The 144,179-nt window shown below is 36.9% G+C and overlaps 9 protein-coding genes and 4 pseudogenes across 28 annotated transcripts; 8 read left to right on the top strand and 5 right to left on the bottom strand.

Moving 5' to 3' along the window:
• Nucleotides 1-3,663: 3,663 nt before the first annotated feature.
• LOC147495320 (putative inactive ATP-dependent zinc metalloprotease FTSHI 1, chloroplastic) lies at nucleotides 3,664-8,536 on the bottom strand (annotated as a pseudogene). Its single transcript, XR_015199553.1, has 7 exons — nucleotides 8,484-8,536; nucleotides 7,549-7,746; nucleotides 7,282-7,396; nucleotides 6,016-6,296; nucleotides 5,610-5,693; nucleotides 5,078-5,327; nucleotides 3,664-4,305 (listed from the first exon to the last, which is right to left on the bottom strand). The product of XR_015199553.1 is annotated as a putative inactive ATP-dependent zinc metalloprotease FTSHI 1, chloroplastic (transcript).
• A 17,886-nt stretch (nucleotides 8,537-26,422) lies between these two features.
• Nucleotides 26,423-32,375, bottom strand: LOC147495319 (uncharacterized; annotated as a pseudogene). The gene is made up of 7 exons (XR_015197402.1): nucleotides 31,183-32,375; nucleotides 30,987-31,053; nucleotides 30,037-30,181; nucleotides 29,725-29,948; nucleotides 27,173-27,383; nucleotides 26,901-27,096; nucleotides 26,423-26,794 (listed from the first exon to the last, which is right to left on the bottom strand). The product of XR_015197402.1 is annotated as an uncharacterized LOC147495319 (transcript).
• A 3,980-nt stretch (nucleotides 32,376-36,355) lies between these two features.
• LOC147495318 (biotin--protein ligase 1, chloroplastic-like) lies at nucleotides 36,356-37,482 on the top strand. The gene is given in 2 exon segments (XM_086563957.1): nucleotides 36,356-36,414; nucleotides 36,416-37,482. Coding segments are annotated over 2 exon segments (873 nt in total). The 3' UTR covers nucleotides 37,230-37,482.
• Nucleotides 36,374-72,697, top strand: LOC147495317 (uncharacterized). Of its 6 annotated transcripts, none has more exons than XR_015197403.1 (10): nucleotides 36,454-36,513; nucleotides 37,204-37,283; nucleotides 38,582-38,632; nucleotides 40,331-40,386; nucleotides 40,545-40,640; nucleotides 41,482-41,764; nucleotides 69,725-69,790; nucleotides 71,440-71,514; nucleotides 71,925-72,017; nucleotides 72,488-72,697. XR_015197403.1 is itself a non-coding variant. In XM_086563961.1 (10 exons), the coding sequence occupies exons 6-9, from the start codon at nucleotides 42,013-42,015 to the stop codon at nucleotides 71,985-71,987; spliced, it is 225 nt and encodes a 74-aa protein (XP_086420087.1). In that variant the 5' UTR covers nucleotides 36,454-36,513; nucleotides 37,204-37,283; nucleotides 38,582-38,632; nucleotides 40,331-40,391; nucleotides 41,482-41,764; nucleotides 41,920-42,012; the 3' UTR covers nucleotides 71,988-72,017; nucleotides 72,488-72,697. The 6 variants fall into 6 exon arrangements, 3 of the variants coding, with proteins under 3 accessions (XP_086420087.1, XP_086420086.1, XP_086420085.1); XM_086563961.1 differs by lacking the exon at nucleotides 40,545-40,640 and adding an exon at nucleotides 41,920-42,033 and having other exon boundaries at nucleotides 40,331-40,391; XR_015197404.1 differs by lacking the exon at nucleotides 37,204-37,283 and having other exon boundaries at nucleotides 36,374-36,513.
• Nucleotides 72,698-73,561: 864 nt separating this feature from the next.
• LOC147495315 (protein PHOX1-like) lies at nucleotides 73,562-94,765 on the bottom strand. 12 transcript variants are annotated; one of them, XM_086563950.1, is made up of 10 exons: nucleotides 83,672-83,824; nucleotides 81,791-83,416; nucleotides 80,387-81,735; nucleotides 80,126-80,177; nucleotides 79,477-79,626; nucleotides 78,600-79,317; nucleotides 78,166-78,319; nucleotides 76,041-76,808; nucleotides 75,180-75,468; nucleotides 73,562-73,813 (listed from the first exon to the last, which is right to left on the bottom strand). In XM_086563950.1, the coding sequence occupies exons 2-3, from the start codon at nucleotides 83,412-83,414 to the stop codon at nucleotides 80,432-80,434; spliced, it is 2,928 nt and encodes a 975-aa protein (XP_086420076.1). In that variant the 5' UTR covers nucleotides 83,415-83,416; nucleotides 83,672-83,824; the 3' UTR covers nucleotides 73,562-73,813; nucleotides 75,180-75,468; nucleotides 76,041-76,808; nucleotides 78,166-78,319; nucleotides 78,600-79,317; nucleotides 79,477-79,626; nucleotides 80,126-80,177; nucleotides 80,387-80,431. The 12 variants fall into 12 exon arrangements, with proteins under 12 accessions (XP_086420076.1, XP_086420071.1, XP_086420072.1 ...); XM_086563945.1 differs by having other exon boundaries at nucleotides 75,180-75,437; XM_086563946.1 differs by lacking the exon at nucleotides 73,562-73,813 and adding an exon at nucleotides 77,503-77,654 and having other exon boundaries at nucleotides 74,955-75,437.
• On the bottom strand, nucleotides 84,135-88,010 carry LOC147495316 (putative inactive ATP-dependent zinc metalloprotease FTSHI 1, chloroplastic). Its single transcript, XM_086563958.1, has 6 exons — nucleotides 87,750-88,010; nucleotides 86,495-86,775; nucleotides 86,088-86,171; nucleotides 85,896-85,990; nucleotides 85,558-85,807; nucleotides 84,135-84,780 (listed from the first exon to the last, which is right to left on the bottom strand). Exons 1-4 carry the CDS (start codon nucleotides 87,793-87,795, stop codon nucleotides 85,982-85,984), a joined length of 420 nt encoding a protein of 139 aa, XP_086420084.1. The 5' UTR covers nucleotides 87,796-88,010; the 3' UTR covers nucleotides 84,135-84,780; nucleotides 85,558-85,807; nucleotides 85,896-85,981.
• Nucleotides 94,766-102,820: 8,055 nt separating the features above from the next.
• On the bottom strand, nucleotides 102,821-104,335 carry LOC147495314 (uncharacterized; annotated as a pseudogene).
• A 930-nt stretch (nucleotides 104,336-105,265) lies between these two features.
• Nucleotides 105,266-107,719, top strand: LOC147495313 (uncharacterized). The gene is made up of 4 exons (XM_086568360.1): nucleotides 105,266-105,346; nucleotides 105,886-106,025; nucleotides 106,111-106,310; nucleotides 106,458-107,719. Exons 1-4 carry the CDS (start codon nucleotides 105,266-105,268, stop codon nucleotides 107,717-107,719), a joined length of 1,683 nt encoding a protein of 560 aa, XP_086424486.1.
• Nucleotides 107,720-108,177: 458 nt separating this feature from the next.
• On the top strand, nucleotides 108,178-109,116 carry LOC147495312 (uncharacterized). The gene has a single exon (XM_086568359.1). It carries the CDS (start codon nucleotides 108,178-108,180, stop codon nucleotides 109,114-109,116), a length of 939 nt encoding a protein of 312 aa, XP_086424485.1.
• A 321-nt stretch (nucleotides 109,117-109,437) lies between these two features.
• Nucleotides 109,438-110,126, top strand: LOC147495311 (uncharacterized). Its single transcript, XM_086568358.1, has 2 exons — nucleotides 109,438-109,560; nucleotides 109,710-110,126. Exons 1-2 carry the CDS (start codon nucleotides 109,438-109,440, stop codon nucleotides 110,124-110,126), a joined length of 540 nt encoding a protein of 179 aa, XP_086424484.1.
• Nucleotides 110,127-110,161: 35 nt separating this feature from the next.
• On the top strand, nucleotides 110,162-110,479 carry LOC147495310 (uncharacterized). The gene has a single exon (XM_086568357.1). The coding sequence runs from the start codon at nucleotides 110,162-110,164 to the stop codon at nucleotides 110,477-110,479; it is 318 nt and encodes a 105-aa protein (XP_086424483.1).
• A 24,536-nt stretch (nucleotides 110,480-135,015) lies between these two features.
• On the top strand, nucleotides 135,016-136,605 carry LOC147495309 (biotin--protein ligase 2-like). The gene has a single exon (XM_086563943.1). The coding sequence runs from the start codon at nucleotides 135,163-135,165 to the stop codon at nucleotides 136,255-136,257; it is 1,095 nt and encodes a 364-aa protein (XP_086420069.1). The 5' UTR covers nucleotides 135,016-135,162; the 3' UTR covers nucleotides 136,258-136,605.
• A 136-nt stretch (nucleotides 136,606-136,741) lies between these two features.
• LOC147495308 (sorbitol dehydrogenase-like) lies at nucleotides 136,742-140,580 on the top strand (annotated as a pseudogene). Its single transcript, XR_015197400.1, has 4 exons — nucleotides 136,742-139,549; nucleotides 139,773-139,840; nucleotides 139,911-140,114; nucleotides 140,203-140,580. The product of XR_015197400.1 is annotated as a sorbitol dehydrogenase-like (transcript).
• The last annotated feature ends 3,599 nt before the right edge of the window (nucleotides 140,581-144,179 follow it).

Genomic DNA, 144,179 nt, shown 5'->3' with positions numbered 1-144,179 from the left:
CGAGACTAGCGGTATTGATATCATAGATTATCACCGAACTCGGCAGAGTTCAAAATTATGATAGAGTTCACGAACTCGACAGAGTTCAAAACTCCCACGAATCACGGCATAAAAAGAATACGACCGAGTTCAAAAGCGGTGAGTTCACCAAACTCGCCGAGATCACGGCATGAAGAATCTGGCCGAGTTCAAAGCTCGGACGAATCACGACATGAAGAAGAATGACGAGAGTTCAAAACTTCGGCGAGTTCACCGAACTCGGCGAGTTCAAAAACTCTAACGAGAATGCGGCATGAAGAATACGGCGAGTTCAAAACTCTAACAGAGTTCAAAGCTCGACGAGTTCACCGAACTCGGCCAGAGTTCAAAGCTTCGGCGAGTTCAAAACTCGACAAAATACGGTATGAAGAAGAATTAATGAGTTGAAAGCTCATCGAGTTCAAAGCTCGGCGAGTTCAAAACTCGGCGAGTTCAAAACTCACTGCCGAATCGACTGAAGAATACGACGAGTTCAAAACTCGACGAGTTGAAAGCTCGACGAGTTCACCGAACTCGGCGACGAATCACGGTATGGAGAATAATGCATGCGAGTTCAAAACTCCATTGAATCACGGCATGAAGAATAACGGCGAGTTGAAAGCTCGGCGAGTTCACCGAACTCGACGGTATCACAACAAAGTTTATTTCAATACTGAAACTTGTTTGCTTCCAAATTTCGCGTTTTAAACAACAATATAAACAATTTCATACCCAATTCATACTTGTTTACTTGTCTAAGTTCATAAACGGTTGAACAAAGCGTTTTAAACTTGTTTACTTGTCTAAGTTCATACCCAATTTAGCGTTTTAAACAACAATATAAACAACATCCAAGAATAAAGTTTACTAGGTTTATTTCAAAGCGAATCCAAGCTAATTAAATAACAAATCAAGCGAATTAAAAGTGGAAAAATACCTTAATCCGAAGCTTGGTTCAAATCGGGAGAAGAAGAAGCGGTGAGAGAGAGAGAGAACCCATTTAGTTTTTGTGATTTTCGTTTTTTATTTTGAAATAATGAATGAAATATTGAAATATCGATTTTATCAGCGGTTTAGATCTTCAGATCTTGAGGGCGAGATCGGACGGTTCAAGAGAAGAGTGAGATAAGAGTGTCACTATAAGAGTGGCACTCTAGACAAACCGAATAAATAAATATATATATATCGGTTTGGCTAGAGTGCCACTATAATACTGCCACTCTTATCTCACACTTCTCCTCAACCGTTTGATCTCACCTCAAGTTCTGATGATCTAATTCACTCAAAAAAAAATCCGATATTTCAAAATTTCGTAATATTTCAAAATCCAAAAAACGAAATAAACCAAAAACGCGAAATTGGAAAACTCTCTCTCTCGGCTTCTTCTTCTCCACTCTCAACCAAGCTTCTGGATTAAGGTAGCAACCACTTTTAATTCGTTTGATTTTCGTTTAATTAGTTTGGGTTTTGTTTAATGTCGTATTCTTCAATAATATTTGATAAATCTTCATCAGTAACAACTGAATTAAAATCATTGCATCTAAATCCTCATCTGCCAATTGACAACGCAAACTTACTGACGAACCATTCAATTCACCCAATTTAATCAACAACTCCATAAACGTTATTGAACGGTCAATTGTAACAACACGAGTTTCACCTCCGTGATATCGGAGTTGACCATCAGTGAAATGGGGAAGTATTTTGCCACCATAGCTTGTTTAGGACTACTTGAATCTGTAACCATGACTCCTTGTTTCTAAAGGTAGTAAGTAGGAAGAGGAGCTAGTTTTTAAAGACAAGATTGAAGTTTGAATGGTGTTTACTTCAACCTTAAAGTAACAAGATTGAAGTTCGAAGTATGTCGTAAAGTAACAATAATGAGTAAACTGCTGGATTATCAGTTTGGAACTAGCATATTCGATGAACTCTGTCAGAGTTTTGAACTCTATCAGAGTTCGGTGAACTAACATATTCGGTAAACTCTGTCAGAGTTTTGAACTAGCATATTCGGTGAACTCTGTCAGAATTTTAAGTAGAACTGTGTCGAGGGTTGTGTTCTATTGCATCATTATGTCCATTGGATTAGTAGCTAATGTTGCCTTCTAGGCTCTAGATAGGAAACAAGCACTTCTGTTAGTGATGTCCAGTTTTTATTTGCTAGTGATTTTCTTGTCTATTTCTCTAGGACTACTATTCTCAATTCTTCACATACACAACTGCCTTCAGTTTCTTATATTTCATATCAGGTTCTTCCTTGCTCATTCATATGTGTTGGTGATGCAGGTGTGGAACCACCTTTTGTCATGCTTGTAGAAGAAAATGCTCAAGCCACTGGTGTACTTGAAATGCTTGTCAGAGTCAGAGTTTGAAATGCTTGTCAGAGTCAGATTCCAGGAAACCTTGTTACATAGTTTGAAATTCTGTGGTTTTACGGACTCAAGTGATGGATTTTATTACTAACAGGTTCATTAGATGAACTCATTGACGGAGAGGTGAAAGTCGACAAGATTGATTTCAAGAAGACAGCCACATCACAATCTGCACACTGAACTGAACCCAGCTTGTTGCTGTGTACTGGAACTTTGTTTGTTTAGTAGATAAGTTGAAGCTTCAGTTTGTAAAGACCTTGTCTTATGGATTGGACACGAGGAAGTAATTTTTTTGCTTTGTTTTTTTCTACAAAAGAATTCAAGGTGGTAAACTTAGCGTTCAGGAAAGTGGCAGAGTCTAATGCATACATGTTACTGAATTTACAGTTCTACAATGTTTATCAGCATTGTTTTGTAGCCATGTTGTGGAGGTTTTGTTATGTGGTTCTATCTCACAGAATTTGTGCAAATCAGGTGTGTTTCATGAGACTGTTAAAGCACGAACTGGATATCTGCACATTTAAAATCGTGTAAAGGTGGAGAATTAGCAGCTAAAAATACAAATCAGTTTTAACTTTTAAGAGATGGTCATCATTGGATTTAATCAGTAGAATTGGTTAGCTCAAATTTCAAATAAGTGATGGATCAAGAGTTCAAGTTTGCAAAACATAATTATGTTATGAACATTTAACAATGAATGACGATTAAAAAAAAGAGTAATAAAGGTGGAGAATTAGTAGATAAACATACAAATGGAACGTAGGATAATATTTTTGACAGATTAAAAAAAGAGTAATGAACTGAGCTTATAATATAATTGATCGAGTGATGTTAAGCTGAGTACTAGTCCAAGATCGACAAAGAAGTTATGGACCAACAACTCTGTTTCTTCCAACAGTCAATAAAGAGAGAATGTGTGAACCACAAATATCTTATTATCAGGTCTCCACTTTTCTTTCAAGTCTTCTTCCTTTGCGCGTGGTGGTGGGACTGGTAAGATAGTAAGATGTATGTACCTGGACTGTTGTTGACTTGCTTCGTACGTAACTTCATTTGAATTTTTGATCATCCGATTTTCTGTTTTTGCTGACATAAAAAATGCAAATTTCATTACAAATGTGAATTCTTTATGAATGGTGTAAATATATACAATAATACATTCTTGTAGTTTTGTTCATCATTCAGTTCAAAATTGTACAAAGTCTGGTCCGGAATTAACATCAGTTTAATTGTAAACTAAGTAGTAAAAAAATAAATGAATGAGAACATAACCTGCTAGTTAAAATCAAAGTTTTGAAGCCTGAATAGGTAACTGACTAATCTGTACAGTATTCACGATTCTGTGTGTTACAAAAATTTGTTTACATTTTATCAAAATCAAAACAACCCAAAACAATGACATTCACCTCTCACTAACGACATTTTCTCACCACGGGTGCCTTGTCCTTGTAACAGAGATGTAGAAGCACCCAATTATATGCAATAAGCATTTCACATCCAATCAGCGAAGGTCTCAGTCGCTCAGCCAGCTGAAGAATCTGATGAGCCAAATAGCTTCACTTCCACAATAGGCCTCTTGAGAATTGCAAAGCAATATCAATAGCACATATATGCACCACTTTTCACTGATAGCTTCAGTTTTAGTTTACCCTTCAATTCTTTCAAAAGCCGCTTGGACAGATTGGAGAAGTTTCCTTGCTCTGGGGTGGTCAAGCGGTTACAAGATCTACTGTAAATCCCCTTTCGACTCTGCATGCAAGGATAACTCAAAATCACGCTTTTGCTACATTTCAAAAAATGGCAGGCTCCCTGGACTCTCCTCCTCCAAAAGATGCCTTACAGGTGTTTATGCAGGATATTGGTTCAGAATGTACTCAATTTGTTCTCCACTGATCTCTTTCTTATCCAGGAGGACCTGCAAATGGATTATTTTCAGTAACTCAAAGTTGGCAGACACCAGTGCAAAACAATGTCAGCGAGATCAACGCTACAGGTCTGTCTAGGCGCAAAAGATAAATTGGAACTTTAAAAGATATAGACCAAACCAATTCAGTAACTGGAGGGAATTTACACTTATATGGCTACACCCATATCATGCAATCAAAAGTATTTGACCCAGGACTACATCTTTCTTTACTTTCCTAGCTCAGCTAGTTTGTCTAGTTACTACAACTAGTACAAATGGCCTCAACTTGAGAATTTTATTCATCGGAATATTTGTTTAATTCTGAATGTGTACCACATACTAAATATACCTACTATACCTTTTATTTTTTTGGAGTTGGCTACAGTTGGCACAAACATTCCAGTTTCACAACAACATACAACAATTATTTTGTTTTTGTTATTCTTAGTTCAATTATTTGAGGGGAGAAAAGGAGTTTCCAAGGAATTGATGAATTTTCGTTCGTGCAACCGCAGTACGGCCTATGGTTTCCTACTTTCCTTACAGAACATTGTACCAAGCGGTGGTGACAATAACTATGATGACGGAAATGATGAAGTTGTTGATGAAGATGTAGGCTAAAATGACGATTAAAATCTTGTATAATACATAATTTTATCATCCTTGCATATGATTACTTTAAATATACGCCATACTCACCCACATATTTAAGATGTTTTATCATCCTCAAACCTAGAGTTCCTTCTTTGAATATGAACATGAAAAGACCACGGGTACACACCTTAATTGTTTTGAGAAGAGCTGCATGATGTCTCCACTGCAAAGAAACTGTTCTTTCATACATGCCACGGATTAGCTCTTCAGTTCTCTGAGCAACCTCATCATCCAAATTAAAGTTGATCGGGGGTTCTATAAGATCATAGTCATCATAAAGTGATCCTTCAAAGTCCAGCCTTGGTCCCACAAAGCTAACCCTTTACCTCCAAGGAGGTGGCTCTCCATGTATGGTCATTGATTTCTCCATATTCCATCTGATGGAAGAAAATAATGAAACAGTAAGTACGAAATATCTAAAAGTTACCGCATTCTTGGTCAAGGTACCAAAGAAGAAACACCACATTGTCAAAATTTTACGAGCAAGCCAAGACGCATCCGCATGGTAGCTAACAGATGCTCTAGATGTGTCTCGTCCATAAATAACCTCTTCAGCAGCCCTACCGCCAAGTAACACATAATACACATACTGATGATCATTATCAAACGCACGGAAGAGAATACCAATCTCACAGAAATAGTAGAATAAGTGACTATACCTGAAGCCGGTGCAACAACTGAGGTCGACACTCAAATATATAAGACTCGTCGTCAAGACGATGAAATACAGTTTGCGAGAGACTCTGCATGCATCAGTTAACAAACATTTTTGTTAGAGAGAGTAACTGAATGGTTGGACCTACTTCGAAATACATGACATACAAGTCGATGAATTAATTAGCTTAACATTTTGTACTATTTGTAGTGAATTATTGACTAATTATCTTAAATAAATGGCTAATGGACCCGGATGTACTGTATTATATTAGCATAAGCTATTACCATTATTATACATAACTCACCATTGTATGAATAAGTTAGGTCCAGATGGAGGTAAGACAGTGCCTCCATTATGAACAAAAAATAAAAGTATAATGGAATTTCAATTAAACAATGTGTTAGAACCTGGCCACGAGGAATGATTGAGATGCATTCGCAGGATTCCACCTTAGCATCCTCATAGCGCTTCAGTAAATAAGATGTCATTGCAGTTCCAACCTCAGTAGTTGCTCTACGACACTGCCCTTGATGACCCAACTCAATCCCTACACGCTTTGGTCCCACAGTTAAGCAGTCAACAACATCATCTACGTCTGACTGAAGGATAGAACCATGCCCTCTCCGACTCCGAACTGCCACCAATGCAGCCTCTTGGAGTAGCTGCGCCAGTTTTGTTCCTGTCCACCCTGATTAGCCAAAATGTTAGTTTTTGTTTCAAATAGGCACTTCACCACTGAAATGGATATTACTGCATTAACTGTGACCTTCTATGAAGGACAGAGTGCTGAACCAAAGCGTGAGATATATAGCTATCAAACTTAAATTTAACAATGCACCAAATTGAAGGACATAAATACTGTATGCTAAACTATACTGATCAAAGGAGATGTAAATACAACGTATAGTCGGTACAGATATAAACCTATAGAGAATCTATTCACAAAGCACAGACGTACAGTGATTGAAGCTAATGTATTCTCGTTAAAAGAGCTATGGCTTGTGGCATTGTCCCTCTTCGTCAAAGCTTAAGTTTAAGATCATGAATATCAGAGGAAGCATTGGGATATAATATAGGTCATAGGTGGGTGCTAGACGTGCAACTACACAAGGTAGAAATCATGGATATCAAAGCTTTCTTTTCTGATTGATTTATGGGAAAACTAACCACTTAGCTGGCACTATGCAGGACCAGTACAGAAAAAAAAAAAAAAAATAGCTGGAGTTGGATTTCTATTTTCTTAATTATGGGCTTTGTGATCACAAAGATGGGTCAAAATTTCACGTTGAAATGTGCAGATCATTAATGAAATTTAGGTCAAAAATCGAGTTACATGAATGATTCCTTCTGATAAATTGATGTATGTATTTGTAATAGAGAATAACTAAATTATTTAGTGTATACAATTTTCACTGAAATTCCACAATATCTTCTATGACAATGTTTATTCCATTTTATATTTTTAACTAAATTGAATCTCAGTGGAACTAGATTTTTGCTAATAACTTTGTCTAGAGCTAGGCATTTTACATTGTACACACTACGCAAGTTCAGATCATGCTTTAACAATTAGTAATGATCAAGGACAAATCCTTTCATCTGAGAATGAACATTACATAAGAAGCAACATGCAACCAATTGGGGACAATTCCAGATAAAACTGTTTCAATTACCTGGAAAGTTCTGCGCGTAACTGAACAGGTCCACTGTCGGTGACATGTTCACTTTACGAGCATGGACTTTTAAGATGGCTAGTCTTCCTTTGGCGCCAGGAGGATGGATTCTTATCTACAACGTAATTAAATCTATGACCAATGTGAAACTTAAATATATGACTAACAAGTGTTTTCTCCAGTCTTCAGCAAAGACAAATTACTCTCAAATGAAGTTCACGTAGACAATCTAAACAAATCCCACTTATATCAGTCATAGAGACAAACCTTACGATCAAATCGGCCATGTCTGTTGAGAAGTGCAGGATCTAACAATCCAGACGATTGGTCGCACCTAAGAACATAACACCTTTACCAGTATCAAACCCATCCAATTCTGTAAGGAGCTGGTTCAGAGTAGTTTCCCTCTCCCGTGTAGCAGCATTGTAGAGGTCAGTCGTGGATTCACTAGATAATCCTTGGCGCCTGATCAAGCATTAAAAAACAGATTATTACGGATTGAATGGCCACTAAGTGACGTTTTGGCTCATTAATCAATAAGGGGAAAACAACAGAAAGAAAAAGAAAATTCACTTAATCAGCTCTTAACAACGAGGCAAGGCATATAAACAAAAGTGCAGAGTAAGTTATAAATACAAGTGATCTCGGTCAACAGAACATGAGATGGCATCATGGCATCTGATTAAATACAATGTCTTCTACACCACATCCACCTCGGATATAACACCATTGGCTTTATTCAACCAGTTTTCTACCAAACTGGTGCGTGTCTTTCTTTCCCCCTCCGCAATCAACAATTTTACTTTGACATCATTCACTTAGGGGGTTTAATTAAAGGTTGTTTTTTAGCTCTTGCAACCATTGTCTAATTTGTCTGGTCATATTTTGTTTCATTAGTATAATTTCAGCGTAATGCTAAATTGATTGCTGATGTCACCCCAGTAACTTCTCTTTTTCAAATTTCAACTTATTTTCTTGCTTATGTTTGTTTCGTTTTTGTTTTCCGTACAAATTTTGCCGCCAAAGATACAAAAGAATTTTGCCACACTTCGAAGAGAGCAACTCACGCATCCATTACCCTCCTCATCAGCCGACTGGAGAAATTCAGTATACAACACACATACAGAGAATGTAACAAGCCAGCAGACTACTTGTCAAAACTATGTAATATCAATTATGTAGTTTTTATGTATATCAATCACCCTATTGATGCCAAACTATCAGAAATGATAGATGATGATGCAAGAGGCACCATGTACCAAAGGTTTCAAAGTTAATACAGGTTGGGGTCTGCCTAACCCGGTAACCAATTTGAAAAAAAAAAAAAAAAAAAATCTTACCACCGAAGGAAAAAAAAATTGCCAATTGTGTAATAAGAATTTCACCAGTATAATTTGTCTCTGCGATTTGCTTACAGGAAAGAGTCGCGATACTAAGAGCATCTTTAGGAGAGACATTATCTTAGCATCAAACACCAAATTTTCAATAATTTTGTGTTTTTTCATCTTCAGGAGAGACACGTACATGTTGATGAAAACACCAAAGCAAACACCAAATCAGCGAAAATTTGGTGTTTGCTTTGGTGTTGTATCAAATCTCTCTCGCGACTTTGCGAACACCGCAGGCTTTGGTGTTAGTTTGGGCCTCTGTCTCGTAGTATTTTGAACACCAAATTTTAATGTGTCACGGTTTACCGAAAACCGCGTAGACTTGGGCTTGGTCTCTTGCGCGGTTTTGGGAAAGCCACACGTGGTTTGGTATCAAATATTTGATGTTTCTCCTAAAGTTATTTGGTGTTGGTTTGGTTTGGTATTTGGTTTGGTTCAAATATTTGCTCTAAAAGATCGATCTCGTAGCATTAATGGTACGTACCTGCTGCATCTAAACCGTTAGATAGCATAGTGATACCAAACCCAACACTTGCTTTAGCTTGGAGAAAAACGTCATTCGGCCTGCTTGGGCGTCACTCTTTTTCTTCTTTTCCAAATTAAAAACGAAATAAACCAAAAACCAAAAGAAAAAGAAAATTAACAGAGAAACCAAAAACGAAACAAAAAAAGGGTGGGGAAGATTGAAAGAACTACAAAAAGAGCAGTGCGAGGAAGACAATGAACAATGAATGTCTCTCCCTTTGTCTCCCTCCATCAAGGGCTTTTCACGCCCTTTTTTCCTCTAAATCTCTCTCCAAATTTTGTGTTGTTGCTGCTTTATTGTGTTTGACTAATTGGTTCATCGTTTGAGGTGTTTTGTCAGGTAATTGTCTCTGAACACTTCTAAGTTTTTGTGTGGTGGTGTGTCTTGAGACTATAGTAGATAGGAGAGCAGGAAATACACGTTCAAATTAAGTATAAGATGGTTGTAATTATTATGGTAAGCATTTTCATTTTTTGTAACTAACAACTTACTTGGACTGTAATTTCATTGTTCATATGAAATGGATCGCTATTTTTGAACTGAACAGGACATGGCATGGTGTTATTGAGTATGTGACTTATTGGGTTTGAAGAATGCATGAAGCTTATGTATTCTCAGTATAGTGCTTTTGTATCTAATTAGGTGGTTAAGTTCTGGTCATGTTTGAAGAATGGAGCTTGTTCTTTAGACAATTGTGTAGATTTAATAGGAAGAGCTAGTTGTGAACCTGTCTTCAAATTTTAGAACTAATTGCTTGCTCACACCATATTGCTATTTTGTATTGACACAATACGTAGACTGAGTGGTTCTGAGTTTATTATGCCCACTCCATTTCTATACCTGATTCAACTTAACGTAGTTACTCATAAGAGAATGGAAGATAAAGTCAATTTTAATCAATTGATCAGGAGCAGGGTAATGTGCTCCCAAGAACTGGTGAAGATCAAATGAATTAACTTGATGTAGTTACTGGTAATGAATAATAAAATCAATGTCTTAGAAGTAGTTTTTAGGTGTATTTACAAGTGTTGTTGCTTTGTACTTGTCTTCCTTTGTCTTGCATATGTTTGGGAAAACTCTTAGAGTTTATGAGAGTAGTAAGTACTAAAGCTAAAATTTGATATCGATATTCTCATGGAATTTCTTTACAGTTGATAAGTAGTGGTGTACTTAAATTGTTTTGTTATGATATGTATCAATTTTGTATGTGGAATCAATTGTAGACATGCCAAACCTATAGAATTTCATGAAAATATTAATATAAGAATAAGAGTAATCTAAGAATAAATTGAGATGAGTATTCAAATAATTTTTTTTTTGCAAACATTCAAACATGCATAAATAATTGTAACAGGCAGAAAGATTATCACCTCTCTAGGATCATTAAGGTTGATGTTCATGCTACCATGAGACAAGTCATTAGCTTCTAAACCTGAAGATTGTTGACTGCACAAACTAACAATGCATATCACTACAAACTACAATTACAAGTTAACAAACACAAGCAAACAATGACTATAATCTATAACTCAAACCTAGCAAGTTTCTTAACATCTTTTGCTTGACCGGGATTGGTTCTTGTTTGTTTCTTGCCATTATTGTCGGTCCATGATTTTTGCCTTCCTAGTCGCCCCTTATGCTTCACAATGGGTGGATCTTTCAATGGTTTCACTTTGCGCATACATATTCCAGACTTCGTTTGGCTCAACTTTTCACTTGGTGCACTTCCAATTTGCTTCATGAGGCTGATTTCCACATTTTTAATGTCGCTTCAACTTCCTTTTAAAAGATTATAGAAACTCTTCATTGCAACCTTGAATGCTTTAGTGATGAAGCACCTTTAGTTGCTATATGAGCGGCTTTTGACGAGTTGGCTAAAACCATCAGAATGCGCACACACATGATAATCATCTAGCATTTCTTCTCCATATTTGGTTGTCACTAATCCAGACTTTGCATCTTTTGTCTATCTTTTAAGCACATATTTTTCTGGAGGGTTCAAAACATCTACAACTACAAATATCTTCATAATATGTCTGCACAAGTATCCAACAAATTCAAATAACAAACAACTGCATGTGACAATATTATCACAAGAATCATATATATCACGGTTCGAAACATATGATTATGTCCATCCCTCCACACATGAAACGTGGACTTTGTACCAGTTTCCTCAATCTTCCTTTGGCGATAAGAAAAACCTTCTCGAAGTTGTTGCTGAAACCTTGCAAAAATTTCTTTCGTGTAAACTTCAGTAACTTCCTTCTCAATTACCATAGAAAATTTCAAAGCACGATTGGTATAATTGCTTTCATAGTCTTCATCATTTTCAGCATCTCGCCTGCATGCATACTACAGCAATTTCAAACTATTTCATAAATTAAATGTTATCAAAGGCAAAGATCTTTTCAAATAGCCATCAAAGTACGCATTAATACTCTCACTCCGTTGGCTTGGGTCGTGTACATAGATGCGCAAATATATCACGCGTATAAACTGAAGCCCATTTCTTTCGCTTTTCAAATAAGTTTGCTAACCTAACCACTTATTTTCTCCTAGCTAGTACCTTCCAATCATCCCATTCCAACCGAGCTCAAACGCGTTTCGACAGTCTCATATCCATACAAACATTTAACAAAATCATCCCAAAACACCTGGATTTGAGTTAATCACATGACGTATGTTCCCGATTGCATTTTTTGTAATATGCCACAGACAAAAATGATGGCGCTGCACTGGATAACACTTTCTCAATATATAGCTCCCCCAATTGCAGATTCTTGATATGTTAGAATTATAAGCAGTCTATTGCCTATTATGTATTTCCCATATATTAAGTTTGCATGTGCACGACATGTGCCTATACCTCTATAAATAAGTAGGTGGTGTGTACGGAATACATACACGTTTTTCCCTAAACTATTTTCTTTTCTCTATTTTCCATTTGGTATTAGGGCCTCCGCAACCCTAACCCTAATCCACCTAATCATAATCCTAACCCTAACCCTAATCCTAATCCACCAGTCAGCCTTGGTTGCTGGAATCTTTCTAGGAGGCTGATTAGCCACATGTAAAAGGCAATCAGCACTCTTTCTTTCGTTTCTTTTCTTTTTCTATCAAGAGATTCCTATGATGATCTAATATAGGGGTCAATCATCCACTCTTGTCATCAAATATTCGTTTTTAGGTGATTTGTGATTTATTTGCCTGTTTAATATGGTCAAGGACGATGAGCAGCCAACTCCTCTCCCTCCCACATCTGAAATTGGTGTGTACAATCCAATCTCAGTCGATAATCCTAGTCTCCAAATCACCACAGTAAGGCTTGATGGCAAGAATTTTCTGATATGGGCGCAGTCTGCTAGGATGTATATCGCTGGCGAAGAGGTAAATATGGGTATTTGATAGGAGATCCAAAAGAGCCCACTTCTTATGAAAAATCCTATCCCAAGTGGTTATCTGAGAACTCACTTGTGATGTCATGGCTTGTTCATTCCATGCAGTAGAATATTGCGGTGGGATATATGTTCATGCGGACAGCCAAAGAAATTTGGGATTCAATCCACAACACCTATTCACAGCACCAGAATAATGCTAGAAGTTTTCAACTTGGCACAGAAATCACTGACCTCAAACAAGGTGATCTGTCTCTTTCTAAATATTATGCCAAATTGTGTGCAATTTGGGAAGAAATGAATCATTATGAATCGTTTCTTCCTTGGAAAGATATTGAAGATGCACGACTTTATGCGACGTTGATTGACAAGCAGAGAGTGTTTCAGTTTTTAATGGGGCTAAATTTAGAGTTTGAGTATGCTCGGGTTCATATCCTTAATCGGGAACCGTTTCTGAATCTGAATGAAGCCCACTCATTTGTACTTTCTAATGAGAGTAGGAGATCTCGGCTACCCCCTCTTGTTTCTACTGCTGATAAGTCAGCCATGGTCTCACAATCTGTACGCCTATCACATGGGTCATCTAGTGCATCTTCTCCACCTTTGCTCCCTATTCTAGATCGTAGGAACTCTTCTGGTACCTCACAAAAAGGTGGTCGGCTTCGGTGTGAACATTGAAACAAGTGGAATCACACGAAGGCCACGTGTTGGACTCTTCATGGACGACCTGCTCTCCCACCTCATTCTGGTCGATCAGCAACGTTCTTCTCAAACTCGGTCTTCTGCCCATGCTATCTCTCAATATGACACCACTTCTCTCGTTGCTCTTACACATGAGGACATTGAGAAGTTTCGAAAGTTTTTTTCTCAAATGGATAATGTAACTCCTACTCCAACTTCGACATTTGCTCAGACAGATACATTTGCATCCGCAAATATAGTGTGACGATCTCAAGGTCTCCAGTATGGATTATAGATTCTGGTGCTTCTGACAGAATGATCGATATGACATCTTTCTTTCGGTCTTATGGAGTCTTATCTGGCCTAGATAAAGTGCGCCTTGCATATGGTTCTCAGTCCTCTATTGATTGCAGGGAAGGGGCAAATTCCTCTTAGCCATTCCCTACCACTTACTGATGTGCTCCACGTTTCTAAATTAACTACAAATTTAATTTCAGTGAGCAATATTACGAGAACATTAAACTGTCGTGTAACTTTTTATCAATCTCATTGTGTTTTTCAGGATCTAGTGACACAGAAAGTGATTGGCAACGGACGTGCTGAAGGAGGTTTATACTTGTTGGATTTACCAGAGTCTCTTGTCCATGCATGTTCTTCTCAAAGTTCAGTGTCTAGTGAGAATAAAAAGTTGTTGATGCGATGGCATATCCGCCTAGGTCATGTTTCGTTCAGTTATCTTAAGTACCTTGTTCCGTCGTTATTTCAGCAAGTGTCTTTCTCAGAGTTGAGTTGTGAAGTGTGTCGGCTTTCTAAGCATACTAGGGTTGTATATCCACCAAGTATTAATAAAATTGCAAATTCTCCTTTTGACCTTGTGCATTCTGATGTTTGGGGTCCTTCCCCTGTCCCCTCGACTTTGGGCTTTTGTTACTTTGTCTTATTTATTGATGATTGCACTCATGTGACTTGGGTGTACTTGATGAAAACTAAAGATGAGATGTATTCCATCTTTCAAAAGTTTATAGTGATGGTTAAGACGCAGTTTGACAAGACAATTAAAACAATCAGATATGATCAAGGGGGTGAATATACTTATGGTGGTGTCAAAAACTTGTGTGACGAGTTGGGTATTATGCATCAGTTTTCGTGTGTAAAGACGCCTCAACAGAATGGGCGATCTGAAAGGAAAAGTCGTCATATCCTTGACTTAGCTAGAGCCATATCAATTGGGATGAATGTCCCTAAGATTTTTTGGGTGGATGTTATTTTTACAGCTGTGCAAATGATCAATCACACACCTCACCTCTTATAGTTCAAAACGCCACACTCTGCTTTATATCCTACTTCTCCACTTCTTCTAATTCCACCCAAGGTTTTCGGGTGTGTATGTTTTGTTTAGAATATGAGTCGGGATTGTACCAAACTTGATCCACGATCGTTGAAATGTGTGTTTTTAGGATATGCCCACTCTCAAAAAGGATATAGGTGTTATCACCCACCCAGCCGCCGTTTTTTGGTCTCTATGGATATCACTTTTTTTTAGCACGAGGCCTATTTTCAAGGAGCGGTTGAGTCTCCGGGGGAGTGGTTTAACTCCATGGTGTCTGATCCACCTCTTTTTCCTGTTGCGTCTATTCTACTACCTGTTATGTGTGAGGATTCCCCAGATATTGAATCTGCTCCCACTTCCGTCTCCAATGATGGCCCATCACTAAAGGTCTATGCTCGCAGCAAGAACAGATTGAAGACCACGTCCACTCCATACTGCCAAGTCACTTTATCACTAGATCCAGAAAAAATGAAGTCCACAGCCCCTACTGAATGCCAAGTCACTCCAACACCAAATCCTACACCTGTCGTAATTGAGCGTCCTATTGCTCTACGTAAGGAACGCCGTAAGTGTACTACATCCCTTTCTGATTGCCAAGTCACTTCCATGCCTGATCCTATGCTGGACTTGAATGATCGTCCCATTGCTATACGCAAGGAATGTCGTAAGTGTACATATCCTATCTCCAACTATGTTTCTTATCATGTCTTATCTCCTTCGTATCATGCATTTCTTACCTCTTTAGACTCCGTTACTGTACCAACAAGTGTTTCAGATGCTTTGTCTCACCCTCAATGGAGGGATGCAATGAATGAGGAGTTGCAGGCACTTGAAAAAAATCAGACTTGGGAGTTGGTGTCTTTACCTCCAGGTAGGAAAGCAGTTGATTGCCGCTGGATTTTTACAGTGAAACGGAATCCTAATGGCTCTATCAACAAATACAAGGCACGGTTGGTTGCTAAGGGGTATGCTCAAACACGTGGGGTTGATTATCAGAAAACCTTTGCACTTGTAGCCAAAATTGATACTATTCGTGTACTTATCTCTGTTGCCGCTAATAAATCTTGGCCTATGTTTCAGTTAGATGTTAAGAACGCATTCCTAAATGGAGATTTAAAAGAGGAGGTATATATGAGAACTCCTCCTAGTTTCCGCTCCCCTCATTCTGATGGTATGGTTTGTCGCCTTAAACGGTCGTTATATGGGCTCAAGAAATCTCCTCATGCTTGGTCTGATCGATTTGGTAATGCCATGGTGGCTTTTGGCTATGTTCAGAGTCGAGCAGATCATACTCTCTTTCTTCACCATACTCAAGGTGGCACAGTTGCTCTAATTGTGTATGTAGATGATATTGTTATTACTAGTGGCGATGCTTCGAGTATCCAGAATCTTAAGGATTATCTCAGTCAGCAATTCAACATAAAAGACTTAGGTCTTTTTCGATACTTCTTGGGTATAGAAGTTGCTCGTTCTGATAGTGGTATATTTATCTCTCAGCGTAAATATGTTCTTGACCTACTTACCACTACCGGTCAATTAGGTGCCAAGCCTGCTGAGACTCCTATTGAGCAAAATCACCACCTAGGCGATTCTGCAGGGGAGCTCTTACCTGATGTCAGCCAGTATCAACATCTTGTGGGAAAGCTGATTTATCTCTCTATGACTCATCCTGGTATTGCCTATGCGGTAAGTGTTGTTAGTCAGTTTATGCACTCACCTCATACACCTCACCTGGTTGCAGATGCATTTACTCGTATCCTTCGGTATTTAAAGGGAAGTCTAGGTCGTGGGCTCTTCTTTCAGTCCAATGGTCATCTTCACATTGAGGCATGGACAGATGCTGATTATGCTGGTTCTATGTCTGACCGTCGCTCCACTTCTGGATATTGTGCGATGGTTGGTGGTAATCTTGTCACTTGGAAGAGTAAGAAACAGTTAGTGGTTTCTCGTTCCACTGCTGAGGGTGAATTTAGTGCTATGGCTCATGGGGTTTGTGAGCTTATGTGGTTGAGGAAGCGCTCTCGACGATTTATCCGTCTCTGTCTCTTTACCTCTTTCTCTATATTGTGACAACAAATCAGTTATTAGTATTGCTACCAATCCGGTTAAAGACGACCACACCAAGCATGTTGAAGTCGATAGACAATTTATCCGTGAGAAATTGTTATCGTCCGATCGCACTCCGTTTGTTCCTACCGAACAACTTGCCGATGTGTTCACCAAAGCAGTTAGCCACAATGTGTTTTCATCTTCAATGACCAAGCTGGGCATGTCTGATATCCACGCACCAGCTTGTGGGGGATTATAAGCAGTCTATTGCCTATTATGTATTTCCCATATATTAAGTTTGCATGTGCACGACATGTGCCTATACCTCTATAAATAAGTAGGTGGTGTGTACGGAATACAGACACTTTTTTCCCTAAACTATTTTCTTTTCTCTATTTTCCATTAGAATCACTTTTGGTTGCTTACCGTTCATTGCCCTCATCCATGCCCTGATGACCCATTCAAAACACTCCATACATTCATTATAAAGCAATGCACCACCGAAGATTGTTGTTTGGTAATGATGGTTGACACCTACAATTAGGATGAAAGGCATACCATACCGGTTTGTCCCATAAGTAGGATCAAAGCAAACAACATCTCCAAAATAGTGATAATCCATCATTGACCGTGCATCAACCCAAAAGAAATTCTTGGTTTGGCCTTCCGGATCCATTTGGATTGAGTAGAAAAATGATGGGTTGTCCATTTGTTGACGCTCAAAAAATTCAACGACAGCTTCTGCATCTCAAAGTCGAAGCTCATGTCTTCGAACCTTATTGAGAACGTTTCTAGCATCTTTTTCAGTGTAGCCAATATTACGAATTCCTTTAGCTTCAACACCCATATAACACAACATAAGATTGACTTTAACCTACCAAGCTAATTGCATGTTCCCCAACATTTGTTCTTGTTCTTTTGGTACCTTTCTCGAAAACCAAAGCTTGTGTCGTTTGCTTGGAGTTGCAAGGTTGCGATTATGCTCCTCAATAACTCAAGTGACAACCCAGTTTTTCTTTTCGTTTCTTCTTATTGACATGACAACTTTGCACCCAATTCTTGTATCATATCTTTTTCTCTGCCTCTGCTAAATTGGTTTTGATCTAGTAGCATTGCGAAAACCTTGGAGGGAACAACATTATGACCGAGCTATGATTTCATTGTTATGTTGAGATTTACCTGTAGCGTATTTTCTAACGCTGAATCCTGTCCTCCTTGCAAAATAATTATAAAAATCATAGGCTTCTTCTGGAGAATTGAATTCCATGCCAACACATGGTCGTATACTATTTAACATGTCTTCGTTGTCCTCATCCATTTCAACGCCTCCACTGCCATTTTCGATGCTTTTAACATTATTAGCATTGGCTCCGACAGTATTTTCCCATTCAAGATGCTCATGTCCTTCAAATAGACCATGGTCTTCCTGATTCTCAGTAACAAATTCGAGCATATCTTCCTCATTATAACCATTACAATAGTCCTCAACAACATCACAAGAAATTTTTGGACTGTCACTATTTTGATGTGGTGAAATAAAATAATGACAAGTTTAGAAAATAAATGAAGTCACTAGCAGAAAAGGAACAAATTATCAACTAAAGCTTGAAATCACCTCTGTTGAGAAACGCCTCTTCGAAAGATGGTTGATATATATGGTTTTTTTCTCTATTTTTGTTCAATAGCAACGACAACACAAAAGAGTTTCAATTCTAAGACGGTAATAGTAACACATATTGAAGAGAGAGAGAGAGACCTTCAGACATTCACTGTTAATCATAACATCTATATATATTTTTTCTTTTGTTTTGTTTATCTTTTTTTTCCTTGTTTGGGAAAAAAAAAAGTTAAATGACGAAAGCAAGGGGCATGCATGCCATTTTTCTCTAACTTAAAGGGCACGTGCTGGTGCGCGAACATCACCGTGCTATCTAACGGTTTAGATGCAGCATGAACCATAATGCCAAGAGATCAATCTTTTAAGATCAGGACTCGGACAAAAATTGCAGTTGCGTTTGCCCACCAAGGTTATCTAGCATTCTGACACATCCTCAAGTGAGTGCGAAGTATTCCATATTTCAAACATAGATAGTAAATTCGCATTTAATACCTGTTTTATACACGTTTTATACATTTTTACGTATAATATAAATAATAGTTGAATTGTCAATTTCTCCATAAGCTCAAACTTATGTGAAAGGTCAATTCTATTAATATGGGAGGAGGCTCAAGAGAGAAATAGGCGGGACACACCTAGAAATTGGGGTGGAATAATCCCAACAAAGGCGAACGTTTCAAACCTAGGGATTAATACACGAATTCTATGATCCATGCCTATAATTGCTGAATAATAAGGTCCATAGTTTTTAAATTTTTTAAAAAAAAAACGTACTATAAAAAGTATGATGCAACTTCAAAATGGAAGGTTTTGAAAATCCACTTAAGTTAGAACCTTCCATACCTAAAGAATTGAATATCAAATAACTAAAGTGTTAGCAAGTAAATATAAATGAAAAATCGAGTTATGTATGTGTAGTTAATGAACAATTCTGACAAAATATTACATTCTAAACTAGTAATGCAACAAAATATATCTGATTTTTTCCATTAACGTATAAAAGACGAATTTTATGTTTGGCCTTTTGTTTCGTTTTTTTGGCCGAATTTTTAAACGCATTATTATTCAAAATTTTGAATTTTTGACGAATAACTTCCGTATCGAATTTTTGCCGTCTGCGAATTTACTAGGTATGATTTCAAACCATATATATCGAACAGAAGATGGAAAAGCGGAGAAACCAACTCAAAATCCTCAACCGAACCGAATGGCATGTCAATTATAATTCCACTTCGTTTCTTCAACCCATTCCAACCAACTCTTAATTATTACCACCGTCTAAAACCTGTGCTCTCTTAAACAGAACCCACTTTCTTCCTTAACCAATTTCACCCCAAAAATCTTTTAGAGCCACTTCCCCTCCACTCAGCAATTGGTGAACACCACCACCGAATGAGGAGTACCCCAACACTTCCAATTTAACGACCAACAATTCTTCTATATTTTTGCTAGATTTCGATTATAGTTCTTTGAGAGATTCCTCACGCCTCTCTTTCTTGCTCAATTATTTTGAAATGCCAGAGTTTGCTTGATCTAGAGTTGACACAAGCAAGTGGTGCTAGGACTTTGAGGAAGGAAGAATCAAAGGTTACAAATGGTTGACTCATTTCCAAACTATTGACAGGCGACACTTCTTAAGAATTCTTATGCTTGGTAAGAATTATTATGCTTACTCTATTGTTATTTAATTGATAATTATTATCCGGATTGAAGGGTGTTGAAATCTGTTTGTTGTTGGGAGTTGGGTATCATTTTATTTGTAATACACCCATACTGCCTGGCAAACAAAAATACAATATTTATTGTCTTGCTTATTAGAACTGTATGATATGGTTATATACTAAAAGCATTACTTTTGTATTAACTCTAATTATTTATATTTTGAATGAGAATCATATGAGCAAATGTTATGCATATTATATATGTTATTAGTTATATGCATGTGTCTAATACTTTATGTTGTAGATGATATAGTGTGAACACACAGAAGATCATATCATTAGTACCTTATTAAGTATAAGTAATCGTTCACAACCTAGATGGATTTGAACAAACTATTGGTACAGTTGTAGTATAATCTGGTATTAGTCTATCTTGACTATAGGATTACACTAGTACACTTTGTGTGTATTGAACAGGACCAAGTGAAGGTTATTTTTCTTTATACTGACTATATAAGAGAACAAACGCCTCTGTTATTATGGATGTTTGTCATCTTAATCCGGATATAATAACGGGCACTTACGTGCATTGTACATTGATTTAAATCATCAATGAGTGAGATTCATTTGTGAATCAACAAACTCGATGGATTGGGTAATGACATTGTATGTAAGGTGTGCTATTGATTATAAAAGGAATCCGTGACTCGCAGGAAGTCGGGTTGATGATGTCCCCTTGAAGAGCTCAAAAAGATTGTTATGTAAACCCTGCAGGTGGATTTATTCCCGACATGACAATGAGGTTGAGTGGTACTACTCAAGGACATAAGAAGTTGATTAATGTAGTTGTTAGTAACTTGACTTAATCAACGGACATTCGATATCTTAAACATAGGGAGATCAACGAGCATATAATATGGAGCCCATAAACGCTGACACGTAATTTGGGATTAGGGCGGTAGTGCAACAATGACCTTTAGTAGAATAAGCCATTTGTTGACAAACTTTGGCCGTGTGTTATGGGCAAACATGGAAAGCCCAATCCCGTCAGGAGGCCCAACCCTAATTTCTCCTCATGGTCCCTGTTGTAGCCTATAAATAGAATCTCTTCTCTCCTGGCCAAAATTCACTATTTATCTGGATTGAAAAGAGAGGCAAGAAAAGATAGATCCAAAATTGGATCTAGCTTTGTGAGAAAGAAGGGGGTTGGTAGATCGTTGCCCACACAACGTCCAATCTATTGAAAGGAATACAACAGAAGATCAAGGGGTTGATTGTTGATTCGGATTCATAAAGCTTGGATTCTCAGAGTTATCTGAGCCGATTCAAAGGTATGTTTTCTATCCAAAATCGTGAACCCCATTAATTCCGTTGGGTTGGGTTTTCGCGATTTGTAGAAATTTGCATTCTAAAATAACGGTTCCTACACTGTATATATTATTTCACTATTTGATTTACTTTTTGAATTGGATTAGATTTTCATTATTTTTTTAATTTTACTCACGAAACACGTTAGCTTAGAAATTGATAATTCACGGAACTTTGTTTAATAAGGTTAGCTTAGTGTAGTTTGTTTCGTATTTGACTCATTAAACACGTTAGTTTAGTGGAATTATTGTTAAATTATATCTTCATGTACATTGTTTAATTCGAGTTGATCTCCAGCAAAATATGTCTGGATTTGGGCATGTACTTTGGAGTTCAAGGAGTAGAAAAAAGGCCGTGAAACAAATATCTTCTTGTTCAAAGGATACAAATCTTACTATTACATTGTATGATCCCACGTCGTATAAATGTGTTGTTCCAAATGAAGAGACACATGTATCTTACAGTCTTTGAAATGGATTTGTGCATTACTTATCCTTCCTTTGAGTGGTTGAATGTTGCTGGACCTGTGGCTTCAATGGGATGCTTCTGTTGCTTGGTACTGATGCATGATTGTGCTTTAGCTTGAGTGGATACAATTGTTGGTTGAGTGGATGTCACTGGTTCTTGAGTGGGTGTTTGTCTTCTCCCACCTCTTCCTTTATCAGATGACAAGTCAGCTGAATGTTCAATTTGATTTCTCCCCCCTCTTCCTCTTCCCATCTGTGACTCCTGAGTTGGAACTGCTGATTCAGCTGATGTTTCACCTCTACCTTTGCCCCCTCTACCTCTCCCCCTCTCTAACACTTGAGCTGGTGCTTCAACTACTGATTCTACTAGTGCTTCACCTCCTCTACCTCTACCTCTCCCCCTCTCTGACACTACAGCTGGTGCTTCTACTACTACCTTAGATGCTGCTTCACCTATTCCTCTCCCCATCTCTCCCACCTCTTTCATTGGTCCTTTCCTAGATAGCTATATACCCACAAAAAAAAATTAAAGATAAATTAAAATGCATTATAACAATTTACAGTAGTAGACATAACATGTCATATTTTAAAACTATTTAGAAACTCTTACCCTCACATACTGTGCTCCTGTCTCAGGTGATGTGTACACCCCATAGCCATGTGGTACTATTTCTCTCATGTTTGGCCTAGCATCAGTCTTTGGTCCCTCATTGTCTACTCCTTCATTTGATTCTCCCTCATTATTCTTTCTCTTCACCTATTAACAATAACAAACTATCATTATTATATATATTGTCAATGCATGATATTAATTATATTGATATATATTAGTTTTGAAAAAAAAAAAAAAAATCAAATAACCAAGCTTTGAGCACTTACTGGTAATTTAGCCTTAAGCATAGCATCTTTGTTGGGACTTCTGGTCTTGTTGTGAGTTGGATCCTTGCAAATTGAACATGTCATGACCCTTCCTCTTCGACTGATTTCATTACTCTTTGGTTCCTCATTCACTTCTTTTCTCCTATTTTTCTTGGGTCTCCTAGGCATTCTTCTATTTACTGGAGGAATATTTTTTGCATATTCAGTCTTGGGCCACTCTTTTTCACCATTGACTGGTTTCAGATAGTGTTGGTATGCCTTCATATTCTGATCTTTCCTCAACCACTGAGACACAAACCTATCTAGATTCAATTTGGAATAAACAATCACAAAAATTGCATGGGGGCATGGAATCCCACTCAAGGTCCACTGCCTACATGCACAAAATTGTTTGGCCATATCTACTGCAAACTGCTCTTTCCCATGTGATACTTCAAACTTGTCCTCACCAAAAAATTGTGGTTCCCAATATTTGTGTAAAACTTTATTCTTTTCAAGCTTCTCTCTAACTCTTGGACAAAGCACATCAGTCCATTTCTTCTTCATTTCATCAAGCTTCTTCATGTTTCTTTTCACACATTTTTTCCTTATATCCTCTAACATATATATTATTAGTTTTGCCCTAGCTACTCTGAAGGTATTGTTGAAACATTCTGACATATTATTCTCCACATTGTCACAACAGCTATCAAGAGCAAAGTAAGCCATACACCATAAGCTTGGATGGTGCTTAGTCAATTCCTCAACAGCTTCAACACACACAGCTTTCATCTCCTCCATAGTACTCTCAAACTCTACACAAGTGACACTTCTGGTACCCTGCCAAAATAGATTTTTCAGTTGTGTACCACTAAACTTCTTCCTGAAGTTTGCATATATATGTCTAGCACACAACCTTTTCTCAGCAAATGGTAACTTTTCAAATGTTGCATTCAGAAGTCCTTTCTGCATATAAGATATAACAGTCAATGTAATAGTATTACCTATCCCAAGGTATTTAACTAGCAAATCCATAAACCACACCCAATTTTCTGTGTTCTCAACTGGAACAACTGCCCATGCTATTGGGTACATTTGATTGTTTGCATCTCTCTCAATTGCAGCTAACAGCTGACCCTTGCAAAACCCTTTTTAGAAAGCCCCATCTAATCCAATAACAGGCATGCATGCTTCCAACCAACCCTTATTCAATGCATCAAAACAGATATACATTCTTTGAAAAAACCTATCTGTTGTTGGATCATTTTCAACAACACTTGCAGCATCAATTTTCACTGTGCTACCTGGATTCTTGTCCAATAGTTCTTGTGCATAATCCCTTAACTTATCATAGTACGCAATCAATGAATTTTCAACCTCACCAAATGCTCTCAGTTTTGCCTTCTTACATTGCACATCAGTTACATGGATATTGTATGTCCCTAACACCTCAAGCCTAAAGTCACTGCATTTCCAACTTGGGTTTGCAAGGATCCTGAGCATGTACTTCCTACACAACCAGCTACAATTTGCAACTTTAATATGGAAATCCCTGCTGCATTGGTATTCATGCCTTAGAGTCTTGATCTGGAAACTTTTCTCATTCTGCATATAGGTTGCCCACAACCTCCAAGTGCATGGTTCCACACATATAACTTCCATATAAGTAGTTGTACTTCTCTTCTCTCAAACTTTAAATTATATCCACCAGCAACAACATAATCAACAAGATATTCCTTCAGTTGACTTGGAGATGCAAACCTCATGCCAAGGATAGGCTCAGCCTTACTTGTATCAATGTAAGGATTAAAAGAGGGGAATTTGGGCTTCCTTCTAAAATTTAGATTCTCATCCTCATCCTCATCAGTCTCTACAGGACTATCATCCCCTTCAGAAGGAGCATATTCACTGTTAGTACCGCCCCCTTCTTTTTCATTACCATCCCCAACTATATTCATGAACATGTATAATACATTCACCTTAGTTCTGCCACTAGTATCCTTCCTACCTACACATGCATTATTTTGTACATTTCTTCCTTCTTCTCCATCCCCAGCATTACTTTCTACTTTAACTTCATGAAAAACATTAGTCTCATACCTTTGGTTTTGGGTCCTAGTCTCATGCCTTTGGTTTTGGGTCATCAGTCTTTGGGTCCTACCTTGTATCAACTCTTCATCAACTTCAATAATATGGTCTAAGCTAGCAGCTTCAGACCCTTCATCCTGATCAGACATATAAAATTCAACATCAGACAATACCTCATCTTCACTCCCATCAGACACATCATCTTGTTCAAATACATTTACCTCAGCACAATTGTCCACATAAAGTGCTATTTGAGTGAAACTTTTTCTCAAACTTTCCAAAACAGTTACCATTTTACTAGTATCTTCATCATTTGAAAGTAAAGTAAGGCCTGAGTCCAATGACTTCCATGTGTAGCAGTAATAGAGTTTGGAGAAACTCTAATATCCCAAAGACTTAACCATATCAACCAATTCAAAATAACTTATTCTATCACGATCCACATTATAAACAAAATCCATCTTTCCAGAGTAATGCAATAATGGTGTAGGCTTAAACTCTCCCCCATGATGAATCTCAAAACTAAATGTTTCATCCACTGTTAAGACATAAGACAATGTTACAGTTGACCACAAAAAACAATTCCTTTTTATTTTTACAAATCACAATAGAGACACTACAATATAAATATGTCAAATAAATAATAAGCCAATAGATACAATAAAGACAAGACAATAGACAATGCAAGGCACTAGATTCAATAAAACTTAGTTATTGAGTGCGTGCAAAACAGTCCCACTTTGAAATGTTGTCGTCTTTTGAGGTTGGGGATCAAATGCGCGATCAAATTGTCTCTACTTTTGAAAAGGTGGAATAACTAGTGATTAGGAGAAAGAAAATGTGGAATTAATTTGGTTATATACAATAGTTTAGGGGGGGGTTTCAATTTGGGGAATAAATTTGGGTTTCTGTGTTTTGCAATTTGGAGGGAAATAATCTCAAAGAGGGGAACAGAAGGGCTCGTGGGCTATGATGTGTAATATATATATATTTTTTAATTTGTTTATTAGTTGTCCAAGTTGGAAAAAAAAATAAGGCTCCACCTGACACATTATCACTCCGGGAGTCTAAATTGGCCGGAATTAGAGACGTTGTGTCAATTGACCCAATTGAGATAGTGCATTGCATAAATTGGTCCAATAAATAGTACATTGTTCCAATTAGTTAACTTCGATAGTACATTATACCATTTGTAGTATTTTTGTCTTGATTTTTCAATTAGAAAATGGACGGCAATATATTGGTTAGGATGTTGTCATTTGTCTCAAAAAGTCGTTGCCGTCACGCCAGATCCAATCAAACATTGTACTTTTCAGGTAGTGCGAGTGATTGGACATGAATCAACTTTGATGGAAATCTCAATAGTGAGACCACCAAACTGGAAGCTCTTTTTTCGCTCAGGAATTGTACGCTGTTCATCAGAAATGCACTAGATTTTTCACATAAAAATTGTGGTGCTTACACTATTTACCTGCTGGATGTTAAAAGCGCAAAACTAAAATTCGTGGTAAAGGCAAACTTGTCTAAAAGATAAAGCATCAACAATAACAGGTATAAGAATCATTACTATATAACAATATATCCTACTGTAAATATTTGTTTCTTTACTTAATTTACAATGAAAACTAACTAGTTGTGTAGACAATAAACATTGGAAAAAGACGGGTCACATGCAAAACAATATTCCTAAAGACAACATAACAGAAACGTTGTCAGCTGAAACATGAAAAACATACATTCAAAATGACATTGTTTAAGTAATACAACATCAGATTTTTACAATACATGGACCTGTGTACAGCCTTGACTTTGAAAAAGAAGGAAAAAGTAGAAACTCATTTCAAAGCACTTCACAGATACCATACAGGATGAAAATGAACATATATAACACAAGATGAGAAATCGCCTTGAAAAACAAATAAAATGAGTATCTGCTTTCATGACGTAATTACCATGTGAACACCCCTCATTCCTCCGTATGGCTAAATTTTTGCTTTTTCCACTTGTAAGCAGCGTCAAGAATCTTGAGATTCTGTGGTGCAGTCTCCTCAGGGAAGATATAGTCGTAGTATTCCTCATACCTGAAAATTATTATAAGAGGATTAGCGTTACCATCCACAACAAAATACAGAAGTTTACACTAATAACTGGAGCCAACAAAAAATAAATGCACAGTAAGGAGTATACCCAGTAGGTCCATCCTCAGAAACGATCTCTCTCCTCTTTTTGAGCTTCTTCGGCAACTTATTCTGCACTATGCTGACATCTCCAATGTCGCCAAAGCTACTCTCCATAGTCAGCCACTCCTCCAACAGCATAGCTCTTTCTTCCTTGAGCTCAGGCGCGGAAGTTCTCAAGTGGTTAACAGCATTTTCAAACACGCCTGGGAGTAAAATAGGAAATGTGAGACTCAATCTATACACCACTTTTCAAAGAACGGAAAAGCAATTCTAACATACTTCTAGCGCGTTGGAGGCACTGCTTCCTTTGTTCCAGAAGTAAAGCCTGGTCATTCTCTTCTGCCACGTCACTGCCTTCCAAACCAGCAGTCGCCTCAAACTTCGCAAAGCTGATCCACACCTTCAAGTGCTTTGTGCGATCACGTAACCTCTGATAGAGTTGTCTGGTTCTTTCATATTCCCCTTCTGATATCTCGAAATCAATATATGCCTGTATAAATTAGATAGAATCATGATTAATAAAATTTACTGCCTTTGCTTTGCACTAACTAAACAGGAGAGAATATAGTAAAATCGTGATAAATACGTATACCACTTCTCTGTTTCTGGGATCCAGACTACTGATACCAGAGGGGTTTAATATCATGTATGATAATCATAGGAATTAGATATTCAGCTTATTCAAGATAGACATGCCATTTGTTTATATTGATTCAACATTATGCCATGGAGCCTAATCAGAGTATCAAGTTTTCCTGGATCCTCAGTTTCAACTTCTATTATATTGAAGCCAGGAACCAACCAAACAACATAGACATCAAAACTATTATTTCCTTCACGCAAACTATAAATTCTTCCAATTGAATCCCCAATTAAAGGTGAAGATATAACAAAATTGGATTTTCACTAGTCAGTGCCAAGAGAAAGGCTGATTAGATAAACATTTATTTATCCCCATTCTTCTGAAGCATGTGTGTTTGTGTGTGTGCGCGTGTGTACTTGATTCAACAAAGATGTCAAATAGAAATATCTTTTTCACTTTATGAAGAATATCATTTTAAGGCTAATACTGGGCAACAAGAATAAAAGTTTGAGCCTTTGAGAATTATGTTTTACCGTTCAACTGATAAGCCGGCACTACTGCAACCGTACTTCCAAATTAATGCTTCAAAATCATTATTTGTTGTGTTATTCAAGCAATATATAGCCATATAGGTATCAAATAAGCCGTACTTAATCGAACAAATGTAGTTTCTCTTCCTTTTTTTACTATCAATTCTCTACTCCACCCCAAATCCACCCTTGAAAACAAATTTAGGCATCTTGACTTTTGTGCATTACATATGAAGTTATATTTTTCTAAAAAACACAGTTAATTATGTAAACTTTTTATAATTTACTGATGATCTTATTCACTTGCTGGTTATAACAAAGGTGTAAAAAAGAAATTATTGGTCTCACAAAATTCTGTCCCCTGAGGAGAAAGATTACTGTAATATTTTTTTTCAAAAAAAATACTATTGTAATTGACCTCGATTAAAGGGCACAAACAATGGAAAACAAAAAAAGGAGAAAACTCCCCCACTCCCCTCGCTCCCTCTCTCACACTACTACCACGTTGTAAAAGATTTTTTCCTGCGAATACAATGAGCAAACATACTTCTCAATCACAGATGAAAAATATAACACCACTGAATGCTCTGGAGAGAGAACTGGGAAGAGAGGAATTCTCTAAATGAGTCAGGTGCAGTCTTAACATTTTTTTTATCAGTAAAGTTCACTATATATTTCTTAAAATAATACGGTAAAGATTACATGGTTTCAATGGAAAGTAGTAAGTAGCTACTTGCCCACTCAAGCCCCCCAATTTACAAAAGTGCTCTCATGTCTCACCCTATTTACACAGTCTTCAAATCTCACTCCCTTTAAACGATGGATCAAGACATGCCCAATCAAAGAGAACCTCCTTGACGTCCCCCACCAGATACCTCTAAACATCCTGAACACTCCTTCTTATAGGCACTTGAACAAAAAAACTGGTTCTGAATTTCAACAGAACAACAGTTATCATCTACGAACAAATCCCTTTCCCCCCTTTTGTTATCTTTCTTAGAGAGACATCACCTTTTCTAAACCAGATGGTACTTACGTTCCGAAAGAACATTCTTAAAATAAACTTCAGTCTATGCGCCAATTTAGTAGGGATGGTTAAAGGGGAAATGAAGTCAAAAGAAGCACACTCAGGGGCATACTCGTTCAAAATACCCCTCCCACCCCATCACCCATTCTCCCCTACACCGGATAAAAAACACATTTCCCTTCTAACTACCTCCCTAGCAAACTGCTCAATTACTGTACTCATTTAGTCATTTATTCCGTCCCAAGAGGGAACTAAGCAGGGAAAAGAAGATAAAATTTCCTACCCAACCGTCAACCGATCCATATAGCCCCAAAAACCCTATATGTAGATGTGTGAGAGAGGAGGCCAAAACTAATTAGGGCCGTACATAATTATTTTTCTCTCTTCTTCAGATTTTTGTCTTCTTTTCTTATTCAATAACTAAAATATATTTTGAGAGATTATACATTTTTAAAAAACACAAATACCATTTATGTAATTATGGACTACAATCATTGTTTGATTTTCATATTCCAACCTTACCTAAAACTTGATGAAAGCAGTTTCATAATTTATATGTTTGACAATACAACCATAGCAATATTACTTTTAGTTTCAGTAAAAACCTTTCAATGATATACAGATGCAAGTGAGTTATACAGATAATTTATATGTTTGACAATACAACCATAGCAATATTATCTTTACGCACCTTCCAAAGCAATTCTGGCATATCCAGTGCAGGTTGTGCTATTGCAAGTTCAAATATAGCTCTAGCCCTCTCAGTTTAAGCTTTTTAATGACCTCTCCAATTCAGCATACTTGCTCCAGGCATAGCAATTTTCAGGAGCCCATTCCAGGTATTTCTCATAGAGAGTTCTGCATCGAATAATTTTTTTCGAGCTGCAGCTCTATCTCGATATATTTCTTAAATATCTGTTGTCAAGGCATGAGTGTCAGTAAAACCTTACTAAAGAGAAACATATATCGACTCAAAGTTATATAAAGAAAACATTAATAATACCTTGTCTTTTGGGGATCTTCCAATAGCATTCCCCAAAAGCTTACGTGCACCATCAATATTCTTTTGCCGGATCTCAAATTGGGCAGCAAGTAACCAGATCTTCGCAAATGAGAACTTTGAATGGGGAATCAGCTTCAAACATTCTCTGGTACACAATAATACAGTTACTGAGTTAGATACGCCATCCGTTTCTGATACTGTTATTGGCATCACAAATTGGATCCAATTGATAATATATACTACATTATCTACTGCAATGGATGGACATTCTCGATCTCCAAGGACAAATGGATAAATACAGTTATCTACTGCATAAGGTAATGAATCTTGCAACATTGTACGCACACGATGCATCAAGTGTAGAGATTTTTCCTACAAGAACTATCTTTACTTTAACCACATCATGGTTAAGAACACACAACAAAAAGAAAGCACTGCAGCTATTAAACCAAAATTAATGAGTTTTATGTAGTACCTCTACAAAATTTCAGTTTTGACTTGAATCAAACAGATACTCAGTTATTACCAATCTTTTGTTCCTAACTTCCTATGATGCAGAACTGTGCGCATAGTCACATACTTGACATACGCACATTTGTATCACTGCCAGCTAAGAAGACAGTATGCATGCAAAAATACATGTGTGTTTGATAAGAGAGAGTACTCAGAGGAAACCATCCTTTCATGCCAGTGACTGCCAGTGTTTTAAATGGTTGATTGATCAAGGCTCACAAGGGCACAAGTCAAGAAAGAACTAGAGTACAACTCGAGGAGCTCATAACACAAAGTCAATTAACATACAAACCGAAATTCATAGAAGTTATCAAGCAATGCATAGAAGTTACTTATCATCTTTAAGCTCTCTAACAGATAATACCATTAAAGAAAACAAGTGACAATTGACCCTGGTATTAAAAGTACCAATTAGTAAGTTTATGAGCGATAAATACCTATAGACCTCCCTTATGCGGCTCCATGTCTTCAGCATCAAGTTCTTCATACAAAGCATAGTTAATCCTATAACAACCATATAACATATAACATATTTTATCAGTAAAAGAACAACTTACAAGATAAGGTTATAACAAAAGAGAGCACTAAATTATCACAATGTAGACTGCTTTTCAACATTGATAAAACACATACCATAAGTAAATATATCTCTGCCAGTACCGCTTCTCCTCAGCAGGAGGAATGTTAGCAATCGCTCTTTCATACACTTCTCTAATCCTATCTTTCTTCCCACCACTTTCCTCCAATCTAATGTAATCAAACCACGTATCATAATTAAGTGGACTCTTCCTCACTTCTTCCTCATACTGAAACCTTCGTTTCCCAACTATAGCATCCTCAATCCCTTCCTTATCACCAAACTGTTTCTCAAACGCAACATACTTCCTATAAAGATCTTCCGCTCTCCCCTTGGGAATATGATCAAGTGCAAACTTATAAATACACCTAGCACGCTCCGTCTCTTTACACCGTTGTTCAAACTCCGCAAACGCAACAAACAACACTTCCGCTTCCTCATCATCGGCTAGTTTCTCAATAGCACGCTCATAACAATACCTACATCTACCCACTTCCCCATTCTTCATCTCAAATTTGGCGTACCTAATCCACGACCCAACCTTGGGGTGACACTGTACAAAGCGTTCATAAATCCCCCTGGCCCGTTCAATCTCATTATACCTAAGTTCAAACTTTATATAACTCAACCACCCTTGTTGGTCAGGCATCCAACCCATCCACCTCTCGAAAACCTGCCTAGCACCCGCAACATTCCCAAGTATCTCCTCCATATGTATATACTTATACCATAACTGATCAATCCTAGGTAACAAACTAACCGCTCGGTCCCACACATTCCTAGCATGATTTATAAACTTATTCTTCATCTCCACTTCCGCATACTTCAACCAGAGAGTGTGGTTTCGGTAATCTACTTCCAAAGCACGTTCCCATACAGACCTGGCACGTGCGAAGTCCTTTTGAGACTCTTCCCATTGTGCGTATTTTATCCAGACGCCAATATTCCATCTGACGCGTCGAATTAAATCCTCGTATTCTTTACGTTTGCGTAGACGATAGTCGGATAGTTCAGTGGGGTCGGTGATTTTCTGTTTAGGTGGTCTTATTTCAGCTTCTTGACGTTCTCTGGCTTCGCGGAGAATCTGTTCGGCTGTGATTTGGACAGGAGCAGGAGTTTTGTTTTTGACACGAGTGGGACGGGGGAGTTTTACTTGTGTGTAGTAACCTAGTGACTCTCGGGATGGCATTGTTTATTTGGTTTGTGGTGGGGTGGTTATTACTAGATTTAGCGGAGGTGGAGAAGAGAGAAGAGAGAACGAGAGAAAATTGTGGAGGGAGGATTCTGTAAGGGGGGAAGGTTTTTTTTTTTTTTTGGTTTGTTGTGGATTTTACGCTCACGGATTAAGTGCTGAGGAAGAAATAAATATGGTTTTTTTTTGCCCGGTTTAGAAATCAGACACGGATTTGGGGATTAATTTTGCTTCTAGTTCTAGTTTGGCTCGGCAAATAATTATGGATTTAACGAGAACCGGGTTGATCCAGTGTTTAAAAAACCGGACCGGACCGGTGGTTGAACCGGGGTCCGACCAGAACCGGTAAATTTTCGATTCGGTTCAGTTAAAACTTTAGTTTATGGTTGGACCCTCGGTCTAAGCTTAAACCGTGGCCGGATCACCCTTATATAATTTTTTTTTTTTTTTTTTTTTTGAAAAATTGATAATGTGGGGAGTTGAACCTTTTTTTTTTTTTGATAATTGTCTGATTGTATTCATTCAAAGATAAGAACATTACATTCAGGACAATAAGCTGCAAGCAAGAAAAACAATGATGTAATCAGTACAACTGTAGCAAACAAGAACTCTAAACATCTTGTCTTCTCAACATAAACTCCACCAAATCCAAGCACCCAACAAGAAAGAACAAAACCACATTGGAAACCCCGGATTATATCCACCGTGTTGGATCTCCCGGAGTAAAGACTTCGAAAGTCTCCACAAACAAATCGCGACAATATAAAACTCCACGACAAAGGGATTAGCAATTCAAAAAGAGCGCCCCACCATAAGCCCAATAAATGGCGGTGGCCTAACCAAGGTACCCAATCCAAAGAAATCGGAGAGGGGATAGATAAAGGGGGAGAGCCATGGCTTTGGACAAACAAAATCTAAAGCCAAACCAGAAAATCGGACTCAAAGGGTGAACCCATGACATTGGACCGATTGAGAGATGCTAGACTTAGAGGAACCGGCTTAACCAAACACCACCACCAAAGCACACAAAACCTAGATCCGGCTTATTCATGGTCTTTATACAATATAAGATCTTCAAAAATCGGAGAACCCGGATCTCAAGAAGCGCATAACAAGACCAATGCCGATCTTCCAAAGGGTTAGAGAATAATATACAAACATTTTTTTTTCTTTTTTTTTCTTCTTCATCACTTCCAGTTGGGAGATCGAAAATAGTCTACGAGGTTTGGGTTGTAGGAGAGGTAAGATTTGAGTGTGAGAGACAAGGGTTTGGAAAAGAGATAGATCTAGGTTGGTAAGAGGAGGAGAAACACTGAGGAGAAACACTGCTTTCGCCCGCAGGAGAGGCTCTCAGGCTCAACTATTCTTTCGCTTTTTAGGTTATGTGTAGTTTGGACACCTAAACAAGATAATCCAAACTTCAAACCAACATACTACTATGTATTTCTTGTATAATAAATTTATTTTGATATATAATACCAATTAATATTGAATTAAAACGTATATTTATTCATTTTATTATTGTAATTATTAAAAAATTTGTTAAATAAACATCAATCAGTCCGACCGAGTCGAACCATGGTTGAACCATTTTAACAAAAAATCGGTTCGATCACCGGTTTGGTTTTTAAAACATTGGGTTGACCACTGTTAAAATACGATATTATCTTTATTTAAGTTTTTATCAATTAAATCAAAATCAAAATCTTGTGGATAGTAACTTTTCAAGCACACTTGCATTTTATGTTTGGACTAATTTATTTTATATTGTATACATGCATTGATGCATAATGGTGTTTGCATGTGTAGTAGTAGTGTTTGCATATTTGTTGCACACATACATAATGACACATGCATAGTAGTATTTGGTTGGTTTTTTCTTGTTAGTTGGGTCGTTTCAGTTTGAAAAACTTTTTATTGGCAAACCGGTTTGAAAACCGAACCAAAATACTATTAGAAACCTCTATCTCAGTGTTGCGGTGTAGACTCTTAAAGGAAAAAAATAAATCAATAGTAATGATGGTGTTAGAAATTAAATAAATAATAATAAAATGACGATGGTGTATGAATCATTATCTAAAAAGTAACTACTTAAATTAACTTAAAACAAGTTAAATTTTGCTTAAAAAATAAATTTAACCCTAATTTTTTGTAGATATGATATACTCAACATTAATATCGTCTCCACAAAATTTCAGCTCGATCATTTGGAAATCGCAAAAAAAAAATGATTGCAAAAACTCGATATTTCGGGACCGTTGGATTTTTTTTGGATTTTTTTTTTTAAAGATAACAACAATTTTTATCTATGTTAAAAGGTTTCCAAATGAGTTGAAAAAGTGTAGAGATGATCTTTATGTTGAGTGCTTCATAACCACAAAATATTAGAGTTGAATTTACTTTTGTGTCTTTTCTTGTTAAGTAGCCTAAAGACGGGTTCAAGTCTTGAGACGACGCCATTGTTTGAGGAAGAGCATGGCTATACTATAAACTTCTAAAGTAACCTAATGACGGATCTGAGTCTCGATATGCCATTGGTTGTTTTCTTTTAAGTTTTAACCTAACTGATGTCAAGCAAGTTTGAAACCGCTATGGCGGTGTAGACCAACGTCGACTTAACAAATGAGGAGAAAAATAAATCGATAGTAATGATGGTGTTAGAAAATAAATAAATAAATAAGAATATAATAACGATGGTGTATGAAAAAAAAATAATAAAATTGAAAAAAAAAAATGTGGTGGTGATACGAGAGATGGTGGCAGGGTGAAATTGAGATAAAAAATGAAATATTTTTTTAAGAAAACCTTGAAAATGAAGAAGAAAAGTGTGACATTAAAACATTTGCAATTTTGGCCCACTTATCCCAAAAGACCTCCTAACGTCGACCAAAAAGATATTTGTTTGTTTGTTTTTTGTTTTTTTTCCGCTAACAATTTGTTTGGTTGGTTAATTACCCATAACTTAATTTTTGGTTGTATATATTTTTAGAATAGTTTGAAACTTTGAATAATATATTAACAGTATAATTAGATCCATTGGTGGTAACAGTAATTAGAATATAGCAATCATATTATAAACTTCTAAAGTATAAACACATTTTGCAGCAGAGAACACATAAATTTGAGCAACATAAATCATCAAACATTTGAAGGGCGGTACAACTTCAATTGTTCTAATGAAAACTCAGCAATGCAGCATGCGGGTGACCTACTATCCCCACGGGCCACACCATAAATTGTGCATATATCAGTTGAAAATTTTTACACGGTTTATTATAAGTTAAACGCCATATTTAAAACTGCACTATACTATCGACGAAATATCAAGACTAGCCGTAAACACACAACCCAATTTGCTGTTTAGGTTGTTGAAATAATGAAATCTAAGGTTTAGTGAATGTTTGGTGAAAAGATACGGTATTAAATTTCAACAGAGTTTTGAAGACTTGGTGTTACCATTGAAGGTGCTCTAAGAAAACATTATTTTGAGCCATATTTGGTATACAATATTATTTTATTGCTTATATATCTCTTTTAAGTTATGGTTTAGTGTACATTGATTGTAAAATGAGTTGTTGCTTTTTTTTTTTATCATTCTTCTATCGCATATTTTGAATTGGTGGCGATATATGTCAAATAACTATGATATACTGGACATATCATTTTTGAGCACTTCTTCAGTGCGCAGGTCGTAAGGTGCGCAGGTCGTCAGCGCCTTTGGATTCAGTACTTCTGCCTCGAAATACACACGCACCCCCTTGATGAGTGGCCGAGATGTAATGGCGCACCATACATCTCGCGCACGGTAGATTTAGCCATCATTTTTAGGCTGAGTCCAATGACTCTGCACTCTCATTCTCTATTCCTTAAAAAAAAAAAAAAACAGTGTTATACTGATATAGAGTAGGTTTTGCTGAAACAAAGGTCTGAAAAATCCTAAGCCACTTGAACTCAGCGCAGAAAGAAAACAAAAACACAATAATAAAAAATTGCGTAGAATAGAAACCCACTTCATTACTCACCTCTTTTTCTCAACCATGCAAAACCCAGAATTAGCCCAATCCTTAAAAACCAACAACACCATCGAACTCCCCGAAGAAGACGGCCAAGGTTCATTCTTCTGAACAAAGGGGTGTCCATAACGATGCATTTGATGTAGACCTCTACATGAATTCACTCACTACTCATCGTTATGGTAAGTTTTTTATATATTCGCCACGTTTATCATCTACTCAAGATATTGTGTCCAAGAATTTTAGTGAAATTCCAGTTGGCAGTGTTTGTGTTGCTGATTTACAATTTAAAGGAAGGGGCAGGTCTAAAAACTTGTGGGAATCACCTAAAGGGTGTTTGTTGTTTTCGTTTACTGTCGAAATGGAAGATGGGAGAGTTGTGCCACTTTTACAATATGTAGTTTGTCTTGCTATGGTGGAAACAATTAAAGATGTTTGCGACGTCAAGGGGTTTGCTTTTATTGATGTTAGAATAAAATGGCCTAATGATTTATACTTGAATGGTGTTAAAGTTGGTGGAATTTTATGTACTTCCACTTATAGGTCGAACAAGTTTAATGTTAGTGTTGGGATAGGTTTGAATGTCGATAATGAAATGCCCACGACTTGTTTGAATAAGGTTTTAAGTGAGTTGTCTATTATGGATTGTAAACTAAGGAGGGAAGAAATTCTTGAAGAGATGTATTGTAGGGTATGGTTACATAGTGGGCAAAGGGTTGTGATACAAGAAAAGAATAATGAGGATGAGTCAGTGGATGAAGTTGCAGTTACAGTTCAGGGGTTGACGTCTTCGGGTTATTTGTTGGCTATTGATGATGATAATCAGTTGTATGAGCTTCATCCTGATGGTAATAGTTTTGATTTTTTTAAAGGATTGGTGAGGAAGAAACTGGAGTGAATGAGTTTTGGTGCAGTGTATTTACAGTGTGCTTCGCTGAGTATAGCATTTGAGGTAACTTAATTCTAGTTTGAGTTGTGCAAATGCTTTGCTAAACCATGTGTTTGTCTCTAAGTAGTTCTTGTGGAGCAGTCAGTAAGCATGAGTGGATCGGTGAAGTGTTAGAGTAAATAGTGAACACCGAATAAATTGATAGTTTTACTTTTTCAATAGTAGTATCAAGTATGTGTGCATGTGGTTTATATTTCGCAAAGTTCATTCTTCTTGATTATCTGGTTTTTGCAATGGGAGAGCAATGCAATGATTGAAAGTTTATACTCATTCTTTTTATGAAGAAGTATTTCAGAACTTGATCATTTATAATTGCAATAGTACACAGCTGTCGATATCTATCAGAAGTTGCGTGACATAAAGTCTTAGTTCGAAGGTCACTTGTGAGTCGTGTCCTTGTCAATTAGATGATTATTCCTTTGCTAAAGAGGGTTCACCTTTCTTATCTAATTTGATATATGTCATGCTGATTTTAAAGAACCTTAAAAGTTCTAGAAGGCATGATAGTCCAAGTGAGCAGTTGTCGACATGCAAGGTGCTGTACCGAGTTATGACAACTTTTGTATATTTTTCTCTCTAGGTTACCAGTCTCAACCCTGAAGGAACAATTCTATTACTATTGCCTCGTGCATAGAAAACTCGTAAAAATATATCAGAAAAACAATGCAAGAAAGAAATTTTTTATTTGTTTAACAGTAATAAGAGTAGATTGTAGGTCAGAGTAGTAGAATAGTAGATTACAGAAATGGAAAAAGAAAGAAGAGGGAAACGGAAATACCATCAATAACAAAAGCAGCCATTCCTTTTTTAAGTATTGTGATCAAAATCCCCATCCCCCAGTTATCACATGGTATCCAGTACTGTATACAGCTATTATTTGCCATGTCAACCATTGTAGAGTTTATTCGCCCCCTGAATAAGTTAATGTCAGAGCTTTTGTTGTTTGTTTTCTCCTTATTAAGACTGTTACGTTGCTGGTTTCTATTGCAGTGACCTTTTTATGTTTTACTTCCTATCCCTTTCTCTGCCTTGCAGAAGAGAGGAAAAGCAAAAGGACATAGAGAAGTTTAAGTCAGTCTCATTATAGTTACCACTTACCAGTGAAAAATATTACATATACGTTGCAGTGTATTCTGCACACTCAACAACCCTTAATCTGTGTCTCTTTGATCTGCCTTCTGATTCGAGAGGATTGGACTTTTCCTTTAGAGTTTGATTCATCTCTTTGAATTGCTTCTACATTGACTTTAGGATTTGCTTTTGGGAGTTTATGTGCATTTCCTTCTCTTATTGCTTTTCAGATATCACTTTCTTAGCTTTTGGCAAGACGTAATCCATGTTACTGAGAATGTGTAAGCTTTAGTTCTTTTTTCTTTTCTTGATAATTGAGATTTTATTGCTTTGTAAATGGATACAAAGGGTATCAGCTTCAGTTCTATGACGATTGCTACTGCCAAAATATCGGCGATCATTTTGTGAAAGTGGTTACCATGAGCCAGACCTAAATGTCTATCATTTACGTCAGCACACACCATTTTGCAGAATATAGGGAAGAGCCATTGAGGGAGTTCTTTAACGTAGACCAATAATTCTACACTGACATAGGGAATTGACACATTCATCCGACGCAGTAACGTGGCAGATGATATATGACATGTACCATCCTCTTACACGATCTGCCATGTCACTGTGTCGGATAAATGTGTCAATGTAGCAGCACTGTACACTGAACGTAGACAATACACATACACATTTGAGCTCCCTTGAATTTATAGTATGCAGCAGCTAACATAACCCACAAAAGGTAGCCTGGTAGTCGTCCTGCTTCTAGCTCACACGCAATTTAGGCTTAGCTTCTTTTGCTGATCTTTTGGGAAGGAAAATTGGTGTGAGAGATCGATGAAGGAATTGATAACTGTTTGTAGTAAAAAAACAGGTGGACTAAGGAACCAAGAAAAAACAGTTCATATCTACAGGCGATATAGGCTGCGTATGAGATTCTTTTATGCATATAACGGGAGAGTTTCACGGCATACTCATCAATAATAGTGGAGAGAACTAATATAAATGGTGACTGTAATCCGTAGTGACCACAAGTCTGCCATAATTATTTCAACTCTCTGGTGCTCAAATGTTACAACTTACAAGTAGTACTATGGTGGCAGCCTCCTCCTATCTAGAAAGTGCATGTTGTTAGTCGTTCATCTAGATGCAGAACATTTCATTACAAGTTTTCAACTTTGAGAGTTGTGTGTTTATGTCTCAGTTCAGAACTGCCATCGACACCGTTAATTTACTTTGAACTGTGTGCGTAGCGGCTCAAGTGAAAATACTATGAAAGAAAAGATCCAAGCATTCCAATTTCCAACCCTTCTCTCTTTTGCTAGATATTTGGGCGCATGCAGTAGTAGGCGGATGCAAGTAGATCAACCTAAAAATTATACTAGAACTGAAGGAATACTTCCGATAACATGTCTATGGAGTTCCATTTTTATCTGGAAAACATGCAGTTTTACTAGAAATTAGTCTGAATGAAGCATACATACAAGGCATACTTAACTCTTAACTCGATGTTTTTGTGGATCAACAGTACTTTTCATGTTTATGTCTCGTACATAATACTCTAGTTTGACGGAACATGAGATTAACTATGACCGGATGAGAATTGTATATGGAGCTTTTAATTATGTCTAAATAAAATTGAAAAATGAGTAGGGTGTGATTGCACGATGATAATTTTATCTGAATGAAGTATTTTACAAGTTTGATCTAAGATCCAACAAAGATTAAAGCTTATATCCCGATGAAGTACTGCATCTTTTTTAGAAGTAGAGTAAAATAATGAGTAAATTTAGATCATTAGATGTGCTTCATTTTGGAAAATGAAACTAATGATTAGATATGGTTCTGGACACAAAACAAGTTTGAAGTGACCTTGTTGAGTAAGTGGCTGTTAAGCATTGTGTTTGGTCTACTTTCTCTCTGGATTTTTTTAAATTTCTCGGCAGTATGTTCATATTATAATAGATAATATGTTTGTATCTCCACAGGTTTGGCGGGTGATTTGAAAAAAGCAATGAAAGATGGAAAACCGATCATAATTGAGGTGAGGTTAGTCAACTTAGCTCACATATTTGGTGATGGGGTTGTTTTTGAGGAGAAATAGATATATTTCATTCATTGCCTAATAGTAACAAAAATACAGAAAGATACATCAATGTAGTAAGGCACTAGGTTATTAAGTTCTGATTTCCACATCTACAGGGACTACAACACCAATACAATACAACACCTTACAACACAATGGAATCCCGGATAATCTTGGAACCTTATCTCAAAGTCACCACGCCCCTAGACCACGTAAAGCGTTTACTTGACTTCCAACTAAACTTTGTATATTTTCATTCTTCGGTTTCTTTCGTTCCAAAGAACCCAACTGATAGCTCTAGGCAGATGCTCCCCTATCCATCTTGCCTTCAGAGAAGTGTATTCCATTTATTTTAGATTAAATGTCAACTTATTCCAAGTTTTAAGATTCCCTTCATGTTAACTGTTCGTGGCTTTTATTTGAGCAAAAAGGGGATTTCTTTTTGCTGGTGGAAAGGCATCCTTCCTTTTCTTCTTGTTTATCTATTTCTCAGACTATCTCCTTTTCTTTTTCTATATCTTTTATTCTGTTGTTTTAGTTTTTCTTCTCAGAGTTGTCTGTTCTTGAAGCCTGTCATTACTTCTTCTCTGCTTAAAGCTTGCACAGTAGATGTTCAAATTCTGTTAGCACAGACAGTTTCTTCTCAATGATTGACTAAATGTGTGATGTAGTTTCAGAGTCATGTACTTTCTCTTATTAGTTCACTTTTGTGATGTAGAAGAACTACATGAGATGGTTGATAACCTTCTACAGGATAAACCATATGTTTCTTCTGATGTCGCGCTTGTTTGACGCCCATGAAATACTGATGCTTGATATCCTAATAATCAATTATATGTTTCTGTACCGTGAGGATTTAACTTGGATCTCTTTACATGTGCTATGTGTACGAGGGTTGGTCATTCTTCGTCTGTGTGTGTGTGTGTGTGTGTGGGGGTTGCATCAAGTATTAATGGACCATTAACAATCTTTCTGTATAGATTATTGAGCACATGAAGTGATTTAATCTTATTGACTAATCCACTTCTTGTTTCCCCTTGCACATTATGGTAGGGAATACATTTGGATCCAAGTATCTATCTAATGGATGATGGGAATAGAGAACCAACCATCACAACTGCAAAGAATGAAGAGTTAACTATTCCTGTGGCCTCGGACAACAATGTTGAAACAGAAAAGGAATGCGGTTTAGAAAGTACTCTCAGAGATGATCTTCGGACTATTTAACCGCATTCCGAAAGTAGAAGCCCAATAGTGACCTCTAGTGACCAGTTGAGTGGAGCTTCAGACAGTAGGGAATCTATGGATGAAGCTGGGGATGTTCCTCATGGTCAAGGTATTATCTTATCTTGATATCCAGAATACATATCTTGTCCACTACATTTATGTTTCTTCATTGCATATCGTTATTTGTGGCTTAATTCAAAGTGCATGACTGAAAAAAATTTCCATTGAAGAATTCCTTTTAAAATTTCTAATTCGGGCGTGTAGCGATGCTCTTAACATTCCTAAAGAAAATCCAAGTCTTTAGGTGAATAAAGAATTATCTTCCGGTGAACCAATTATTGTACCAATAGTTTCAAGATGGCTGAGTTTGATCACAAGGTGTGTTCAATAGTTCTTATGTCATCTCGCTTGTTGTATGCAGATCCCGTATCTTTTCTCGTATACGGCATATCATAGATTGGCCTCTAGCCTTCTCATTTTAGTGGATATATTTTGACAAGTTAAATTAAAATTCCGAAGGACAGAGCAAGGAAGAAATGGTTTTTCTTGTGCACCTTTCTACTTAAATTGTCAGAGTTGTCATAGACACATTTTCAGAAATTTTATGTGAAAGAAGTTGCTTATGTAGATTTCCGACTAGTAGTGGCAGACTAGGTATAACTGTTAAGTCGTTGTACCCCCCCTCCTCTTATCCTATGCACCAAATGAGACACTAGAGGGTCTGCATGAAATTATTCAAATGTTGATTTTTGGTGGAAATGTTGCCCGATGAACAATCCATCTTAACGCGTAATAAATAACTTGTTAATGTTCTGAGCTGAAAAGGATTGTTCTTTGTTCATCTTAACGCTTATTTTTCGGTGGAAATGTTGCCCCATTCAAAGAACTAGATCACCAGGTTGAAAGGATCTTGGATGTACTCGTTTGTTGTAGGATCTCTTTAGAATCTATTGATATGACGCGACTCTGATAGCTGCTAGGTCGCGTCGTTCCTCCAGCAAATTGACTTCTCGGGCTAAGATTGAGTCATTGTGTCCTGACTCGACAAGCTCATACGCGTGGTTGTGATTGTCAGTTCGGTAGGAATAACAGTTTCTGTGCCGTAACATAAGGAGAATGGCAACTCGCCAGTGCTAGAGCGAGCTGTGGTGCGATGAGCCCACAGAATGTTCTCTAGCTAGTTTGGCCATTGGCTCTTGTTCTTTTCAATCTTTTTCTTCAAGTTTTCTAAGATTGCTTTGTCAGCCGGGCAGCCGCCGCCATTGCTCGAGCGGCGTCTTGGGGAGTAGAGAATGCGTGGACTATCTTCCACTTGGTTAGAAACTCTTTGACTGTTTTCCCCTTAAACTGGGAACCATTGTCCATCACCAGGGTATGCGGCAAACCGAATATGGTGATAATGTGAGTCCAGATGAAGTTTCTGACTTGTGACTCTTTGACATGTGCTAACGGAATTGCTTCGACCCATTTAGTGAAGTAATCAGTTGCAGCTAAGACAATGCGGAAGCCGGTGCTTTTCTGTGGAATGAAGGGTCTCATGATGTCCATGCCCCACATATGAAATGGCCAAGGGCTCGCAATGCTGATCAGCTCGCGAGCTGGTTAGATGATGTTATGGCCAAAGGTTTGGCATTTGAAGCACTTGAGGACATAATTTTTGGCGTCGATCTGCATGCAAGGCCAAAAGTATCCTTGAGAGATCGCTTTGTGGGCCAAAGAGCGCCAGCCAGCATGGTTGCCACATTCTCCTCCATGAATTTCTGCAAAAATTAACTGACCTTGTTCTGGGCTTATGCACCTCAAAAGAGGTCCGCCAGCGGATTTGCGGAATAACTTGTTATTAACTAAGCAATAATGGCGAGCCATATATGGGACCTGTCTGGCTTTGGCACGCTTCCCTGGAAGTGTACCGTTCTAAAGGTACTCTATGATGGGTTGCATCCACGTCTGCCCTATCTGAGTCTCAGATAGTAGACATAGGTCGCTGATCTCTAAAACATAGTCCTCTTAGTACGCAGGTCGGTCAACTATTTCAATCAACAGTTGTCGCGGGGCACAGCTCGGTGTTTGAGTGGCCAAATAAGTTAAATTGTCTGCGTGACGGTTCTCCTCATGCAGAAAGTGGTGTATGGTGGCTCTCTTGAAAGAAGGGAGTAACTGATTAACAATCTAAAGGTATTTAGAAAGGTTACCTTCATGGGTAGTGTACTCTTTAGCAATCTAGCAAACAACCGGCCATGAGTCACTAAAGACCAGAATTGCGGTAACCGAAGCCGGTATCATTCGAGCCCCATGATTAATGCCTCGTACTCCGCCTCATTGTTGGATGTCGCAAAATCGATGCGAACTGATTTCTCTACCATTGCTCCATCCGGCGACATTAAGACAACTCCTACTCCACTCCTCCGGGTTGCTAGAGCCATCTACAAAGAGAGACCAGATGGTCTTGTCGTTTTGCTTTGAGGGTAAGATGTCTGGTTCTGGTTCCCAGTGTAGGTCGTCGACAGGGAAGTCTGCAGGGAAATTTGCGACGACCTGCCTTTTCTGTGAGGTGCGTGGGACGAACTCGATGTGGTGCTCGCCAAGTTCTTCAGCCCATACAGCCATGCGAGTTGTCTTATTCTCTTTATGAAGAATCTTCTTCAACGGGAGGTCGGTAAGTACTTTGATTGGGTGCGCTTGAAAATAAGGCCTAAACTTCCGTGCTGAGTATAATAATGCGAGTACTGCTCTTTCGATGTAAGAGTAATTCTTTTCGGCTGGAGTTAGCGTCTTACTTGTGAAATAGATAGGCTTCTCAGAGTTGTTATCTTCTTTGAAGAGTACTGAACTGATGGCAAAGTCTGATATATTGCTAAATAAAGCCCCAGTGTTTCACCATCTGTTGGTTTAGCTAGGACATGAGGTGTTGTGAGATACTCTTTGAAGGTGGAGAACGCTTGGTGACATTGATCATTCCATGAGAACTGCTCACCTTTTGTGAGAAGTTGTAGGAACGGTCGGCACTTGTCTGATGCTCTGGATATGAATCGGTTGAGCAAATGACCATGCACGGCGACGCCTTTTGTTCCGCTTTGTCTGCGGGTTGGGCATATCCAAGAACGCCTGAATTTGATCTGGGTTAGCTTCGATCCCGCGCTGTGAGACCTGGTAGCCCAGGAATTTGCCGGAGGACCCTCCGAAAAGGCATTTTTCTGGGTTCAGCTTCATGCGAGTTCGGCGTAACCTGGAGAACGCTTACTCAAGGTGAGTGAGGTGGTCACCTGCTTTCTTGCTTTTGACGACCATGTCATCGATATAAACTTCCATGGTATCCCTTAACATGTCCTGGAACATGTCAGTTACCATCCGTTGATACGTCGCTCCCGCGTTCTTGAGGCCGAACGGGAGGACGTTGTAGCAGTAAACTCCCTGTTCTGTAATGAAGGACGTCTTCTCTTGGTCTTCCTCAGCAAGTGGTATTTGGTTGTATCCGTTATAGGTGTCCATGAAGGAGAGGAGCTCATGGCCGCAGTCTAGTCCACGAGTCGATCGATCCTGGGTAATGGGAAGCTGTCTTTGGGTGTTTCTTGGTTGACATTGGTGAAGTCAACTCAAAGGCGGACCGTGCCATTCTTTTTTGGAACTGCCACTATGTTAGCGATCCAATCTGGGTAGTCTACCTTTCGGATGAAACCAACTTGCTTGAGCTTGTCGACCTCGTCGTTGATTGCTTTTTGAAAACGTAGTGATAGTCGCCTAGGTCGCTGTCGAACTAGTCGAGCACTGGGATTGAAGTTTAGTCTATGGCATGCAATGCTAGGATCTATACCCGGCACATCAATATACGACCAAGCGAAAATATCTTTATTCATGGATAAAAAGTTTACAAACTGGGCTTTGAGTGTGGGGTCGAGGTTAGCTCCTACATAGACGACCTTGGGATCATCTTTTGTTCCTAAGTTCACTTGTTGTCTTTTTTCGGCTTGTTCTGTGGCATGTGGTGTGTGAACGTCCTGTGGGGGACTGTTCGCGGTCTTTGCTTCGTCGGTCTTGTGAGTAAGGGGAGTTGCTGCAGGAACCGGAGCGTCTTCTGTGGTTGCGACAACAGGGTCAGGGATGACTTCTGTGGTCCTAACAACATTGGCTGGAGTCCTTACTTGAAGCTGTATCAGTTTTACAGGATTTGGTGGGGCGGTCGTTAGGGTTTGAGCGAGTGGTCGATGCGGAGCGACCTCGGGGTCGGGATGGTGGATCACTAAGCGCCTAGCGACTTCCGGCCCTGCAATGATGGATGGAGACCTTCTTGCCGGAGCCCCCTGCGGTCTGAGTTGGTGCGTTGCCTCTGACCTCCGCGACCAAGTCTTTGGCCATGATATAGCTGGTGGGCTCGTTTCTTGTACTGACATGGGGTTCAGCTGTTTTGTTTGCTGACAGGATTTGATTACAATGATAGGCTTCGAGCTGGTTGCTACGAAGCTTCATCGTGCCCCTGGGGCCTGGAAAACGGAGGACTTGATGCAGTGTAGACGGGACGGCCTGCATTTGATGAATCCAACGCCGTCCTAGGATGGAGTTGTAGGATGACTTGATGTCTAAGACGCTAAAACGCGTGTTGAAGCTGATTTTATCCTCTCTTGATCCCACTGAAACTGGGAGTATAATATCACCGATTGGGTCGGCTCTAGAGCAGTTGAACCCATAAAGAGGAGCGATAGGATCTATGAAAACTGACTTGGGAGGTTCATCTCCTGAATTGTGTGGTAGAATAAAATGTCGCATGAGCTGCCAGGGTCTATCAAGACGCGCTTAACTGTCCAGTCGCTGATCTTGACATGGATGACGAGCGTGTCGTTGTGAGGGAGGCAGACCTTGTTGAGGTCGGCTTCCGTGAAAGTGATATCCCCTGATTGGCAACTTGAATTTCGTGGGGCGTGTGATGCGTGTGAAGAAAAATGGTAAACTTCCTGAAGGGCGCCCACACGCCGTCGTTTCTCTCTGGATGAAGTAACAGAATCATCTGAGAATGTAATCATATGGATGGTTTTGCCGTTGTCGCGATCTGCCGAGTGCTGGCGTCGGTCATGATGAGAACGGTCTGTGGACAGCGTTCCTGGCGAGGAGGAGATCTGCTGCGAACTCGGCGAGCCATGAGCTTATGGCGCAGGTCGCCGTCGGCGATGTTGGTGTACTGTTTGATCTGTCCCGATTCGACGAGGTCCTGGAGATAGTGCTTGATCCCCCAGCAGGCATCGGTCTCGTGACATTTTGCTTTGTGGAATGCACAGTAGGGTTTGTCAGGTCGATCAGCCGGTTGCCGTACGTCAGGTCGGAAATACGAAGCTCGCTTAATCTTTTCTAATATATAGCTGGGAGAGCGTGTAAAGACAGCGAACTCTCTGTTGTTATCTGAACGCTTTCCTGACTTGGGTGCTTGTGATCTGGGTCGCTTTTTGGCAGGTGGAGTGTCGCCAGAAATCGCCGCGACTTCTTGGTCGTCTGATAGACCGTGGTGTCGCAACCCTTCTTGCTACTTAATATACTTTGTCGACCGCCGTATAGCTCGGGAGGAATGTCTGGGCGCGACCTCATCAGTGATCTGGAGAGGTCTGTGTTCCTCACGCGACAAGCGTTGGAGAACGCTAGTGTGGCGAAAGATTCTTTGAGGCAACTTTCCATGCATAATAATTTAGCTTTGAAGCGACCTAAGAACTGGCGGATGGTCTCGTCTTCTCCCAATGATAACTGGAAGAGTGAATCCATATCTGCTTTTTTTCGTCTGTTATGAACGTACTGATTGGCGAACAGATCCGTGAGCTGCTCAAAGGTTTTGATCGAGTCTGACTCGAGTGAAAAGAACCAGTCGAGTGCGCCATCTTTGTAACTAGCGGGAAAGAGACGACAGTGAAGATGGTCGCACTCCGAGGAGCTGTAAAGGGCGAGGCTTTGAATGTAGCGGGCCACATGCTGACCGGGGCATGTGCTGTCGTCGTACATCGGGAAGCGTGGCTGGATGAAATCTTAAGGAGAGGGTTTATTGAGTACCTCTGTGGTGAATGAGGAAGCGCGGTATGTCCTCAGCATTTTCTGAACAATCTGTGTTGCGTCTTTGCGTACTGCGCTCTGGTCGATCCGTTGCGACAGCTCGTTGATCTGTTAGTTAACTTCATTAATGTCGTTCTCAGCGACGTGACCAGCTGGTTGTTGTTGTTGAGCATCTACTTGTGCCCGTAAAGCAACATTTTCTTTGCCTGAGCAAGGAAATGCTCTCATTTGTTAACCCCAGCTGATTTGCGAGGCTTTGAACTTGAGCTTCGAGGCTTGCCATGCTTTGTGGGTTTGAGAATTGTTGGTTTTTGAGTTGTGTGAAGGTGGTTTCTCAAGTAATCGAGACCACAGACGGCGCCAATGTAAAGACGTGGTTCGGCTTTCCTTTACATACACTGTTTAAAGGGGAACTGGAATAGATTAGGAAAGGGACCGAGTTCGGCTAAAAAGCGAACTGCCTACGTATCTTGCTCTCGGTGCTGAAGGAGAGAAGAATCAGGTCTAGCGTAGTTCATAGGAGGGGTATTTATAGGTGTTGAGAGTGAATCCTCACCCGCCACGTGTAAAGCGCATCCCAAACGTGGGGTGTCGATTAGGAAGGCGTGCAAGAACTATTTTTATAGGTCTGCCGTGATGATGGTGATTAGTAGTCTGGGCAAATAGCTTGCGGCAGCAGTCAATAGCTAGTGGCAGTGATTTGTGTATGTGCCTCTTTGTTCATGATTGCTTCTAGAAGGTAAGCTGAGTCACGCTATAGCTTGGTTCGCGTGCTGGTGCGAACTGGTATGGAGCGTTCTCTTAGCTTGTAGATGCGATCTGGCTCCAGAGGTCGGTGAGGTATTTCCACCATGTTGAGTGCGTGCTTGATATTCCTGAAGGAGAGTATCACTCCCTTACAAATACCATATTGTGCCTTCAAATCAATCTTTTTGGTGAAAGAAAGAATTTATGCTTTCAGGTGGTGCCAATGAATAACTTTGTTGAACAGGTAAAATATGCCGAGAAAAAGTATTGGTCTAAAACTTTAAAAGGCTGAGTTGGGCTTCCCAGCTCAGAATCTATGCTTTTACGGTTGACACTGTTGCATTCTGGTAATGTATGTTCACCATTCCCCTGTTCTCATAGGGCTATTGCGAGAGAAAAAGACCCCTGGTGGTCCGAGGTGTGCCTGTACCTGCATCTGTTGCTTGTGATCTCACCCATCTGTTACTGGTTGGCGCATATCTTAATAAAATGTTACTTGTTCCGATCATCTCCCTTTGCTGACAAGATCTTATGTATCTGGTTCCTCAGATGCATCTTCTACTCAGTAAGGTTTATCCACATTCCATAATAGGGGTTTTCTTTTTTCTTGTACGAATTCTTCTTTGGGACTTTTGTATGTTTTTTTTGCTGCCATATTTTCATTTAGGTTAACTTAAAATTTGCGAAGTAGTTTGAAACTAGTAGAGCGCTTGACCAAATTACATATCTTTCGATAGTACAAAAACTTGGGGCTTGCGTCAGTTTTTCATACATCAAATATCTCAAATCATCTATGAGTTTTTCAAGGATTCACCAGGGTCACTGGTCAAGAATATCTTTTGGTTTTTGTAAGTAGTTCCCTTTGATCGGTAGGAAGTAGCCAGTAGGGATAAAAAGAGGACTGTAGAGCTGAATATACATTTTTTTTTTTCATGAATTGACTGATCTTACCAATTTGAACAGAGTGTGGGTAAGAAGAACAAAAATATTACTCAAGCATGTTTTCAAAAGAATACAAGGACAATCCGTTTCCTAATGGCGTTTCCTAATGTCTCAACAAATAAGGGCATCATACAATAATCACGAAAGGAGAAAGAGATATGAGAAGAAATTTCATTAACTTACAAAAGGCACAAGCCAGATAATACATACATACATTTACATAAAACAGCTCACAATCAGAAAATTTTGCAATAACACAGATAAAGCCGCATGCCCATACTACACATGTGTTAGCTTTAACACAATCAGGACAAGAGCTTCTATGCCTTTGGTATCTAGCTTATCATGGGGTTCGGTGTGAACCAGATTGCTGGTGGCATAATCATGAGAGTGTCACTGGGATAGAGGAGCTTCTCTATACTGGTATCTTCAAGATTAAATATGCCGTAGTCATGACCTCCAAACCCTTGGTCCTTAAAATAACTCCAGAAATGGTCAGTGAAGTAGATACAATTGGGCTTGCACCCTGAGAAATCACTCGAAGATATAGATAAGGAACTGTTATATCCCACAAACAGAGAGCGATTCCCAAGGCTCTGAATCTCCACCCACTTATTAGGCGCCCCAAAATCTAACTTGAGAACCTTGAATCCAACTGTTTTATAAGGCCATCGTTGACCCTCTTTAAGACTAGTGGTCTGATCTTCTTCAAGGACTATTTTTCTAAGAACCACAAGCAAGTCCCCAGATGACTCAAGTATATACGAATAAGAACTAAACTCTTCACGGGAAGGATGCAGGCCAATTACTTCTTCGGCATACGGATGAGTTCCTTCTCCTGCCTCCAAATCTTTAATAACAACAACATACCCATTATTATGTACAGCGTAAAAAACACCCTTGTAACACGTAACATCATCAAAGAAACACATTCTTTTCTGATCTGGAGTTTCTGGAGTAGCCAGAGTCCATGTTTCTTGCTCACCACCAATTTTATAGTACGCCAGTTTACTATTCAATCCTTGAATAGTCATGACCACAGTACCACTACTAACCGACGGCGATGACAATGCCACTCTTCTAACATACATATCACGAATAATGTTGGACTGAAAAGTGAAATTATTAGTACTACCAAATCGCTTTCCAACGTAATACAAAGAGACATTATTAGTACCTTCCTCTTTTTGTTCAAAAGTGTGGAGCATACTGGGGAATGTTGTAAGAGGTGGGAGATTGAGTAGTGATCTGGAAAGCGGGTTAAATAACTGAATCTCGGAATTGTGATGAACAGTCATCAACCAGCCACCAGGAAACGACCCACAAATTCTTCGGTCGGATATTTCGGGTATCTCAGCCTTGTAAGTGTTTCCATCACACAGACTGAAGAAACCAAGACCAGTTTCATTGTTGAAATCCAATGAGGTGGATTTGTTGTTGTTGAGGGGAACAATGAGCCATGGAAGATGATTTGGAAACTGAAGAGGGCCACAAACGGCCTTCCATGGTTTGCAGACGCATCCGAAGCGGATTAAATCAGGGAAACTCAACCGCTTCGAGATCAACTCAAACAACAGATGTTCGGGCAATTGAGACCAATTCTCTTCTTCCATCTCGTTTTTGTTTTTTTTTTCTTGCTCTACAATACACAATGATGATGATGATGAACCACCCAAGCCTCGTTGGGTATATATAGGCGTGCCATTCGTTTGTGAAACAGAATCAGGCGGTTCATCGAAATAGAAATCGCCTCCAATTTCAAAAAAAAACAACCGTCGGTACTTGAGCACCACGGTAGATCTCTCTCTCTCTCTCCCTCTCCAACGGCTGTTTCAGGCACCATCTTTAACTTATGATGAATAAATAATACACGGAATATAATTTACATGGTTGCGTTACTGAAACAGAATTAGAAACTTATTACTTTTTGAGATTTCATCCAAGTACAAACCGCGTCGAAAACCAAAATAGAAACCATTGAGTAAGTAACCGCGGAAGACGAAAAAAATAACCACTCTCTCTGTTCAAATTTCAAACTTAAAGCCGTTAAAGGTCAATGCCTCATTCTATTTGGTAGGGGCTAAGGTCTTGCCATGCGACCCTGTCTTGACTATTGACCAATGGCTCATTCTATTTGGCTTTGTTGAACTTTTCATAAGATAACCTAAATTTGAAATACACGTACTAATTTACTACCATCATTTTCTCGTGTTCCACCAATACTACCGTCGACCTTTTTAAAACATGAGCTATTGACCCCACATGATATCTTTAGAGACAACGCATGTGTTTTCTTTCCGACTCTGGATGAGCGACAATTGTTTTTCACTTTCATAGTAAATGGTTGGTCTATGGACTCACTGCAGAATCTCGTCTTAAATACTACAATCCCTTCAATAAGTAGTGATAAACACCTAAAATTGTATTATAAACCCCGTAGAGACACTACATATTGGTCGATTATGTATTTAATAAATGTAAATTAATTGTATTTTCGTGCTCTCATAGGTTTCGGCAGTTAACGACAAATTTGTAGCAAAACCTACATTTTAGCATGAAAAAGTTGTACGGAATAGTGTTTGAACTGAAGTCTTCTCTCTTTTCCCATTTGAAGCTAAAAAAGGCCACACTAAAGCCCGTTGACTCAACACCGACCATAACAACTTAACGATGCAGAAAAGTCGTGGAACTTCTGACGATCATATCTTATGATTCTAGACTCTGAATTAATTCGGCACGAGAACTGTCAAAACGATCAGTGCGGCGAGCTCTATGCAAAGACATGAAGTTGTAAAAATCACCAGAGGCCACATGGGCCCACCATTGGTCAAAGAACGTAGGTCCATCACCTAGTGGTTTCTCCACTAAATGAGCACTAACAAAGTGGTGCACTGAAGGAGCATTAAATGAAGAAGTGGAACACTAATCCATCATTGTAAAGGGAATGGAAAGAGCACTCAAGTTTTTGCACTCATTCCATTCCATGGGGCTAGATGAGAATTGGGAAGTAAAGAGTTTTTAGTTTTCTTTAGTTTTAGATTTTCTTGTAACTTGTTAATGGAGTCTTCTCCATAAGAAAATAAACATTTTTATCAATGTCTCTCTCAACCTGTTTTCTTTCTACTTCTTCTTCTTATTTAGTTAATATATCCTAGGATCATGAGCTAAAACCCTCCCTTGTGGAGGGTTAATGATGTTCATGTGAAGAACAAGTTCGATTTCTAGTGGCCTTAGGCATTCAATTAGGAAGAACAAGTTTTATTTTACATCCTGTCACAAAATGATAGAGTACGACCATGTTTGGAGTTTGGAACTCAAGATAGAGTAAGTAACCACTGAAGACGAAAAAAATAACCACTCTCTCTGTTCAAATTTCAAACTTAAAGCCGTTAAAGGTAGCAATCGTGGTCAATGCCTCATTCTATTTGGTAGGGGCTAAGGTCTTGCCATGCGACCCTGTCTTTGGGCGGGTTTTTCGAAAATTAATTTTCAAAAAAAGAAAAAAAACTTTTTTTTCTCTATATTATTAGCATGAGAAAGATGAATTTAAATGATGAGTTTGGGATATATATTCTACATCACTGAGTGTTGAGTTTGATGAATAGTTGATATTGTTGATTTCATTACCACTTAGACTATTTATTAGGGTTTTTTAGACATTGGTCCTACTATTACTATAGAATTAGACTTTGGTCCAGAAATGCTGAAATATTAGTTTTTGGTCCTACTTCTGTTACTTGACCATCAGTCAACTTAGTTGACTATGGTCATGCTGTTTGCTCTTTTGAAATGGCCAGAATGCCCTTGAGTGTGCGTCACACGTGCTTTCAACTAGGACTAAACTCTAATATCTAAGTTACAGTAAGACTATTCTTTACATGAGAGTTCTAATGGACCATTCAGATGTAATTTGATTCCCATATTGAGGAAAGTTTTTTTCACGTTTGATAAAAGTAAAATGATTAGTTTTACCTACGAATAAGCTACGAGAACTCAACGCAAGTAAAACTAGGACTAAACTTGTGTCTAGGTTATCAAAGTTTTCTACTCTCGATGCTATTGCAATAAAGTTGGAATAGAAGATTCGTTCCATTCATAGTTCTTTAGAATTTACGTTTTCTAAGATTATCGGTTCTACCAAAGTTAATGAGAGTAACGATGAAATATATACTACGATGGAAATTAAACTAACAAGATATGATAATTCAACTACGGAATACTAAATTGATAATATGATAAGGAATTAGGGGGGGGGGGGATTGATTCCACCTTAACTCGACTTAATTTACTAACGAAGAACTGTCGTAATCCGAATTGAAATGCTTTCGCATAGCAATTTGGTCTTCCTAATCCCTAATTATTCATGACAATCTCTACCAACTAACAACTAGTATGTGAAACAATCAAACCCATTCTCATGGTGAACTAATTGTTTTCTAGAATGGAATGGAAAATCACGAACTATTCCATGCTAACAAAAATCAAGCTTCATCAAGGCTTCTTCAACCTCCTCTCATGGAGGTTTTAGCCTAGAATTATTATGCTATCATTAATATATAAATCATAACAAGACATGATATAAAGATTAGAAATTTGCTTATTTGAATTAAAAAGGAAATCTAATCATGCAAGATTGAATTGAACTAGTAATGATTTATAATTAAATCTATGAATTGAAACTAAAATGATTAATGGAATGAAACTAGATTATGAAGAACTAACTAACTTTATTGATCTAATGAATAAATAACAATGATTCAATAACTGAATTTAAAACAAGATAATAAAAACTAATTAATGGAGTCTAAAACTAGATCTAAACTATTGGCTAATGGCTACCTAAAAACTAGATTGCTTAAGAGTTAAATCTTGTGTTCAAATGGAGGAGACAAGATCCACTTTTTCGTGCATGGGCTGAGGAGCCATGTTTTGGGCCGGAAAATCGAGCCTAAAGCCCAATTTCTTCAGTCCACAGAGCCCTTTTCAGCTGGATTTGACTTCAACAGAATTTTTGTCCACTTATGCTCCTCTGATTAGGTAAAGAGTTGGACCATTAGAAAGCTCTTTCCGAGCTGGCCGTTTTGACATAAGGTAGGCCCAATTCCGAGGTCTGAGTTCAAAGATACGGCCTTCGGAAGTTCTAATCGACTTTTGTAAAATTTGTTTTACGCCCGCGTTGACTTTGACTTTTCAGCTTTGACCGGGCTTTAAAAAGGCTTTTTCCCCTTGAATCTTGGCCTTTAATCATAGAACTTCTTAGCAACCAACCCTAGCTCCTTTATCTCGCCAAAGTGATACATTTCTGCACATAATTGACTCAAATGCCTGAAATACATAAAAGCACGTAATTAGCATTAACTCTTATTTATTACTCGCATAATTGGTCTAAAAGTATTATTGTTAAAGGGTTAAAACTACAGTTTTGGGCTCTTATCAAACCACCCCCAAACAGTATTTTTCTTGTCCTCAAGCAAATATGAGAAATTAGAATAAGTGACCAAAAATAGAGTTCTAACTAATCTCGTTTTGCCAAGCTGAGTGCGATTGCACTGACCATATGCAACAAGTCCTTAAACAACTAGGAATTCCCTAGTGGACAAATTATAGCCTCGTGAGAGTTTTCCAGTGAAGATACTCACAAACTTCATCTATACTACAACGACTAAGAAATAAAACTATTGTTTCCTTATTTTTGCTCCCAATTATCTATACATCTCACTAGCAATGAATACAGAATAATCAAGTCGAAACCTAAGCTAATATATGCATAATAATCAATCATCTACGAATAAACATATATACAATGAGTAATACTATGAAATGAACTAGTAGGTCCGTTTATGAAAACTCGGGATAGCGTCCTTAAGTAGGTCCTCACATAAATGTCAAGATAAAAACCACTCTAATTTTTCCGCTCAAGTTTCGCTACTCCGGTCTTGTGATGGGCACAATTTACCTTACAATCTCAATGACACACAAAGGAAGCGAGTCGATCAAACACATCTGCCACTTACTATCACACTAACCTATTCCTAATTGAGCTAGAGGTCTTTATTAGGTGTTACGGGGATTAGGAGATGGTTTAAGAAGGAAGGAAATGGATATTCAAAAAGGACAAGTCTGAGATAATAGAGTCTTCATATTATGTACCTAGAGAAAACCTTGTTCTTTACTTTCGCTTCTACACTTTGTTTCCATCCTTAGCCATATTTTTCTTTTTCTTTGGCTTTTGACTCATTTGATTCTATTTTTGGAGTTTTAACTCTTATTTTCTTTTATTTATTTATTTATTTATTATTTGGATGAAAACTTTCTTTTCTTATTTGAAGTGACTAACAAATTCTTGATTACAAAGGTCTTTCTATTTTCTATTCTTCATCTCTATTCTTAGACTCATTCAAAGAATGGGAAGGCTGATTTTTTTTCTTTTTATTTTGTTTTGTAACAGGGTAAAGGAATTGTGGTTTATGAAAGGCTAAAGAAATGTTCAGAGGGGCGACTAGCGAAAAATAATTTCATATGGTTTGAATTTCTGGCTATATCTATCCAAAGAGGGACTAAATTCTCACTTAGGATATGGTATAGTGATCACGCAAGTGGACGTGTGATTTCTCTATCTGGATTTTACTTCTTCCTTGTATCATTTCTCAAATGTTTCACTTATATAATGCTTTAGGCTATATTCTCACAGGATTTGTAGAATAAGTACTCTAGCCTAGATTTCAGAAACTTAATGCCAAACAATCATAGATACTCATGTAATATATTGATAGATAGATGCAAAGATTATTACCTACATATTAACCTAAGTTTCTAAAAACTATTCTAATACAAAAGTTACGTGAGACTTCTAGATTATTAAGAGCATAGAGAAAGAAAACAATACCAGTATTCCTAAATGTATAGCATAAACATTTTATTTATATTTTTGAATTTTTGAAAATTTTGAATTTTTACTAGAAAACAAGTGCATATTGTACATATCTATATCCTAAGAGATGCCTTAATTATACGTGTTTCTATGCCACCCCCAAACAAGAAGCATGCTTTGTCCTCAAAGTATTTAAATAAAAAGGGTAGAAAAAATACCATGGAAACGAGTGAAATTCTGGAACATCTGCAAAACAAGGTTAAAACATACTAATATAGAAAATAAAAACTAATGCAACTCTATAGGAGTTCCACCCGTTATGCGGTTAACAAGAATTAAATTGCTTGGGACATAAGCAGACACTAACTAAAACTAAAAACTTACCTCCTCTCCCTCGTTTAATCGTCATCCTCCTCATCATCCTCTTCAAAGAGATGAGCTTCCTTCGCATCTTGCCACGCCATGATGATTTGCCAGGCTTCATGCCATTTATGATCTACAATTGCTAACCTATTAAGCGCCACTTGGTCGGATGGGGTGTAAGGTGCAACCTGATGAGGTTGTATCCTCCACCTTTGCCAAGTCATTGCACGGAAAGATCGAATAATACAATTGGTGGGTCTCACAATGTCAACCCCAACCCAATCCGTGAAACGGGTACAAAAAACAGGGAAGAAACATAGCATAATACGGCAAACTAAAACAGGCATAAGAAGGTACTTATGCCTCATACTATGGGCTCGCGCTAAACTAGAAAGTAAGGTTCGGGGAAGGTCATAAAACATACGTCCCGTGGCTAAAGCAAGGAAAACGCTGCAAGTAGCTTCCTTCAAAGAAGAAAAATGTCATTCCCCTAATATGTTTAGAATGATCCAAAACATAACAGTGCCCACATTCATGGACAGGCTACCAAGGGCGACGTTGTATTCCCCTTGGTCATCGATACGGAAAATTCATGCCCAATAAACCTCATGCAAAAACTCATAGGTGTAGACATACATATTATCTACCCAATAGCCCCATAGGTCTTGTGTTTCAGCTGGCATAGCAAGTCCAAGAAAAAAGGCTAGCAAGAACCTGGTAATTTCCATTGGTTCATCCTCAATGGTGATGGAGAACACTTATTCTCCATCCAGTTTATCAAAGAACATGCAATTATTGTAAAAATAATATTTAAGTGCTGGAGAATAATGTTCATCAGGTCTAACCATTAGCGGTTCCCAGCCTACACGTATAATCACCTCGCGAAACCAAGCACCATAGGTGTCGTTTCGGAACAAATCTTCAAAAGACTGTTCCGGTATGATTTTAGGATATGTCATCACAAAACTACTCTCTATAACAGCTGCAAACGATCTTAGAACAACCCACAAAAAATTGGAATTTTTCGTGCTTACGGATGTTAGAGCACGGGGGACGCTCATATTATGCCTGGGTAGGGCGCAGGTCGCGCTCAGGTGAATTTCGAGTTACAGTGTTTTGGGCACGAGGTGCGCTCAGATTTGGTTTAGGTAGGGCGCGGGTCGCGCTCCTCACTAAATCAAGTCATAGGTGGTTCAAGCGCAGGTGGCGCTCAACTGCGGCGTAGGTCGCGCTCCGTGCAGCTTGAGTGCTGAAGTGAAGAAGAAAAGAGGAAAAAAAATGGGAGTTAAAGGTGAGAGATGAAAGTGAGATATGTGGGTTTTGTGTGGAGAATGAATGAAGTTTATATAGGGTTTGAGTTTCCAAAACGAATCGGCAAGTTGCCAAAAAGCTTTAAGGCAATTGCCGGAAACAAAATATTTCCAAAACCGAAAACGGAAACAACCCATATACTTTATTCCAAAACAAACCTAATATCTTTTAGGTTGAATTTAGGATAGTAACTGCCTAACTCATTAAGATTTCATCCTACCACAATATCTACTCATTGCCACGCCAATATCGGCAACATTCCCAACAATCATCCTAAAATTACATAATAAATTGTGGATCATATAAAAATCATGCTAGAGGAAATAATACCACCCCCAAACAATTCGGGAAGGTGGGATTAACACAAGAATCAACGCATAATTTGAAAAGAACCACATTATATTAAAATCGAAATTCAAATACAATTAACTACCGAATTCAAAATTTAACTACTGAATTCAACAACTTAACATCCGAACTAATAAAAACAATAAAAAACAACATCAATCAATAAATTCCCTAAACCACGCGCTACTAGTTGAAGATGGAACATGAAAGGAAGATTGGGCCTGAGTTCCCGATGGGCCCGAGCCATCCGTCCTTCGCCGACGACTCTCGTGCCTCACAGACGCCTCCTCAGAAGAAGAACCCCCGTGTGGTGGGAAGCGTTCAAGCATATCTTCTTGGAACTTTCGTTGTGCTTCCATCTCAGCCTTCATCTCCTCCCAACGCTCATCCTCGCACTGGGCACGAGTCTCAAAGTTACGATGGATGGTAGTCTGCCGAGTCCGGAGATCTTCACAAGTAGTATTAAGAGAACGCATGCCACGATGAAGCACTGACATGTGTTCTGCATTAGAAGTACACCTTTCCAAGGCATCGGCATCAAAACATGTCGTGTCCTCCTCATCCTCATCATCTGACTCAGTCTCTTCCACTACCCTCTCTCCAGGCAACCTCTACGTCTTCTGGATACACTCCATATAAATAGTAGGATTTGAGTGCCTCTTCAGCCGAATCCGATCGGATTTCGGAGTAGCTCTCAAGGTCATCATGATCTTTGTTATCAAAACAGGGAGAGGTGCAATACTCTTCCCGACTCCTCTAATCATAGTTATCAAAAACTCGAGGATACATAATTCATACTTCCTCTCCTGGAGTATCCATAGAATGTGAAGACAATTCAGGCTGATGTCATTGACTTTCTCCTTTCCGATGACATTCCTCCCAATCTACTGAGCTACAGCCAGCTGGTTGGTTGCAGAGACGACTGGCGAACACAATGCGAGCTCGCATTGTAGTTACCCTCCAAAACCATCTCGTTCATCAAAGGCTCGATCCCACTAACTTGGGATTCCTGCAATGTGGCTACTAGAGTGTGTCCTTCCTCCATACCGAAGATACGAGCCAACAAACTTCTATCCACTTCTCTACTTACTTTATTCACCTTCACAAAAATTTTATTCCCAACCAACTCCCTCGTCCTATAAAATTGTTGGACCAAATCTTCGTGATAAAAATCGTTCGTCGATATACCACAAATGCCTCCAATCCCTACGAATCATCTCCTCACTATAAAACGGCTCAAAGTGGTCGGCAATAAAAGCTTGTTCCGGCAAAATTCGTCATCTTAGAGCCATTGAAGTTTTGAAATGATTTGTGGGTTTGAATAAGGTGGAGGAGACAAGTTTGAAGCAAACTCACTAAAAACAATGGGAGGTGGCGTGGTGGTGGCGGTGGTGTTTAAAAATTGATTGGATTTGTTATGTTTTGGTGGTGCAAAAGGATGGAAATGGTGGGGTGGATGTTGTGGAGAAGATTTGGAGTGGGTTTGAACTTTGGGCGTGGTTGTTTGTATTTTTTTTAAATTTTTGGTTAGGGTTTAAAGCTTTGGTAATGGCGGAAGTGAGAATAAAAACTCGCCATCTGTTTTGTTTGAAGGAAGGGGATGCACATGCGTGGCACGTGTGGACGAGATTGGGCCCAAGCCCAATTGAATTCCTTAATTTTTCGATTTTTCACGCAACTTCAAATTAAAATTGTCGCTTCGTTACCGGTCCGATTTTTACGAATGAGATATGGAAACGATCATGAGAGAATTTCCAATCCAATGATTCATAAAACACTCTATTCTAACTGTGGGTGACATACAAGAATATGGAAAACACCTCGAAGTGCGTGTGACGTAAGTTATGCGAACGAATGAAATCTAAATTCATAGATAATGTCAACCCGAATCAAAATACGATTAAACGGCGTAAGTAACAAAAATGGAAAGTTTAGCAATCACAGATGGAAAAACCGAGACCCCACCCCCAAACAAATTTTAGACAACAGAGTTTAGGAAATTTGTTTTAAACGTGGGTCTTTTAAAGTCAGATTCCCGAGACTTTCGAAATTACTATTTTTATGATTTTAGAAATTTTTTAATTTTTATGCATAATGTTTACTATAAGAAAAATGGAAAGCAATAAGGTCATAATTCACACCATAGAGGAATATGACTCAAAAACCGAGAAAACATGCAAGAGTGGAAAACGTGAATTATGTTAAACGTGGATTTAGGATCCGGTACTTACAGCCACACATAAGTCCATAGGGAGGGACCGATTACCTGAATGGTGCACTTACCAATATATGGAAATGAAAGGAAGTACACCAAGCAACAAAGGTCAGTCCTCATAGACAGGGTCCTGTAAAAAGACTTCCTCCACTTCAGGGGACAAAAGCTCGTGAAAATGTTTTAACCGTTGGCCATTGACTTGAAAGGTACTGTTGTCCTTGGGATTTACCGAGGTGATTATCCCGTAAGGGGTGACTTCAGTAACCAGAAAAGGACCAGACCAACGGGTTTTTAATTTCCCTGGAAAAATATGTAGACGGGAGTTGTAAAGCAAGACCTTTTGCCCGACCACAAACTCTTTGCGCAAGATTTGCTTTTCATGAACACGTTTCACGAAGAACTGTCGTAATCTGAATTGAAATGTTTTCGCATAGCAATTTGGTCTTCCTAATCCCTAATTGTTCATGGCAATCTCTACCAACTAACAACTAGTATGTGAAACAATCAAACCCATTCTCATGGTGAACTAATTGTTTTCTAGAATGGAATGGAAAATCACGAACTATTCTATGCTAACAAAAATCAAGCTTCATCAAGGCTTCTTCAACCCCCTCTAATGGAGGTTTTAGCCTAGAATCATTATGCTATCATTAATATATAAATCATAACAAGACATGATATAAAGATTAGAAATTTGCTTATTTGAATTAAAATAGAAATCTAATCATGCAAGATTTAATTGAACTAGTAATGATTTATAATTAAATCTATGAATTGAAACTAAAATGATTAATGGAATGAAACTAGATTATGAAGAACTAACTAACTTTATTGATCTAATGAATAAATAACAATGATTCAATAATTGAATTTAAAACAAGATAATAAAAACTAATTAATGGAGTCTAAAACTAGATCTAAACTATTAGCTAATGGCTACCTAAAAACTAGATTGCTTAAGAGTTAAGTCTTGTGTTCAAATGGAGGAGCCAAGATCCACTTTTTCGTGCATGGGCTAACGAGCAATGTTTTGGGCCGGAAAATCAAGCCCAAAGCCCAATTTCTTCAGTCCACAAAGCTCTTTTCAGTTGGATTTGACTTCAACAGACTTTTCGTCCACTTTTACTCCTCTGATTGGGTCAAGGGTTGGACCATTGAAAAGGTCTTTCCGAGCTGGTAGTTTTGACATAAGGTAGGCCCAATTCAGGTCTGAGTCCAAAGATACGGCCTTCAGAAGTTCTGCTAACATAAGGTAGGCCCAATTCCCGCGTTAACTTTGACTTTTCAGCTTTGACCGGGCTTTAAAAAGGCTTTTTCTCCTTGAATCTTGGCCTTTAATCACATAACTTCTTAGCAACCAACCCTTGCTCCTTTATCTCGCCAAAGTGATACATTTATGCACATAATTGACTCCAATGCCTGAAATACATAAAAGCACGTAATCAACATTAACTCTTATTTATTACTCGCATAATTGGTCTAAAAGTATTATTGTTAAAGGGTTAAAACTACAGTTTTGAGCTCTTATCAACGTTCTACAATAAATTGCCTCGAAATTGGCTGATACATTGCATAAACCAATTCTGTCAATGGGGAATAAATTCAAAACGCCGCCTTCAGTGTCATCTTTTGCCCCATAAATAGTAATATGTAGGATAGATAAGAAACTAAACAACATATAACTAGCATCAGACACACTGTAATTATTTTAGGATCTATAGGATTTTCTGTTATAGTAAATATTTTTCTTGTTTGTTTATTTTTAATCTTGTCAGGGTTCATATTTTTACGACAGTTTTTTATCAATGGATGTTTTACAAGTGTATGTATTGAATCTTTGCGTGGGTATCAAGAACATGTATCCGAGGAAAAGATTGTGGGTATAATTCTAGAAAATAGAATTGTCATTCAATGTTCAAGTAAAAACTTAATATGTTCCATTGTTCCACCTCATAATGGACCAAACATGTAAAGATTATATGAACCTTTATGTCCTTGATTTGGATAACATGTTTCAAAATCCTACTAGAAAGATGCATAGTTACTTCTTTTGTGACTAGTTACTTTGTAGTGAGATACTCACGACGCCATAATGCTTCTTCTATGCATGTGTCTAAACTTGCAAGGCATATACTATGCGAGGCATGTTATCCAACTTATGGTTTCCTTTTTCTGGTTTTTCTGGTTTCCTTTTGTTTTTTGATTCTCTGCGAGGCATATACTATGGAACTGGAAGAAAAACTTGCAAAACTTAGAGAGCATAATGAAGAATTGCAGAAGATTGAAACAGGAGTATTGGAAGATACACATTGTCTAAACCATCGTCCTCTCTCACTCTTAAAGATAAGTTAGTATTTGACCCAGATAATAATGTCATTATTAGGACATGGTCCTTATTGTAAGTTAGATATTAGAGTTTATTCATACTTGTAAGAACGTATGACGCACACTCAAGGGCATTCTAGCCATTTCAAAATAGCAAACAACATATAACCACAGTCATCTGAGTTGACTGACGATCAAGTAACATAAGTAGGACCAAAAACTAATATTTTAACATTTCTGGACCAAAGTCTAAAAACCCTTATTTATTATTCTTAGACATAGTTCTTATTGATAGAATTCTTTATCAAGGCACCACCATAGTACTTGGTTAGTTTTGTGTACTTCTACTAGAAAAGAGATTTAAACCTCTAGTCAACTGGAAGTAGAAGTTTTTTAGACTTAACCTTTGAGCTAGACTTGAGCTTTATACCCATTCTTTGGAGAGTTCTTACGTAAAATCTGAGTCTGCATGACTCAACCTCTTTCAATTCTTTATTTCATTGTAATATAGTCTCATTATTTTGTAATTTAGTTAATCACAAAGTGACATCAACTGGGGAGATAGCCATTAGGTCTTGTACTGTAGTCTATTCAAAACAGAGTATCATACTGATAAGTCAAAGTTGTGAACCCATTCAGCCTTTAGCCCACCTAGTAGGACCATCATGTTAAACCCTTTTGAGCCATACATCAAAGCTTTTCCTTCATAAACCCTTTCACCCAACTCCAAACAAGGAGTATAACCCAAAAACCTTTATCAGCCATACCTATATGTTTCTGATAATGCGAAGGGCACAAGAAGGAAGAAAGAGCCCAAAAGGAAGATTACAAGGAAATACCAAAGAGATACAATGAAGACCATCATTCTGTTCTAAAAGAAAGAAGCTAGTGGAAAACAAACATATCCAGTACTAATCAAGGATATCCCACTAAGCAAGAAAAAAAAAAAATAGAAAAAGAAAAAGAAAAAGAAGAAGTTGAGTAGAATTGATGGAAAAACCAATACAAAGGAAGAATTTTCTCTGTAATATAGAAATCGAAGACATCTTCCAAGAAAGAAGCAAAACCCTTAGTGTTCTTCAGAAACCCTTTGAATCCTTTATACCTTTCTTTCATAAACCAACCCCAAGCCAAGTTACAACCCATGACTTATCACTACAGTATGATACGAAGTCCAAAATAGGTGAGAGGATGCTAAAGCGAAAGACCCGCCACTTCATATGTGATTGACATTCTTTCCATCAGACTACTTTCATCCAGAAGTCCGTTTTTCAAGGTAGTATGTGGGATGGTCGTATTTCTTATTCTTTTCCCCACATACATGAGGTAAAATATTCGACCATCTTCTGAGAGATTCTTGTCTGAGAGTATTAATCTTTGTAGGTAGTGGAAGTTGTGAGGTTTACCATAGAATGTTCAAAGATGAATGAATGGGAGTTTGATGATCTGGGAAAGGTAGTTTCAATGGGTTGATCCTTTAAAGTTCCTACTTTGATTGGTTTGTAAAAAGAGATGACTTGTATTAAAATGAAGACTTGAATGAAAGCAATGAAATGAAACTTGAGTTGAATGAACACATTGAGTAAAGTTTGCAAAACACAAAGAACTTGAATGAAAACCTAGATTGAATAACTTGAAAACAACTTGTATTGAAAAACTTGATAAATAACAAAAGCAAATAAAGCAAATAAAAACTTGGAAAAATAAAGGATTTGAATTGAAAATCTAGCTACACTACTCCTACATGACCAAAAGATTAAGTCTAGGTGCTCTCTCTCATCTCACTTTTGGCTTATATACTATACCTTTTACAAGTTACAGATTTGCCCTCATCCCTTAGATTCAAGCTACCTCATGAATTGCTTTATGCTTTTGCTTAGATGTAAGACACCTCATGAGTTTGTTTTTTCCTTTATGCTTTGCTTTTGGATTTCTTCTTGAGCAAGCTTTGATTAAGCAAGGCTACTTTTGAGTCAAGGCCATAATCTTCAGTCTTCTGAGTTTGGGTCCTTGATCGCGGACCTTTGCCTTTCACCTTGACTTTGACTATTAAGCATTTTCTCCTGTAAGCTAGAGTCTTCATAACAAGCATTAATAGAGCTCCTTTTGGTGCTAAAATGCATATTTTATGATAAGTGGTGAATAGGCCTGTAATGTGCAAAAGGTATCAAAAGCTATGAGTTGTCTATTTTTTAAGCATAAGAAGGACATATTTGAAGTATTGTAAAGGTAATAAAATGAACATTTCGGGTATGATCAACAATCCCCAAACAACATTTTGCTTGTCCTCAAGTAAAAATGAGAGAGATAAAAAATAAAATCACAAATGTGTGATTTATTATACTAATTTCGTTTTGCAGAGTGTAATTGTATTGACCATATGAAACAAGGCCTTAAACCACTAGGGATTCCCTAGGATTCCCTAGCGGATGAGCTTAAGCCTCGTGAGAGTTTTCCAGAGAAGTTACTCACAAAATTCTTCTATCTATTACAAAGGGTTTTGTCTCCTTATTTATTCTCAGAAGTCTATACATCTCATTAACGGGGAATAAGGACAAACTCCTTTGAACTTAGGATAACGTATGTTAAGTAATTAAATCATCTAAAGATAAATGCACAAACATGAGCAATAAAATGCAAAAGTAGAGTCGTATGCAGCGGACATTTATTCTTTACATACACGAATGATGTCCAAAGGAAACCGGGGTCGATTGATCAAAATTGCCACTTACTATCACACCAACCTATTTCTAATCGAGCTAGAGGTTTTTTATTAGGAATTACGAGGCTAGGGTGATGGTTTAGAAAGAAAAATGGAATGGAAAAACAAAATTTGATATGTTGAGAAATTGGGTATTCAAGAAACTAGAAACTAGATAAGAACCTTGTTTTGTTCTTTGCTTCCAAATTGTGATTCATTCTTTAGCCCTTTGGCTTTGTGACTCCATATGATTTCGATTTTTGGGAGTTTTAACTTTGCTTTTGTTTCTTTTTGCTTTTGTTTTTTATATCAACTCCTTTTGATTTTGAACTTTTGGGAGATTCGATTTTTGACTCATTTGATTTTTTTTTGGAGTTTTGGTTTTTGATGGGTCTTTCTTTTCGAAGCAACTAGCTGATCTATTTTTGTATAAGGTCTTCTCTTCTCTTTTTTTGATACTCATCTAATTCTCAACTTGTCAGCTGGGTAAGCTATTTATTGTGTGTTGTAACGGGTGAGGGATTGATGGCAAAGAATAAAATGGCTTTTAGAAATTTTTGAAGGCTAAAAAAGGGGTAACTAGAGGAAAAAATATCTTTTTGAGTTTTTAATGTTTATTTGGCTATATCGATCCAAAAAGGGCCTAAATTCTCTTATAGGATATGGTGTGACGATCAAGTAAGTGGACGTGTGGTCTTTCTATCCAGACATCCTTTGTGCCATCACTCAATAATCATTTAGATGAAGCTTTTGTCTAGATTCTCACAGGATATCGAACTTAATTGTTTTAACCTTGGTCTCAGAAACTCATTGCTATATACAATCAAATGTTTATGCATGTCATTCATGAAAAGATGCAGAAATTGTTGTACGTATATTAGTCTAAGTTCGAAGAATGAATCCTTACTCTATTGTTATAATGAGACTTCTGGACTATTTATTCATCATAGAAAAAGAAAACAAGACTTTTAGTACTAAACAAAAAAAATTTTTGGTCTTTTTGAAAAATATTTAAGAAAGAAAGAATTATAATAATATATCTAATATAAGAAAAGCCTAGTTTTTGCAAAAATGTTATTATACCACCCCCAAACAGAAATATATTTTGTCCTCAAAGTATGAAGGGATAAGGAAAAAGATTACCATAAAAACATGAGCAAAAATGGCAGTACACTTGTATTCTATTTTTCATGTTGAAAATATACCACCCCCAAATAAGTTTGGAGTGTGGGTTGTTGGATATAGAATGAGAAATACATAGGTTATTATAATAGTAAGTTACATAATTATTCTACTATGAAATTTTTGGGTTTTTTGTATTTTTGAAAACATATGTAATGCAAGAAAAATGGAAATTTTGGCATGATGTATGTGTATTACCTTCTACTCATATACCAAATTCTACAAATAAAAATAGGCAGAGAAAATTAAAATTACACTAATAGTTATACATATACATAAGTGCTAAAAGGAAATAAACATCTATCTATACGGACACTAGGGAGCTGCCTAGTCAGAATTCGAGCGTGACTCGTCGGGACGTCGAGAAGATCCTTCTCCTCGCTGATGTCGGGTCCTATTGTGTCTATCACTATGAGGTAGTGCATCTCTAATGTTGTGCAGTGTCCTGGTGACACTGTGTTGAAAACGTATTTGATCTTGTTGGAAAGACTGTTGCTCCTCTCTAATGGTCTGTTGTGCCTCTAAAAGGACTCGTTGCCCTTGCCTGGGTTGGTGGATGTGCTGGTGCGGAATCCTCTGGCCTTCATGGATGAAATGAATTTTGTCCATGGGCCGAGTGAATTGGTAAGTGGCACTCTAAGCGAAGTAGTCCACTGGCGTAGGTGTTGGAGTGGCGTGCGCATGCTCAGAGGCTCTGACGGCAGGTGGAAGCTAGAAAAGTTGGACACATTGGGAATAGATAGGACCTATGGTAGCGTCCTTGACCTCCACTAGAATGCCCGGAACAACGAAACCCCAGTGCTGCATGATCCTAGTGACCAACACTGGTAGAGAAGCGGTGGACCTCCTCGGTTTGCAGAGCTACTCCTAGATGAAGGGGCCGATGTAGAAGTTGTTCTTCTATTCCTAAAAAATCCATAGGATATGGAGCATCACCTTACTGATGTCAGAAGGCTTGATTGAGCCTATCAAGTTGTAGGCTGTCCATTGAGATACTGCCAATTGATTCCTTCGAAGCAAACTCTGAAACACACAGTGCGACGCGGGGCTTATCCTACCCTCAAAAAGCGTCTCTACCATCATAACGTTGATGGTTTTGTTGTTTGGGGATTATTCCGTCTGTGTATAGACCTTCAGAGGAATCCCCAGAGTCTCACTTACCACCTCCTTGGTGAGATCGAAAGAGTTGCCCTCCATGACAACCATGACGCGGTTGTCTTCCCCTCGTTGCACATTGTTGTAAAATGAAAGAGTGAGAGAGGAAGAATAACTCATGTCCCCCAACAGTACAAGAGACTCCTATCCTCTTCTCCTAATCTCAACCTTGAAGTGCACTTCAAACAGATCGAAATTGAAGAGGTTTTGAAATTTTGCACAGGGATGATTTTTAAGACTCGTGCCATTTTGGTTAAGATCGGGGAGTTAAAGAAATCGGGGTGGATAGTTGTTATGAGGGTTGAAAATGGAGCTTTCAGTAAAAATTTGGAGGGGGTGGGGGTGAACTTGGATGGGTGGTCGCGGGTTGGTTGGGGCGGGTGGGCGCGCGCTGGTGTTGTGCAACTAGGGTTTATAAAAATTGTTGGAGAAGATGGGTTGGTCGGGTGGGCGCGTGCGTTATAAATGGGTTCAAGGAACATTCCTAGCACGTGCCTTTTTAGTTGTATAAAAATTTGGGACCCAAGTCCAAATGAAATCAGGTAATTCTGATCATGTTCTTAGTGCATCGACAACTTCAAATGCAAATCTGCGCTTTGTTACTCGTCTAATTCTGACCGTGAGGTACCAAAACAATTAGCATCAAAAATGCTATGTAAGGGTCTATGGTACACTCACATCTAACGGTGGATAAAAAATAGGTAGAGAAATGAAATAAAAAGAATTGAAGGGAAATATATACAAACAAGATAAAGGAAAATTTTAATTAATTTTTTTGTATTATGGGCAATTTTAAACTAAAATTTTAAAAGGTGGGCCATTTTACGTTAAATCCCTAAGACTTTTTGAAGACCGGAGTTAATCCTAACTCGAGGGTGGAATAACTCGATGAGACTGAGCGCGGTGTGCTAGAGGAAGACACATATAACACCCCTATATTTTTATTCTCTTTTTTAATTAAATATATATTAAGTTAAAAAAAAAAAAAAAGATTATAAAGAGATAGGGTAAAGTGGATAAACCCCATTCCCTATTTTTCGAGGTGGTTTAATAACTTGTTAATTAACGCGTGAATCCTTTGAATTTACTTAGTTTATTCATGATTATGGTATTTGCACCAGGAGGAAAGGTGTCACTAATGGTTTGCTTTGTCCTGTGTGAATGGATTTCAATCTTCTATATAGCCTTCGTGTACTTTTCTTGGTGTTTGTAATGAATTATCACTTAAAAAATGTTTCTTTTGGCCTGTCCCTGTTCTGTATATACTTGAACGGTTGAATCCCACAGTTGATGAGGTAAAACTGTAAAAAAGATTTAGAATTTTTGCTGAAATTCTCAAGGATGATTTTCACATTGGAAATCATGCTCAAGATTGTTAAATTGCCAACTACTCAAATGCATGAGATTGTAAAGAGGGTGGAATTCTATAAATATCAAGAGGAGGCCCAAGGACAGAACAGTGGTAGGACATATTTAGAAGTGGGTACCACTCTCCCTCATCAGAAATATGCTAGAACGAGCAGAGGTGGGCACACTTTGTGCAACGTCTCCTGGAGAGACTTGAACATGGCGACCTCTTGTAACCAAACCTATAATACTGTGTTTCCAGTTACTATAAAATCTCATGCTTTAGAGACAGCGGATTTCTATAAATATCGGCGATAGAACATAGGTGGGACATGCCGAGAAGCGGGGTGGAATAATCTCATCAACATAACAAAAGTCTTTGGATCTTGTTTATGTCAGGGCAATGGACACAATTAATCATTTGAATTCCATGTGTATGTTGATTGCTGATCACTTACCGGTGCTTGTATGTATTTCCCATTCAGTAACTTACGTGAACATTGATATTAAAACTTCATTTATTTATTTTAAATTACAGGATCAGAGTAAGCTTACTGGCAATTTGAAGACTATTCAGGATTATCTTTGCTCATTTGAATCACAGGTGTGCGCATAACTTTTTATGTAAGAAAAAATCAAAAAATGAGAGCTAGTGGTAGATGTTCTAAAGCCTGAATGGTGTAGTAAAAGGTCCTTGTTGTTTCACGTCAATGTAAGGACAATCTGTTTAAATTAAAAAAACTATTAACATCAACATAATGACTATGAAGGTTATCAGTTTTTTCAGTTAGGCGCTTTTTCCATTAGAGGCAATCTTTTATGATATAATAAGTATGTGTGATCTTATTCTGAGATGAACTAAGTCAACTAACTGATTCTAAGTACTTGTATTCAGAGCCCCCCTCCAACCCCCCCAAAACACACACACACACACAAAATAAATAAATAAATAACTGCATGTTTATTTCCTTATTACTGATAAAAAAGACTACTAATTTTCACAATAGTATAGAATATAAACTTATTGGTGCACTTGTTACTGAAAGAAAAGAAAGCCTTATGGTTTCATTATTTAAATACTTTGATTCGGATCATTATGCATGTCTTTTTCGTCAACATTTTATGATAGTTGCCATTGGTTTCCTCGTGTATTGGGATCAGTTCTTGTGTGAAATAATTGCTTTACAAGGGAGGAAAGTGTTAAACAGCAGATTTGAAAAATTAAAAATATGAAGAAGATCTTGGTTCATTGTAAACATATATAATAAGAGTAGTCAGAACAGCTTTTGATGTGTTAACATCATCAAATTTGAAAGGCAACTCTCAACGAGCTGAAACAAGTAGATTGGATTTAAGCTTGCAAGGAACAGACCATGTTCTTTAGTTACAGTGAAGGAGTTAAACAAATCTCATGAAGCGCTCTTGCTTAAGAAATTTTCGTTACAGTCAACAGAGGCACTTTTTGAATCATCAAAACAGAGTTTATGTTTGATGTAAAATTGGAAATATGAAAGCTCCCTTAGTAAGGCACTAAGGTGGATACAACTATACAAGTCATTAGTCCCCAGAGACAAATTACAAATAATAGTTACATCAAGAACCTTAGGTTACGTAACAGTGGGCATCCTAGCTAGCCACCAAATCCACAAAATAATAGTCTCTAAGCTTGGCAGCACCCCTGGAACAACTGAAAGAGTTCCTTAATGTTGAATAGAAGATATATACACCAAGCCGAAAATCCTGCAGCTTCTCCTTTCGTAATGACCCAGCCATAATTTATTTATTAGTAGCAATTTCTTTTCAGAGTGTTGGTGTCTGATATCAAACGGTTAGTCAAAAAATAGAAAAATCGCTTGTTTAGTTAGGATATGAACATTACTTCCCTGCTTCACTTTGTTGGATGGTAGTGGGTTTGTGTTATTTTTGTCAATAGAACCTGTTAAAACTTGAGTTGATAATTCAAAAGTTTATTTAATGAGAAATGTAAGCTATGAAATAATGAAACAAATAGTTCTCAAAACTATTTTTTGTTATAGTTAATTTTCATTGTCTTTAGTCTGTAGAATACGAGAAGGATTGCTAACATCATCTTGTTAATCTTGCAAATGATATATCTGGGACCTTAGCTCCTGTTTCAAACGAAAATTAGGTTATGCCATAATACTATAATAGCCAAATTACGTTAACTATTTCCAATTGCAAACCATCAAGAATGAATTTTTGTAATACGTTTTGGTTTTCTCCTTTGGACAGGGTTTGACAGTTGTGAATATTTCAGCAACAACATTCCCACAAACACTTGATTGGCTGCACAGCTATCTTCTTCAGGTATGTTTTTCTTACTTTTGTTGTTATGATTTATGAAACTTCAAGATATCTCTCATTGGAATGTAATTAATTGTTATATCCTAAGTTGTTGGCCACATTGCATCTTAGTCGAAGTGCATGTTTTCATAAGCTAGAAAGTCGCATTCGCTGAACACAGCACTGAAAGCAATTCCGAGCTAAACCTGTATCAATAATATTTGTTTCATTACATGTCCCTTATCTCTGCTGTGCATTCTCTTTTAACCCCTTAGGATGAGGAATTCTGTTGCACGGAGGGTACTATAAAAAACAGGGCATTGTTTGCATGTTTCATCCTACCTTATTTTGTGTCCCAGATCTTTTATATGCGATTTAATATTTTCTCTTTCTCCTGTTTCACTTTTTGATATTGTTTTCACTTCTTAATCCAGTGTATTGAACGAGGTACTTCCTCCGCATTCACTGAATTTGGGAAGAATCCGGATCCAATTTGATGAGCCACAAGTTAGCTTGAACAGTCGCAGGTACAATCAATAGTTAAAATTTGCTCGAATTTAATACAGTTTGGCAATTCACTGAAATTCACAAAATATTGTAAGAAACACATCTTCCACTATGCATGGTTATATATGTTTGTATAAAATGAATCATCAAACGGAGCTTTCACTATCTTGATAGGTTCACCATACTTATTGGCTTTTTCTTCACATTTGTCGACAGACATTGGAGAAATTAACTAATGTTTTAGGTTCATAAAGACAGTTGGTGGACACATTTATATGCATGTTTGGTTTTTTTTTGGATATATACGATGATTTGGAGTGAGGATACACAATGTCTTGTACAAAGTTTATCTGCAAAAACAATTCTCATATATCTTGTATTACTTTGTTATTTATTTTTGCCATGGATCATTTTGTTCAACTGCTTAGTGAGCTATAAATCCAAAAGAGAAAATACAGTGGACATTACAAGCTACCATTTTTTTTTTCAGGAAAATATACATAGATAAAAAGCTGTGGATGGATATTGCGTTGTGTCAAAATGTGTGCCAGAAGTCCATAACTACGTTGACAGCTTTGACATTGTGCAATCCTTGTACCTAGACCTAACAGTCAGACCCTTGATCAATTTGTATTGTAGGTTTGTAACCCTTATACAGGCATTTTATCTATAGAGAAAGTGATGTCAAATGCCAGTGCAATTGCAACAGAGTGTTTAGAGATTCGCTGGAACTGAGTCATCAGAGATGTTTAGGAATATCTTCACTTGACTCATCTCCTACGTCTTTCTCTTCCACCACTTTCTCCATATTTTCCACCTCGATTGCACCAGCCAACTCTTCTTGTATCACAATTCACAAGCTGCAATCCTCACATTGCTCCACTTGGTAGAAATACCATTCATAGGAACATTAGGAAGTGAGTCCACCAAATAAAGAGAGTAAAAAGTAACAAAAGCAAAAAGCAAAAGTCCACACCACCACTATATTCGCTCGCAAGCAGGCCTTGCAATTGCAATTTCCACGCAGGGCACAGCACACGGGGTATTTGGACATGCATTCTCAATTTGCTCCTTATTTTTATTTTTTCAGGGTACCTGGTATAGTACGTACATATTTGATCTGTGCAAATTCCCATTTCAAAGCTCTTGTATTCTAAGTCCTAACAAATTACATTTATGGAGGTACACAACTGTAAAGAGTAGCGTGAACATAATTTTTCATCAATTCATCAAAACAACACATTACTCAGTAACGAAAATTACAAATTACTCTGGATTGAAAATAGCTTTCTAGTTAATAGAGGTGACACATTAGACTCCCCTGCTCCTTGCACTTACACATCAGAATTGGAATTAACTTTTGTGGGTTTCACAAGAATACAAGATAAATGAAAATCGTAATCTTAATTATAAACAAATTCTTCCAAAGTATTAATTATAAACAAGATAAACATTTGCTGTCTTAATTATAAACAAATTATTAATTTCATCTTCAAAGTATTTCACCAATAAGTCTTCCAAAGTTTATTTTCTTATTTATATAGAATCAAATGCAAACAAGTAATGAAATCTGAAATTCAAATACTTTACTATAAAATGGGGTTGTACATACTGAGGATGGCTCCAGCCATACACATTAATTATCAGCAATCTTATTCTTTTCTTCGGCAACCTCATTATCTACAACTTGAAAGATACTATAAGGAGAGAAGATCTTAAAAGTTTACAGTATCAACTTTATTCAATCACTGGTAATCTCAACTCTATAATATGTTCCATCTCCTGACAAGGAATAATTTCTTCTCCTTTTGTCCCACTGCAACAAGGAAATTATGATTTAACACAAACAAATATTGCCAACTTTGTAACCGATACACTTGACAAACAAAAACAATTTGTAATGTTCCGACAAAACTCCAGATGCTTGACGAAATCAAACAACACATATAATATAATAATTCTTGTCAATCAGGCAAGAGCTTGCTCAGCTCGGTCCACGGCCTCCTATCATTCAGCCCACTCTAAATTTTAAAGAACAATGTTCTATGGTCCAGGGTGGGCAGATCAGCAGTTCTTCCTGTTACAATTTCAGAGAGCTTTTTCTGGGTCTTTTTATAGTTATTTGCATGGACAAAAGTGTACTCAACTTCTTAAAAAAATTATCAACAACTTATTCGTCGTGCACTCTGAAGGTAGTTACAATTTAATCAAATAGAATTGTCAAATTTAAAATAAGGGGCTAGCGGCGCAATTTGTAGTGCACTTGACCTCTAGGGGGGGGATAAAGCTTTCTGCGCTATCCTGATTCTCCATTCAATCCCTCAGTTTCTAATCCATTTTGAAATTCTTTTCACACAATTTCTTCAAGTGATAACATCCAAGAATTAAGGCATTATGGCAACTGAATGGTATAGGATGATAAGAAATATTTTACTATTTAGACATCAATACAAAAATTATCGATTTAGCATGCTAATTGCTAAATAACCTAAAAATGGCAGGAGATAATATCTGAAATATAACTACACTAAAAGAGTATGAAAGCTTTAAACTGGCAGAGGAAACTAAAAATATGAATTGTGATCACCAGTAATTTACAATGCCTGTTAAAGTGTCAATGAATCAAAAAGGATCATACATTCATACTGTGTTTATGACAATACTCCTACCGGTTGTTAATGGACTTGTTGCGCAATACTCTCTTTTAAAGTTTTGTTCAAAGCCCAACTTAATCCTAAAACAAGTAAATGAGTAAGCATTTACCACCAACTGGAGGGAAAACGGAAAGCATTTATGCGACCTAAGTTGGATCCATAAGCTACAACATATCATGCATATGATTTTCTTTCTTTTCTGAATGGCTAATTAGGACTGAACCAAACAAAAGAAAAACACAAAGACAATATTTAAATAGGACAGACACAGAAAGCTTAACTCGTCTTCAAAAGATAGAAGAGTGAAGAAAAGCATTTCATACCCTCAAATAACATATTATGAAAAAGGACAAATTGTAAGCAAATATGTGTTTAGATAGCCCAGGAGAAAACTACGTCAAGCACTAGGATACACAAAACAAGAGAAAGTATATACAGCAGAAAAGCATTAAACACAAGAAAAGTTTTTAGAGTAAGAAAAACATATCGGATCAGACATGTCACAATGCAGCTTTGTAACTGAATCACCTCTGCCGAGCTCGTCTGGAAATCCATACGCTACATATGTTTTGGACCCCAAGTCTGGCTTCAACAAATTTTCAGGAAATTTTGTGGCAGGATACAGAAAACCAGACTTCGGATAGGGTGTAATCACTGAATGGGAGAGCAGCAATAAACTCCGCACCAGGCCATGCAACCGATCTTCAAATGAACTGGATGAGGGCCATTTCTTAAGCTTCAACATTTCTGGCTACTGATTACTGTGCATACAGCCTTCTAGGTAGCCTGTGAAGAATTGACGAATATTAATTTCAACCTACAACACAATGAGAAAACAAAATGTAACCGCACAACTGACAAGCCCTTTTTGTAGGTGTAACTTTGCAAGTTAGGGAAACCGAATATAAGAAAATTTCTATGAGATTATCTACAGTTAAAATATCTCTACTGTAACCCATGTAGCAATTTCTGTTGACTTTGTTAAAACAATATGGAAAACAGAATAACCAAAAAACGTGCATGAACCCATCCAGTTTACTACTAGAGAGGAAGCTATAAACAAAAGCAATACACATTTTTTAACTACTGTTTTTCTTTTTCTTTTTTCGATTGGTACAGATTTAGATATTGTATACATATAATCAAAAGGAAATAGGATAAGAACCTTTACTAGAAGACTACACATTCATAATTTATCCTAGAACCTGTGTTCATAAGATGCAGCACGTTAGTGACTGAAGTTACTAGTAGCAGTACCTACTTAGTTGAAGTTAGGTCAAGGTCTCACAGTTTAATAATCTTAACCAAATTAGACAAAAAAAGTAGCCACAACCATTGATAGGTAAAAGATTGCAGGGTAACAAAAGTTAAGGAATACAAGATCTGTACCTCACACCAATCCAAGCAGTCAATAGCCTTAACACTACGGGTCTCCTCTTTGAAATTTCCTTTGGAACCTCTCTCTGAAAGCCCTCCACTTGACCATTGGTTCCCAACTAACACCAGATGTTTTTTCAAGTACACGTCTAACAATAATCGGTTCACCTCTCATCCAATGCATTTAAAAATGCTCGATTTCATCATTTCTCAGGTCAAAAACATTGGGGCAACACAAGTAGTTGTCTTTACTATCACTTTGGAAAGCTGCCCGCCTCACTCCAGGATTTTTAAAGACCTTCCTCACAAAAGGAATACATGAAGAATAGCCAATAGGGGAATCAACATTTTGGAACTGAGAGTTGCTAGTCAGTTTCTCAGCACTATTACGCAAGTTACTTGCCCAATTAGCCCTGAGGATGCGTCTCAATTCAAGAATCTTGGAACCACAACCACCACTCTTTTGGAGTACAACGAATGGAACAGTCGATGTTTGTTCTCCAGTCAGGAAACCAACCAACCACATCTGTTAGTGAACCTTCTGCTGATTGAGCTCCCTACCAGCCAGATCTTTTTCTTGATGCCGTAGTTGCACCCTTGCCATCCGTATCTTGACTACGAGCACGTTCAACATACTGTCTCTGAGAAGAATACGCTTCATTACCCCCACGCTGGCGGCATTCCCTTAGTTCCAGACAGCATATGAGACAGAGATCATATGGACAATCAGGATTGGGCCAGCTTCTATGGAAATTGAAAACGGATGTATTGCAATTATCACTGTCAAATTAAAGAAGGCAAGGAGATGGGAATAAGTCACGCCATTCTAATGAGGAACATAAGGTGCATTGGTTGTCTAATGAGTACTAGGTTATATAGATGTCCTTCCCACCCAGTTTGTTGTATTGATCATCTGTCTAATAAAATGAATCTACTTATCATAAAAAATGGCAAACTTTATGTTTTCTCTTTTCCTTTTTTGGTAAGCAAACAACAAAAACACATGTATACAGGATTTTCTACTGATCAAACCACAAAAATAGATCTAATCTATTTCCAACTAAGATGTAAATGACTCAGAGTTATATCACCATACAAGTAATCTTTCCAGTTCTAGAACTTGCCACGCATAGAAAAATGGATCTCATATAGCTTTAACATGACCCTGGTCCACTTGACATGTAAAATGACACCCCCCTCCACAACAACGGCACACCACAGACAAATCGAAAAAACAAAAAGTAAAGATAAAAAATAAAAATCAATTTCAGATGCAAGTAACAACAATATTTTGAAATACCAAAAAAACTACAAAAGAAAGAAAGAAGCAGCCAATACAAACATGAGGGTATTAGACAAAACCAATACTGACGTTCATCTTCATCAAGTTTAATCCTTCTTGATGTTCACTTCCGCTCAACCCTAAAATTTAAAGACAGCTATTTGAAACAAAAGTAGCAAAGAGAGAAAGCACCGATTTCAATTCTAATAGGCACATTTGAGATTCCGCTTCCACTTCTATCTCAGATTCCCGCTCCAAAACAACTTATCGGAGGAGAGGCAAAACTCCGTGGAGCAAGTAGAGGAGCCGCTGAAGTTTGACATTTGGATTGGGTTACATCTGGACTGTACAATAATATTATGTTGGTATTCTTCTAAAAGTATTACCATAAAGTAAAAAGTAACAGAAGCAAAAAGCAAAAGTCCACACCATCACTATATTCGCTCACAAGCAAGCCTTGCAATTGCAATTTCAATTTCAACACCACAAAGGACATGCATTTTCAATTTGCTTCATTTTTACAGGGTACCTCTAATACTCCATACAGAAACCAAAATTTTCAAATAAGCTCATTATATAATTATACACAAAATTATCATTTAGCCATATATTAAATTCAAAAAAAAAAAAGTATATGCACTTTTGAACTGTGCAAATTCCCATTTTGAAACTCTTGGTCTTCTATGTCCTAACAAATTACATTTAGGGAGTTACAACTGTAAAGAGTAGCACACACAATTTTTCATCAATGCATCAAAACAACACATTACACAGTTATGAAAATTACAAATTACCCTAGATTGAAAATGGATTTCTAGTTAATAGATGTCAGTAATTACTTAAAGATCAAATTACCAATTCTTGATGCAAGGATGGCAGTAACGTTTTGTGCAATTGGTACAAAAGACAACAACACGCTTGTCGTTTCGCTGACATTGGTGACACGTTAGACTGTCATCGCTGAGTTTTACCCTTACCAAAAGAAGTTCCAATACTATCGGTGGTGATTCTGCAATAAAAAATTCTAGAAATCAGTTCAACTGGAAAAAAACAAAACAATAAAATTCAAAATTTCAATCAATTGAAACCAAAACAAGCCCTGAATTTCTGATTCTCCACTTAAAATCAATATAAATCCGAATTTATATGTGGATCAATTGAACAACAACATCAGCATGACCTATTAATTCTTCCAGACCTTGATTTTATAATAGTAGGGAAAATTTCATTAGATCAGATTATGAAGAAGTTTAAAAAGAAAATTGAAAAGAATAAAAGCCTTAACTAACCTAATAATTGAGCTCTTGAAAGAGATGTTCAGGACATGGATAATCCCACCACTCTCTGCTTCCTCTGATTTCTTTGAGATCCCTCCACATGACCATTGGTTCCCAACTAACACCAGATGTTTTTTCAAGTACATGTATGTCTAACAATAATCGGTTCACCTCTCATCCAATGAATTTGAAATTGCTCAATTTCACCATTTCTCAGGTCAACAGCATTGGGGCAATACAAGTAGTTGTCCTTACTATCACTTCGGAATACAAACCTTCCCCACAAAATAATGAAGTTGCCCGCCTCACTTCAAGATTTTTAAAGACCTTCCCCACAAAAGGATGACATGAAGAACAGCCAATAGGGGAATCAACATTTGGGAAATGAGAGTTGCTAGTCAGTTTATCAGCACTCTTAAGCAAGTTACATGCCCAATTAGCCTTGAGGCTGCGTCTCAATTCAAGAATCTTGAAACCACAACCACCACTCTTTTGGAGGACAAGGAATGGAACAACCAACAGTTGTTCTTGACCAACCACATCTGTTAATGAACCTTCTGCTGATTGAGCTCCCTCCTAGTCAGATCTTTTTCTTGAGGCCCTAGTTGCACCCTTGCCATCCGTATCTTGAGTCTTGACCATGAGCTCGTTCAACATATTGTCTCTGAGAAGAATACACTTCATTACCCCCAGGCTAGCGGCCTTCCCTTAGTTCCAGATAGGGAAGCTTCTATGGAAATTGAAAATGGATGTATTGCAATTATCGTTGTTGAAGAAGGCAATGCGATGGGAATAAGTCACGCAATAGTAGTGAGGAATATTTCTAGGGAGTCAATATAGAGTAAATGGAAACATTTCTCGTAACACATAATGCAGGTATTTTACTAACCTCCACAGGAAGACGATTTGGGCGCTTTGGTTTGCCAACATCAAGGCAGGACATGTAAGCAGAATGAGACGGTTCAAATTTCCAGTGAAGGACTAAATACCAGACAGTGGTCTCAAGAGTTTCCTCTGAACTATCTCCCCTTTTAACTATCTGCATTTTTTAATGCTAATTTCAGCAGACTAAGGATAAATGTCGAAGCAAAAGTTCTTGAAAGTCTATGCATACAATGTACTGATAGAAGTGGTTAGTAAGAAAATTAATGAGACGACATTCTTTGCAGTACCAGTCCTACAGTTAGTTACATACTTAGGATGCTCCACAAAATGCTTCGATCAAACAGGATATGCATTATTGTGTACCACAAAAGACTCACAAATATAGTACCATAAACTTGTTTAGTTTGAAAAAATGTGTCTAAAACTCGTTTCATAGATCAATAGGTATTATAGATATATACTCAACCTAAACAATACAAATTAAATCAAATCCTCATTCAAACACATCTTCTTGTTCATAAATTAAGTTGTTGCGTTCTCTGCGTCCAGTTTGACTGTTGAACAAATCACATTGCGGACACACACATAGACACCATTGATTGACAGGAACAAATAATTGAGAGTATAGAAGTCGTTCTGAATTTTACCCTTACCAAAAGAAGTTCCAATACTATCGGTGATCGAAAACTCTAGAAATCAGTTCAACTGAAAAAACAAAACAATCAAATTCAAAATTCCAATCAATTGAAACCAAAACAAGACTAGAATTTCTGAATCTCCACGAAAAATCAATACAAATTCGAATTTATCTGTGGATAAATTGAACAACAAATTATTTAAAAATCTTTAAAAACGGCAACAAAAACAAAATCCTAAAAAGAAATCTTGAAACTACGTATGAACATGACACATACCTTGATCGAAAGGGTTTTCAGTGTAGATCATCATCATCATCGTCGTCAACTTTTTTGAAAGAGTTGAAAGAGATGTTGAGGACATGGATAATCTCCCCACTCGAGTGAATCCCACCACTCTCTTCTTCCATAAATTTCTTTGAGAGAATGTGGGGCTGATTGATATTCTCGGTTGAACAGAGGGAGCCTTTTCAATTCAGGACAATTGTATACTATAACTGTTTGAAGAGAGTCACAAACCATCACGCCCTTCCAAATGCTCTTCAGTTTCGGTAGATCGCCGATGTCCAATTTCTTCAACCTTGGGAGTGCGACAGTATAATCAATTCCTTCAACTAGTTCTTCTTTTTCTTCTACAATTAGCTCCTCCAATTGCTCACAATTCCAAAGAAAGATCTTTTTCAGGTTACAAAGCTGTTGAAGCAACCTAGACGGCAATAAAACTTTGATATTATTACAACAACAGATCTCCAAAGTCTTCAAACAAGGAAAAGCTCCGTGTGCTGGGACCTTCTCATATATCTTGCTTAGACTCTTACACTGACAAATAAACAACCTATCAATCCGTTGTAGGAAGACACCCTCTGGTACTATGAATTTGATTGAATCGCAGGAAATAATAATAACTTCTCTTAGGTCCGGCGAATCATTTAAGGGCAACCTTGTGATTTGGTTAAATTTTTTAACTTGAAGAAATTGAATCCGTTTCGGAAGTGAGAGGGCATTGCAAGGAATACCTTTTGAGTTGGACAAATATATGCCCTTTGAGTTGGACAAATATAGACTTCTCTCCTGATCGAAGTAAGCTTTTCTATCCAATTTTTCCACCCCAATATAGTACTTTTTTAACTTTTCAAAGTTTCCAAATTCACCGTAGGCAATGAAGTCTGACAACTCATGAAATTCGATATCAAGATTTTCCAATTGTGTCAAGCTCGAGAGTTCCTGCACAAAATCTCCCCCTCTTTCTTGCGCATACACATTTTCCGGTTTTATGCCCTGCAATTTTAACTCTTGAAGTAAGGAAAACTTAGATATCAATCCCGTGGGGATCATTTCTTTCAATTCATAATTGCCACTGAGATCAAGGCTTCTAAGGTTGACCAACATTTCCATGCCTCGAGGCAGTTCTTCTATGGCCGAACTTGTGAGTTTCAACACTCTCAGTGACTGAAGCTTGGATAGAGAAGGCACTCTAACTAATTTCCCACAATCAAGTAAGAGTAACCCACAAAGATTTACCAAATCAGAGACTGAATCTGGTAACGACTTAATATGAGTCCCGATAAATCGAGAACCGTGAGACTTTTCATGTGCATGAAGAAACCACTTACAACGTGTTTTAAGGCCTTGAGAAATGATGAATGAAATGATGAATGTCGAGAGTTTAGGGCATTTGAGAACCTTGAGAAATGATGAATGTCGAGAGTTTAGGGCATTTGGGAATAATTGAAATGTCTTTTATACGACTTTCCATAAACGAAACCCTCTCAAAATCTTCCGACCAAGCATCTTCATGTGGTATTTCTGTTGATGAAAGCCCAGTTCTGACCATGAATTTAGGTTTTGTTTTGGTGATGTAAAGAGCCATATCCCTAATCAAATCATGCATTTTAACACGGTCCCTATCTTGATCTTCATAATCACTATCTTCTTGAGAAGAAACTTCTTCTAGCATGCAACAACGCTTTAGTGTATTCAGAACAACATGGCCACGAAGCATTTCATCTTCTTTGCTAGAACCCTTGACTAACCCTTCCATAACCCAATACTCAATCAACTCACTAGTCTTGATTTCAAAATCTTCAGGATATAGTGCACAATACAAGAAACACTTCTGGTGATTCTCCTCCCTCAATCGATCGTAACTGAACTTCAAACGCTGAATGACATGTTCCTCTATGTCCATGTTCAAACTTGTAGACTTCTTCAGATCTGATAATGCAACTCGCCACTCACCAACATCTTTGCTTCTCATAGCTCGCCCAATTGTGATGATTGCAAGGGGCAAACCACAACACTCCGCAACAACTTCTTTTGCAATCTCTTCCACGTCGGGAACAAGCTCCTCACGGACATTTACCAAGAACAGTTCCCATGCTTCGTCCTCAGAAAGCTGCTCAACTTTGACATATTTCTGGCACAACATTCCTTCGCACACTTCCCTTGACCTGGTAGTCAATATTACCTTGCACCCATTGTCTTTTGTGGGTTCGGGAACTCCTAGCTCATGTAGATTAAATGGCTTCCATATGTCGTCTAGGATAAGCACAAACTTTCCCTTTCTATGCAATGCTCTGAGCAATGATGACGATCTACTATCTTCATCTTGTTCGTCAGAAAGATCCAAACCGAGTACTTTCGCAATCTGCTTTTGAAGTGTTTGAGCATCAACAGCTTTGGATACAGTGACCCACAAAACATTTTCAAAACGAATACGTTCTTGCACGAGCTGGTTACTGATTGTCTTCATAATGGTGGTTTTTCCCACGCCACCCATGCCGTAGACACCAATTTTCTCAAACTTATCACCTACTATACATTCCCAAACCATCTTGAGGTTCTCATCAGCAGTACTACCAATCAGTCTTGTAGTCGGCATCTCCATTCCCAAAAACGTCAAAGACTCTTCTGAGAATCGACTAGCCTTATCTAATAGATCAACCATCTCTTTAAAGAACTCCGAAATTTGTTCACCCAACTTCAGTCGTGAACGACAATTAGGCGAACAACAATTCGGTAAAACTCCACTTAGGCATCTCCTTCCCACGTTGGCTTCCTTATCCACATTATCCGCCTTATTTATAACATTCTTGGCATCACTTAACCAATTTTGTGCTTCACTTGTGCGCGTCTTTCCTTGTTGTACCTCTGCAATTTGCAATATTTCATTCACCTCATTAACTCTGGCAATCAGTTCTCCTTTTTTGTCTCTCAATGTCTGAATTTGGTCACTCAGACATATGACACCCAACTGATTAAGCGCACAAGTCAGTACGCTTCCAACAACTGATGCAGCAACTTCCATACCTGTCATTGCAACACATTGGTTGTCAATTAAAGTGATGAGACATGATAGAGCTACTCCAGTAGGATATATGTAAAATACATAACATTAAGTAAATAGAGAATATGTATAAAAAAAAAGTAACAAAGGTGAAGAATTAGTAGATAAACATACAAATGGAACGTAGGATAATATTTTTGGGAGATTAAAAAAAGAGTAATAATCGAGTGTATAATAACAACAACAAACAAGGAAGAAATTTTTTGTAATGAACTGACCTTATAATATAATAATTGATCAAGTGAGGTTAAGCTGAGTACTAGTCCAAGATCGACAAAGAAGTTATGGAAAACTCTCTCTGCTGTTTGTATATGACAATGGTGATGAAATGAAAAAAACCACAAATATCTTATCAGGTCTCCACTTTTCTTTCAAGTCTTCTTCCTTTGCGCGTGGTGGTGGGACTGGTAAGATAGTAAGATGTTGTTGACTTGCTTCATACGTAACTTCATTTGAATTTTCGATCATCCGATTTTCTGTTTTTGCCGACATAAAAAATGCAAATTTCATTACAAATGTCATCAGGGTGAATTCTTTATGAATGGTGTAAATATATACAATAATACATTCTTGTGGTTTTGTTCATCATTCAGTTCAAAATTGTACAATGTCTGGTCCGGAATTAACATCAGTTTAATTGTAAACTAAGTAGTAAAAAAAATAAATGAATGAGAACATAACTTGCAGTTAAAATCAAATTTTTGAAGCCTGAATAGGTAACTGACTAATCTGTACAGTATTTATGATTCTGTGTATTACAAAAATTTGTTTACATTTTATCAAAATCAAAACAACCCAAAACAATGACATTCACCTCTCACTAAGACATTTTCTCACCATGGGTGCTTTGTAACAGAGATGTAGAAGCACCCAATTATATGCAATAAGCATTTCATATCCAATCAGCGAAGGTCTCAGTCGCTCAGCCAGCTGAAGAATCTGACGAGCCAAATAACTTCACTTCCACAATAGGCCTCTTGAGAATTGCAAAGCAATATCAATGGTACATATATGCACCACTTTTCACTGATAGCTTCAGTTTTAGTTTACCCTTCAATTCTTTCTAAAGCCGCTTGGACAGATTGGAGAAGTTTCCTTGCTCTGGGGTGGTCAAGCGGTTACAAGATCTACTGTAAATTCATCCCTAACGTTCTTTCGACTCTGTAAGCAAGGATAACTCAAAATCACGCTTTTGCTACATTTCAAAAAATGGCAGGCTCCCTGGACTCTCCTCCTCCAAAAGATGCCTTACAGGTGTTTATGCAGGATATTGGTTCAGAATGTACTCAATTTGTTCTCCACTGATCTCTTTCTTATCCAGGAGGACCTGCAAATGGATTATTTTCAGTAACTCAAAGTTGGCTGACACCAGTGCAAAACAATGTCAACGAGATTGACGCTTCAGGTCCTGTCTAGGCGCAAAAAGATAAATTGGAATTTAAAAAAGATATAGACCAAACCAATTCAGTAACTGGAGGGAATTTACACTTATATGGCTACACCCATATCATGCAATCAAAAGTATTTGACCCAGGACTACATCTTTCTTTACTTTCCTAGCTCAGCTAGTTTGTCTAGTTACTACGACTAGTACAAATGGCCCCAACTTGAGAATTTTATTCATCGGAATATTTGTTTAATTCTGAATGTGTACCACATACTAAATATACCTACTATACCTTTTTTTTTTTGGAGTTGGCTACAGTTGGCAAACAAACATTCCAGTTTCACAACAACATACAACAATTATTTTGTTTTTGTTATTCTTAGTTCAATTATTTGAGGGGAGAAAAGGAGTTTCCAAGGAATTGATGAATTTTCGTTAGTGCAACCAAGAGTACGGCCTATGGTTTCCTACTTTCCTTGCAGAACATTGTACCGAGCGGTGGTGACAATAACTATGATGACGGAAATGATGAAGTTGTTGATGAAGATGTAGGCTAAAATGATGATTAAAATCTTGTATAATACATAATTTTATCATCCTTGCATATGATTACTTTAAATAAACACAATACTCACCCACATATTTAAGATGCTTTATCATCCTCAAACCTAGAGTTCCTTCTTTGAATATGAACATGAAAATACCACAGGTACACACCTTAATTGTTTTGAGAAGAGTTGCATGATGTCTCCACTGCAAAGAAACTGTTCTTTCGTACATGTCACAGATTAGCTCTTCAGTTCTCTGAGCAACCTCATCATCCAAATTAAAGTTGATCGGGGGTTCTATAAGATCATAGTCATCATAAAGTGATCCTTCAAAGTCCAGACTTGGTCCCACAAACCTAACCCTTTACCTCCAAGGAGGTGGTTCTCCATGTATGGTCATTGATTTCTCCATACTCCATCTGATGGAAGAAAATAATGAAACAGTAAGTACGAAATATCTAAAAGTTACCGTGATTCTTGGTCAAGGCACCAAAGAAGAAACCCCACATTGTCAAAATTTTACGAGCAAGCCAAGACACATCCCATGGTAGCTAACAGATGCTCTAGACATGTCTAGTCCATAAATAACCTCTTCAGCAGCCCTACCGCCAAGTAACACATAATACACATACTGATGATCATTATCAACGCACGGAAGAGAATACCAATCTCAAGAAATAGTAGAATAAGTGACTATACCTGAAGCCGGTGCAACAACTGAGGTCGACACTCAAATCTATAAGACTCGTCGTCAAGACGATGAAATACAGTTTGCGAGAGACTCTGCATGCATCAGTTAACAAACATTTTTGTTAGAGAGAGTAACTGAATGGTTGGACCTACTTCGAAATACATGACATACAAGTCGATGAATTAATTAGCTTAACATTTTGTACTATTTGTAGTGAATTATTGACTAATTATCTTAAATAAATGGCTAATGGACCCCGGATGTACTGTATTATATTAGCATAAGCTATTACCATTATTATACATAACTCACCATTGTATGAATAAGTTAGGTCCAGATGGAGGTAAGACAGTGCCTCCATTATGAACAAAAAATAAAAGTATGATGGAATTCCAATTAAACAATGTGTTAGAACCTGGCCACGAGGAATGATTGAGATGCGTTCGCAGGATTCCACCTTAGTGTCCTCATAGCGCTTCAGTAAATAAGATGTCATTGCAGTTCCAACCTCAGTAGTTGCTCTACGACACTGCCCTTGATGACCCAACTCAATCCCTACACGCTTTGGTCCCACAGTTAAGCAGTCAACAACATCATCTACGTCTGACTGAAGGATAGAACCATGCCCTCTCCGACTCCGAACTGCCACCAATGCAGCCTCTTGGAGTAGCTGCGCCAGTTTTGTTCCTGTCCACCCTGATTAGCCAAAATGTTAGTTTTGTTTCAAATAGGCACTTCACCACTGAAATGGATATTACTGCATTAACTGTGACCTTCTATGAAGGACAGAGTGCTGAACCAAAGCATGAGATATATAGCTATCAAACTTAAATTTAACAATGTACCAAATTGAAGGACATAAATACTGTATGCTAAACTATACTGATCAAAGGAGATGTAAATACAACGTATAGTCGGTACAGATATAAACCTATAGAGAATCTATTCACAAAGCACAGACGTACAGTGATTGAAGCTAATGTATTCTCGTTAAAAGAGCTATGGCTTGTGGCATTGTCCCTCTTCGTCAAAGCTTAAGTTTAAGATCATGAATATCAGAGGAAGCATTGGGATATAATATAGGTCATAGGTGGGTGCTAGACGTGCAACTACACAAGGTAGAAATCATGGATATCAAAGCTTTCTTTTCTGATTGATTTATGGGAAAACTAACCACTTAGCTGGCACTATGCAGGACCAGTACAGAAAAAAAAAATAGCTGGAGTTGGATTTCTATTTTCTTAATTATGGGCTTTGTGATCACAAAGATGGGTCAAAATTTCATGTTGAAATGTGCAGATCATTAATGAAATTTAGGTCAAAAATCAAGTTACATGAATGATTCCTTCTGATAAATTGATGTATGTATTTGTAATAGAGAATAACTAAATTATTTAGTGTATACAATTTTCACTGAAATTCCACAATATCTTCTATGACAATGTTTATTCCATTTTATATTTTTAACTAAATTGAATCTCAGAGGAACTAGATTTTTGCTAATAACTTTGTCTAGAGCTAGGCATTTTACATTGTACACACTACGCAAGTTCAGATCATGCTTTAACAATTAGTAATGATCAAGGACAAATCCTTTCATCTGAGAATGAACATTACATAATAAGCAGCATGCAACCAATTGGGAACATTTCCAGATAAAACTGTTTTACCTGGTAAGTTCTGCGCATAACTGGACAAGTCCACTGTCGGTGACATTTTCACTTTATGAGCATGAACTTTTAAGATGGCTAATCTTCCAATAGCGCCAGGAGAATGGATTCTTATCTACAACGTAATTAAATCTATGACCAATGTGAGACTTAAATATATGACTAACAAGAGTTTTCTCCAGTCTTCAGCAAAGACAAATTACTCTCAAATGAAGTTCACGTGGACAATCTAAACAAATACCACTTATATCAGTCATAGAGACAAACCTTACGATCAAATCGGCCATGTCTGTTGAGAAGTGCAGGATCTAACAATCCATACGATTGGTCGCACCTAAGAATATAACACCTTTACCAGTATCAAACCCATCCAATTCTATAAGGAGCTGGTTCAGAGTAGTTTTCCCTCTCCTGTGTAGCAGCATTGTAGAGGTCAGTCGTGGATTCACTAGATAATCCCTGGCGCCTGATCAAGCATTAAAAAACAGAATATTACGGATTGAATAAAACTCCACTTAGGCAACTGTTTGGTACTTGGGCTTCGGTTAACACCACATCCACCTCGGATATAACACCATTGGCTTTATTCAACCAGTTTTCTACCAAACTGGTGCGTGTCTTTCCTTCCCCCTCCACAATCAACAATTTTGCTTTGACATATATCGCTACAAATGGTAGTCAACAAAAAATAAAACACAAACTTTCTAGTTGCTATTTAAAACTATGCTCTCTGAAACTAATGGGGGCACGCAGAAAGCAACAAAAACAAATTTCTGCTTCTTCGTATCATTGTAAGAAATTGATAAACTTTTGTTGTCCCCCAGATAAAGAATAAATGGTATGATGAGGCTAAACACGGACAGAATCAGCACTCATCTTGTTGTGTTTCTACAGAGAAAACAACAGATGCTGAGGCGGAAGACCCGTGGAAAGAAAACTGCACATATAACAAAAGTAAAATGGTTCACATCAAGGGCAAACACTTTAAGATGAGCTCAGACAAAAACTATATACAATCAACTATATGAATCAACACAGGCAAGTACCATACGAACAAGAATAGGAGAAAAGAAGACATGCAATTAAACGTTCTAGGCATGTTACACAGACACAACATGAACACAATTCGGTTTAAAAATGGTGTTCCCGAAACTGACAAGTATTCCATTTTGAAGTGTATATACGTAATGGGCATTCTCGTCATAAATAGTATCAGATTACCAGCTTGAAATGCATAACATCAGCAAAAAAAAACGAAAGATGCCCAAAGAGCGTTAACAACTAGTTCTAGCATAGGGGATATAGAAGCCAACAATTTCTCAAAAGTAAACCTAGATGTTTATGTATAGGCAGCTAGAGGACGTATAAAGAAAACCTAAATCCAACTGAGATGGATTTCTAGAAACTTAGAAAGTATTATTTCACATTATTTATTCAGTTAAATTCATTAAGATTCGTTCTATCTTTTTCTTTCTTTTTTTTTTTTTGTTTTTTCCTGGTACCACAGTAAAGCTACATTAGAGTTGAAGATACAAGAAAAACATCTAATTAATTGTGTAAATAACAACTACTTCCTCTCTAAGAATTATGTTTCTTTTCTGAGAACTGAAAGCTCGAGCAAAGTTCACTAGTTACTCGGCACTTGAAAGTTAACATCCAATATTCCTGACCTACATCTACTTACATATTTAGTTCTAAGTACATTTCTAAGCAAAATCATCTGAGATTTTATGACCAACTGATCAGATGTCAAGTATGCACTTTTTCTTCATCTGCTTAAAAATCCAGAAGTGTCAACGAGTTGAAGATAGTTTTATTTTCCCAAAGCGTTTGAAGGCTCAAATGTGTTACCTTCTGTTACCTGCACAGTGCACACGTATTTCACGTTTACTACATACCTATTCAAAGGGTAGTTCCTAGTTAGTATTATTACCCAAATCCCGTTTGAAATGTTGTAACATTCAACCCCAGAAATCTGTTTAAATCAGTTAGAACCTCCTCCAGAAGTAACTCGCTGGTACCTTTTCACAGTTTTTTTAATTTTTTCTTCAATATCTGAAATATTTTCGTTATCATTTAATCCCTTTTACTTATTTAGTTATCACACACATTTGGGTGTCTAACCTTACAAGAAAACGTTTTCTTCTGTCCACCATCCAGAAGTCTTTTTGAAATAGACAGACTCTAAAGGGAAAAGATACATAAAGGCTGAGATTCAAAAGGTGGATTTCTCCTTGGTGTGCCCGACAAAACAACAAGCAATGAAACCAAAAACGGATAAAGCAGCTAAACTATAAGACAAGTAAGCCTCCCCAGACCATACAAGGGGTCGCCGAAGGCTCCTACTTTATCGAATAAGGTGTAACTACTTACTGAAGATGGAGATTCATTTTCCCACTCTACAGCATAGTAAGAGTAGGTAACATGAGTATGGATGACAAAGGCAAAAGAGAAAAAGTGCAAAATGTGATAAAAAAAAAAGTAATATGCATCTGACGAAGACAAAGATATTTGTGCTGCTTTTGTTGATTATTCGATATCTAAGTTTCACAATCCAATAACCATTTATCTACAAATTGGTTCTTGACAATTGTTTTCGAAAGGCTTAAGCTGAGGAATACCAATCAACAGATCAAATTATAAATGTATGTGTATAACATATTTTATTGTTTCAATGTTATAAATATGTGTAGTGTAAAGCATGCTCCACGTCCCAACCGCACTCCAACATGTTGCTAAATTTGTTTGCAGTAGTAAAAGTGGCAGCAAGTGTCCTACGCATAGGCAACTGCTATAGTCTCTTTGTGTGTGTACGGGAGTAGGTGTGAGTGCATGGATATGGACTTAGACAAAATGTAGAGGGATGACCAAGAAGAAGTGATCTGGAGTACAGAAGGCAAAACACCAAAGGCAAGGACAAAGAGTTAAAGGGAAACAGTGAAATCTTAGTTGGAAAATGAGTGTCTGAAGGAGCTATTTTGCCTATTTATACCTTCCCAAAGGCATCACATATAGTACATTGATAACAGAGCATCCGCTTTAGAGACAGCTGGCAAGGTCACAAAACCGCTCTTGATCGCATGGGTCACTATCTAAATATTCCCTTCAATGAAGATTCTTTCCTGACACCGCGTGTTGCCGTGATAGGGCATGTGTGCGTGATCGCGGGTTCTAGAGCTATACAGGCGTTCATGGCCCTCCAAACAACAAAACACTTCATACTTTTTCACCCTTCATTTCATCCAACTAGAATGCCAGATGGCTAGCCCCTACTCGGCAGCGTGGCAGGATATGTTTTTCATATCTACAGTGTGTGTGCAATTGATAACCAGTTATTAGCATGATACAAGAACAGGACAGTAATCCTCCTACTGAATATAAACCTGATGACTCTATTCACAAAAGTCATCATACCAACTACCCCATTCAGTTCTGAAAGCTACACTGTTCTTCATCGTAACTAAATACTTTATACTTCTTCACTCCTCCATTTCGTCCAGCTATATCTTGGATATTATCTACAGTGTGTGTCCTCAACATTTGATAACCAGTTATTAGCATGATAGAAGAAGAATTAATACTAACCTTCCTACTGAATATGAACCTGAAGACTCCTATCCAGAAAGTCCATCACCATACAAGGTACTCAATTCAGTTCTGAAAAGTGAAAACTGCCATGTACTACATGGCAATGAAATCCCGGATTAGATGTGTTTTCTATATTATTTTTCAGATTCACAAAATCGCTAAAATAAAATCCATGAGGGATTCCTCCTCAACCGAATATCTTCCCATATATGAATCTTATATCTTTGACAACTATGAATCTGTATCATTATTTTTGGAGAATGACATGACAATGAAATTAGCACTATCAATCTGTCAATTTGATCTCCACCTAACCTGTTCAGAGCTGCCACTTCCTAGTTCCCACTCCAAAAATATTAACAGATCCTTTGGCGCACCAAAACAACTGTGTACAAGCAGTGTTTGTACTGACAATTCAAAAGTGAAGCAAGTATATCAAATCATAAGACATATATTCCATAGGAAACCACATGTATTGCATAGGAACCGCGGAAGACAAAAGCAGGTAATTATACTGAACTTCTCTAAGAAGAGATTGATTTTTCACATTCTAAAAGCGTTCAGTTTGAGCTCCTTGAGTGTATACTAAGGCTCCAGGAGCACAAATATTTGTAGTTAAATCACGAAAGAGTAAAGGAATTACCTGTCGGACTTCTTACGGGTGCTGTTTCTAGACAACGAGGAGTGAAATGCATTTACGACTGCTTAAATAACAAAGGTTCAAACATCCACCAAGAAAATTTGTTCACAAGCGCTCTAAGACATGATGCAATTCTGGAACACGGCGCCGGAACAAAGGTTCTAGGCAGAAAGATGGTACCCCTCTCTTCCACCTTTTCGCATCATACATCTCATTCCATGCCTGTACTATTTCATCGATTTTGAACCCCAACCCTGTAAAAAGTAGAAGACGTTCAGCATTTTACTCCACTTTTATGTGATAGAAGAAATCTATTCTAATTAACAAAAGTTGTCTGTAGAATATGATATGTTACCTTCAACTGCAGTTTGATTGGCACAGTGATTCTTTATCATAACAGCTATGTCTGTGGGAGAAGCTCCAGCAAGTTCAAATTTTTCAACTGCAACCTCAAGACATTCTTCCCAACTTGGTAGCCCTAACTTGAATTCAACAACAGAACGCTCATAAAGAATAGTACCCCATAGTAGGTTGACCTGAGATCTCATGTTTGCAGCTTGCTCTGCAGCTTCCTCTGCTGTCATATCTTTAGATAGACCATCCAACCCCATCTTTTGCATCTGGTTACTAAGATTATCTGGTGTATTGAGTTCATTTAAACGCTGTTCTTCCATCTCCTCCCACATTTGCATGCCCTTTTCCATATTATCCTCGGCATTGTTAAAAAGTTGAAGAACTTCGGTGGAAGGAAATGTCTCCAAATCAAACTTGTTCGCAATTGCATAATACCATGAAAGCCTTGCTTGCTCAAACTGCTGTTGCCCCAAAGCAAGAAAAGCTTCATAGAAGTCAGGTTTGGTTTTCAGAGCTTCTTCATATCTCATTCCAGCTTTCATAAATTCTTTCTGAGCCAGCTCATAAGCATCTTTAATTTGTGCAAGTACGATTTCTCTTGAAGCATCTTCTGTGAAGAAAACCTTCTTCCTCACCTTGGACATGTGAACATTTCCCCAGTTAAACAAGGCTAGAGCTGCCATTTCTTGGAACTTTTCTGCTGCAATCTCAAAAAGATTTTGTGCTTCTTCACAGGTTACCGTGTCCTCCATAGCTTCCGAGTAGAGTTTCATCCCAAGCTCGTGAAGATCCAAGTATGCATCAGAATTGAAGCCAACATGATTCTTGAAGACCCGAGCAAATTGGATAATCCAATCATCAATACAAAATGATCCTTTTTCTGCGCTCTTGCCCTTTCCTGCATTACCATTCTCAAGGATGTTATTTCCATTCATCCCACGCATCTTCCCCCTGCCTTCCTTCTGTACTCCCTCAGCTAATGGTTGGCCAGGATTAGCATCTACAATGTATAACTTGAGAGAACCCTGTGGTTCAATAGACGACTCAGCCCATCTCAGCTCTTCAGTGGATGCTATTGTTATGAAGTCACCTTCTTTATCTTTGTATTTTATAAAAAAAGCCTTTAAGCTCGAATATCTATTTTGAACTGTCTCAACCAGCTGTTCAACCCTACAATGGACTGGTAGCTGAGCCCATCTTATATCCTCCCCAAACACCAATTTCACAGACGCTGTGGCTTCTTCTTCCTTGACTCCATTGAGATTATCTTCAACCTTAGTAAGATTCTCTTCTATAACCAACTTACCCTTGTTCTCCTCCACAACCACCTTATCCTCAACTTTCCTATCCTCGACAACTTTGCTGCTCCTCTTCCTTCTCATCTTCTCTTTTATTGGTTTGCTCGGGTGCGTCACACAAGGAATTTCAGTGTACTCTGCAGCCAGAGTGAATCCATTATCGTCAATATTAATACCTTTCTTCTCGAGTGCATTTTTAACCCTTTCTTTAATCTCCAGTGCAGTGAGATTATTCGGCTCTAAGCTGAGGACCGAATCAACATCTCTAAAGGCCAGATCCAACCTATTCAAAGCTTCATAACATTTAGCCCTCTTCAAGAGAGCTTTACTGTACTTCGGTTGGACTTCCAAAGCCATATTACATTCATTTATCGCCATAGGATACTCACCAAGACCCATCTGCATATAGCAAGCAGCCATATTACTCCGCAAATACGCGACATCTACGTGGCTTCTCGGAAGCAACTTAATAGCTTTCTCATACTTTAACATGGCACCTTCATGATCTCTCTTCTGAAAGAACTTGTTTCCTTCTTCCTTCAACTCTTGAGCCATTTTAATAAACATTGCAGTATCCTCATCCAACGATTTCGGACTCATACTTTTTGAACTCCCATCGTTCGACTTGTCTGATAAAGTTCTCTTCTTCTTCCCACTTGGCTTTCCCATTGCAAATCCAAAATTCGTCTCTTGTCTTCCAAGACCGAGCTTCTTTATCTTCTAATCAAATCAAAAACCATGCAACCTCCACTCTCTCCAATTCAACAAAATTACACACACAAAAAAAACAAATTTCACCAATTTTTTTGTTTTTTTCCACAACTACAAACAAAGTGAAATGCAAACAAACAAACCCAATTACAACAAACAAGCTCCAAAATTTAAAGTAGAGAAACAAAAGCTCATTTCCCAATCAAAACATGCAAACTTTTTCACACGAACATTTCCCAATCAAATGAACCTTAAAAACTTATCTGGACGATTTTTTTTTTTTTTTTTTTTTTTTTTTTTGCTATTCCAGCTGCAAAGATAGAAACTTTATGAATTTGTGAACCAAAAACAACTAATTTTTATGCTTTTTTGGAATTTTTGGTAAGGTTTTTTTTTTCCCCCGAACAACACAAAGCTGGCCAAAAAAATAATAATAATAATCTATTACATATATATTCGGTGGGACCCGGCTGTTCCGTGAGTTCCAAGTTTTTTTGGGGGACGTTTGATAAGGTGCCTCTCTTGTTTTTTAAGGAGAATAGGTGGGTTTGTTTTTGGTTTCTTATTGGCTGGGTATATTCATATTTTTTCACTTTTGTGGTAATCTATTATAATAAAACACAATGGCAGGACAAAGAGAGGCCAGGATCGTCTTGGGATCTGAGTTTGATGTGCATGGGGATCTGAAGAGAGACACGTGTATGACTTAGAACGTTTTGAAACCGTTTCTAATTCTCAAAGGCATTTAAAAAGATTTATTTAATGAATTAAATGTTGTAAATTCAATGCATGCATGCATTATCAAAATTTTCAATTACTACAAAAAAAAATTATTGCTCTTCTTTCCCATTTGGCTCTTTCTTATTTATTGCATTTAAAACAAAGTTAACAACTAATTTATTAGTTTTATTTCTCAAATATATACATTCTAAACACTAACTAACAAATCTATTTTGAATGGGCTTGGGCTTCAACCACACTACACTCTAGCACGATAAATTAAATTGAGAGAGTGAACGATCCAACTTCATCTTCCAGTAATATCATAGTCTAGCGCTCCCACCTTTCAAGCTCTCAAAGAAACAAAGAAACGGCAGGAGTCAATTTCACAACGACTCATTTCTCATCGACGACTAATTTCACAATGACTGATTTCACAGATACTGTAACTCCCCTTCCCAAATAACCAATACTGATTGCTATTAAAACAGCCATGATTTTTCCCTTAAGTTGCTCCTCTACTCTCAGTATAAAACCTGGCTCGCTCGCTCTCTCACAATTTGCTAAACTCTCGCTCCAGATTCGGCATTGTTCAAAGAGGTGCTTTTCTATTACTAATGTCTATTTCTTTACATGATTTTCTAATTGTTCATTTAACAATTCATGTTCTCTGTTTGTTTCTCGCTCAAGATTTGCGGCCTCGGCTTACCGAACTCTTACTACCAGAATTCCAACAGGTTCTTTACTTGATTCAATTTGCTTTCCCTTCAATTAGTTTTCAATTTCAGGTTACATGATTTAATTTGCTTTCCCTTAAATTAGTTCTCGCTCCAGATTCGGCATTGTTCAAAGAGGTGCTTTTCTATTACTAATGTCTATTTCTTTACATGATTTTCTAATTGTTCATTTAACAATTCATGTTCTCTGTTTGTTTCTCGCTCAAGATTTGCGGCCTCGGCTTACCGAACTCTTACTGCCAGGATTCCAACAGGTTCTTTACTTGATTCAATTTGCTTTCCCTTCAATTAGTTTTCGATTTCAGGTTACATGATTCAATTTGCTTTCCCTTAAATTAGTTTTCGATTTCAGAACCTTACGTAATTTACTATTGCGTGCTATCTTTTTTTTACTGAAATTGGCCTACGTTACTGTAGCCACAGTAATATGATGCATGTGCCATTTACGGCATTTTATGTTGATTGCCCATATGTTCTGAAATCCAATTGACGTAACTAAATATGTAGCAAAACATTTTGACAGTTTAGTCGTTTATGCGTGGTTTAGTTTGGGTTAAGGTGTTTACAGTTTAGTCGTTTATGCGTCGCTCAGTTTGGGTTAAGGTGTTTGTGAGATATGTTAAGCGCTACTGGTAACCAGTACCATTTGTAACTGCTAACAAACAATCTTAGCGTCACATCTATTAATATATTTCCCAATCTTGGGTATTTGGGATTTGAGATTGGTCATTTGTCATTTTTGGTTACCAAAAATATTCTGCACCTTAGTTAAAAAAGAGTCGTCGTTTTTTGTTTGGATGTGGCAACCTAATTTTTTTTAATGTGGGTAGTCGAATCTTGAAATGCTAAGTTATGAATTCCAACGGAGGTAATTAAATATGTAGCAAGACATTTTGCCATTTGAGGTTTTGGATTAAATTGTTAAGTAAGCGTGATTTGCACATGCTGCCCTGATCTAAAACGTAAACCCCTACGTATGCACACTTAGTGATATTGGAATATTGGTGCCGCACCTGCTGCCCGGGTCTTTCTGTTAGTCTAAGCCATTACGGTATTTTTAGTGTTTCTTTCAATTTGCACGAGCGTTAGTAAGCAGATACTCCTGGAGCAAGGTCTTAAAACTAAATTGATCCAACACATAGTGAGCATGTTTTAAGACATAGCTGCTTACTTAATGTTTGGTATTTATGTTGTGACTCTTGACCAGGTTTACGTCGTATGTATTTCCTAGATGGGTCTTAAACCGAGATGGGTCTTTTTTCCTATTGCTTTTAAGTCATTTTGTCGTGTTTACCATTTTCCTGGTTTAACATATTTAATTTTCCACATGATAGCTTTTGGAGAGAATGTCGAATCAGCAATTCACCGATCTCGACAAACTTCACACTCGAACGAACCGATGGAAGATTAGGGTTCGAGTCACCCGGATGTGGAAACCCATTAATTCGAAGAAGAATTGCGCTATTAGCATTGAATTTGTCATGCTCGATTCTAAGGTACACTGATTATACGTTGGATTTGGGTTGGAAAAAAAAAGATTGTCACCCTACACGAGTCGTTGTACAAAACGTTTTATCAAATAAAATATCTGTATAGTTTTGTCATATAGACTAAGTAGGATAGTGTCAGATATGATGAAATATTCAATAAACCACTATATCATATCCTCCCAAATTTTTCTCCAATGTTAAATGGTATGTCCTTTAATAAGTATTTTGTATATATATTTTCCTAAGTTTGTTTTTTTTTTCTTCTCATTATAACTATTTTAAAGTTGCTTATTATTTCAAGTGATTGATCTTATTATGTAACGGCCTTTGGTGTTTATTTTTCCATATCAATCCTACCCCGTTAGATCGCTATGCTTTTTTAAATTTTATCCCTGTCCATTGGAATCATTCATTCCATTTATTTTTGGTCTATTTTTTTTTTACTTTATCTGATCCCTTTCTATGCCATCATTGATTGCACTAATTAACATGGAAGGCTGTAGCCCATTCGTTTAGGCGTGCTTGACACATATATGATTTGTGCGGGATATGGGTTGTTGCCGAATAGAGTATTCAATGTGTTGTTCAATATAATAGTATATCCGTTTTGTTATTCATGCCGGTAAAATGTCGTGCTAGGGACATTTCACCTTGCTTAATTTTCAACTTGCGATCAGGGTTATCAAATCCATGCCGTTTTGTTCGAAAAGGATTTCCAATATTTCGATAGCGTTGTCAAGGAAGACTTTGTCCAGGAGGGCAGCATCTACACCTTGGAGAAGTTTGACGTTGTGTTTGCGAAGGACTACCGCTCCGTCGACAATGCTTACAAGATCCATTTCAAAGAGGGGACATTGGTCAAGATCGCAACTGAAGAAGCCAATGACATCTCAAAGCACATGTTCAAGTTCGTCGAATTTGACAATATGCCCACTAAAGCAAGCCAGCTAACTTTTCTCATAGACGTGATTGGTGTATTGACAAAGGTTGGCAAAGCTAGAATAGCATTTGGAAACTTTTAAAAGAAGTCGTTATCATGAATAAAAGGTAATGATCCCATTTTTTTTTTTTCCGTCGGCTCGTTTGTTCACTCTCCCCGTATCATGTTAGCGTCGGGGATGATTTTTCTGTTTTTTTCAAGTTTGGAGCTGCCAATTACTTTGTGGGAAGGAATGACATCAATCATTCCTGAAGACACGATGAAACAACCCAACGTAGTGATCATTGCGACGTCCCTAAAGGCAGGCTACTACCGAGGTGATTTTGCTTTCGCATTTTCGTTATTTATTTCGTTTTGTTTTGTTTGCCTACCTTTGTTGCTATTTAAAATGACTGCCTGAATTTGAATTTAATTATTTTGTCTTTTGTAGGCAAGCTTTGGGCATCAACCCTTAGTGGCACCAAGATTTATATAAACATGGATATCAAGGATGTGAAGGACTTTAAACAGAGGTAAATAAATTGCGTATCTCATCCATGTAATGTTACGTTCCTTTTGTTTGTACCTAGCATTTACCTTAGCCAACTTATATAGATAAGTAAAGAAAGGGACCAGTAAATTAGAAACTGAACAGAAATACATGTACAACTATATACCCCCCGCCAAATGTTAGTTACCACAAAACCGTTGGCTCTTCCCCTAAAGCTTTGGATCAGACCAACTTCCACTATCTCTTGCATTGTGTGAGTCACTACCATCTCAGCCACATCCAGACCAAACTCCTCAGCTTTAAATACCCTCCTTAAAAGTTCAATCGATGCCTTCTCTGGATAGCCTCCTTCCTTTTCTTTAATAGCTGCTTAAACCTTGAACTTCTCTGGAAAGCCCCCCGAGTTTTAATGCTCACAGCAAGTATAGATGCCTCCTACGACATCAATTTCTCAGCTCGTTGTTCATTCCTCCCATTTTCTCTACAACTGAATATACTTGTGGTCTATGAAAAATCAAGTTTATCTCCCTGCACATTACAACTTATATTCAAATGGACGCTGCCTCTACACCCCTTCTCTTTGTATAAAAGATGGAGTAGGCGGTGTTAAAACTTATTGTTGTTACCTCTCACATAAGACTCTTCCATCACTATGGGTAATTGCCCGTCGTGACGATCATAGCCTTTTGAAAACCCGCCTAACCCCCGGGCGTTTACCATGCCTAGCCTCGATGGGCTAGCACCGGGCAAGCGACACCAACAACGAGAAAAGCCGGCAGGCGGCACAATCAGCCACGGGCGGGCTACCACAAGAACAGATTATCGGAGGTAAATTATACCTCTTTCTCACTGGATCCTCCGTGGCGGCTCCCATGTATTAAACCAAAGACGCGTTGCACTACTCCTGTCACTCCCAGATCATCCCTGAAAACCTCAAAGTCGATATTGACAGCAGCCAAGTTGAAGATCCAGAAAGGAGCCAAACAAAACATCAAAAAAGTCCCAATGTGAACCTACATATTCCCAAAACCAAGTCTTTCCATATTCCCACCAACGACACAGAAACTACAGAAAAGCGATAGATAGGACAGACAAATATCATCCCATATATCAAACAACCCCCCTTCCATCTGGTTCTCTCCTCAATGGCTTTTTCATTAATTCGTAACGAAAACGAGAATCTCTTCTCTAGGTACATCAGCTCCCTCTCTCAGCCATGTTTGTGTGATAGTGAAACCATTATTGTTTGTTTGCTTTTCTTTTTCCTTGCCATTTAATAGATTCCTAGGGAATACTTTTTCTTTTCTTTTTTTTCCTTTTTTTGTCCTGTTGATTGCGTCCCATCCTTAAGGGTGGACCAATCCTTAATGCAGTCCACTGCTCATTACAATAAGTTTAAAGCATGGTTTAACTCTGTGTCATGGTTCGCTTTTACCCCATTAAAAACTATTTGTTGCTCATCTTTGTACCATGCAAGAATGTGTCGAAAACATCATTTGCTTTGTTGTTCATTCTCATAATAAACTCAAAAGGAACTTGAAGGGCTATTTCCTAAACCCAATTTGCATAGCCTTTTGAAAACCAGCTAACCCTGGGAGCGTTTATTATGCCTAGCCTCGATGGGCTAGCACCTGGGCAAGCACACACCAACAACAAAAAGCCGCTGTGCACAATCAGCCACGGCCGGGCTACCACAGTAACAGTTATTCGGAGGTAAATTGTACCTCTTTCTCACCTGGATCCTCCAGACGCCCCCATGTATTAAACCAAAGACGCGTAGCACTACTCCTGTCACTCCCAGATCATCCCTGAAAACCTCAAAGTCGATATTGACAGCAGCCAAGTTGAAGATCCAGAAAGGAGCCAAACAAAACATCAGAAAAGTCCCAATGTGAACCTACATATTCCCAAAACCAAGTCTTTCCATATTCCCACCAACGACACAGAAACTACAGAAAAGCGATAGAAAGGACAGACAAATGTCATCCCATATATCAAACAACCCCCCTTCCATCTGGTTCTCTCCTCAATGGCTTTTTCATTAATTCGTAACGAAAACGAGAATCTCTTCTCTAGGTACATCAGCTCCCTCTCTCAGCCATGTTTGTGTGATAGTGAAACCATTATTGTTTGTTTGCTTTTCTTTTTCCTTGCCATTTAATAGATTCCTAGGGAATACTTTTTTTTTTTTTTCCTTTTTTTGTCCTGCTGATTGCGTCCCATCCTTAAGGGTGGACCAATCCTTAATGCAGTCCATTGCTCATTACAATAAGTTTAAAGCATGGTTTACTTATGAGTTGCTTTTGGCCTATGATTTTTTCGTAATAGCTGATGAGTTACATTTGTTTCTCAGTTTTGATACAAAGAAAATAGTTGTTGAATTGGAAGACTCTGGTCAATCTGGCGGAATTTCTGAGCAAGACCTTCTCATTGATAGGAGGGTTGACATTGGTAAATTGAAGGAAATGGGTAGGGATTGCTCATGCAAGGTATGTGCTCCCCCCCACACACACACACACACGCACGCACACGCACACGCACTTCATTATTTATTTGCTAGCTGATTAAAATGTGTGGCCCTGTTATTGATTGTTATGTTCATTTGAACAACCACCATCCTTATTTTATTGCGTTTGTTTAGGGAATAATGTACACTTGCAAGGCCACCATAAGCTACGTCCCCGATAGCAAGTGGTTCTACACTTCGTGAATTAGTTGTAAGAAAACTGTCACTGGAACAGTCTGCACAAATTGTAGTGTTGGCGTGGTCGATAGGTGTGCAAAAAAAACATTTTTTTTTCTTCGTAAAGTCATTTCCCTTTTCCCATCGGGCTGTCCACACTCTCATCCATGATCTATTCCTTTTGTCCCGTAAAAAAAAATGATGATGCAGGTATATGCTACGAATGACAGTTAATGATTCATCGGGGGACACCACATTTGTTGCTTTTGATAAAAACGCTGAACACTTGATTCAAAAGCCAGTTAAAGAATTGGTCCATATTTCAAAGGCATGCTACTGCCAGATTATGCATCATTTTTTTTTTTATCTAATAAAATTTTTGTTGTATTATACCTTGTGTATTTCAATCAGATAGGAAAATGGCCCGCCATGCCTTAGGAAAGAACCGCAAGCGCTTTGAAGCACGCAGTATGTTTTCCAAGTTAGAGTCACGACTATAGTGACAAGGGCAAGTATGAATCATTCACCATCGAAAAAGATTTTCCCGTAAGACATTGATAAAACAATAGGCAAAGAAGTATTAAATAAGGTACTAAATTTCGACTAATTTTGTTGATTAAAGGATTACATCTCTACATCCTTGCCAAACTAATTTTGCCCCCAATGCAAGTGTGACCGGGGTTCAAGATTGGGAGTTCCAACTGAAGCCACCTGAAAAGAAGCCTCTCCCCAAGAAAACAGCCGTGAGGACCCACCAGCAAAAAAACCCTGCAGGAGAATTGATTGATGTTCATAATGGAAAGTCATGGCCAAAACTGCGATATTTGGTGGTCAAGGCGAAATCTGCGGAAAAGTCTTGGGCGAGCGTAAGGGAATACCACAACAGCGTGGCCTCCACCAACCACAAGGGCTACTCCATTGCAAGATGCACGGCCAAGCAACTACCAAAAGCCTTTCAAATTGATTACCTTACAAGAATGTTCTTAGCTTTAATAGTCGGTGTACCTTCTTTGACGTTTGCTTTTTTTTTGTTCTTCCCTGGATTGCTCATCGATAATTTTTTTTAATATTTATGATATTTCCCTTGATTCAATCAAAAGAATTTGGTGTCGTGATCAAGTGTGTTTTATTGCAATTATTCACAGCAGCCGCACAATGACTTCTCCTATCTATATTTGTGTTGACAAAGATGGATTGAACAGACTGTCATAGCCTTTTGAAACCAGCTAGGCCTAGGAGAGTTTATCATGCCTGTCCTCGATGGGCTGTTAACCTGATCTCCCGCCAAAAGAAAATTGTTACATTTCGCAATTAACCACTATGCGAATTTAAAGTCCAATTATTCAGCTACGAAGTATTCAGTAATCTTCATCTGTTCCTTACCAAGGAATCTCATGGTTTCTCCATTTTCTGTGATACATTATGTACAACTCCTAAATTCGAGTCCCCGCAGATCACATTCACTCTCTATATATGAAATTGTTTCTTCCGTTTTAACTTCAATCTTAATATGCAATCTAGATCCCCGACATGAACAGTTATCAACTATATAAGGCTCCCATTCCTTGATGCCACACTTCTCCAAAGGTAGAAATCAACTTCTCTTTCTATCTCATCCGGGTACTCTCCATTTGGACTAACAAGTACAAATTTTATAAAGATAAGGCGCCTCGCAACCTTAGCAGCGCCACTATAATGAAACAAACCCCAGCTCATATCATCGTAAACATCAACAACTCGGGCCCAAAAGTCATTTGTCACCACACCATTATCTAAAACACTCAAATTAAATGTCCCCGAATATTTCCTCTTTTAACTCGATATCGTCCCCTTCTCCAAACCAACTTCCCGTCCAAAGTGCTAACTTGAAAACCTGGCTCATACCAAAATGACGCTCTTGCTTTCCCTCTATAAAAACTGGTATTGACAAGGAAAATGATCATACGCAGGGTTCTGCCCTGCCACAACACGCCAACTCCAATCTAAACCTCCCAACCAACCCACAAAGAGATCCTCGGCAGCCTCATGACACAAGTCCTATCCTCAAAACTTTTCCATTAGAGGCACATAAGGTTTATGAGGAATCTTTGCATCCAGTTGGAGACAATTGTGTTTTTGCAGTACACATAGAGAAAATGCCTCCAGAGCTGGACTCTCATCATACACCGATAATTACAGACCTGGTCGGCCAGACTGCATTTGTTCAAGCACTGGAGAGCATTCCTACACTTAGGATCCAAGAGGCAGTTCAATACTTGCATTCCACAATTCTTGACCATGCAATTAAGCGTTGAGAAGCCCTTCGATCTCAAATTTTGCAACATAGGAACAGGCCTTATGTATGCATTAATGATCACCAATAAACAAAATCTTATATCATCAGAATTACGACGATCCCATGCCTAAGAAAACAGAACTTGACTAAAAGCTCCATTCTAGAAATAATGCATTACAACATTTGCAATTTTTTTTTCTTATGTATTTCTAAAGTCCGATATAAAGTGAAATGCTCATAAGGACTGTAGTAGGGTTCTAGCTACAACTCATCCCTGACTTTAAGGGAATATGCCAGTAAGAGGTGGAGTCAAGTAGTCGTTACCCCCCTGAATGCTTCTCTAAGCTGAGGCCAGTCGGTCGAATTCAAAACTGCTTGCAAATCATCAGTGAACTCCAAGTCATATGAATATCATCAAGCTGGGAACTCATTTTAATTGTATTAATGCACAGCATAAGCTAAGCCGTGACATATTACCTTTCCATTATAATCTCTAACTTATAATTCACACAAGCATGACATCATGTCAGAACGGACATTATTATTATTACAATTAAGTGTTCTCTTGAAACCGAACTTCTTTGGCGATTAAGCCCATGCTTTCACCAGTACGACCCCTTCAACTACTTAATCACTTTTTGTTTTCCAATTTACCTCCATTTCAAAAGCTAACTTGAACCCTTCCTTTCATTGCATCGGTGTTGGATGCTTATCATTACCTCCTTCTTCTCTATTACGTTCTTCATGAATCAAACCTTAATGCAAACTCAATGAAATCAAGGTTAGTACAGTCCCTATCGTTAGAAGGATTTTAGTCTTTTAAGCATTCGGTAATCCAATTCTGGTTCCAATTAATATTGTACTTTAAATTGTTAGTTTGAGATGTTGTCTCATAATTTAGCTTTTCATGAAGCTTATCATCACATTGTATCTGCGCACCCATTTATATTTCTTAAAAAAAAAAAGGGGAGTAAGGCAGTAGAATAGATGCTGCGATTGAGGCTTTCGAGTTCTGGGAGGAACTCACAATGATACACCATATCACAGTGTAGGAGCTAATTGAAAATTATATCGCATATCGACATCAAAAAGATTAAGGAAATCAAAGGGGTATCTATGGATAAATAATTAACTAGACTGATATGTATATGTCATTTATGGACTCCGTTAAAGAAACTCATAGGGATGAGGTAGGTCATAGGAACTCCAAAGAACTCCAAGTCATAGGAATATCATCACACTGGGAACTGATTTTAATGATAACATATTTTGTCTTTCATTACATCAGGTGTTGGATGCTAATTATTACGTCCTTCTCTATTACGCTCCAATGAATCATACCTTAATCCAAGTTGAGTAAAATCAAGGTTAGTTCATTGCTATCGCCATAATGGATTATAGTCTTTTTAAGCATTCGGTAATCCAATGTTGGTTCCCATTATTACTATACTTTAAACTGTTAGTTTACGATGTTGTCTCATAATTTTGCTTTCCGTGGAGCTTATCATCAAATTTTATATACGCCAAAATTATTATTCTGTGTCCTTATTTACCTAATACCCCAATCTTATCAAACTGTTTATAGAAACCATGGACACCCAAGCATCATCATACATACATAATGAAACTGTACAAGAGTACATTAAGAACCAACGAGCAGCCCAACTTGAGGTTAGATGTCCTTTAAAACAGATTTTTCATGTACTGGCTTTCCTACTTATTCCCACGTTATTGGTTTTCTAATCTATACTCAAACTTTAAACTTGAATGAATCTGTCTAAGGCCCTACGGATACCTACATCGCCCCCTGTTCCAAGACACCAACAAGGTGCACTATCCCACACAATGGAATCCGATGTAACTATGGGAGACTCATCAACACAACACGGGTTATCTCATGAGGCTACATCCCGAGTTGAATCAAATAGTCATCAACTATCGGCCTAGCGGCCCTCTATGTCCACACGGAACATGCATTCGCTCCTTCGCTTAGGACCCTCTCGGCGCTCAATAGCTCAGCGCACGCCGTCGGGGAGGAAGCACTAAGAGTTTCAGCCACCCAAAGGGATCGCATATATCCTCCTTCCCTAACTCACGGCCTCACAGTGGAAACAGCAGTACATTCTATCGATGCAACAAATTTCACTACAACCACCGAGCGAGCAGATAAAGGAAAGCATATTGTAATTGCTGAGACTCTTTCACCCCAGCTGTACATCAACTCAGACGCTGCTGGACCGTCATATGGTGGATGTTCTTCTGGCGCAACTCAGCATGAGCACTTCCCTCTATCAACACGTAACTTCACCCCCGGTTTTCATCTTGGGTCATTTTCCTTAACGAGCAACATGTAAGTAGCATGTCCATACTTAAATATTTCCGTTATGAACAATTATAAATTACTATACTAATTGTTTTTTCCCTACCGAAATTAGCTCCACAAACAATTTGCCTCCAAACAGTACTGAGCCGGATGTTCCCACTCAAGGCGCTATTAGGCCCGAGGAAAATTCTGAAGAAGCATCCGAATATTCTGACGAAGAATACTATGACATTGACGAACTTGAAAATCCAACCGAAACAATGCCTTCTATCCCGGTCGAGCGTCATTACCTTGGGGAACTAGATGTTCAATGTCAGTCTTGCTTTCGCTTTTACATTGGAGCCAGAGCAACTCTCCAGTTCAACTAAAAAACCTTTATTCGATCATGCCGTCTCCAAGGAAAAATAAAACTGCCCTCACTTGATCCATCGCCCCTCCGCTTTGAATCACTCTTCGAAGGTAACGATTGGCTTGCACGTGATTTTCGGAAGAACATTCGGGGATATAATGCTTGCAATGCATTCACCAGTCTTGGCGTTAAAGCAAATGACCGAATCTTGAAAGGACGTGGACCAAAGTCGTTCACTATACATGGAGAGCTCTGCCATAAGATTGGATCACTTTTACCTGATGAACATGTCGACCCAAAATACACCCAGTTATACATTTATGATGCTGGCGCAGCTTTGGATTATCGACAACAACGCAATAAGCATTTACTCAAGGAGGTGCTAAGTATTGTACAAGGTGTTTTGGTACAGGCAAATGCGTGGTCAAAGTTTTTCAAAAATGCACATGAGGTCTTAAGTTCAAGTGCATCAGCGGACAACAATATACCAGCCTTCATACAATACACTCCAGGAACGGATCGCCGCCGATATAATCTCCCGACAACTTCTGAAATCGCTGTGGTATTACCCGGTGATGAGACAAAGTATGATATGTTACGAGACATCGTTATTCACTACAAAGAAGGTGGACTAGAGAGGATAAGTGAATGTCATCCTGCTTATACACCTCTTCATTACGTACTTCTTTTCCCTAGAGGAGACCTTGGTTGGGCATCGGATTTGCGACAATGGGATGTCAAGAACAATTGCCCAAGTGATGCCAGACTAATGCAAGTACAGTATTATTTATACCGTTTATTTGACCGTCCAACTGAATACTCTTCCATACTTAGGGGAGGCTCCCTCTACCAACAATGGATAGTTGATGCTTGGGCTGCAACTGAACAGAATCGCCTGCGCTATATTCGCCTGAATCAAGACAACATTCGTGCAGAAGTGTACAACGGTTTGACGGACATTGCAGCAGAGGGCCTACCTCTTGATCAAGTTGGCCAGTGTTACATTCTCCCATCATCTCACACGGGTAGCCCAAGACATATGTATGAGATCTACCAAGACTCAATGGCCATTACGCGATACAACAAACACCCAGATGTATTCCTAACAGCAACAACAAATCCAAATTGGCCAGAAATCATAAGAGCTCTCAAACCACACCAAACTGCGTCTGACAGACCTGAGGTGGTTGCCCGTGTATTCAAAATGAAAAGGAAAGCAATAATGGAAGAGATAAAAAATAACGGTGTGTTTGGCGAACAAGCTGCATCCGTCTACACTATCGAGTTCCAAAAACGAGGACTGCCACACATGCACGCACTCATCTTCCTCAAGCAACCCGATAAGATCCCAGAATGCCAATCAAGTCAATAAGATTGTTTTTCGCGGAGTTCCCAAACCCTATCTCGGAACCTAATCTTTTCGAGAGGCGGTGAAGAGGTGTATGGTACACGCCCATGTGGACCTAAAAATCCAAAGGCCCCCGTGATGGAGAATGGTCGTTGTACAAAACATTACCCCACGCTTTTACGGATGAAACTACAATGGATCAAGTTGGATATCCGGTTTACATGACGCACGAATACTGGGAACGAATATGAGGTGCGCGACTGCAAAGTTGATAACCGAGATGTCGTCCCCTACAACCCCCACTTATCAGAGTTGTTCAACTGCCATATAAATGTTGAAGTTTGTGCATCGGTTCGTGCAGTTAAATACATTCACAAATACATTTACAAAGGGCATGATAGGGCAACTATGGTTATTGTTGGTACTGATGATGAGATCAAACAATACATTGATGCACGGTATGTCGGGCCACCCAAAGCTGCATGGCGTCTTCTCGAAGTTCCCCTCGCGACAAAGAGTTACCACACGTTGAAAGGCTGGCAGTTCATTTGGAAGGGATGCATCGAGTTGTTTACAATGCAAAGGAGTCAAGGGCTACAGTTCTCGCAAGAGCTATAAATCAGAGATCAACTCTAACGACTTTCTTCAAATGTTGTGCCGAAGATCCGGGTGCCCGTAGATATACTTACCAGGAGTTCCCACAGTATTATGTCTGGAAAAGAGTTAAAAAGATTTGGAAACTAAGGGACCACGGTTATGCTATTGGGAGAATGTACTTTGCAAATCCAAATGCCGGAGAACGCTTCTACCTTCGCTTGCTACTAATTGCTGTTAGAGGACCAACATCATTTGAAGATCTTCGTACAGTTGACGGCTTTGAGCATGACACGTTCAAAGCAGCATGCGTTGCACGTGGACTTCTCGAATCCGACGACGAGTGGAGAGAATATCTACAAGAGGCGTCGGTGATGAAGACCGGATACCAACTCCGCAGATTGTTCAGCGTAATCCTTTTGGAATGTTCCCCAACCAGTTCTGCAACACTATGGAATGAATTTTCTACGCATATTTGTGACGATTTGGCTCACATGATACGTTCCAAGTTTAACAACCATAGTCCAACTACAGAGGAAATAGCTGATTATGGTTTGTTCCTAATTAACAAGTTGCTTTTCGAAGCAGGTAAGACTTTATCTAATTTCCCAGACATGCCACAACCAAAAAAAGATTGGGACCAGCTGGGTGGGAACAGACTTATTTGGGAGCAGAGGGAATTGCAGTACGAAGGTCTTGAACAAGAGGCAAATGCAAATTTGGAACGCCTGGATGCTGAACAACTTCATGCCCACACCGAGATAACAGATTCAGTGCAAAACAATATGGGAAAGACTTTCTTCCTAAATGGTGCAGCGGGGACATGAAAAATGTTCGTCTACAACACAATTGCTGCTACTTGCCGCAGTCAAGGCCATATTGTCATCAATGTTGCGTCGTCGGGGATAGCATCGCTGCTACTGTCTGGTGGCAGGACCGCACACTCTACTTTTTGCCTCCCACTGGATATTATGGACAACACCTTCTGCGGGTTTTCAAAAAACTCCATACATGCTAAACTGTTCAAGGAAGTTAGCTTAATTATTTGGGATGAAGTCCCCATGCCCACACCATTAATCTGGCGTCGGGCCGCTTGAAAGAACACCGAGGGATATCGAGAAAATTCAAAGCCTTTCGGAGGCATTACTATGGTTCTAGGCGGAGATTTCAGGCAAACGTTGCCTATTGTACCAAAAGGCAGCAGAGAGCAATTCGTCGGAGCATCAGTGAGAAGATCCCAGCTATGGACACACGTACAAGTCTTGCACTTGGTACATAACATGAGATTGGAGATGTCATAGCCTAATAATGCCAGCTTCGCAGATTACTTGATCAAGGTACTTTACAAATCAAAAACATCATAAAAATTAAAGATTAAAAAGGCATGTTACTGACTCAAACTTCTCTGAATTTTTTGTAGATTGGCACGAATCCTTTAGATATTGTTGAGTTGCCAATAGGGATACGAAATTGTGCTGACATAGGGGATCTTATTTCGTCAGTTTATCCCGATTTGAATGTGATTGGGACGGCAACACCAATTTACTTGACTGAAAGAACCATCCTAGCTGCTCGAAATGACGATGTCAGCGTCGTTAACCGAGCGGCCCTGAATTTGTTCCCCGGGCAAGAGATTTCTTACTTAGCGGCAGATAAAGTTGTCGATGATATTACAAGCCCTCAAAACAACGGATCCACATACCCAAGCGAGTTTTTAAATTCCCTAGATCCCTCAAGCTTGCCACCGTTTAATCTCCAACTGAAAATAGGCTGCCCTATAATGTTGCTTTTAGGAATATTGCCCCAAGAGATGGGCTTTGCAATGGAACCCGCCTGATTGTATTACGTTGCGAAAGTAGAGTACTGGAAGCAATGATCATAACTGGAGCCAAGGCTGGAAATACTGTATTTATTCCAAGGATATCCCTAACGCCATCAACAACTGAAATGCCGTTTCAAATGTCGAGACGGCAATTTCCCGTTAGACTGGCCTTTGCAATGACAATCAACAAGTCTCAACGACAATCAGTCAAGTATGTCGGCATCAACTTAGAGACCCCAGCATTCAGTCATGGCCAGCTCTATGTCGCACTTTCTAGGTGCACGTCTTCAAAAAGAATTACTGTCCTACTACCACCCGATTCATCCAATTGCACCACCAACATTGTATACCCTGAAGTGCTTTTGTAGCATCGTTAAAGGTAAGCCGACTTATGTCTATGCATTTCTTACATTGCCTATTATTAGGTATACATAACTATACCCTCCTCTTGATTGTACTGTAAATCTTCGATATTTGGTCGTGGGTTTATAAGAGCACTTAGGCATTATCAGCACCTTGATAATGGCACTACTACTTTATTAAAACAAATGCCTATAATCGATGACTGTATTGTGGCACATGAATCACTCATGGGCAGGTGAGTTAGATCAACTTTTGAACATGATCTTAGTATTATGGGTATTAAGTTTTGCATGCATTTATTTGCCGTCCTTCGTTTTCGCGTCTTATTCACTAAGCACTACTGTGAAGATGGACTCAGAATCGACTATGAACCCCCACTGAAAATTTTCTTATTGATTCTACAGGTTCAAATCACTCAAATGTCCAATTTCAGAAGAAACAGTTTACCTATTGAAAAGCTGCAGTATGGGACCTGCAGATCTTAGGTGAGATAACCATACAGTATTTCTCTGAACCATATATAGTAAAAGTAATAGTTTGACATGATATATTAGGAATAGCTTATACTTACATGATTTTCACACATTACATGCATTGAGTTACACATCCTCCGTACTATGCTTTTGCGGTGTATGCTTGATTTGGATGCTTTGCAACAATGCTCAGATGCAAATTTTTAGTCGACCCTCTTATGGATCTCACCCTTGCAGATCTTGGGGCCTGTTAGTAGAGTTTGTAGATTGGTCAAATGCTAAATGTTATCTCTAAATTGTTAGGTCATGCTAAGGCAAAGTACTACCTGTATGCAAAGGTTCAAGAATGATCTGATCTCTTTATTCAAACTGTCACGTATCAATCCATATATTTTCCCTACATATGCAGTTAAGTGTTGCTTGAACAATAGGGCTAGGTATTTTGCTTCAATTCTCGATTTATCGGATTTCCCTACAATGCCACTATAGCCACTTGAAATCCCCATGCTTGGCATTAGTGATGAACAGAGACCCTGACTTCAGATTACTGTTAGGTCTCCTTCTTTGGTCTTTCTATACTATCAAAATGGAACTTTGCTTTTTTATTCTAGGTAAAATAAGCTTACTTGTGCCATTCTAGGGTGTTAGTTCTATTAGGGAGGGAATGTTAACTGCAAATAAAATATGGTACAATTGGAGAATTGTTTTTATTTTGCCTTTTACGACAGAGTGTTAGTTCATGATTTCTAAAAAATCTAAAGAACACGACTTCCTCATGTTGAATGATTTCTTTAACCGACTTCCTCATTTGTAGCTTTCTTTTTTCCATTTCTTTGTAACCAGGATCCTAATTCTCAAGTGGTGCAGGCCAGTTTCGGTTGGCTCAATATAGGTAGCAGCTGAAGCAACCAATTCTACTCCAATGCTACCATACCAGTTCAACCTCAGATTTGCTAAATACAGCGTGCACGATCAACAGCAAAACATGACATTCAATTAGCTTGCATCCTATTAATGTGATTGACTTTGAAAAGAAGTCTATGCAGTTCACTGTTTTGCTGCTTCTATGCTATGCGCCTGATGCGTGGTTTAAACAATACTATTTCTAATCAGAATTTTTTACCGCTTTCAAGAAGTTATCTGATTTGGTCATCCTGGTCATATAATAAAAAATTAGGTAACAAAATCCAAATAGCATGTCTTCATTTGGTCATATAATTAAAAGTAAGGTAACAGGATCCACTAACAAATATATTAGGATCTGCTTCGTGTACAAGTAGTCCATTCTATATTTGAGCATAATAACTTACTATATACATTTTATTTCTTTTCCCCATGGATGGTAGAATTACAAACGACAAATATGGACATACAAAATTCACTCCCTTAAAGAAATAATCTAAAGAAAAAATACTGACCCAACAAATACTTCAAATCTTGGTAACTTACTATATACTATACTTTTCTTTACATTGATAAACTTGGTAATTGATACAAATGGGGTCAGCAAATAATTTTATTATTAATATATAGAAACTATACATATACGTAGGCTTAGTATTTATAGCATTAAACAATCACATTACCAAGCACCTCCTTTATAAAGACTTAGTGATTAGTCTGTACAATGTTATTCACAATCAACTCCTTCCACTCAAAGGTTTGTTATTTATTTACAACGAATATACTTAGTTAAATTATGCATTCTTACCTCTAATTGACATATAATGCTGTGTTTTTAGAATGGATAATCTTTGCAAAGTACCCGATGAATCCAGCGAAAAATTTCTTGCTACACGCGAAGCAACACCTCCCAAGGGCTCCTGGGGTGGCCATGCAGCCTTAACAATGTACGACTACAATAACAAAGCACATCTAAAGCTCACTGTCAAGATTAGAAATAACGATGAAAATAGAGTCTCGACAGAACCAGCATGTTTGTGTGGTTTTCCTAACAGTTCACAATACATGGAGAGTATTGATTAACTAACCTTTGAAATTTAACTGCTTACAAAGAGCTTAATAAAGGTTTAAACGAAATATTATTATTCACCGTTACATGGGTTAATGTATGTTGATTGCCATTTTTATGTATTGACCATTATCCAATCAAACAAAAAAAAAATAATAAAAAAAAAATTAAAAAAAAAAAAATCCTAATGGGCTTCGATGTGGGCTTAACGCGTTGCCCTTTTTCCTCTCCCTTAAACACCATTTCCGAACCGTTACTTAATAAAAATCGAAATCAAAATAATAGATCGCTAAATTAACTCCATTTTTCAGGCCTGCCTCTTCGTCCAAATTTTCTGCCCAATAAATTCATAAAGATAAAAGTAGTCGGTTACGAAGTAATGGATCAAGTAACATTCCCACTTTGTTCTCTCACCTATACCAGTATAAAACCCGCGAGTCTGCAACCTTTCTCCTCAACACTTTGAACAAAGCTACTTGGTGTAGACATCCTCCAGATAACTGAGTGTTTGGCACCATTTTTGTTACAACCTCCTAAATTTAAAGACGACCTCAAGTTTTTTTAAGAGGTGAGCCATGGTTATTTCACTATTCTCTCTCTTTACTAAACTTTTTGACTTTTTCCTTTATTTCCCTTCCCTTATTATTGTTCTTATGCTTGTGTAATAGAAAAACTAAATTGGTTTATTGTATAAATTTTGGGAATTCATGTACTGGTTTCCAATTTAAAGAAATAAAAAACAACCTAACAACCGGAGCTTTTTGGCTACAGTCGTGTGTTTTCAAATTATTACTCTCTCCCTCTCTCTCAGTGGTGTGTTTTTAGATTGTATTCAACACTAAAAAAGAGATTCACAAAGCAGTCACCACGAATCCACAAGCTTTAAATTATGCTAACATTTCTATACTAAATTATTGTCTTCATTTCTATGCTAAAAATCCTTCCACATCCATTCTGATTATTTTTTTTGGCCTATTCAATTTTCCTGCTATTTCGTTTCTAAATCCCACAAAGGTTTAAACCAAATCTTTGATTTGGTACATCCCTATCATCTGCAACTGCTTTAGTGTCATTGACAAGAAATTGATTATGATTGCGTTACTTGACCCTATCTATGCTTGGCAACCTGCCTTTTTCAGCGTCTTTTTTTTGTTTTGCTATGTTCTTTCTTTTTAGTTCTTTATTTCTTTTCTCCTTTTTTTACATCATACTATCTTCAATGCATTTAAGTTAATCACCCAGGCATCATTTTATCATCCCACACATCGGTTTATGCTTTCAACTTATAATGGTACTGCAATATAAAATTCATATTAGAACCCTACAATAGCCAAGCTACACTACAGGCTTGCTGCAATTGTATTGGGTTGTCTATGCGCAAAAGTGGTACAAAACAGTTTAGACCTTAACCTTTTTCTATGTCTTCTTCAATTATACACTAACAACTTTAATTCATTCTCCTTATGGTTATGAACATGCATATTGTTTATCTTGCTTGGTTGCCCATTGGTAGTATTTTTCAATTCCATAGCACAACTAACAATTTTGCCTAATATGTAGGTCATGGAATTGGGTATGTCAGTTTACACCATTTCTTTCAAAACCTTACTCCACCACATGCTCAAGCATTTCAACATGCGCAAAAGTTCCTACGGATGCACCCTACACGAAAATTTATATGAGGCATGGGTAGAAGTTGAAATCTCCAGAATAAAAAAGCAGAAGATATTCTTAGGAATACGTTCACATGACAAAAAAAACATTGGAACAGGATGCTGCAAAGAAAGCAATTGCTTTTTTACAAGAAGCCCACAGCTGCGAAATAGAAGACTTCAACTATAAGGACAAAAAAAAAATACTGCTTAATGCTACCGATTTAATAGAATTCGCTTTTGACAAACTACTTGAAGAACATCAAGCTATGCGGGCAAGTTATCGGTTGATTGAAGAAAATAAAGTTCAAAGAGCGTCTCATAATGGAAAAGAATGACCATGCTGAAAGTGAAGAGGAATATGATAGTCAATATGACCCTTCTGAAGATGAGGATGTCAACCACAGTTCTTGACATTTTTTAACCCCTTTGGAGAACAAATAGTTCAATTTATCCATTTGTTATGCTTTCAATTACAACTTTTTAATAAATATGAAGACAATCATCAAGATACCGAAGAAAGCTAAGGTAACGTATTATGAATTACGATTTACTCCAGCATTATATAATTGTTTGGGTTCAGGATTTTTAGCTTGCTTAGTAGAGGACAGTTCAAACATTTTCATAACCCCTGTGCCACTACTTGATCATCTATTTTAAGTGATTTTTTATTACTCTGTTTATGTAATACAGCTAAAAAAAAAGATAAAACTCTAGGCTTACATAACTGCCACCTTGATTGTTTACTGTTCTTTTTTTTTGTCCTTTTTGAGTTCTGATAGATTTTGTTGTGTTACTTTTGTACCAACTCAATGTGTGTGTGTGTTTTTGTTACCAACATTGGATGAAGAAATCATATTTTTTGCTTCCAGTTGAACTATCCGAAATACATTACACTGTTAAAAAATAAAATGAGAAATTTCGTGATATAATCCCTGTTTGTGTTTGTACTGTAAGTGACAAAACTTGCAGAATGTACACGATGCAAAAAAAGATAATTGGACTCAAGGTTAATACTATGGACCTACTTTGTGGACTCTATAATTTTCAATAAGTGCTTCCACCTCCACTATATCAACAAGCTCAATAGCAGTCTTTTCCAATGCTTAACATATAATGACCTCTTCATTCATATAAAGTTTGGTCAACTAGGTGCCATGAACTAATATTTGATGTGTTTTTTACAGGCCAAAGTCGGATGGTTGTCATTAGGAAGGTGACAAAACTTCACGACTGGATGCACTTTGTTTAGCAATACATCTTGGCTAAGATTATGTGGACATCGAGCTCATGGTATCTATCTGTTTAATTGCCACTGAAAACACATATTGTCAATGGAGTTGATTTAGATGGTCTTTTCACATTAGAGTGCTTCTACAAGCTATTTATATCATGAAAAGTAGCATATGCGATTATATTGCCGCTTCCTTCTCTCTTTTTCTGTTTGTGGGTGACCTTTCTTTCCCTGAATTAGCTGCGCCCTTAGTCCCTTTTAAAGTATTTTGTTTAGTACAACTCAATAACACTGTTTTTTGCTTTACGAATTGTCTTTGTTTAGTACAACTCAGTACCACAAATTTTTCGTCTAACGTCGTTAATATTATAATTTGGTTTTGGCTACCTCCACCAATCCCACTCACGGCCAAATTAGGGTGTATTCGGCTGTTATTTTGTAGTCAGATTAAGCCTTGGCTCACATCTCAGTTTTAAAGCTCAAAAAATGGGGAAGAAATAAAGCTGGAGAAAGGTTTACTGTCTATGTTGTGGTACCAATGTGGCCAGAAGGGATACCAGAGAGTGGATATGTTCAGGCAATCTTAGACTCGCAACAAAAGAGCAATGGAGATGATGTACAACAACACTATTCAGTCTATTAAGGCTAAGGGAATACAACCAAACCCAAAGGAATAATCATAGTCATTATCTCCGTTTTCGTCTCTTCAAATTTGGGCTAAGCAACACGTATCACAAAACTGTTGGAGCAATTGTAAAAGCAAGGTACATTTATGGTTTCTCTTGGTTATTATTATTACTAGCTTTTATTAATTTTTGGCAAAATCATGTCCTTGATGCTTCTTTTTTTCCAATGAATACTCATTGTCGATTATTTTAGTGGGAGTTGGGGATGGACCTTGGGATATGATGAAGGCATTTAACGACAATATTCCTGCTCGAGCTTTTCATAGTTTCAAGGTAATTGCTAGCGGGCGACAATCACACCCCTTACTCTGTTTGATTGTACTGCACGTCACATATTTTATGATCACAACCTTATATTTCTCTCTTTCAGTTTGTGATTTTTACCGAAATTATGTCAAAGAATATGCCTATATACAGATAAGCCACGGAGTTTGCTCTTGCAGCTTTGATGGAATTTCCGGCACAGTATAAAGCGACAGTGAACTTTAATATATTGGGGTAACAAGAGACGCCTTTCCTTTAAAGGTTTTGCTTTTAACCGTCTGATTTTTTTAAGCATATTCCACATAAACATAACAACGATGCACTTACTATAGAGGCATTTTTTAAAGCAGTTCTAGGAATGGGAAATTAGTAGAAAGGGTGCCTCTTTCACCACCGCTTTACAATGCTGCTTCATTTTGCACAAAGAAACCGTCCTGGTCCAGCAGTTTCCAGCATAGTGTGCCACCATATAATCCCAAGCAACCTCTAGAGGGACAGCTCCACCTGAAAGTTCAACATTCGATAACAAGGTCAAACTTTCATGTTGCCACCTGTCATTGTAGGTTAACTTATTAATTTCGTTTGATACATTTTAGATGCAACATATTTTCCCAAACTTTGTGCACCAAACTATTGTTTATATATATATATATAAGAGCCTACAACCTACTTCTTAGCTATCATTAAGGGACTTTTCAATGATTAAGTCTTAAGAAAAAACAATGTAGGTCTTTTATTTAGCCTTTTGTTATTCTTGTGTACGTTTTATTTATAAAAATCAAAGCATTTTTTTACAGTAAGCTAGGAAGAACTAATGGGCTATTTTGCCCTATTGATAAATCAATTAGGGGGAACCAGGAGCAATCAAATCTTGGAAAAAGTTATTAAGGTCTCGTGAATCTTTCTTATGGATGTCCACCGGTATGCCCCATTTCCCTTACAAGCACAAAGGATATGGCTTCTAGCTGCGGACATCATGTAAAATCTCAAACCCCTTGGTGCTATTTTTTTCATTTTTTCCTTATATTGGTTCTAAGGCATTTATGCTCCTTGCTTTTTATGGTTAATTGACCGCCTGGAAGGTTTATATTGACATATAATCAACCGCTTTCAGTTATGACCTATAGTTATGCCAAATATAGTGTTGAAAATTAGTCCCAAAGCTTTATTAAAATATTAACAGGATCTATATATCTGCCAATTTGTGAGTTTCAGCCTTGATGATCTCAATGCTCTCAGCAACTCTTTGGGACTCAGCCCACTCCTTCAATGTAAATTTTCCCCAACTTATGCATTGTCGGCTTCATTCTGGAGCATCGAAAGGTATATCATTGATGCGAGTGTTCCTCTGGTAAATTCATCTCTTCTTGATATAGTTGCTTTTATTCAATCTTTGAAGTTTTGCGTACATAAATATGTCTCTTCTGGAAGCTTGATCAAGGTCCAATAACATTCTTAAAGAACGAGGCACAGTATAGCAGTACAGATAAGTTTATCTATTATTTTCGCATGAATGCTATTACTGGTACTGTTTCCTCGCTCCTAAACATTCCCAACACAGTTGTTCATTCGCCAGTAATGCTCAGACAAAGAATTCCTGTGGGAGAACTCCATCTTCTCCTTGGTATGTATTCTTCAACGACTGCTTTTGGATTTCATTTAGGGTTCTAAGAATATACCATAAGTTGCTAATCACTCAAATATACTCATTTTACTTTCTCCAACATATTGCTCACGTGTCTAGCCCTACAATGTTTTGTTTCATTCTTATACATATATACTTTTATTTTCACACATTTGACTTCAATATGAAATAAAACAATAATCATTATTATCCACTTGGTGTCAATAATTCTTTCTTTTTTCCTGAAATTGTGGTACATGGTGAGTATAATTGCGCACTTCCATGTTCTTATTTATTATTAGTTATTAGGGTGTAATGGTGTATCAACAGTTCAAGAGCCTGTACTAGACAAGCCAAATGTAGACAATTATGATTATCAAGAATCTAAGTCTCAATCTTGATTTGAAGAACAGGGATACTAAGTGGACATGTGCCTCACATGGATGTAAGATCAGAGAGAAGAGATAAGCTTTTTGGTGCATTCTGATTTATCCAAAATAGGAATATGATCCGAGAATCACTTGAAAATATTCATTTGTTTTTGGTAAAGGGAATATGGTCATTGCTCACATGGACTTTGGTTACGAGAAAAAGCCTAGGCACTTCCTTTTGGGTAAACTCCAATGTTATTTTTGTCCACATTTCTAACCTGCTCATCGAGTCTTTAAGGTTCTCTTCGTTGATCTTCTATCCTTCTTGAGAAAGATCGTATTCAGGTAACATGGTATTTCATACTGGAGTCACCCAATGAAGAGTGGATAATAGGAAATGGGAATGGCAGAGAAGTGCACTGCGGCAGGAGGAAGTCGAGAACAAAGGTATTCATGATCCATGACCTTTGTAACATAACTATCATACTACAAGATTGTCAGACTTGTGTTTTTTGTGGATGTGTGTGACTTTTTTTTTTTTTTGGGCTTAGGGAATTTAATTGAGCCCTTTTAATAATAGATATAATTATAGCTGCAAGGACACGTGAGACCCATTTGGGTATAGTAAGGGATAAAATTTGAACAATGCAGCTTGCAAGTGAAGTTAAAGGACTACAAATAGGGCGAGAAGCTTTGCACAAAGGTAATGCAGACCAACTTATACCTACAACTCAAATCACATCAAAGCAAGGGGCCGAGGATTAATGTTCCGTTAATAATATTGTAGGTACTAGAACTTTGAAAGTCTGAATGTCAAGGCACTCTATAGACGAGCCCAAGCTTACATCCAACCGGGCTGATTTGGACTGGCTGAGATTGATATTAAGAAGGCATTGGAAATTGAACCCAACAACAGGTATGCATTATGCCTTTTTCAATGTAACGTACCGGCTAATTCATTGATGTCCAATGTCTATTGACTGAATGTATGTTGGGGTTTAATCTTTATTGAAACAGGGCCGTAAAGCTTGAGTATAAAGTCTCCAAGAAAAAAAAAATTAAGGAGTACAAAAGAAGGACAGTTTTTGTGGCAACTTATTTGCCAAGATGAGCAGATTATAAACACTTGATACTGATGTCAGTTGCTGATCTTCAATGAAAAATTGTGCCGGCTACTTTTCTTTGGTAATATAATTGTCATATATATTTATTTTTTCCGCCTAATCTTAATTGTCATTTATAACTATTATAATTTCTGATAACAAAAAAACGTATTTGGGCTTAGGCTTGGGCAAAGACAACACTTCAGTTTCTCACTCCATAATTCTCGCACCCGTTAACTTCCTCTCTCAAAGTCTCAAGAATAACAGGCTATTTATTGGGACGTTAAAACATGCAAAGAGAAGAAAATGCAACCAATTTCTCTCTAATGCTAAAAAAGTTGTTGTTCTGATTAGCAGTTCTCAGGTAAGTTGTTCTTTACTTCCTTCTCTATTGGTTCTCATCCCTAACTTTTTATCACCTCTTCATCATGATGTTGGCGTGCTTCAACTTTTTGCTGCCATAAAGTGTAATTGAATTCTATAATTTGAGCTTACTATGGCGCATGACCAAATTGTGCCTTTACAATTTCAATTGTTTCCTGGGTTAAATTTGTATAAATCCCAATCATCCTTATTAATCTTTTTTACTAAATGTTAAGAGAAAAATAATAATGGCTCCAAGACCACAGTGTCTACTAATATGGCATAGCTAAAGAATTATTACATTATCACTGGCCCTTTGCTAGCCAATTTATCAGCAATTGGTTTCTTAAACTTTTCGTTTCTTTTTCTTAATTTTTCGTTTTGATTTCAGTGTTTGTAAGCAGAACTTTGCGCCGGGTCACCTTGGAGCAGGTACTTTTGAAGATTTTCAGCATTATATTCTTTCTCGTGGTGCATGTAATTTTGATTTCTGATACGTTGACACTTCCCATTAGTACAAAGCCACTCTCTAACTATATGCTTGAAAGTTTGGCACTTCAAAGGGGAAAACCCCTTTACTTTCTATTTCTCTCTTAGTATTTGATTTATATTTATCCATCGGATTTTGTCCTCGATCTCCTTTTATCTCTTAAACATTTATCATAAAAACCTTAAGCTTCCATCTAAATCAACCATTTTTCCTCTCCCAAACGATTGACTTTGTAACAGAAAGACCATTGAAGAAGAAAGTCAAAGTACAGACCTTGGGTTGGTTGTTTGGTTCAATGCTATGCTTTCTTACATCTTTGTCAGCATCTTTATAGACAAAATTTGTACAAGTTTGTTTCTATAACAATGGTATCCATTGGGTAATGTGTGAAAGGTCTACAAAGCATGCATCGATCAATTTCAATTATATATTTGTTCAACTTAATAATTCACCTTTGCCCTTTCTCTTATTTTTTTTGTTTTTTCAGGTTTACCATTTTCCATTACTGCCCATTTAACTCCAAGCTGGTAAACTATTTCAATCTTCTTCAATATTTGTAAAACTCAAATCTGTGTACATCGACATTAAAAAAAAGTTATAGTTCATGAATGTGCACTAATAGGGCTTCCCCCATAATGTGAACATTCTGAAAAACATATGGGGTTTAGTTAATTAATTTTTTTAGAGCGCCTAGGTCTAAAGTGGTGGTGTAGGCTTATGAAAACCAAGGATGTGTGTGATTGTACTGCTGTACCTAACAGTTTTGTTAACACCTGCTTTGCTGAAAGCTCTCACACTCGCTATAAGATCTTGGGGACGAAAAGAGATGCCTTCTCATTCTTGCTTAAATTTGCATTGCTGCATTGGTTTCTGGTATTTTGTGTAGTTACTTATCGTTTATGATGATTGTTTTCTTACTTCATTTAAATGTATGTATGATAATGTCAAGTGATGGTATAGATAAATGATAGACATGATTATGTGATGGTCATGCTATAAGCAACAACCTCATGTAATGTAATATAGGGGGTGGTATAGGAAATAGACTTTTATCTGTAGCTAACAAGATTCATTGTTCTTCAGTTGTGAGAGAAAGATGTAGTTTGGGCTTACAAACAACTGCCCTATTGGTTGAAACTTAAGAGGAAAATTCTAACTTTGGACGAGGGAGTCTTTCGTAATCTTAACTCATAACTGAATGCCAATTTTTGAATTTTCACAAATGGGTTTTTGAAATCATAATTGAAGATTTGATCTATTGTCGCGGTACTTGATGTGTAGTTGCTATGGTCTTGGTTTCATCTTGGTTATAAATTGCTTGGTCACATTTTGCTTCATCATTAGCCTCAAACTATAGCTAGCATGGAATACCTTTCCCCTTCTTGGTTACCACTTGCTAACCTAATTGATTTATGAATGTCACAATTATTGGTCTTTCAAAATTGATTATTAAGTAAAACATACATATTATAAAATAAGTGTCGAAGAAACATTGTGTCAATAAAATACATTCTGTCAGATGAAGGTGGATACTATATACGAGGGGTGGAGTAGGGCTTTCATTGAGTGGATTTATAAGGAAATTGCAAGCAGTTTTGAATTCGTTCGACTGGCCTCAGCTTGGATAAACATTCAGGGGGTTACGACTACTTGACTCCGCCTCTTACTGGCAAATTCCCTTGAAGTCAGGGATTAGTCGTAGCTGGAACCCTACTACGGTCCTTACAAACATCTCACTTTATATCGGACTTTAGAGATACATAAGAAAAAAAATGCAAATGTTGTAATGCATTACTACGGCATGGAGCTTTTAGTCAAGTTTCGATTTCCTTTTGAGATTGATACCGCTTACAAAGACTACATTTGCTTTTGATATTGAACTATCATAATTCTCTTTGCATTGAATGAACCATATATTGCAAGGTTTTCGATTACTATAATTTTCTTTGTGCTTTCAATTGGATTTTTTTCCTCGGTTCCTTACATGTCGGTGGTTCACGGCTCCATAATTTGTGACTTTACCTCGAGAATAAGGGTTTCCATTACTTAACATGAGAGTTCCTCCCATGATCCTCTTCCCTCTCATTTTCTTTGTCTATATTGTTTTCTTTTCTTTCCATGTTTTTCCTTTAGTATCATATTTATCTTATTCCCAAAAAATGTTCTCTCTCTATGTAATGTTCCTTTGTATGTAATGGGGTCCCAATCTTTCTATATTTTTGTTTTTCTTTATGTTGATGATACACTTAAAAAGGTGGAAACTAAAAAGTGTGGTTACCGATATTTTCAGGTTCAAAGCGACATGGGCGAATGACTTTATAGTCAAGGAAATTTTAGGAAGCCAACGGCGTTGATGGTTTAAATTGATTTTTTACGTGGAGCGGAAGTCTACCCATTGTCTGTAAAAGCTGCGGAATACTAAGCATTTGATTATATTTTGTACTCAAGTTTTTACAAGAATTTGGAATTGTATACCTTTTATATTTCTACTTTTTTTGTGTTGTTATTAAGTTTCCATTTTTACCTGACAGTGGGAATAATACTATTGTAAATAACTATATATCTAATGACATATAACTTCCTTATAAATGTGTCTAAGAGTATTGCACTGCTGGATTGATATGCTTTGTTGAATGGACGATCTTCGGCATGTTCTTTTGAACATGCTCCTGCACACACAGCAGAGCTCAAGCGTTGACAGTTAGGTGTGATGGACAACTGTGTTCAGTTCACTGGATGCCTTCTGTTTGACGTCTTAGTAGCTAGAGTCGAAATATTTCTTAATCTTTGAAGTTGGTAGGGTTGCACTATGGAGTTTAGAGTCTTTGTAAAACTCTTCTGATTATTGATAAAAGGATATTTATGTCACATATTCCTGATTATTGATGAAAAGGATATCTTCTCATTACCTATTTCCTATAAGTCTTCCTCCGAATGAATTTAAGCTCTATAAATGGTTTTACTTAGCACTTGGCACTATGCTAACAGTACGATTGATACTGATTAAGTCAATTCTGTTTTCAAATAATACATAATAAGCAAATGCATTCAATATAATTAACGCCGAATAACAAACCGTGCCGTACGGCACGGGTTATACCTAGTCTATCTAATAAAACACAATGGTGTGGGGCCTACGGGGCCCTATCCGGAAGCTACAATTGCATCTTTAGATATATATTATAGCTATACTTTTTTGGCTCAATTTTTCAAGGCTTCACAGAGTCTCCAACTTTTTGTAAACTCTAATACTATTTTTAGGAGCACTCACAGAGACTCCAGTTTTTTCTAAACTCTATTAATAATTGTGAAAAAATATGATATAAATAAAGAAACAATCTCATCTAGAGTTTCACAGAGTCTCCAACTTTTCCTAAACAATATAGCTAATTATGAAAGAAAAAAAAAATAATAAAAAAAAAACTAAATTGCAAAAAACAATATTTTCAACCAAAAATGATTTTCCTAAAATCTTTACGCCACAAAGAATAGTTTCCACACTAATCTCAAGTGAAGTTTAACATAATAAAGTTTCTTTCTAGAAAATGATAATGAAACTATGAAAGAACAAAAGAAAAAATGAATTGAGTTACTTGAACATTTACTTTATGCATTTGTCAACCACACATGTGATTGGGAAAAAATGAAAAGAAGTAAACTAATCATAAAATAAGTAATAGTGTACACCCAAAACAAATAAAATTGTATTGTATGCACTATATATATGGGCCTAACAAATAAAGTTAGATCAATTTGAGGTGTCATCCAGTGTGGGATTTAGACATTTAGTCGTAGTTAAAAAATTCAAAAACCACTAACCACAATAATTACGACATATTCAAATTAAATTTATGAATTATATAATTTCTAATTTTAGCATAATAATGAGATTCAGTTAAAACGGACGTTGGCATAAATAAATTATATAACTATTGATTTAGTTAAAGTGGACGTTGGGCTTAAATAAATTATATACCAAACTAAACCAAAACAAATTACATGTGAAAAATTAAATTATACAAAAAATAACATCACAAAATATATAATAGAAAATGGAAAAAAAAAAAACCCCCAATAATGACAAATATTTTAAAATATATATAATACTACATGAAACTAACGTCAAAGAATAATTAACGAGAAATAGAAAACTATATGCAAATGCATCGAACTAACATCAAATAATATTTAACGGGGAATCGAAAATTGGATGCACATGCAAGCATTAAACTAATCTTAAAAATTAATTAATATACAATCTAAATATTGATACAATTGCATTAAACTAACCTCAAAGAATAATTAACGGAAAATCAAAACTTGGATGCAAATACATAGAACTAAGATCAAAAAATAATTGTCGGGAAATTATAAACTGGATGCAAATGCATTGAACTAACCCTTAGAGATTAAATTAACGGAAAATTGGAAACTGGATGCAACTGTATTGAACTAACCTAAAAAAAAATTATAAATTGGGAACAGGATGCAAATGTGTGAAACTAATATTTAAAAATAATTAACGGGAAATCGAAAACCGGATGCAACTACACTGAACTAATTTCAAAAAATAAATTAGATGCAAATGCATTGAACTAACCTCAAGAAATAATTAACGGAAAATCGGAAACTGGATGCAAATTCATTGAACTAACATCAAACAATAATTAACGGGAAATCAGAAACTAAATGCAAATGCAACCTCATCAAATAATAAATCAGAAATCAGAAACTGGATGCAAATGTATTAAACTAATCTCAAAAAATGATTAATAGGAAATCGGAAACTGAATGCAAATGCATTGAACTTAGCTAGAATAATAATTAGCATGAAATTGGAAATTGGATGCAAATGCATTAAACTAACTGCAAATAATAATTAACAAGAAATCGAAAACTGGATGCAACTGCATTGAACTAACCTCAAAAAACAAATAATAGAAAATCAGAAACTGAATGCAAATGCATTGAACTAACCTCAAAATATAGTTGTGTTATATGTTGTGGGAATGTCTCGATAAGTATAGTTTTGCATTTAAAACGGTGTTTATCTTATCTTTTTTCGTATAATTGGGAACACCTTGCTATTCAAGTAGCTTCAATATGAACTTCATCTTATTAGACAATCTCACAAAATTTCAATTAAACTTCTATTATTAAACAACAAATAAGTTGAAGGGTTTTATCAATAGTGAGTTAATATTTTTTTAATAGAGAGGACGTGGGGTTTTCATGTTATAAGAAATTTGGATGAGTGATCAATATAATATTTGTATATAATAGTTGTGTATATATAGTTGCATATATTTTTCAGAATAATTAATATGACAGGACCCATTTGTAGATACTCTTTGAAGATCCCACATAGTGAGTCAGGTATATAATTTAAAGAATAATGAACGGGAAATCGGGAACTAGATAATCTTTTATGATCCCATATAGTAAATCAATCATAATTTATTTTTATGTCATGTTTGCAAGGATACTGCAGATGGATAAGTAAAAAATTGGTATTACACACCACATTGGATAATTAAAAGGAAATCGAAAACTAAATTCAAATGCATTGAACTGAGCTCAAAGAGTAATTAATGGGAAATCGAAAAATTTATGCAAATGCAATAAACTAAACTAAAAAAGTAATTAACTAGAAATCGGAAACTGGATGCAACTGCATTAAAATAACGCCAGAGAATAACTAATAATGGGGAATTAGAAATTGGATGCAAATCCTTGAAAAATATTTAATGGGAAATCAGAAATGGTATGCAAAAATGCATCAAACAAACCTCAAATAATAATTAACAGTGAATCAGAAACTGGATGCAAATGCATTGAACTAACCTCAAAATATAATTAACAGAAAATCAAAAATCAAATGCAACTGCATTTAACTAACCTCATAGAATAATTGATGGAAAATCAGAAACTAGATGCAAATGCATTGAAATAACCTCAAAGAATAGTTAACGGAAAATCAGAAACCGGATGAATTGCATCGAACTAACCTAAAAGCATAAATAATCAGAAATCATAAACTAGATTCAGATGTATTGAACTAACCTCAAAAAATTATTAATGAGAAATCGGAAACTTAATGCAAATGCAATGAACTAATCTAAAGACTAATTAACGAATATAGAAACATCAAAAAATGGATGCAAATGCACTAAACTAACCTCAATGAATAATTAACGAGAAATCATAAATTTGATGCAACTCCATTGAACAAATCTTAAAAAATAATTAATGGGAAATTGAAAACTTACTGCAAATGCATTAAACTAACCTAAAAAAATAATTAACGGGAAATCGAAAATTGGATACAACTGCATTGAACTAACATCAAAGAATAATTAACGAAAAATCGAAAACTGGATGCAACTGCATTAAACTAAAATCATATATTAACTAACAGGCCGGGAAATCAGAAATTGGATGCAGTATCCTTGATGAAATATTTAACGGAAAATCAGAAATTGGATGCAAATGCATTGAAATAACCTCAAAGAATAGTTAACTGGAAATCGAAAACCGGATGTAACTACATCGAACTACCCTCAAAGCATAAATTACCAAAAATTGGAAGCTAGATGCGAACTAACTTCGAAATATAATTAACATGAAATCAGAAACTGGATGCAGATTTATTAAACTAACCTAAAAAAGTAATTAACGGGAAATTGGAACCTTGATGCAAATGCAATTAACTAATTTCAAAGAGTAATTAACGAAACATTAAAAACTATATGTAACTGCACTGAATTAACCTTAATGAATAACTAACGGAAATAGAACTTGGTGCAACTGCACTGAACTAACCTCAATGAATAATTAACGAAAAATCAGAAACTTGATACAACTACATTGAATTAACCTCAAAGAATAATTAATGGGAAATCGGAAACTAGATCCAACTACATTGAACTAGCCTCAAAGAATAATTAACTTAAAATTGGAAACTTTATGCAAATGCATTGAACTAACCTCGAAACATAATTGTATTATATATAGGGAGAATATAATATCTCGACAAGTATAGTTTTGTATTTTAAGTAGTGTTTATTATAATTATTTTATTATGATTGGGAATGACTTGTTATTTAAGTAGCTTCAATATCATCTTCGCCACATTGGGCATCCTCACAAAATTTTAATCAAATTTCTATTATTAAACATAACAACAAAAATAAATCGATGGGTTTTACCAAGGTTTGGTGCTTTCTTTTGATAGAGAGTGGTGCAAGAAATTTGAACAACCGATTAATATAATTTCCACATCTTATAGCTATGAATAGTTGCTAATATTTTTTAGAATAATTTAATATAATGACACCCGTTCGTAGGACGGGTTCGAAAGCTAGTTTTACAACTTGTGACATGACATATACAAATTCTTATAGAATATGTGCAGTTTACAATATTAATTTGAAAGAGTACTACATCATTGTTGATTTGGTCAACAATGGCTACTTTGTGGGCTGGACTTTTATCATTCGGTTGGTTAGGATTTTTTTGGGCCTAATTTGAAACAATGTCGTGGCGACGGGCTATATAACTAATTGCTAACAATAAGGAAATGACAAGTGGGGGAGTTCGTATGTTTGTCTGTTTTTTTTTTTGGCTTAATAATTTGAAACAGTGTCGTGGCGACGGGCTATATAACTAGTTGCTAACAATAAGTAAATGACAAGTGAGGGAGTTGGTATGTTTGTCCTAGAGCATATTCTACTTGATACTCTTTGAACATAAACGAACAAGTTGCCTTTATCTTCCTGGAACCATCTTGTTTCTTATGCCTTTATCATATTTTGGAGGAGATATGATCTCCGAACTACTTTAAACATTGTCACAAAAAATTATTCAAATCCAAAACTTATAACCCCCATCGCATATACTCAACAAATTAAGAATTGTGGACCATATCTATAGAAATTTTTTTGTGATAATGTTTAAAATAGGTAGGAGATCATATCTATAGAAAAATTAGGCTAATCTAAAAATTATAAACGCCCTAATGATTTTTGAGTTTGTTTACGTGTTTTTTAGCATATGTCCCTATAACCTCTACCCAAACTTAGTTAACCCCTAGAAACAACACATAACAACACATTGGAATGTTAGCATTGTTATTTTTCGATGACCTGGGCATAATGGATGAAATTACGTCTCTCACTAAAACTTGTTAAAAGAGAAATAACCTTAAATATCATAATTAGAAATTAGAAAGTATAAACTATATTATATTCCTAGCATTTTCATTAGTTTAAATCTGATATTTATGTGGTTTTCACTACTTTTCCCACTGCATTTTTTTTTGGGTAACCTTTAATGTGAAGTCACTTTCGGTCTATGTTTAGATTTTTTTTTTTTTTTTTTGATAATCATGAATAATCTCTATGAATTGTTGCAATTGTATAAATGTATACTCGCACAATTTATAATTGTTAATGTGTGTGAGATCTTAGAAACTAAACATGGGAGAATGTGGGTCTTCTATGGGTTTTGCCTATGAGGTGTCAATCTATAATTCCCTATTGTGCATATGAAGTATAGAAATTGTTGCCATTGGAAAGTGATATAACATTTTTTTGGGTAACAATTTCATTACAATGTCTCTCTCTCTCTGAAATAAATGAATTTGATGAAATTACCTAACTAGGGAAAAAAAATAGATAAATGATAATTCGACAATACCGCTTCTCATGTTGTATTAATTTATTGTAATTAAAAGTGCTATATTTTCCATTTTCAATATGGTATGAATTCTCATTTTAATAGGAGCTGACATAAAATTTTAATAGAGCTCGAAAATACCATTTGTGAGACCTTTAATATTACGATATAGATGTTACATTTTATTTTATTAGGCATAGCCGAGGACAAAATAACTCATTAAATTTCATTTAGGAGCTCCTTTCATTTATTAGAATCATAATACAACATAAAAAATACTAAACCTTAATATATATAGCCCGACTCCTAAAAGGACCTCAAATAAGGACCTTAAATAAGTATCAAATCTAAAACACCCATAACTTCACCTACAAATTAAAATAATTTAAAACCTAATCTTTTGTGCATATGATCTACTAACCATAAAGAACATCTCTACAAAAATTCAACTCGTTTGATATTCTCTAACTTAGATAAAAATTGTTGTCCACTTTTGAAAAAATATCTAATGGTCCATAAATGTTTAGTTTTTGCAATCATCTTTTGCCAATGTTAAAAATTGTCAAATGAATTGAATTTTTGTAGAGATGTTCTTTATGGTTAGTAGATCATCTCTAAGCCCCCTTTTTAGTAATATTTCTCTCATGAATGAATATGAAAACACCCACTTTTGATTTGAATAAGCCATCGTACCAACCTAATGAAAAAAAACTCAAAATCAAATTTTGACAAATGCGATAATTTAGAAGACTATTTTTGTTTTTATGTTTTGTTTTTTTACCCCTATTGAAATTAGCCCGAATTAATTTGGGACACGTTGTTGGATTGAGGCGGTTAGTGGGGGTATGACAAAATGTTAGATATGGACATAATGAAGAGATTTACATACATCTCCCACTAAAACATTTTCCCACTAAAACATTTTTTAAAGAGGAATGACGCACGTTAAATATATCATAACTAGAAAGTAGAAACGGTATTCCTAGCATTTTAGTTTCTCATGATATTTATGTTGCTCTCACTAATTTTTCCATTTGTGTTTTTTTAGGGGTAAAACCATACCCTTTGTTCTTCACGGAGTTTGTCTTTCATGAAAAATAGTTTTGTCTTACCTCCCAAATAGGGTCATCCAACAAATTATATTTTAATTGAAAACCCGTTTTACTTTTCTAACAAATCGTTTTCATTAAGCTTTAAAATCCCCCTTTTTTTTTATTGAGAAAGGATCATGTTTTAATAATTGACTCAATTTAAAATTGTGATTCTCGTTTTAGTCAAAGAAGTGTTCTCTTTTAATTTAAATATAGAAGTGTAAGAATTTCCCTTTTTCCATTTCAATAGAGAGAAGAATTTCAATTTTAATAGGAGATGATGATGTGAAATTTTAATAGAGCTCAAAAGATACATTGGGTGCACTCTTTAATATTAAGATATAGATAGGAAACATATAAATTTGATCAAACTACCTAACAAAGATATGATAATTTAGATGAATGACAATTTGACATTATAACCTATCAAAAATCTCCTTATCCTACCGCTTGTAATTTTCTTCCACACTATATTTTTCTTTGTTTTTTCCGAGTATTTTACAACTATGTTCTCGATGTTGTTACAACGAAGAAGTAAATATCTCATAAGATCTAATTCACTTCCGTTTCCATCAAAGCGTCGAAAGATAATTTATTTAAGATTATACAGTGTTCCATCATTGCATGATTTCGGTAGTTGCCAATCTTTTTCTTGAACGTTGCACAAATGAGCACTATCCTAATAAAAAATACTTCGAATAATTAGTGCATAATAAAATAATAGTACAATAATAGCACCAAGAAATTTGAACTGAAAAAAAGGGATGATTTCATACAAAGGGTAGTATAGCAACACTTTTCAAGTTGGGGCAGCTCCTCAAAAAGAATCTTAAGACTTGAACTTGGCTTCTTTTAGGAGAAAGGTGGAGAACCAGATGTTCCATACGAGAATAAGATATACAAAGTTGTGCTAGTGAATGGTCGTCCAGGGTAAGATACTGTTACCACGCATAATAAATTAGATGTTAGATAAAAACAACACATTTTAAAAACCATTTCACATAGAAGAAACCTTACCTCAACCATGATCCCTTGCAGACACACTTTTTTTGCATTATGCAGTCCCACTAAAATATTAACGGCACGATGAGAATTCTCTCTAAGATTTCTGGAAGGTTCCAGAAACATTGTAGTGGGCAAATATCGTATTCATAGATATGTTTATTTCAGTAATTTAAAACTTGAGATATTGGCATAAGGGCCAATATCTCGATAGATGTCAATGATATTTGAAATGTTTTGCAGGCATAAGGCGGAAAGGGAATAGAAAGACAAAGGACACGTGGCGAAAGCAGATTGGATCAAAGACATTTGGGAAGACTATAAAAAGACTGGATGAGGAAGAAAAAAATTCATTCAAGAGAAACCACAAAAAATTGTAAAAACAGGAGAGAGAAAGAGAAACTCAGAGAGAAATTGTAAAAAGCTTTATTATCAATCAATAAACACATCACTTTTATTCAATTTTTGGAAATCTTTCATTCATATCTTCATCATGAATTGTGTGAACTAATAACATTAGCTAGAATTAAGTATTCTTGGCAACCACAAGCATAATTATAGCCGAATCCACTAAAGAAAGGATCTCTACATCTATACTTGGTGCCGGCCCAAAATGTGCAAACTTATCCAGTTTCTAACCGGGGAAGTTAAGTTGGAGGTTAACCTCTCCAGAGACTAGATTAAAGTCTTTAAGGTTCCAACCAGAGTTTGGAACCATATCAAGAATATACCGCTCTACACGCGTAATGCCAAATGTACCAAGTGAGGGGCAACTTGAGTTGGAAAATAATTTGCAAGTCAAAATCGACTCGTTAGAAAATTTTACCCTCTCGAGATGCAATTGTTGAAGGTTGGGAAGATGAATAATAGAAGGCAAATTAAGCTTGACGAATTTGAAAGATAAAACTCTAATGCTTCGAGATGTAAAGAGAGAACATGGAAGACTTACAGGTTTGGTTGAATCAAATTCAAGATAAATCTCTTTGGCATTGTGTTGTACAACAAAAGAGATCCACTCATTGATATCATTTTTGGGAAAGGGAATGGTATCATGTTCGATAGTGTCATGTTCGATAGGGTACATCCGAATAGGAAGAGAAGTCACCTTGAGTTTGAACTTGTGTATATCTGACCCATCGTGACGAGAAAGCGTGTCAAAGACAATACACTTGAAATCCTTATAGTCTCTGTGTGGCTTCTTCCATCTAAATTGAATAAAACTGAATTCCAAATTAGAAAGAGATGAGCAAATGTTTCTCCAACTTGTAGAAAGAATAGTGGTTCTTAGTGCTTCTTCCATTGGAAGAAAGGAGACTATGTCACTTAGAAATTGGTTCAGGCAAAGAGTTAATCCTGTATGGTGATATATGCTCTTTACTACTACTTAGAGTTTTGATCTCTAAGAATTGATGCAAAAGCACTCAAGGTTCCTTACTCACGATCTTCGTTTCGTAGAGTTGAAATAAAGATTCGAACTAAACTAAAGCTTAGAACAACTACAAATTGGAATTTACAATTAAGGGAAACTAAGGAGTAAGGTCATAATATAAATGTTAGATTTTTCCTTCCTACATAGATATTAAGAAAACATTAACGTTGAAAACATTCACTTAATACCGAAATAGAGATTTGAAAGAGAAGGTGGAGAGTTAATCCTCCTCATGTGAAATTATCATTAGTGTTGATTTGAAAAAGGTTTTGATTCTTCCTAGACTCATAGACAAGTCCCTAACGGAAAAATAGATTTGATCCCTAGCATGCATGGCTCACTAAAGAGCTCATACATGCTAGCAAGTGAAACCAAACAATGACTTATCTCTAAGCTCATTGCTTGATTCCTAACTAAACTCTACACCAACTACCATTTTGGGATAGGATGTAGAGTTAGTTGTTCTTCCTAAACCTACCAAACCAACAATAATTGGTTTACCCTCACATGAGTTGGATTAACTCCCCAAAAGGGAAGTTAGCTCATGATCCTTGGGACAAGGATTTATAAACTAAGAAAAATACAAAAGAGAGAGAGAGAGAGAGAGAGAGAGAGAGAGAGAGAAAGATGAACAATCAAACTCACTTCTATTTCTTTTCTAGAAGAAACAAGTGTTCCTCCATTAAAACTATTACAAGCTTTTTAATAAAAACTAAAACTAACTTTACATTTCTTTCACTAAGGAACTAAAATAATGTCATGTGAGGAAAATAAGTCAAGGGAGTAAATGGAGTGTCCCCCACCCTTGTCTAATTTCTTCTCAATTTGAGAGAAATCTCATTTCCTCCCACGTGAATTATCAAACCACATGAATGAATTTTTATCCACCACATTAAAACAAAGTGACACCTTGCCTTTTTTTTTTCACTATTAACACCTAATCTAATTTATTACATGCAAGGTGTCAACTTTGCACCAATAATTTGTTATCTTTGTCTTGACATGCTCCATGATTGATGACTCATCCAATCTTGTGGCCCTATAGATAGTGGGTCCATGTGCAGTCCAGTGGCGGTTCGGTATTTTGGGCAGTGTTACAATTTCCCGCCTATGCGTAGAGTTCATCGCCCTGATTGTCTGAGCATCTCTCGTATCGCATTCGGAGTCTTGGTTCAAGAGGTAGGAGCTTTGGAAGTTTGATGCTTCGTGGTGGATTTGGGAGAATTCGTGATATACTGCCGTTCCTCGCGGCTTTATTTGGAGTTTAACCAATATTTCCATGTTTTCTGCAAATACCTGCAAAAGTATGAAAACATATTTATTTCATGATTATTAAACACATAATTAACCAAATTTATATGTCTCAATGGGGTTTCATAATACACTTTTGGGTGCTTATCATATGACATAATTGGTTCCTTCATGTGAATAATTTCCATGAAAGAAGCAATAATCTTGTCCAACATAATTTTCTGTTCGGTGTATGGCAGGGAGATGGAAGGGTTATTCTATTTTCCGGAGAATTAGTGCTTTAGTTACCTTCGGGTGGGTAATTTTCTAATCATATCCGACTCGGATCCAAATCCGAATAGTAGTTCTATTCACACTACAATAAATAATGGGTGCGCACTCAACATTACTCGGTTCGTGTGAATAAATAGGTTTGAAATGTCAATTCTAGTGAACGTTTCAAACCCAGGGATTAATACACGAATTCTATGATCCAGGTTTATAATTGCCTAATAATAAGGTCCGTAGTTTTTAAATGAAAAAAAAACGTATTATAAAAAATATGATGCAACTTCAAAATAGAAGGCTTTGAAAATTCACTTAAGTTAGAGCCTTTCATACCTAAAAAATCGAATATCAAATAACTAAAGTATTAGCAAGTAAATATAAATGAAAAATCGAGTTATGTATATATAGTTAATGAACAATTTTATGTATATATAGCTAATGAACAATTCTGACAAAATATTACATTCTAACTAAACTAGTAAGTAGTAATGCAACAAAATATGTTTTACTTTTCCCATATGCGTATAAAAAGACGAATTTTATGTTTGGCCATTTTTATTTTTATTTTTTTTAGCCGAATTTTTAAACATATTATTATGAATTTTTGACGAATAACTTCCGTATAGTATCGAATTTTTGCCGTCCGCGAATTTCCTAGCTATGATTTCAAACCATATATATCGAACAGAAGATGAAAAAGCGGAGAAACCAACACAAAATCCTCAACCGAACCGAACGGTATGTCAGTTACAACTCCACTTCGTTTCTTCAACCCATTCCAACCAACTCTTAATTGTTACCACCGTCTAAAACCCCATCACTCCTCTTCTACTCACCTCCTTTTCTCAACCATGCAAAACCTTCTAATCCTACATGGAAAATCATCCTTCGAAACAGAATTAGCCCAATCCTTAAAAACCAACAACACCATCAAACTCCCCGAAGAAGACGGCCAAGTTTCAATACTTGTTCATTCTTCTCAACAAAGGGGTGTCCAAAATGATGCATTTGATGTAGACCTCTACATGAATTCACTTACTACTCATCGTTATGGTAAGTTTTTTATATATTCGCCACGTTTATCATCGACCCAAGATATTGTGTCCAAGAACTTTAGTGAAATTCCAGTTGGTAGTGTTTGTGTTACTGATTTACAATTTAAAGGAAGGGGCAGGTCTAAAAACTTGTGGGAATCACCTAAAGGGTGTTTGTTGTTTTCGTTTACTGTCGAAATGGAAGATGGGAGAGTTGTGCCACTTTTACAATATGTTGTTTGTCTTGCTATGGTGGAAGCAATTAAAGATGTTTGTGACGTCAAGGGGTTTGCTTTTATTGATGTTAGAATAAAATGGCCTAATGATTTATACTTGAATGGTGTTAAAGTTGGTGGAATTTTATGTACTTCCACTTATAGGTCGAAGAAGTTTAATGTTAGTGTTGGGATAGGTTTGAATGTCGATAATGAAATGCCCACGACTTGTTTGAATAAGGTTTTAAGTGAGTTGTCTATGGTGGATTGTAAACTAAGGAGGGAAGAAATTCTTGCGGCGTTTTTTAAAAGGTTTGAGAATTTTTACGATGTTTTTATTAATCAAGGTTTTCGAGCTCTTGAAGAGATGTATTGTAGGGTATGGTTACATAGTGGGCAAAGGGTTGTGATACAAGAAAAGAATAATGAGGATGAGTCAGTGGATGAAGTTGCAGTTACAGTTCAGGGGTTGACGGCTTCTGGTTATTTGTTGGCTATTGATGATGATAACGAGTTGTATGAGCTTCATCCTGACGGTAATAGTTTTGATTTCTTTAAAGGATTGGTGAGGAAGAAACTGGAATGAAAGATTTTTGGCGCAATGTATCTGCTGTGTGCTTCGCTGAGTATAGCATTTGAGGTAACTCAATTCTAGTTTGAGTTGTGCAAATGCTTTGCTAAACCATGTTTTTATCTCTAAGTAGTTCTGCTTCCCTTGCGCAGCAGTCAGTAAGCATGAGTGAATCGATAAAGTGTTAGAGCAAATAATGAACACGGAATAATTCAATAGTTTTACTTCTTTAATAGTAGTATGGGTGCACATAGTTTATATTTCACAAAGTTCATTCTTCTTGATCATTTTGTTTTTGCAATGAGTGAAAGTTTATGCTCATTCTTTTTATGAAGAAGTATTTCAGAACTTTATCATTTATAATTGCGATAGTACACAGCTGTTGATATCTATCAGAAGTTGCGTGACATAAAGTATTAGTTCGAAGGTCACTTGTGAGTTGTGTCCTTGTCAATTAGATGATCTTTCCTTTGCTAAAGAGGGTTCACCTTTCTTATCTAATTTGATATATGTCATGTTGATTTTAAAGAACCTTAAAAGTTCTAGAAGGCATGATAGTCCAAGTGAGCAGTTGTCGAGATGCAAGGTGCTGTACCGAGTTATGACAACTTTTGTATATTTTTCTCTCTAGGTTCCCACTCTCAACCCTGAAGGAACAATTCTATTACTATTGCCTCGTGCATAGAAAACTCATAAAAATATATCAGAAAGACAATGCAAGAAAGAAATTTTTTATTTGTTTAACAGTATTAAGAGTAGATTGTAGGTCAGAGTAGTAGAATAGTAGATTACAAAAATGGAAAAAGAAAGAAGAGGGAAACAGAAATACTATCAATAACAAAAGCAGCCATTCCTTTTTTAAGTATTGTGATCAAAATCGCCCACCCCCCCCCCCAACCAAAGTTTTTGTTTGGTGATTAAGAAGTTATCACATGGTATCCAGTACTGTATACATATATTATTTGCCATGTCAACCATTGTAGAGTTTATTTGCCCCCTGAATAAGTTAATGTCAGAGCTTATGTTGTTTGTTTTCTCCTTATTAAGACTTAAGACTGCTATGTTGCTGGTTTCTATTGCAGTGACCTTTTTATGTTTTACTTCCTATCCCTTTCTCTGCCTTGCAGAGGAGAGGTAAAGCAAAAGGACATAGAGAAGTTTAAGTCAGTCTCATTATAGTTACCAGTGAAAAATATTACATATATGTTGCAGTGTATTCTACACACTTAACAACCCTTAATCTGTCACTTTGATCTGCCTTCTGATTCGAGAGGATTGGACATTTCCTTTAGAGTTTGATTCGTCTCTTGAATTGCTTCTACATTGACTTTAGGATTCGCTTTTGGGAGTTTATGTGCTTTTCCTTCTCTTATTGCTTTTCAGATATCACTTTCTTAGCTTTTGGCAAGACGTAATCCATGTTACTGAGAATGTGTAAGCTTTAGTTCTTTTTCCTTTTCTTGATAATTGAGATTTTATTGCTTTGTAAATGGATACAAAGGGTGTCAGCTTCAGTTCTATGACGATTGCTACTGCCAAAATATCGGCGATCATTTTGTGAAAGTGGTTACCATGAGCCAGACCTAAATGTCTATCATTTACGTCAGCACGCACCATTTTGCAGAGCATAGGGAAGAGCCATTGAGGGAGTTCGTTAACGTAGACCAATAATTCTACACTGACATAGGGAATTGACACATTCATCCGACGCAGTAACGTGGCGGATGATATATGACATGTACCATCCTCTTACACGATCTGCCACGTCACTGTGTCAGATAAATGTGTCAATGTAGCAGCACTGTACACTGAACGTAGGCAATACACATACACATTTGAGCTCCCTTGAATTTATAGTATGCAGCAGCTAACATAACCCACAAAAGGTAGCCTGGTAGTCGTCCTGCTTCTAGCTCACACACAATTTAGGCTTAGCTTCTTTTGCTGATCTTTTGGGAAGGAAAATTGGTGTGAGAGATTGATGAAGGAATTGATAACTGTACTGTAGTCGAAAAACAGGTGGACTAAGGAACCAAGAAAAAACAGTTCATATCTACAGGCGATATAGGCTGCGTATGAGATTCTTTTATGCATATAACGGGAGAGGTTCACGGCATACTCATCAATAATAGTGGAGAGAACTAATATAAATGGTGACTGTAATCCGTAGTGACCACAAGTCTGCCATAATTATTTCAACTCTCTGGTGCTCAAATGTTACAACTTACAAGTAGTACTATGGTGGCAGCCTCCTCCTATCTAGAAAGTGCATGTTGTTTGTCGTCCATCTAGATGCAGAACATTTCATTACAAGTTTTCAACTTTGAGAGTTGTGTGTTTATGTCTCAGTTCAGAACTGCCATCAACACCGTTAATTTACTTTGAACTGTGTGCGTAGCGGCTCAAGTGAAAATACTATGAAAGAAAAGATCCAAGCATTCCAATTTCCAACCCTTCTCTCTTTTGCTAGATATTTGGGCGCATGCAAGATGATCCACAGTAGTAGGCGGATGCAAGTAGATCAACCTAAAAATTATACTAGAACTAAAGGAATACTTCCGATAACATGTCTATGGAGTTCCATTTTTATCTGGAAAACATGCAGTTTTACTAGAAATTAGTCTGAATGAAGCATACATACAAGGCATACTTAACTCTTAACTTGATGTTTTTGTGGATCAACAGTACTTTTCATGTTTATGTCTCGTACATAATACTCTAGTTTGACGGAACATGAGATTAACTATGACCGGATGAGAATTGTATATGGAGCTTTTAATTATGTCTAAATAAAATTGAAAAATGAGTAGGGTGTGATTGCACGATGATAATTTTATCTGAATGAAGTATTTTACAAGTTTGATCTAAGATCCAACAAAGATTAAAGCTTATATCCCGATGAAGTACTGCATCTTTTTTAGAAGTAGAGTAAAATAATGAGTAAATTTAGATCATTAGATGTGCTTCATTTTGGAAAATGAAACTAATGACTAGATATGGTTCTTAAAACTCTTATATTTTTATATTTTGTACCTGGACTAAATATTAGCTGAAAACAACAATAATTAATATTAACGCGAGATACTACACTATCCATGCAAAGAATAAAATAGATCATTACTATGACTAGTATATCCATCTAGTTTTATACTGTGGGCCGGGTGTTACAAAATTCTCAATACATTCATAAGAGAATACCTAGAGATTAAAGAGATCGATAAAGGAGGAAGAGCTAATGATGCTGCAGAAAGAGGAGATGGAGAAGTAAATATGGCTGCATGGCTTGTTGGCGTTGACAATCCTCTTGGTAAACTTCTTGTCTCATGTCTGGTTACTTATGTTTTTTCCATATCAATATCTGTCATTGGTGTTGAGTACACCGTCTGTTGAAAATCATTTCAACATTTGATTCTCTTTTTGTTGGAATTGTGATGTTTAAAGGATCGGACTTTTTATCAGTGCTATTATTATTATTTGTGGTTTTCTTTTTATTCACATAGATGATTTTAAGCCCTCATTGAAACCTGTAGGTGCTTCTGATGTCAAGATCAGAATGAAAGCAGTGGGCATCTGTGGAAGTGATGTACACTTCCTCAAGGTAGTATATTGTGTCACATCCGGTGTAAGTTCTTTGTCCTCTTTGTATCTAATTTTGATAGCTATTGCAGACCATGAGTTGTTGATGTGATTATTATGTTGAAGAACCAATGGTGATTGGGCTAGTGTGCTGGAGTGGTGGAAGAAGTTGGAAGCGAAGTGAAATCCCTAGTAGTTGGTGATATAGTCGCATTGGAGCCTGGAATCGTCTGTTTGCATTGCCCTGACATGAAGTTCTTTGTTGTCCACCAGTTAATGGATCTCTTGCCAATCTGGTGATTAGGATAATCTGTTATGGTTTAAGTGTTTTTGTTAAGTATAGTCCTTTACTACTACTTAGACCACCTCTCATTCCCTGTTCAGGTTGTCCATCCTGCTGATTTATGTTTTAAGCTGCCAGACAATCTTAGTTTAGAGGAAGGGGCAATGTGTGAACCTTTAAGTGTTGGTGTCTATACTAGTCGGCGTGCCAATGTTGGTGCGGAGACCACTGTTTTGGTTTTGGGAGCAGGTCCTATGGGGGTCTTATTACTATGCTGGCAGCACGTGCTTTTGGATCGGAGCTCCTAGAATTGTTTTGGTCAATGCAGATTCTCATCGTTTATCACTTTATCTGTTGCTAAGAAGGTTGGTGCAGATGACGTTGTGAAAGTTTCAAATGACATAGAGGTTTATAGATTATCTCAAACTCTTTTGTCTTCCTGAATTTGAGAAAAATATATATATTTTTTTGATTGGCAAGCCTATTTTAAATGAGATCAGTAACTCTTTGATGCTAGCGGTGTTCGAATCACAGACCTCTGGTATATTGGTTTGTGCTAATATTGCTAAAATAAGTTTTACACGATTTGGACAATGAAGTTGCTCTGATAAGAAGTCCATGGTGCTAGGAGTACATGTGACAGTCGACTGTGCAGGGTTCAGCAAAACCATGTCCACAGCACTGAGTGCTACTGCATCTAGAGGCAAAGTATGCCTTGTAGGCATGGGTCACACTAGGATGACTGTTCCATTCCCTCCAGCAGCAGCAAGGTATCAAGTGTTTCTAATAATGCCACTTCAACTGTGCAAGCTCAAACTTCTCATTTGCGAAACTTCTTAGGGAGAGGAAAATTATCCTTAGATATATATTATAGCTATGCCCTCTTGGCTCTATTTTTCAAGACTTTACAGAGTCTCCAATTTTTTCTAAACTCTAATACTAATTACGGAAAAAAAAAATCCAAATCTTTAGATATATATTATAGTTATACCCTCACCAATCTATTTTTTGGAGAACTCTAGAGACTCCAATTTTTTCTAAACTCTATTACTAATTATAAAAAAGTAGGATATAAATAAATAAACAATCTCATCTAGAGTTTCCCAGAATGTCCAACTTTTTCTAAAACATATAGCTAATTATGGGAAAAAAAACTAAATTGCAAAAAATAATATTTTCAACCAAAAACGATTTTCCTAAAATCCTTACGCCACAAAGAATAGTTTCCACATTAATCTCAAACGAAGTTTAACATAACAAAGTTTCTTTTTAGAAAATAATAATGAAACAATGAAAGAACAAAAGAAAAAATGAATTGAGTTGCTTGAACATTTATTTTATGCATTTGTTAATCACACGTGTAACTGGAAAAAAGAAAAAAAAAATAAACTAATCATAAAATAAGTAATAGTGTACACCAAAAACAAATAAAATTGTATTGTATGCAATATATATATGGGCATAACAAATAAAGTTGAATCAATTTGAGGTGTAAAATTTAGTCATAGTTAAGAATTTCAAAAACCACATGCCACAATAATTACGATATATTCTAATTAAATTTATGAATTTTATAATTTCCAATTTTAGCGGAATAACGAGATTCAGTTAAAACGGACGTTGGCTTAAATAAATTATATAACTATTGATTTAATTAAAATAGACGTTGGGCTTAAATAAATTATATACCAAACCAAAACAAATTACATGTGAAAAATTAAATTATATAAAAAATAACATCACAAAATATATAATAGCAATTGGAAAAAAACCCCCAATAATAACAAATATTTTCAAATATATATAATACTACATGAAACTAACGTCAAAGAACAATTACCAAGAAACATAAAACTAGATGCAAATGCATTGAACTAACCTCAAATAATATTTAACAGGAAATCGGAAATTGGATGCACATGCAAACATTAAACTAATAAACTAATCTTAAAAATTAATTAATGGACAATCAGAATATTGATACAACTGCATTAAACTAACTTCAAAAAATAATTAACGGAAAATCAAAACTTGGATGCAAATACATCAAACTAACACCAACAAATAATTGTCGGGAAATCGGAAACTGGATGCAAATGCATTGAATTAACTCTCAGAGATTAAATTACCGGGGAATCGGAAATTGGATGCAACTGTATTGAACTAACCTAAAAAAAATAACTAAATTGCAAAAAACAATATTTTCAACCAAAAACGATTTTCCTAAAACCCTTACGCCACAAAGAATAGTTTCCACACTAATCTCAGGTGAAGTTTAACATAACAAAGTTTCTTTCTAGAAAATGATAATGAAACTACGAAAGAACAAATGAAAAAAATGAATTGAGTTGCTTGAACATTTACTTTATGCATTTGTTAACCACACATGTGACTGGGAAAAAAGAAAAAAATAATAATAAACTAATCATAAAATAAGTAATAGTGTACACCAAAAACAAATAAAATTGTATTGTATGCACTATATATATGGGTCTAACAAATAAAGTTGAATCAATTTGAGGTGTAAAATTTAGTCATAGTTAAGGATTTCAAAAACCACAGGCCACAATAATTACGACATATTCTAATTAAATTTATGAATTTTATAATTTCCAATTTTAGCGGAATAACGAGATTCAGTTAAAACGGACGTTGGCTTAAATAAATTATATAAGTATTGATTTAGTTAAAGTAGACGTTGGGCTTAAATAAATTATATAGCAAACCAAACCAAAACAAATTACATATGGAAAATTAAATTATACAAAAAAGAACATCACAAAATATATAATAGCAACTGGAAAAAAACCCCCAATAATAACAAATATTTTCAAATATATATAATACTGCATGAAACTAACGTCAAAGAACAATTAATGAGAAACAGAAAACTAGATGCAAATACATCGAACTAACCTCAAATAATATTTAACGGAAAATCGGAAATTGGATGCACATGCAAGCATTAAACTAATCTTAAAAATTAATTAATGGACAATTAGAATATTGATACAACTACATTAAACTAACCTCAAAGAATAAATAATGGGAAATCAAAACTTGAATGCACATACATCAAACTAACACCAACAAATAATTATTGGGAAATCGGAAACTGGATGCAAATGCATTGAACTAACCCTCAAAGATTAAATTACCGGGAAATCAGAAACTGGATGCAACTGTATTGAACTAACCTAAAAAAATAACTATAAATTGGAAACAAGATGCAAATGCATGAAACTAATCTTTACAAATAATTAACGGGAAATCGGAAACTGGATGCAACTACACTAAACTAATTTCAAAAAATAAATTTGATGCAAATGCATTGAATTAACCTCAAGAAATAATTAACGGAAAATCAGAAATTGGATGCAAATTCATTAAACTAACCTCAAACAATAGTTAACGGGAAATCATAAACTAGATACAAATACAACATCATCGAATAATAAACGAGAAATCGGAAACTAGCTGGATGCAAATGTATTAAACTAATCTAAAAAAATGATTAACGGAAAATCGAAAACTAGATGCAAATGCATTTAACTGAGCTCGAAGAATAATTAGCAGTAAATTAGAAATTGGATGCAAATGCATTAAACTACAGCAAAGAATAATTAACAAGAAATCGGAAACTGGATGCAACTGCATTGAATTAACCTCAAAAAATAAATAACTGAAAATCAGAAATTGGATGCAAATGCATTGAACTAACCTCAAAATATAGTTGTGTTATATGTTGTGGAATGTCTCGATAAGTATTGTTTTGCATTTAAAAACAGTGTTTATCTAATATTTTTTCAGATAATTGGGAACACCTTGCTATTCAAGTAGCTTCAATATGAACTTTATCTTATTAGACAATTTCATAAAACTTCAATCAAACTTCTATTATTAAACAACAAATGAAGTTGAAGGGTTTTATCAATGGCGAAGTTATTTTTTTAATAGAGAGCGTGAGGTTTTATGTTATAAGAAATTTGGATGAGTGAGCAATATAATATATGTATATAATAGTTATGCATATCTGATTGAATATATTTTTCAGAATAATTAATATGACAGATCCGTT

The sequence above is a fragment of the Coptis chinensis genome, chromosome 6 (assembly GCF_015680905.1).
Source record: "Coptis chinensis isolate HL-2020 chromosome 6, ASM1568090v1, whole genome shotgun sequence".
Taxonomy (NCBI): Eukaryota; Viridiplantae; Streptophyta; class Magnoliopsida; order Ranunculales; family Ranunculaceae; genus Coptis; species Coptis chinensis.
Note: the sequence above shows the minus strand (reverse complement) of the source record. Positions and strands in the feature narration are given on the sequence as shown.

Bases quoted from the DNA above. Each gene is read 5' to 3' on its own strand.
- LOC147495317 (XM_086563959.1), top strand. From the start codon at position 41,735: ATGAAGCTGGGGATGTTCCTCATGGTCAAG. The intron at 41,765-69,724 runs GTATTATCTTAT...TTTAAATTACAG, and splicing joins GGATGTTCCTCATGGTCAAG to GATCAGAGTAAGCTTACTGG. The intron at 69,791-71,439 runs GTGTGCGCATAA...TCCTTTGGACAG, and splicing joins TTTGCTCATTTGAATCACAG to GGTTTGACAGTTGTGAATAT.
- LOC147495315 (XM_086563950.1), bottom strand. From the start codon at position 83,414: ATGGAAGTTGCTGCATCAGTTGTTGGAAGCGTACTGACTTGTGCGCTT. The intron at 81,736-81,790 runs GTTCTCAAATGC...TCATTTCTCAAG, and splicing joins GACATTCATCATTTCTCAAG to GCCTTAAAACACGTTGTAAG.
- LOC147495316 (XM_086563958.1), bottom strand. From the start codon at position 87,795: ATGTCACCGACAGTGGACTTGTCCAGTTATGCGCAGAACTTACCAG. The intron at 86,776-87,749 runs GTAAAACAGTTT...TTGGCTAATCAG, and splicing joins TTATGCGCAGAACTTACCAG to GGTGGACAGGAACAAAACTG. The intron at 86,172-86,494 runs GTTCTAACACAT...TGATGCATGCAG, and splicing joins CAATCATTCCTCGTGGCCAG to AGTCTCTCGCAAACTGTATT.
- LOC147495313 (XM_086568360.1), top strand. From the start codon at position 105,266: ATGGACACCCAAGCATCATCATACATACATAATGAAACTGTACAAGAG. The intron at 105,347-105,885 runs GTTAGATGTCCT...CTTTCACCCCAG, and splicing joins AACGAGCAGCCCAACTTGAG to CTGTACATCAACTCAGACGC. The intron at 106,026-106,110 runs GTAAGTAGCATG...TACCGAAATTAG, and splicing joins TTTTCCTTAACGAGCAACAT to CTCCACAAACAATTTGCCTC.
- LOC147495312 (XM_086568359.1), top strand. From the start codon at position 108,178: ATGGCGTCTTCTCGAAGTTCCCCTCGCGACAAAGAGTTACCACACGTT.
- LOC147495311 (XM_086568358.1), top strand. From the start codon at position 109,438: ATGGTTCTAGGCGGAGATTTCAGGCAAACGTTGCCTATTGTACCAAAA. The intron at 109,561-109,709 runs GTACATAACATG...AATTTTTTGTAG, and splicing joins ACGTACAAGTCTTGCACTTG to ATTGGCACGAATCCTTTAGA.
- LOC147495310 (XM_086568357.1), top strand. From the start codon at position 110,162: ATGATCATAACTGGAGCCAAGGCTGGAAATACTGTATTTATTCCAAGG.
- LOC147495309 (XM_086563943.1), top strand. From the start codon at position 135,163: ATGTCAGTTACAACTCCACTTCGTTTCTTCAACCCATTCCAACCAACT.